We start from the raw sequence: 144,179 nt of genomic DNA, 5'->3' as shown, positions 1-144,179 counted from the left end.
CACGATTTCTAGCTATTTATTCAATTGATTATAGAATCCGGTAGTCTAGTTCTAAGCCCTACATCTTCTGAAAAGCAAAGTTCTTTCTTTTATCTTATTTCTATTTAGAAGAAGGATGGATGTGAAGGAGATTCACATGTCATTCCTTTCAGAAGTGGTAATAATCCTGAGCCAAAAAAATTACAAATTATCAATGTTTGTCTCAATGCACTTGATACAGTAAAAAGGTCAATTTTGGTGATCTGAGACACAGTTCTTACTTTGGGGCTTGTTATTTTCTTTGAGAGCAAAGACTTAATCCAAAGAAATGCAGTCTGAAGTCAGTAAACTTATTTTGGTTTGTGATTGGGTATATGGCTTGGGAGAAATTTTTCACCAACTAGCAATGTGATCAGCCACAGACACTACATCTCATTTCCCAATTTACAGAGTTACGATGTTCCTTCCTCCCCCATGATTCAAAGATAATCATGCATATCATGTATATTAAGCCATTCCAGGAAAAAGTACATTTGAAATACAATCCCTAATATTCTGATCTCTAAATGTGAAATTGAACCACTAAGTGATTTAGATACTTGTCCTAAGTATTACATGTGCTCAGTAGCACAAACTGAATTTATATATTGAATTCTTAGGTGAAAAATCCTTCATTCATTCTAGAAAACTATCCTTTCAAAACTCATGTTTTAATAACTAAATCTTAATACCCTAACTTTAAGTATCAATGAGTGGAAGTGTAGGTAACTTTCATATTTAAGAGCGAATGTGATAAACCATAAAGACTGGGACATTTGTTAGATAAATTTAATATAAATTTAGTCTGACTTGTCTGGTTTTCAAAAGATTCATCATCTCAAATCATTTAAGTATGTATAATATTGCCTGTGAAAAGTTCCTTCTTTAGTTTTATTTTATTTTTAATTAACAAAAATAGTTAAAGGGCTGGGGATGTGGCTCAAGCGGTAGTGCGCTCGCCTGGCGTGCGTGCGGCCCGGGTTCGATACTCAGCACCACATACCAACAGGGATGTTGTGTCCACCGAGAACTGGAAAATAGATAATAAAAATTCTCTCTCTCTGTCCCTCCTCTCTCTCACTCTCTCTTTAAAAAAAATAAAAATAAATAAATAAATAAATAAAAATAGTTAAAATATTTATGGGATATAGTGTAACATTTCAATACATGTGTATGTTGTGCAGTGATCAAATCAGAATAATTAGTATGTGCGAATTATTTTTATTATTAGATATACAAACTTCAGGTCACCATCTGAATACCTTTAAGTTAAAATATTACAGAAGAATAAAATCAAGAATTCTTAAGAGTTGCTTAAGTGTAATGATTGATCTTTTGTATCATCTTTTTATCAAATAATTGACTTGAAATTACACACATATATAGAAATTCAAGCCCCTCAGAGTATATGGTATATTTTGGTTCTTATATTATTATGTAGAGCATATTAATGGGCAGTTTTAATATACTCTGTGCCCTGATTTGGTTGCCACGCTTCTCCATAATGATATATTTGGCTGTACTCAGTGGATGTTTACATGAATGTTATTGATGATTTAAGTGACTTGGCTCATAGGCTCTTTTAATAACTCCTGCTGAAGAGGAGGTAATAATACTGGACAATACTGTCATCTGTCATACAATACTTCAAAATGTTCCCATTAAGAGAAAACCACTCAGCGGTTTTTCCAGGTGTTACCTATCAGCAACAAATATCTCCTTATTTTTAGTTTTACCCTGTGTCATCATAAATTAATAGTGGTTTCACAAGTTGATTTCTTTTTCTATCCAATGCTTTTTTTAAGAGCTTGTAATGAATTCATGCACAGGAGTGACACATCTCTCATCTCTATAATAGCACTTTTATTTAACTTATTTGTTTTTCAAGTTAGCAAGACATAAAATGATCTAACAGAAACTTAAGTAAAATAATATAGGATACCTGGCTGGATGCATCAATACCAGACAGACTATCAAGTTACAAGGATAGGTAAGTTGGATAGTAGTTAGAGTTGCTGAAGAAAGTCTTTTAGAGTATGAAGGTCCTGATAGAAATAAATTTCACCCACCCCTGCAAGCAGTAAGACATAGCAAGTAATGAAAACTCTCCAAGTTTTAGTATTCATTTTTAAACTCAGAATAAGAGAAGTAACTACTTTAGAGACTATTTTAGAGGTGATGTACCTACTGTGCTTATAAATATTAAGCATCTGATAAATTATCATTACTGTTGTTGTTAATATTATGAATCAGGATTAGAAATAAGAGAATACGAAGAACATTCTTATTTGTGGTTTTAAAACAAGTCAATTAATTCTTTGACACTTGCTTTATCAAACAATAGATTTTCATCCTTTCCCCATTAAATATAGGCTGCCTCAACAACTTGCTTCTAATAAGCAGATTGTAGTTTCAGTGGTGGTGTGTCTCTTGAGACTTTCATACATCATGCAAGAATTCTCTTCGAGTTCACTCTTTTGGAACACATGCACATGGAAGTCTGACAACCATGCAAGAAGTCCTTGGTGCTACCATGCTAGAGAAACCCCACAGAACTAAAGAGATGACCAAGAAGCTCCAGCTGTTTCATCCACCAGCTGTTTGATGTTTCCGGTCTACAGTCAGCATCTACACTCAGCATACATAGTTCCAGTCCCCGAATGGTCAGACTGTCACTGTATGATCCTGAGCACATTGCTACTCTTTCAGGCCACTATATAGGGTTAACTTTTGAGCAACAGAACACTATTACTATTTATCCCATTCTATCTTTTGCATTTACATTTCTTCCTCTGAACATGTCAGTGATCTACTCTTTTTTTCCTAAGGACAGAATAGAAATATTTCTTTTTAACATTTCAGTTACTGTATTCCTTGTAGACCTGTGTTTAAGAGGCTAAGGGGAGTGGAGAATAAAATGATGGTGGATTATTACCCAGGCCATTGTCGGGGATGATGTAATGCTGACTTTTACGCAGGAGAGCTTGGTTTGGTCTCTGTGGACACAGATGGAGGTAACAGACAGCTGCAGCGTGTTGTGTTCTTGGGCTGTATAGCTAGCAAAAGGATGTGGATTTAGGTACACTGGAAACACAGTTGCCAGCTGCACGACCATCACAGTCCAGTTATGAAACTATTCTCAAAGCACCACTCTCCTCAAAGTGCTCCATAAATGCACACGTGGGTAGCCCAGCTGCCACAGGGTTTCATGCGCAGTGGGAAGGCACCTTCAAATGATTATCTCCTCAGGAAAAGCATGCTAAATCATATAGATCACAGAACCTTAGGGTGATGAATCTGACATTGACATCCTAAGCTTCATCACAAAATTGTCCAAAATAAAAATGGGACAAAAATGGCCTGAAAAAATTCAACAACCTCCCCACCCCTGCCCCGAAAGCATTATCAACTTATTTCAATATTCATCAAAGTTGTTTGCTTAATTCATTAATTAAAAGTTGTAGCACATTGATGAGTTTGTAGTATTTGTTGTGTAAAACAATTATTAAATAGTGCACTGAGACTATATTAAAGGACGATGCTTATTCTGCAGTTTCACTTGGGGGAAATTTCAAATGAGAGTATTTTTCATAGCTTTTCTCACCTCATACTTTAAATTAAACACTTCCCTGTCACAAAATCAAGTTCAGTTATGGAGTCATTATGTGTTCACAAAATTGTTACTTTGTGGCAGAAATTTAAGCTTGCCATAACTATGTCCTTAAGCTCTTGTGCTATCCCCAACAGGGCTATGCAATTTTCTGCAAACAAAGAGGTGATACCAGCTCCGATACTGAAGGAAATTCGGTCCTCCATAGGAAACTGGGAGAGAATCTTCATTGAACAAATGCTAGTGTGTGAAAGTCAGTAGTACAGAGAAACATATATATTGAGCATTTGTTTGAGTCCTCGTATCACTGCACCTCCTATCAACTAGTCTTAGCTCAGGTATTTCAAGTGCTCCCCTCCCTCTTCCTCTTGTCAATCTGTTGCTCCAGTAGCTGCTAATGTAGGAGCTTTTCAAAGTCCAAGGATTTGGGGATGAGAAGGGAAGAAGCAGATTTTTGTCTGCTCCTAATGTTCTCCGAAATATGTGACAAGCCCTGCAGGAAATAACATTTTGGATGCCAAACTCTCATTACCACATTAATTGCCTCTGTCCTGACAGTTTGGGCGTCAGCAAATGGCTGGGAACCTGCTGTGCTCCTCAAGAGAGCAACACAGGCCAAGGGAAAGTGGGTCTGGAGTTCCCCAAGCCATGGGTTAAAAGGGGCAGCTACCAGAGCTGCTCTGGATTCCTTTTTACCTCCGGAATCATTGTTAAATTGATCTGGGAGTGGCTGTCAAAAAATCTTTGGGCCCCAAATCTCCTGGAAAATATTCATGTAAACAAAGTAAAACAGGGCTAAATTCTATTTTATCAGCAGGGCATTTTTACAATGAGTGATTGTCCAATTGACTGTATGTCAAAGCAACAAAGGGTGAAGGGAGAGAGTTGAGAGTCTCCAGATAAAAGCTCCAAATGGGCTTTCAGCATCTCTTCCTCTGAAGCTGAATGAGCACAGAGTAATCAGAGCAGCACAAGAGAGGGCAATTTGAACAGAGTGGAGAGTAAGTCACATTGGACGTCAAAGCAAAATTCAGAAGAAAATTCCTTTGATATACTCCTTCAATATAATTAATCTTAAAGTGTTCTTTTTAATTAATATAATTGGAGGTTTAATTATTGAAAGCCAGGTTAAAGATGAAAAGTACTACGTAATTAAGATGATTATTTTCTTTCTTCAAGCCCCAAAGGAAAAGCAAATACAGTTTTTCTTTCCCAATCCTTTCAAGTTCAGTTATATTTCCTATCTTAAAGTAATTATAAGATTTAAGGGAAATGCTAGCAAAGGAGTTGGGTGATAGACAGGATGTAAAAAGTTACTGAACAGAGAGAGTTGTTATCTTTCATCTCTCTTAAGTCATAGAGTCATCCTAAGGAATTAGGTTTCACTGATGTTACTATTAGCATACACAGAGAATGTCAACATAAATGAGTACAATCTTTTCATAGAGTGCTTTTAAAATAAAAGTTCTAAAAGTTTCAAAATATAGAAAATACAAAAAAAAAAAAAACTAGTAAAAAACCTTCATGTACATATACACACCACTACAGTGCTTGTGATAGGAACATTTTCCCTAAAATGCCATTATCAAAATGCATACTACTCATAATAAACAGGCCCCAGATAGAGCTTAGATTGGAAAGAAGTTTATTTATATCTTACATAGTGTCTTAATTACTCCAGGATAAGTGGATTATCCCAGAACTGCCAGCTCAGTTCCATAAGTTGCAGAGATCCAGGCTCTTCTCATTTTTTTTTTTTCCTCCACCATCTCCATGTGTAGTTTATTTCTCTAGAGGGTTAAACTTTAGTGAGTACCACTCTGGCATTCAGTCTGAGGAAAGGGCAAGAAAGAATATGGGCAGCACTAACTGCATTTTTTTTTTTTAAAGAACAACATTTAAAGGTGCACCCATCTTTGTAACATGCTGGCAAAACTTAGCAACACCTATCTGCAAAGGAGGCTGGAAAATATAATCTTTCAAGTGTATGGTCACGTGCTCATATGAAACTTGGTAATGCACGCCAATACTAAATGGAAGAACAGAGGAAAATACACTAATAGGAGTTGGTATCATCAAGTTTAATATTAGAGAGGGAAAGAGGTATGTCAGTTGGTTTAAAGCATCTATTTGATGAAACCAGGCAACATTCAGGAAATTGTTTTACCAAAAGATATAGCACAGAAAAACCTCGCATTCTTTAAACACACACACACCCACCACACACACACACACACACACACACACACCCCTATGTGAATACATGATATATATGTTAATTTGGCTAGATTAAATTAGTTAACTTGATTAGTTCATAGTTTCCAAATATTTTGGCAAATAAAAGTCTAAGATGTTTCTCTACATTTTTTAAAGGAGATTAAAGTTTAAGTCTTTAGGCTCAATAAAGCAGATTACCCTCCATAATATGGGTGGGCCTCATCCAATCTCTTGAAGGTCTTCAGAGAGAAGAGACTGTTGTCCCCCCAGACTGAGGGAACACTATGTTAGACTGAATTTGGACTTGACCTGTAGCAGCAGTTTCTTCTGACTTTACGGATCTGCCCACCCTTCATGATTTGGACTTGACGGGCCCCAGAGTTGTAAGAGTGTATTTCGTAAAATAAATTCTTTCTGTCTTTCTTCCTCTGTACATTATATTTGTCACTTTTTTCTAATATTTTTCTAATATTTACAAAGCTTTATTTACAGATCTAGAGATTATTACCCTTACATAATGACTTCATCAAACGCATTTACTTCTGCATTTATGCAGATGATGAAAAAGAATTAAATATTGCCTTTTTCTCATTTCTCCCTTCTTTCCTATGTTGACAGTTTACATCTATGGTATACTGTTTTTCTAAATTCAATTTTGTATAGTTAAATAGAATTATACTTCTACTAAATTTGTGTTAGTTTCATGCTGTGTTTCGCCCTTAGCTCTAATACTCAAGACAATCGGTAAATTCTCAGATTTTCCCCTCATCTCCTTTGTAATTTCTGTTACTGCATTAATTATGTTTATATAATATTCCTTAATTATATATATAACATATACATAATATAACATATATACATATATAAAATTTTGCTGCTCTGATCTACATTTTTCTTAACAGGTTAGTTATGTTTTATTTTTATTCATTTGTTTATTCTTTTGGTGCTGGCTACTGAAAGTGCCCCAGGTACTTTCCCACCAAGCATCCCCATCCCTTTTTATTTTGAGAAAGAGTCTCACTAAGTTGCTGAGGTTGGCCTCAAACCTGTGATCCTCTGGTCTCAGCCTCCACTGTGCCTGGCTGACAATTTAGTTTTGGGTTTTTTTGTTTTGGTTTTTTATTTGTTATTTTTAGATATACATGACAGTAGGGTACATTTTCACATATTATACATACATGGAGTGAAACTCATTCCGATTTTGATCCCATTCTTGTAGCTGGACATGGGGGGAGTTACACTGGTCATGTATTCATATATGAGCATAGGAAGTTATGTCTGATTCATTCTACTTTCTTTCTTATTCTCATCCTCCCTTCCTTACCTTCATTCCCCTTTCTCTAATACAACGTACTTCTATACTTCCCCTCCCTACCCTCCCTTGTTATGGGTTAGCACCAACATACCAGAGAAAACATTTGGCCTTTGGTTTTTTGGGACTGACTTAACATGATGTTCTCCAGTTCCATCCATTTACCATCAAATGCCATAATTTCATTCTTCTTTATAGCTGAGTAATATTCCATCGTGTATATATACCACATTTTCTTTATCCATTCATCTGTTAAAGGACACCTAGGTTAGTTCCATAGCTTGGCTATTGTGGATTGAGCTGCTATGAACATTGATGTGGCTGCACCACTATAGTATGCTGATTTAAGTCCTTTGGGTATATGCCAAGGAGTAGGATCACTGGGTCAAATGGTGGTTCCATTCCAAATTTCTATACTGTTTTCTGGAGTGGTTGCACCAATTTGCAGTCCTACCAGCAATGTATGAGTGAAACTTTTTCTATACATCCTCACCATACATGTATTGTTACTTGTATTCTTTTTAATTGTCATTCTTAATGGAGTGGAATGGAATATCCTATAGTTTTAATTTGCATTTCTCTAATTGCTAGAGATGTTGAACATTTTTCATATATTTTTGGACCATTTTTATTTCTTCATCTGTGGAGTGTCTGTTCAGTTCCTTTGTCTGTTTATTGATTGGGTTATTTGTTTTTTGGTGTTAAGATTTTTGTGTTCTTTGTAGATCCTGGAGATTAATGCTCTATCTAAAATACAGGTGGTAAAGATTTTCTCCCATTCTATAGGCTCTCTGTTCATGTTCTTGATTATTTCCTTTGTTGTGAAGAAGATTTGTAGTTTCAAGCCATCCCATTTATTGATTCTTGATTTTAGTTCTTGTGCTTTAGGAGTCTTTTTAAGGAAGTTCATTTCTGAGCCAATGGGATGGAGAGTAGGGCCTACTTTCTCTTCTAGTAGGTGCAGGGTTTCTAGTCTAATGGTTAGGTTCTTTATCTACTCTGAGTTGATTTTTGTGCAGGGTGAGATACAAGGGTTCAATTTCAATATACTATATATGAATTTTCAGTTTTCCCAGTACCACTGGTTGAAAAGTTCTCTTTTCTCCAATGTATGTTTATGGCACCTTTGTCTAGATTGAGCAAACTGTAATTGTGTGGGTATGTCTCTGGGTCTTCTATTCTATTCCAATGGTCTTAAATTCTATTTTTGTGCCAATACCACACCATAAATACTAATTTATAATAAAGAAGATCTTTTGGATTTAAGCTATGGTTTTACAAAGCTGCTGTGGCTTGAGTGGCATGGGCAGAGTTGGGGATTACTTATAAATAAATGCTTCCCTCATCCCTTTATAAACTAATATCTTTCCAAAATCTCACAGGTTTTTCATAAGCTGTCTTATGGTGATTCTTATTGGCTCATAGAAAATTCTGGAAATGGTTTGGCATGAGGCAAAATGATAGCATTTATTTTTTGAGAAAACATACAGGAGATAAGTCAGACCTAAATAGCAAATATTTATTGAATGCCACTATGTACCAGGAACTGTATTATGTGATGCTTCATGCCTAAATAATTGATTTGGACTTCACATTTTGGAGGGGACAGCTTATAGGATATCAAGAAGGTGTCCTAGCTATTACCTAACATGTCTACACACAAGAGGTGGAACAATGTCAAAAATATGTGACACTGCAAAATTTGTGTCTTTATTGATCCGACAGACTTAATGCTTTTCAACTGCATGCACTTTGGTTATTACCATATTGATACTTCCACATCAGCCCTCAGAATTATCTCCTTTTTTCCTTTTTCCTCCTACATTACTAAGAATATTAGCTATGTTCTTTTTTTTTTAATTTGTTCTATTTAGTTATAAGTGACAGTAGAATACATTTTGACATATCATACATAAATGGAGTATAACTTCTCATTCTTCTGGTTATACATAATGTAGAATTACACTTGTTGGGTAATCATATATGCATACAGGATAATAATGCCCAATTCATTGCACTGTCCTTCCCACTCCCACACACCCTCCCCTCCCTTCACTCCCCTCTATCTAATCCAGAGTAGCTCTGTAACAATTTAGTTTTATACCTCGATATATTTGATGATAGCTTTTGCAACTCTGACAAAATTTTCAAACACTAATTCTTGGCAGACTGTACTCATTCTCTATTAGATTCCTCAAGAGATTCTTAGGAAAAACTATTTGTCTGTAGCTTCATAGGTGAAAACTCTTGTTTCAATATAGATCTTCATCTCAACCTTTATCTTCTTAAGAATGTTGTAAGCTCAGTGTCTTCTGAAGTTGTATAATAGGGTAAAGTAAACTAAAGAAATGCTCATTTAAGGTTTTTTTTTCTGTCCTTACAGGTGACTTGATCTTTGCCTTGTAGTCAAAATATTCATTTCTTTCTTTTAAAATCTCAATATTTCCTTATTTTAAAATTTTAATAACTTTAGTAGATAGAGTATATCTTTAATGCTGATCATTGTATTTCATTTTTTTTCCTGGTATACAATGCAACTTCCAGGTATCCTTCTATATTTTGAATCATATATTCTATTCTGTTAATATAGAACTTTGTCTTTTGACTATTTTCTAAATCATTTTCTTTTTTACATTTTCTTTTTTCCTTAAATCCTTGACTCTGTGTGTGTGTGTGTTCACTTCTATCTTCTATCTTCCTTACTATAATTTCACATGTTCTCTTCTTTCAGCCTTCACTGAAATTCATTTTAAATTCTGTGATAATTTTACTTTCCTGATTTTGCTAGTTTACATTTTTACCAGTTGATAATACTCTTCTTATTCTCAGGTCATATCTTTACATATTTTTATTCTTTATTCTTCTTTCACATACAAAATTCATGATGGAATGCATCACTAAAATTTTGTCTTAATTTATAACAATCTATTTACTGATAACTATTTTTATTGTCTTTTTTAAGTTTTATGGCTCTTTTCTACAATTTTTAATACTATTTGTGTTTGATAGACCCATTTGAATTGTTAACCATTGAAAAGTTGGGACTTTCTGAGCCTACTGTGCTGTTTGGTGTATTTTTGTTTGGGGATGATAGAAGATGGCATATTAGATTGCCCTTCTGGTTTCTTAACTCCAAGACTGTATCTTATATTACCTGCACATTAAGTGATAACTAATTGATTAGTAAATATTTTATCCAAATATTCCTTTATAGGTTTTCACTTGGTCTCTGTCAAGATAACCAGGTTCAGAATGGCCCCTGTTCCTAACCCCCTTGTGCTCCGTTGGCTACTAGCCCTATCTACTACCATAACTAGTAACCAACATTTTGAGGGCTCCAAAGTAAAGAATATATACTTAGGACATTAAATCTGCTAAAACTTTTGAAATTTGGTACCCAGGACCCCATACACCTACCTTCACTGGAACCCAACTAGGAACATAATTCAAATTCTCTCATGCTCTGTTTTTCCTGGATGATGGTACTATCTGGTATATTCTGTTCATCTCAGTCCTTCAACCTTTGCAATTCTGGATTGATCAGTGATATTTGAGAACAAATTTTGATAGATATTTTCTAAGATCTTGAATTCACTGGCCCCTCAGCATATCACTGTAAAACTCCCTGCCGTTTCTCTAACACCACAACTTTCTGCATTTTTTTTTAAGAAAGAGAGGGTGGAGGTCTGCATGATTTTGATCACGTTCTTTGTGTTCTGTTGATATTTCTGCATTCCCTATGTCTTATTACTTCTCTAAAAGAGAGTCTGGCCTCTTTTTTTTCTTTATGCAGAAAGTTTTCCAGGTGCTAATTGAGAATGATTGCCACAATTATAGCTGATTCATTTCAATTTCAATAAGGACACCAAATTTACCATGAATAAATTACATGCTGGTGTTCCCATGGAGAGGTTCTGGAACTGGTTCATATGTCCAGTCTAATCCTCCTCTGCCTCATATCTTTCCTTCATTTTCTTAGGTATACCACACCCAACTAGAAAGTTTTTTGATTTTTATACTCATTCAAATGTTAACCAGAGTATTAATGATATTGCTGATATATTAATCCCTCATGATAATTATTGTTTAAAAATTTCTGAATAATTTTTTTCTGGTTGTGTCTTTAGCTGGTGCTCAGAGTTTGTACACACAAAGGAAGTTGTTCTTCTTATTCTTTATTAGATAACCATTATGACTTTTCTGCTATTGAATTATTAAATATTTGAATATTATCTCTAGTTTTGTCTATACTAAAGGACAGTTGATATAATTGGACTCAAGTAAAGGTTAACAATACAAATGCTTGTATTAAGTCTGGAATATATGTGCATGTACATATTTGCCTATATATATAATTACTGTGTATGTATGTATGTGCAATTTTACTTAATATAATTTTAATTTTTTTCAACTGAGAGAGAGGAAAGTGATTGGCAAGATGGAAACACTGAGATCACCAGCAGGTTGGAGGGAACTTTGAATGACATGAATTCTTTTTAATTTTCCATCTATAAACAAATCCAGAATTATGAGAAATAAGGAAAAAATATCAAAGCCTACAGGCAAATTGCCTACAAGATCATATTATCTGGTACTAAAAGGAGCTTTTAGAGGTAAGGAAAATACTTCAAAACATTTTATAATTAGCTTTCTAAACATAAATTTGTCCTAATGTTGCAGGAAACATTGCATAGCCATTTTTAATTTCAGAGGTCACAGCATCATCTCTGGAGGATTCTGCAATTTCAATAAATACTCATAGAAATTTTTTCCAAGGTTCTGAGATCATAAAGTGAAAAAGATTCAAAAGATCATGAGCATATGGTTGAATCCACTAACTTCTGCTTTATCTGCAATAGTTTCAGCCCACTAGAGTTTTTCATTGTTTAAACCAGTTCAGTCAGAGACTGTGATTCTCATTCACCAACCAATATCTTTCAGCAAGTAGCAATCTACGTGCTCAGCTTTAAAAAATCCGGTGTTCTAATGAATGTGTGGCAGAAGGCGCATGACAAGATTACTGAGTAGTTTACCCCTTGGTCTCTTTTTCTCTTGGGTTTTTCTTTCCCAATAATAAGGTCTGAGCAAGTTATGTGCCACCTGAGATGAGCAATTTGTCTTTGGGCCATGTTTTGCACACTTCTTTAATTGGATAGTACACGGTTTCTAAATCAGCAAAAAGAATATAGAAAACATTCAAAGGGAACCGAATTCAAAGCATCCATTAGCCTGTTCCTATAGTCATCCTTTGTTCTGTACATAGATTTGAGAAGGAAGAACTTAACACTAAAAGGAATTAAAATCATCACACTATAGTAATGCAGCCACATCAATGTTTATAGCAGCTGAAGTCACAATAGCTAAACTATGGAACCTACCTAGATGCCCGTCAATAGATGAATGGATAAAGAAATGGTGGTATATATACACAATGGAATATTACTCAGCATTAGAAGAAAATAAAATCATGGCATTTTCAGGTAAATGGTTGGAGTTGGAGAATATCATGTAAGCCAATCCCCCAAAACCAAAGGCCAAATGTCCTCTCTGATAAGTGGATGCTGATCCATGATGGGAGGGGGGGGCATGGAAAAATGGAGAAACTTTGATTGGGCAAAGGGGAGGGAAGAGTATGGACGGAACATGGGGGAAGGAAAGATCAGGGAATGATCATTTCCCTAGGTACATGTATGACTGCACATATGTTGTGATGCTACATCCTGTACAACCAGAGAAATGAAAAGTTGTGCTGCAATTGTGTACAATAAATCAAAAGGCATTCTGCTGTCATACATAACTAATTAAAATAGATAAATAAATAAATTACCAAAAAAAGGAATCTTTTCCCACAATAAGCCATCCCTTTTGGTAATATTAATAGAACATGATATTTTGAACGAAAACATTTGTTCCTGCCAAGCAGATGCTTGAAGGAACCAGGCCTGTTCTGTCCTCTGGGAGCTGTAGAAGTGGTCATCACCCAGTCAAGGCCAGAGTCAAACCACCATTTCTGGGAGCTGAAGAATGCACCCTGCTTTGTTTCCTCTAGCAGTTTGCTGAGTTGCTGCATCTCTAGCCTTAGATATAAATAAACTGCTTCTTTTTATGGCAAAGAATTGGAGAATAAAACTTATCTGAGGGAAGAAGCAAGAGCCAGACCCGCCTTCCCAATACAGAGCCATGAGGTTATTTTTTTTTTACTGTGATATTTTTTCCTCTCTGGAAAAGTTCACCTTCCAGTTAGCCTGTCATTCATTAGTAACAACAGCAATGCCTTTTGGTCTAGAACACACAAGATGTGTGAGTAAGAAATAAATAATTCCCTTTTTCTCTTTGGCAGTGCTAATTGGCAAACGTTTAGCGATTGAAGAATAGCTAAACACCTCAGGAAGGTGCAGATGCTCTCCTTCCTTGCTAGGCATAGTTAACATGTTGGAAGTATTATGTGTTCTAATTTTACAAATCCCAGAGGCAGCTGATTTATTATTATAGAAAGTATAAAGAAGCTATCCTTTTTTCACATAAGTACTCAGAGATAACCCCTGAGACCGACTATTTCCCACAATAAGGACTTGGTAAATTCATACTTGATTAATCTTAATGAGGCCCATGCAAAGACAACAATCTATGTCTTCAACCTGTTTCATCTAGAGATTTTCAGTTTTTCTAAATAAAATAGGGCGTGGTAATGACCTCAGAAAACTTGAAGAGAATTCTGACTCTACTGATTACTAACCTCTGATCTTAATTATGTTATGAAACTTATAATTTTATTTATGAAACTTACAATTCAAAGTCAGGAGAATAATAAGGACCCTATAATTGCCTTGTAGAATTTTGATAGACCAAAAGATTACGTGTAAAAACACTTCTTAAATTATAAACTTTAATAGAAATATTTCTTATTGCTATATTGGTAGTGGTTGCACCGATCCTTCTTGATGACTTTTGAAAGGTAGAAGGAAAAAAAATGTCAGGTTCTTCTGTTACTGGTTACTTTATTTATTTTTCCACTAGTGGAAAAAATACCACAGAGTATGGGTTATGATGCTCTTCAGGCAGTTCTAAAAGGTAGACAATGAATTAAATCATACAAGCCTTTCCTTTAGCTTAAATGTAAAGATGTCCAGAATCTGATTCTCCAAAATATTTTTTTTTATAAAATACAAGTATAGATTCTCTTTTCTCTTCCACCTAATTTCACATAGGTTAATGTGTGTCATTACCTTTAGTGAGCATAGTCTCCATATTTTCATCAGTTGTGGACAAGATACCTGAAACACTCAGTGGTCTGTTAGAAATGCCAGACATGAACTTGACTCATTTATAATGATCCTTAATTCTATGTGCACACTTATTATCGTACCATTCAGCATGTATCACATTGATATTTTGAATTTGAATATGTTTTCCTTCTGGGAACGGTGCTGGAAATTATATCTCAAATTTTCAATTCTAAATAGATCTACTTAAAATATAAGTAAATTTCCCTTGAATCCAAAATTGTTCTCATAACACTGGTCAGGGAACATGTTCTTGCTAGAAGGGGAAAAAGGGTTTTACCATACTATATAATGACAGCAAGGTGGATCTAGCTCAGAATTCTAAATTACCTCTGCTCTTTCAGGAATTCCTACTCAAGAGACAACAGAATGTTATAAAGGAGGGGGATGTAGGCCTTCTCCCCAAATTGGCTCTCCATATTCTCTTTAAAACTCTCCTGTCAAGTATCAGTATGCCTTAAATGATAAGAAGATGATTTTCAATTTTATTTAAACAGATTTATGATAAAGGAAAAATGCTAATAAAAAAGTAATAGCTACAAACAATCATTGCCTTTATAATTGTAAAAAACCACACCAGTCCAAACAAATGCAAAAACTGTATTTACTCTTCACATATTTATCCAATTAGTAGTGATTCTCCAAAATATTTTATTTATAAAATACAAGTATAGATTCTCATAGTTGTGTTTTATAAATAAATATAGGAGGGGTACAAAAAAATGTCTGCTGCTTTTTCAATGGTGAATGGTTTTTTCCAAACAAACAAACAAACAAACAAAATCTCAAGATGTAAGTGCTTGAGATACAACAGGTATCATCGTCATAGATCCAGTTGTCAATTTTTGGAGTAATAAATTTTGAGGAGGTGTAAGAAAAGAATGCATCTTATAAAACGATGAAACCTACTGTTGACCTTTGATTGTTAGAGATTTGAAGTGTGCTAAAAATCTGTAAGGGACAGTTGAGAAATTAACCAGACAATTGTGAGCTCACTAAACAGATTTCAGTGTAGATTTTGTCTTCATCAAATGAACTGAAAGGAATACATCACAGTTAAAGTTTGAATAGAAGAACCTGCCATTGTTGTTCCACATCTGGTTGTTGGTATTTACATTCCTTTGTCGAGCCTACATCTTCATAAGCTTTTAGCAGGTAAATATTGAACACTTCTGCTTCATGATAAAGACAGAATCGGAGAACATTAGTATAGGCATTAGACTGTCTGATTTCTTCTGTCTTTTTCCATGACTGTATTTACTGCCTTGTCTTGATTTATCAGCAAAACCTGGAAAACTTACAAAATAAATGTTTTGTGGTTTATTTAGAAGTAATGCAGAAAAGATTGCTGTTTTTTTAGTGAAGAAAGCAAATTTTATATAGTTTATTACAATCCAAATAAAATGTAAATTTTGCTTAAAAAGATGTAAGATGCAGTAGCATGTATAATTCAATGCACTACTACACAAAAATAATGAAGATTTGTAGGGTTTAAAAGAGATTAAAATTTGAATCAAAGATCATGACAGCAGCAGACTATTGTCTAATGTTTAACTTAAGGCAAATCTCTAAAATCTAAATTATTTAAAAAAACTATTAAGCAGGCATGTGCCATTAGAGAAGAAAAAAGATACTCTTCAAAATGACTGAATTTCTGAAATGGAATTGATTTTCATTGTGTCTGTCAAAAATGAAAAGAGGATCAAAGAGTCCACAAAATAAAATGGCATTTGATATAAATGGTGCTATGATTACATAAAAATTGAATATTGAAACTCCATACAATCTACTTGCAAACTAGATATGCAGACACAGAAAATGAAATCTATAATAGAGATATATAGTGAAGTAGTATAGGAAAGGGAATTTTAGCATTAAAAATGTGGGCATCTCAGTGGAATATGAGAGTAAATTATATGAAATGACTTTTTCTCAAAGAAAGAAAGTTAGAGTAAAAATGGGAATTTTCAACTTAGAAGAAACTTGGACATATTATAAGTTTTTTTTAAAAAATATCTTTTTCTCAAATAATCACAGTTTGTAAGTCACTATTCTTTTATTATGTTATTATGCCCTAATTTCAAGCCTACACACACACAAAAAAAAACATAATTTATGCTCTTTAGTTTGATTTTCTTACAACTATTGAAGTTCAGCAAGCTTTTGCATTTCAAGTATACAGTTTAAATGATATTGTATGAATAAATACAATTGAATCCCTGGAATTTTGTACGTACTCAAAATTCAGAGCCAATGTATGCAAAGAAGCTCTTCATTTGGCTACTTTTAAATGCATTTTCTCATCTGTACTCAAAGTGTGGAAAGCATCTAGAATAAAAAGACATGCGCAGATCACTGCAAAAGAAAAGAAAACATGGAGACAACCTGAATATCCTTGTTGATATGTTTAAATGTATTATTATCTTTCTCTGTGACACAGCCTATGCAATGAAAAGAAAATGTAATAGCTGTGATTCATGCAGAGAAAAGTGCCTGTGTCACCAAAGTGTAGGCTGGACTAAATGGTGGAGCCTAACATCATTTGTTAGTCCAATAACACTTTGACTAGATTCACAGAAAAGTCAGTGAGAAAAGCAGAATAACTTGTATTTGTCTAGATGCAGAAAAAAAAATGAAGAGGTCAAATGAAAAACTTCCAATGTTAATTTAAATAAAATAGGAGAAATATGAAATAATTAGATAATAAATGTGAGAATACATTTCTTAAAAAATGTTTAATACAATAATATTACATAGAGAATAGCACCATTGCCTTGCACATGAATCTTTGGTTACATTTGAAAGAATCACACCAAAAACTATAGCTAAAAAGAGATCATGTTTCTTTCCCTCCCTCTTTTCCAAATTTTTTTGTGTGTGTCTCATCTTTAAAATCACTATTATGATTCTGTTCTCAGAATTTAAACACAAAACAAACATTAATATTAAGTAGATTTACACAACGGAAAAGTTGTAGAACACATACCCTTAAGTTAGTAGTAGAAGACACTGATTTGGACAGAAGCTAAACATTTTTGGCAGAGTAAGGATTTGAAACAAAACAAAACAAAACAAAAACTCCATACAAGTATGGTTCTTTGTGGTATACCAGACTTCTCTAGGGAAGTTCCACCAGACAGCAAATCCTCAGGAACTAGAAACAACACAAACACCAAACAGCAAACATAATGAGGGCACTCTTCACTTCTGCATTTTTGCTTATGTCAATCCTTCTGGATGGTCTACATATCTTCATCTACCTGTGTAATTGAACCATTTTGTGTGTGTGTATGTGTGTGTGTGTGTGTGTGTGTGTGTGTGTGTGTGTGTGTGAGAGAGAGAGAGAGAGAGAGAGAGAGAGAGAGAGAGAGAGAGAGAGAGAGAGAGATACTGGTGCTTTACCACTGATCTACATCCCAAAGCTCTTTTATTTTACATTTTGAGACAGAGTTGTCTGAGATTGGGCTTGAATTTGTGATCCTCCAACCTTAACTTGCAGAGTAGCTGGGATTATAGGTGTGCACCATTATGCCTGGTTTTGAATCATTCTTAAGTGCCAGTATAAGTTCAGTTTCTTCTCACTAGTAAACATTTCTTTAATTGATTCCTGCTCCTATTGTATTTGGGTTTTTTTTTGTGTGTGTGCTTTTCTCTGCTGAAATCTATGTGCCTGATTTATACTTTTTTGTGTGTGCATGCTTCCTTCTTTTCCAGCAATATAATCTCTACAAGGCAGGGTCTCTGTCAACACTAATTCTATATCCCAGTACAATACCTTGAATTGTAGCTACTTGATAACAAATATACAAATACATAAAGACAGACAGACAGACATGATGAATAAAATAACAGGTACTTGGAATTGTGAGAGTACACCTTTAGACAAATGTTCCCAAAGTCTGATTTGAGAACAATCTTAATCCAAATTAGGAAAACAACAACAACAACAACAACAACAAAACTTGACCTCTTGAATGTAAATATTTGGGTATGGGATAGAGGAATTTGATTTTATATCAAGGTCATCAGAAATAATTGAGCTCATTAAGGTTTATGAAATACCATGGGTATGGAAGAAATGAGAAGAGATTTTCATAGACTGTGATCTTGTGTATTTGTTTCGTTAATCATTCACAATTATTTTACTCTTATTTTCTATATTCCCTATAAACAACTGGCTAATTTGCTAGTACAGGATGGTATTGCTTAAAGTTTCAGGGATGAGAAATTCTATGTTAGAAGAGATTCACATTCCTGTTCTATTGTTGCTGTTAAGTAATTACCACACATTTAGCGGTTTAAAATAGCATCTCTTTCTTATTTCATAGTTTTCTGTGGGTCAGAAGTCTGGGCACAGTGTGGCTCTTTTCAATCTCTAATAGTGTCTCTGAAAAATGAAGTCAAGGTGTCAGCCATTTACATTTTCCTGCGTAGGCTCAAAACCTGCTTCTAAGGTCATTTAGGTTACTGTTAGAACTCAGGTCTTTGCAGGTATAGGATTAAGATCCCTGTGTAGTTAGTGTCAGATAGGGGTGCCCTTCACTCACTAGAAGCCTACCTCTTCAGCATGTGTTTCCCCATGAATTTGATTATCTCAGAGCCTTCAATGACTTTTAGATCCTTCTCAGGCATGCAGTCTAATTTGCCAATCTACTTCTCTTTCCTCTCCCTTCTGAAGCATCTCTTTTTCAACTGAAGGAAGAAAAAGTTGTTTTAAAAGACTTGACATTATAAAATTGGACCCACCAAAATTACTCAGTTAAATATCCCTAAAATTTTAAAGTTACAGTTGCAAAATCTTTTTTGTCATGTAACAAAATATTCACAAATTTCAGTTAGTAGGGCCATTATTGAACCTGCTATAAGATACAAAATCAAAGTGTATAGTTCAAGCATCCTTCAGCTTCCTGAGGTCCCCTCTGAAGCATTTTTCTAAACCTCTTTCCACTCCATGTTATTCTTTAGTGAATACTCAGAACTCAGTATCAATCATGATCTTAGTTTAGCTCCTATTTTTCGATGAGTCTTGAAAACATATCTGCTATGCTACCTGTAAGGATAAAAGCATTTAAACATCTATGTCAAAAATGTAAATTCATATAGGGCTTTTTGATCTAAAGTTCCTCCATTCTCTTTGCATATGCAGCTGCTAAACTACCACTTCAATCCTGTTTATACAAATGCAGCTAATGGCAGTTGAAAATCTATTTTTCAAGTTAGATGTGATTCTATTTCCCTATCCTATCTAATTTGCCATACTATATATTTACTTTTTTTTTCCAATGTCATATCTTCTTGCTAAAATTTTAGGCCAGTTTCTAATCAGTACCAGCCAAATATCAGCAGATAATGATTTAACAGGCATTTTTAGCAAAATTAACTAATGCAGGTTACTATTTCATATGATAAATGGCTAAAGAGAGGAAGAAAATGAAGGAAAAAAATCTTTCCAACTTCAGGTATGAAAAATGGGAAAATAATCTGATACACATTAGCCAACTTGTTTCTTTGTTGATTATTTGATTTTCTTTTTCTTTTTCTTTTTTCTATGTCCAAAGAAGGAAGCAATTAGTAGCTACTCAATGATTTAGAGAAGTAAGTCTTTCTGGGCTGATTGAGCCTGGGAACTACTTTTTCATTAATAGCAGGATGTAGAAATGTAAAAATTTTGAACTGCAAAGAAGAGGTATTTTCATGAGTCCAAGAATTTTGATTCTCAAGAACCATCAATAATCAATTAGGTTTTCATAGGTTATTATTTCATAGGTTATTAACATAATAATTTAATTTATTTAATTTTTCAGTATTTCTTTAAACTTTTAGATAACCAAAAACATTGCAATGAGAATAGAAATTAAAGATTTTTTTTGAGATCAGAACCATGATTTGTACACAGTTTGTGGCATTTCAAAGCTCTCCATGAATTTTCTCTAAAACAGCATATTTCTATAGGAGAGCAAAAGATTTAAATAGTCTTTAAAGCTAAGAAGAAAGGTTTAATATTCACAGCCAAAAAGTAGACCCATTATACAAAAGTTATAATGAGTTTTCTATTATAAAATATTGGCTCAAAATTATTCTTTACTTATCATAGTTCTTGACTAAAAAAGTAACAAAGTGCATAGTAAAATGGTCAAACCAAAAAGAACAGAAAGCCCCACCCAAAAATAAATAAAGCAGAATCCTATATAAGGTCAGTACAATTCCTAGCACCACAAGTTCTTCATATTCCTTATCAGAGGCAGTCATTATCATTGATTTATTTTTACACATTTTCTCAGGAACATGAGACCCTCATTATATTTGTACATAGATATAGAAGCATAGCATGTACAGGAATATGCCCATTTATCCAGATGGCGAACCTGTTGTAAGACCTAAAAATATATCCTGAAGACTATATATATGTATGTGTGTGTGTGTGTGTGTGTTGTTGTTGTGTACTGCCTTATATATACAGTACACAACAATTTGTGTACTGCCAAATATTTTTATATAATATATATACTCTGTATATATTCATATACATTATACAACATAGAAATCTATTATCTATCTTTTAAATTACTGCATATTATTTTACGTACAACTCTAGGCATTAGACCAATTCTTTATTAATGAACATTAATTCTTTTCAGTTTTTATCACAGAAAAAGCAGTAATTTGTATGTTTATATATATTCTATTTACATATCTGTATACAACACTCTTAAAATATCTTTTCAAGACTAAAGTATGTGTGTGCTCACGTTTATATACCTCTGCATTGCTTTCCAACAGCCTTGACCAATTTTTAATTTCATAGGCAGTATATGAAATTGCTTATTTCCTCATACCCTCACCTACATGATATTATCTTGTATTTTTGATCTGTGCCAATGTGGAAAGTGAAAAATGACATCTCATTATTTGTTTAATTTGCATTTAATTATGCACAAGATTGAGTACATTTTCATATGTTTAAAAGCCATTTGTCTTTGTTTTTGTTTATTACAGTGAGCAGCCTCTTCATGCCCTGCCTGTTTTTCTCTTGCATTTTGGTCACTTTTGTCACTTTCTGACTGATTTATAAATACTCCTTTATAATAAGAAAATTGTTTTTTTTCCCATCATTTGTGCTGCAAATATTTTTTCACACTTATCTTTAGACATAGCTTATGAATTATTTGCCCTACAGAAAATTTTAAACTATAGAGTCAAATTTATCATCAATCTTTTCCTATATTGCTTCTGACTATTGTATTTTATTTAAAGAGTTTGATTCTACTCCAAGTTTATTTAAAATGTTATGTTGATTACTTTTGATGATGAAATAGATTCCTTTTTTTCTATTGACACAGAATTTATTTTTTTATAACTAGAAATCCAGTTACATTTTAATGATGGGCTAAAATTTATAGATAGATGCACAAATGCATAATATATTGTTTCCATTTTATACCATTAGAATCTTTTTCTCTAAGGCCTGGGAGACTAACATCATTATTCCTCAACAAAAGAGTATGGATTCTTTCCTAATGTTCTTAACTAATATAGCAAGTTAAAATTTTAGATGGAATTTAGATAAAACTGGCTCATATATGTGAAAAAGAAAGCTGCCAATAATTTGAAGATCATATTAAATTGGAAAATATTTAAAAATATTAAACTATTGAAATATTCTGTAAAGAATAGAATCTGTCATCATGCATTCAAGACTTTTATATGTTTTTCTTCCATAGTTCTCAGAAGAGTTTCACATTTTTAAAAATAGATTCTAAATATGGCTTATTAATTTTGTTTTAAAACATTTTTGTAGTTCAAGTTTTTGTTTTAGTCTTTTCAGGATGCTATAATAACTTACCACATACTCAATGATTTAATCAAGTAATTATATCTTAAGTTCCAAAGGCTTAAAAATCTATCAAGCTGCAGATAGATTCACTGACAGCAGGGCCTACTTCATGTTCTAATGATCATTATTATGGTGGTAATCCCATCATGAGGGCCTCGCCTTCTAAAGTCGATCAGAAAGGCTCCACTTCCAAATTCTATCACAATGGGGATTATAATTTCAACATACAAATTTTCAGGAGATGCTTAGATGTATTCCATAATACTTTCTTTATTTTATAATGAAAAAAATTGCAAGGTGACTTTGAGGATTAATCTATACCCATGTAAAAACTTTACAATAATGACTAGCACATAGTATATACTTATTACACATTAGATGTTATTATTTATTGACTAATTTATAGTGATTTTATAGTCATCTTTATTATTGAATTTAAAATTTATATTCAGTTTCAACATCCTTAAATTATAAATATCTTTATAATATTTGGTTTTTATGGGTTTTCTCTGTATAGACACAGAAAACCAAAACATTATTTTACAGATTTCAAAAATTTTACTTCATTTGATATTTGAACAATTTTTATTGACTTATACTTACAAACTTCAAGCAATAATAGTAATAATGCACACCCTTTCTATTCCTAACTTAATAGAAATAGCCAATTTTCAACCAATTACGCATTGTTGTTGTTTGACATAGCTCTAAGCCATGGACAACATATATAATTTTCTCCTTTGAATTATTTAAATAAACTCATTGACACTATATTATCTTGCAATTCCTGGGACAAATCATCTCCATTTTGAGTTATTTTAGTTTACTTCTGGATTCTATTTATTAATATGACTTTTGAGATTTTTTCAAAAGTGTTTATCAATTAAATTATTTTATGGGTTTCCTTATTGTATGTTTCAGCATATATTTGACACATTTTATGGTGTGTACATAGTGTTATACCTGCTTTATGTAAAAGGTTTAAAGGTGATTCTTACTTTATGTGCTCTGGAACTTTAAGTAAAATTAGATTTGTCCATTCCTTGAATGTTTGCTTTAAGTCTATTAGAATATATATATTTTTCCTCTTGTGAGATTGAGGTATATAAGTAGTATTGATTGGAAAAGAGAAAGGAGAAGAATCTTATCAAAATTTTATCCTTCACTAATAGGATTAATAAATGTTAAAAAAAGTCCTATGTCTCTCAAGTTCAGATATATAAATCATTTTGTATATAATTGAAGAAAGTATTATCTTACAAATCATTACATTTTCTACCACTTTCCCTCAAAGGGGCTCCTATTATCTCATCCACTTGGTACTGGTCATTTTATAATCTTCAACATAAAGGAGTCAAGATACCTGGGGTGGTAATCTTTCAGGATGGAGTGCCACATGAAAATTTACTGTGCTTTCATGTTGATCCAAAATTGATACCTGTTTAGGCAATAAGGGCAATATACCTTAAATGATTTATAGAGGACAGAAAAGAAAAACTATGATAGTTTCCATCTTTCATCTTACTTAATATAGGTTTTTACCAGAGAAACCATACATTTTGTCCATTTAAGGTCCTTGTATTTCCTCAGGAAGCTTCATTTTATACATTAATTCCTCAGCTCTCTCTGAACATCTGCACCATCTCCATAGTTGAGTGGTTTGAGTTAACCAGCACATTGAACAATAGGTAGCATTGCATTAGGAAAAATATTAAGATACATTTATTTATGAACAATTATTGTGATAAAGATAATTTTTTAAAAATAATTAGACTATGAAATGAGCAGAATTAAGTACCTAAACTTAAACTATAATATTGAAAAAATGTTTTTCCATAATTGAGGGAACTGAATTATTTAATCCCCCAGAAATGAATTATATTTTCATTTCTATTGTTGTAGATTCAACATATCCAATGAAATAATATATAATCCACCAACAGCATGGAAAATAATATGGAAAAGTATAATATGGAAAATACTATATTAAAATACTATATTTTTCACTTTAGATTCTGGTGAGTGGAAGTTCCTTTCTGAAACTTGTCTTTCATGTGAATCTGCTATGTTCTACTGAAATAACAAACCAATTCTTCTCCAGCTTGATAATTATTTCTTAAAAATTGGATACGGTCTTCAAAAAATCATTCTAGACCTATGTAATAATGAGAAATATTTGCTTTGATATTTACAAACATAAAGGCTAACAGCACATCATATCTTTGGCATATTATGCATTGTAAATTACCAAATGCTCTTCCCCACCCCTCCTCTCTTTAGATACCCAATTAGCAAACAAAATTTTAAAAATCTAAATTTGTAGAGTTTTCTGTTTATACTTGATGATTAACTCAAGTAGCATAACATTTGAATTGAATAATATTAGAATTTCTTTAGTTCATTGTTCATGCCTAAAATAAAATGACATTTAAAGAGTCAGTTCTCACTTTTTGTAACTTTACACATCACCACTCTTTCCATTTTATTCTATCTAACAGGCACTTACATTTCATTTTTTTACCATATTTTCTACTCATTCAATGATTTACATCAATGATACTAAACATCATTTCGAATGTGTGAACCAGCAGGGTATGTCTGTTTTGTCTCAAGATGGTCTGTCTTCCAGTGCAGTTTCTTTTTTCCAATGTTTGTACAAATGGAAATAGCTACATGGAATAATCTATCTTCTGTTAAAATTCACCAATAAATAAAAATAATACAACAAAAATACATAACACATTAATAACACTCCATGATGACTAGAATCCCTTTAAAAATATATATTAATATATTTTCCATGATTGAAATAATTACTATAATGACACACCATTATTACATTCCTCTTACCTTGATATAATTTCTCATCTTCGGTTCTTCACTATTATGACTAGTTTCATTATCAAAAGGAATCTTGGCAAGATTGCAGAATTATACTTTAGAGTTTTAAATGAAAAACATAGATAGGAAAATATACATATGTAATTGGAAGGGATATTAGATTATTTATGCATTACTAAGATTGTTAATAATAATTAACTTGAATTAATACCTGTCTTTAGAAAAGTGAAGACCACAATGACAAAATGGCTATCTCTACTACCACTATTACTAACATCAACAATAGAAAGAAAAATAAACATTGCATGATAACAATTGGTCCTCCACAGTAACTTACATGTGAACTGGTCTTTAAATGTCTTTATATGATCTATGAGAAGATATCACTGTCTACATTTTATGGTTAAGCAAATTCCATCAACAGTGTTGAGAAACTTGTCTAAGATCATGCAGCTAACATACAGCAAATCTGTAGTTTGAATGCAGATCTGTTGACTTTAAAAAATATACCTCCATAAGTACTTCCATAAGTAAGCCTCCTCCGATTCTAATCTTTTCTTCCAGTATTGCACATATCACTTATCTTACTTCCATTATATTTGATAAGCATATCACTATCAAACCACTTTTTCTATCTCTTACTGTACAGGAAAATAAGTTGTAATGATAATGGTTTCTCCTTCTTTTTACATTCCAGAAACAAAAACTGAAAATTTTGACATTTAAAGATTTCTTTGTTGAGTAAAAAAGATTTAGAATATTTTGTTTTATCTTTTCTACTATTTGACAGTAGATATTATAGACCAAGGCTCACTTTTCTCAAATTTGGTGTCTTCTACCACCACAATTAAAAAGGCAGTAGATTTGTTGGGAATGTCTGTTTTTGTAACATTTGATCATGAACAACTGTTTCCAGTCCTTACACCTCATTGAATGAAGTAATGTAGACAGCTCTCAAAACCTCATAGTGGAAATGAGACAATAGTCTCCTCAGTATTATAATTCCTGTATCATTTCTCATATCTGTAAGTAAATTACCTGCACTTATAGTCTAACCAATATTGTCATGTAGATTGGCAACAATTCATTTTATTTTTTTTCAGCAACTTGAAATGTATGTATAAACATAAATTGAACTTTTCCTACATGTCTTAAAAGAGGTTGATTTATGTTGCAGTATTGTAACAGAATGAACACCCTCTATATGATTATTTGATGTTTCAATAACACTAATCAGGCATCCATCTCCAGGTTAGCCACTATGTTGCTTCAACTGACAAACTACAGCATCATTGAGAGTAGATTAATTAGCATAAGGTGTGTTAGAAATAATTCTCACTAAAAATGAACAACATTCAAATTCATAAATTGGCCACACATAATGTACATAGTTGGATTATTGATATATAAGATTCTGATGAACACAATCAACAAACACTTTTTGGACTAATATCCCACTCTAAGGATTCCATTTAGTTCTATATTCTGCCAAATTATATTAGTTCTATCTCCTGATTGTCTCTATATAGTTGGTTGATTTTATAGCCAAAATATCATTATATCTGCTTTCAACTAACCTTTGTGAAGCTACATATCAGCATCTCTAATAAAAGGGTTTTGGGATTTCATTGAAATTACAGGAAAGGGTTATAGCAGCTATGGAAAATAATATGGAGGCTCCTTAAAAAAACTAAAACTCCCATAGGCTCCAACAATTTCTGGGTACCTGTCCAAGAAATTCAAAATCAGAATCTCAAAGAAATATCTGAACTCTTATGTTCATTGAAGTTTTATTCAGAATAATCAAACTATGTTAACAACTCTAGAGTCCACTGATGGATAACTGGATAAAGAAAAGATGAAATGTTCACACCATGGAATATTATTCAGACTTTAAAAAGAAAGAAGGCCTGGGGTTGAGGCTCAACAGTAGAGCACTTGCCTCTCACGTGTGAGACCCTGGGTTCAATCCTCAGCACCATATTAAAAAAAAAGTAAACAAAATATATTGTGCCCACGTATAACTAAAAAAAAAAATTTAAAAAGAAAGAAATTCTGCTGTTTGTAAAAATGTGGATGGACCTGGAGAATATTAAAGTTTAATAAGCCAGTCATAGAGAGGAAAATACAGCTTGATTCTATTTTTATGGGGTATTTAAATCATCGAAGTAATAGAAATAGAAAATGTAATAAAAGTTGCCAGAGGTTGAGGGCTGGGCTATGGGGTGTTGTAGTTCAATGGATATAAAGAATCATTTATGTTAGATGAATAAATTCTAGAGATCTGATATATAAAACAATGTCCATAGTTTAAAAAACAATATTGTATTGTGTACTTCAAAATTTGTCACAAAAATAGATCTGATGTTAAATGTTCTTACCATTATACATTGAAAAAATCCTATGGAAACTTTTGGGAATGTGGGACATGTAGTGATAACATCATGAAAGCTGGCATTTTTCTGAACTCATAATGTTATAAACATTCTATATGTTCTGTTCTTTGTATACCAGTTATAATTTCAACAAAGCTGTTAACACATTTTGTTAAAAGAAGAAACAAAGGGTTGTATGCGTGTTTCATTCCATTGGACCTGGGTGTTTTGTTCAGGAGACATTCATGTACAAGTAAGGTCATCATTCTTATATCTTTCACTTACTTTTAATCAGAAGAGCTAACTGAAAGTAACCAAAATAGCTATAAAATAAAATAAATAATTACTAATAGTAGTATATAAGATATTATTTTTTTATTACATAAAATAACCATCAAAAAGAACCAAAGTCTGCTGGTCTCTGTTATACTTGCTTGTAATCTCAGTGGGAGGCCAAGGCAGGAGGATAGAAAGTCTGAGGTCAGTCTCAGCAATTTAGCAAAAGCCTGTCTCAAAAATTAAAAAAAACTAAATTCAAATTGTAAAAGTTCAGTCCAAAATCTCTATCATCCTAATGATGTGCTTTTAAGTTCTTCCAAAGTCAAAGTCATGTTAATTATTAGGATTTACAGAATAACAGTTTTATTATAAGATTTTCATGCCAGGTGTATGGCACATGAGTGTAATCCCAGTAACTCAGGAGTCTAAGGCAAAAGGATTGCAAGTTCAAAGTCAGCTTCAGAAATTTAACAAGATCCTAAGCAACCTATAAAGACCCAGTCCCAAAAAATTAAAAAAAAAAAAAAAAAGAACTAGAATGTAGCTCAGTAGTTAAGTCTTCCTGAGTTCAAGCTTGGTACAAAAACAAAAACAAACAAACAAAAAGAACTTCACAGAGAGGCATAATATAATGCCCTGTCATTTTTTTCCTTGAAATAAATATCCTTTTTATCACCATGCTCATTCTGTTGAACCTCCACAGCATGTTCTCAAATTCATAGCATATCATAATTGCCACAGAGAGATCTTAAATATCTAGCAATAATTTTCCTACGGTTTTCACTCTTGAGCAGGCAATTTCAAAGTTTAGTATCTGGTCAGTATTCCCTTAGAAGGCTAACACCCAGCTGTTATGCTCAAATTCAGGACCCCCAAAAGACCACCAGAGACCAAGATGGATGTAAACAGCAAAGAGGTGTTTATTGCCAGCTAGCTCAGTTCTCCATGCACACAGCAACTGGTGACACTGAGAGGCCCTGAGCCCAGGGTTTGTAGCAGTTTTATACATTCTTTGGAGAAGGCAGGGACCCCCACATACATCATAGCATCTCTTAGCAAATCATCACACACTGCGGGAAAATCAAATAACAACTCTAAAACATGATTAACACATTCACTGGCTGGAACAAGTTGGGTAGGAATGATTGGTTACTACAAAAGGGGGATTCATTTGAACTGATTGGTTTAAGCCAAGAGGGGTGTTTGTGCTGAACTACATGGTATCCCAACACCATAAACCACTGGGAGGGTCATCTGGCATCCCAGGTATTTCCCTGTCTCATGCTGATTGGTGACTGCTAGGGGATTGCTATGAGTCTCCACCTAGCCTGACTGAGTCAGGGACACCTGGTGCAGCAGATCTCTCCTATTAGGGTGGGAATGTGCCTAGGAGTGCTCTGTGGGTCTTTCCAAGGACACAGGTCATGTCCCTTCCTTGGACAGGCTTTGCTCTGAGGTAGAGGCTGGTTTTTCACAGCCTTTCGGGCTAACATATTGGAAATCCTTAAGGTTTCAATGAACACTTCAAAAGAGTAGTGGGGAATCTCAAAATGTGTGCTAGAATGTCTATATTTCTAAATAGAAAACTTCTGAAAAGTTGGATCCTTCAAGTAACACCATGCATAATGCTCACCAGTAGCATCTCATAGTAAGTTCTGCCTCATTTATGTCTTATTAAATAAGTTCTCAGTAATCTCTTCAGCTATGGTTCATCAAAGGAAATTTTTTGTTACTCCTCCCCTAGAATTCATGAACAGCCTCTAAATTCCACTAGTCTCTTGGATAAGATTTAGTCATAGCCATGGATGAAAGCATTATCTTGTTTTGCACAGAGAGGGAGAGGTAAGAATTGAAAAAGTTTTGCTTTTGTAGCTTGTACAAAATCTGTGGTCACTCGACAAATAGCCTTGCTACAAATTGTTATTCTAGAATCATTCACAAGAAAATATATTCATGTAATTTTCTTATGTTCAATACTTAATTAACATATCACAGCTGGTTATCATTTTTCTTACTTCATTATATAGACTTTAAGGGGATAATCAATGTATTTACTTACTAATCAATACACTTTAAGCATTAGTTAAAGTTTCTATTTTCTAACACTTTCAAGAAGTATAATTACATTTGTAAAACATTTTCTGCAGCCTGAGTCATATAATCATTTACAGTATTTGAGTAATATAGTGAACTATATTAAATTCAACGGGTGCTATTACCAAGAGCGTGACCAGCAAGCAGTGAGTCACAGCACAAAAGAACAATAGCTTTAGTGAAGGAGTTTCACTTGCAGCTCCTGCAATTACTTGTCAGTTGTCCTTGGATGTCTGAGTGTTGAGGCTTCTAGTTGAGAAACAGAAAAATAGGAAAGCAACTAACAATTTTTGTAGAGTGTAGTGTTTACATATACACCTTGTCCTCCTTTATTGTTCATTTTTATAAACATAAGCTTCACTGTCAGAGAATTTTCTAAAAATGAACACAAATTCTGAGAAAACATTCTAATTTGTTGATGGTTATAAATTCAAAAACTGACTAGGCAATGCATAGAAAAATAGGACTACCAAACAAATAGTAATGATAATATGAAAAACCTTGGTGTGAATGCAGTAGAAAGAAGAGTGTTTTTAAACATAGGGAAAAAAAAGTTTTCTAGAGGAAACAGTTACCTCAAAGTGAATCAAACCTGACAATGAGAGAATTAAGAACAATTCAAGAAATGAAAAATACAAAAAGGTAAAATATGAACCATGTCTGATGGGAATGATTAATTTTAGAGAAAATTCACCTCAGATTTGAGATAAAAAATTTACTACTTTTTTTTAAATTCTAATTTTATACACAACAAGAGAATGCAGTTAAGCTCATACAACACATTTTTTAATGTCTCTGGTTGTTCACAAAGTAGAGTCACAAGATTTGTGTCTTTATACATGTACTGAGGGTAATGATGTCCATCTCATTCCACCATATTTCCTACTCCCATTCCCCCTTGTTTTTTCTCTCTCTCATTTGCCCTACTTAGAGTTCCTCCATTCCTCCCATGCTCTCCATCAACCCTATTATGGATCAACATCCACACATCAGAGAAAACATTCATCATTTGCTTTTGGGAGAACTGGCTTATTTCACTTAGCATAATATTCTTCAACTCCATTATTTACCTGAAAATGCCAGTATTTTATTCTCTTTTAATGCTGAGTAATATCCCATTATGTACATATACCATCGTTTCTTTATTCATTCATCTAGTGAAGGGCATCTAGTTTGGTTCCACAATTTAGCTATTGTGAATTGTGCTGCTATAAACATTGACATGGCTGCCTCACAATAGTACGCTGTTTTTAAGTTCTTTGCGTGTACATGGGGGAGTAAGATATTTGGGTCAAGTGGTGGTTCCATTCCAAGTTTTCCAAGGAATCTCTATACTGCTTTCCATATTGGCTGCACCAACTTGCAGTCCCACCAGCAATGTATGAGTGTGCCTTTCTCCCCACATCCTCACCAACACTTATTGTTGTTTGTATTCTTAATAGCTGCCATAATGACTGGAGTGAGATGAAATCTTAGAGTTGTTTTGATTTGATTTCTCTAATTGCTAGAGATGTTAAACATTTCTTTCTATATTTGTTGATTGATTGTATATCATCTTCTGAGAAGTGTCTGTTCAGTTCCTTGGCCCATTTCCTGATTGGGTTGTTTGTTTTTTTGATGTTAAGTTTTTTGAGTTCTTTATAATCCTAGAGATTAGTGCTCTATCTGATGTGCATGTGGTAAAAATTTGCTCCCATTCTGTAGGTTCTTTATTCACCCCACTGATTGTTTCCTTTGCTGAGAAGAATCCATCTGATTTATTGATTCATCTCATTTATTGATTCTTGATTTTATTTCTTGTGCTATAGGACTCTTATTAAGGAAGTTGGGGCCTAATCTGACATGATGAAGATTCAGCCTACTTCTTTTTCTACTAGGCACAGTGTCTCTGATTTAATTCCTAGGTCCTTTGTCCACTTTGAGTTGAGTTTTGTGCATGGTGAGAGATAGGAGCTTAATATAACTTTGTTGCATTTGGATTTCCAGTTTTCCTAGCACCATTTGCTAAAGAGGCTATCTTTTCTCTAATATATATTTTTGGTGCTTTTGTATAGTATGAGATAACTGTATTTACGTGGGTTGTCTCGTGTCCTCTATTCTGTACCATTGGTATACAAGTCTATTTTGGTGCCAACACCATGCTGTTTTTGTTACTATTGTTCTGTAGTATATTTTAAGGACAAGGTATATTGATGTCAGCTACTTCACTCTTTTTTCTAAGGATTGTTTTGGCTATTTTGGATCTCTTATTTCTCCAGATGAATTTCATGATTGCTTTTTCTATTTCTATTAGGAATGTCTTTGAGATTTTGAATGGAATTGCATTAAATTCACTGATGTACAGAAATGTCTTTGATTTATGGATGTTGATTATCTATCCTGCTACATTGGAAATTTTTTGGATCCTCTAGGTATAGAATCATGTCTTTGGCAAACAGTGATAGTTTGAGTACATATTTTCCTATCCGTATCCCTTTAATTTCTTTCATCTAATTGCTCTGGCTAGAGATTCAAGAACTATGTTAAATAGAAGTGGTGAAAGAGGTCATCCCTGTCTTATTCCAGTTTTTAGAGGGAATGCTTCAATATTTATCCATTTAGAATAATGATATTCTTCAGCTTAACCTAAGTAGCTTTCACAATGTTGAGATATATTTCTGTTATCCCAAGTTTTTCTAGTGTTTTAATGCAAAGTGATGCTATATTTTCAAATGCTTTTTCTGCATCTACTGAGATGATCATTTTTCTTATTTTTAAGTCTGTTGATGTGATGAATTACATTTATTGATTTCCATATATTCAGCTAACCTTGCATTCCTGAGCAAGGTTAAAAAGGTGGACTACCTTTTTAACATGTTTTTGTATTCAATCTGCCAGAATTTTAAATAAGAATTTGTACATCTATGTTCATTAGAATATTGGTCAGGATTTTTTTTTGATGTGTCTTTATCTGGTTTAGAATCAGTGTGATATTGGCCTCATAGAATGAGTTTGGATGTGTTCCCATTTTTCTATTTCATGGAATACTTTGAGGAGTATTGGTTTTAGTTGGTCTTTGAAGGTCTTGTGTATCCATTTGGTCCTGGGCTTTTCTTTGTTGGTAGGCTTCTGGTGATATCTTCTATTTCATTGTTTGAAATTGATCAATTTAACTTCTATATATAATCCCAATTCAATTTGAGCAAATCATATGACTTTAGAAATTTGTCAATGTCTTTGATATTTTTCTATTTTATTGGAGTACATGTTTTCAAAATAATTTCTAAGTATGCTCTGTATTTTTGCCATGTGTGTCATGATATTTTCTTTTTTATCACAGAAGTTAGTAATTTGAATTTTCTTTCTTCTTCTGTTTGTTAGCATAGCTAAATGGTTTATCAATTTTATTTATTTTTTTCAAAGAACCAACTTTTTGCTTTGTCATTTCTTTCAATTGTTTCTTTTGTTTCAATTTCATTGATTTCAGCTCTGATTTTAATTATTTCCTGTCTTCTACTGCTTTTGGTTATGGTTTGTTCTTCTTTTTCTAGGGCTTTGAGATGTAATGTTATGTCATTTATTTGTTGACTTTTTCTTCTTTTAAGGAATGAAATCCATGCAATGAACTTTCTTCTTAGTACTGCCTTAATAGTATAACAGAGATTTTGATATATTGTATCAGTGTTCTCATTCACCTCTAAGAAAATTTTAATCTCATCTTTGATGTCTTCTGCAACCGATTGTTCATTCAGTAGCATATTATTTAGTCTCCAGGTGTTGGAGTTGCTTCTTTTTTTAATTTTAGCATTGATTTCTAATTTCATTCCATTATGATCTGATAGAATGTAGGGTAGTATCTCTACTATTTTGTATTTGCTAAGAGTTGCTTTGTAGCATAATATATGGTCTATTTTAGAGAAAGATCCACATGCTGCTGAGAAGTAAGTTTATTCTTTAGTTGATGGATGAAATATTCTATATATGTCTGTTAAGTCTAAGTTATTGATTATATTATTGAGTTCTATAGTTTCTTTGTTCAGTTTTTGTATGGAAGATTTATCCAGTGGTGAAAGATGTGTATTAAATTCACCCAGAATTATTATGTTATGGTCAGTGTGACTCTTGAACTTGATAAGACTTTGATGAATGTAGATGCTTCATTGTTTAGGGCATATATATTTATAAATGTTATGTCTTGTTGATGTATGGTTCCCTTAAGCAGTATGAAATACCCTTTTTTATCTGTTTTGATTAACTTTGGCTTGAAGTCTACTTTATTTGTTATGAGGATGGAAAACCCTGCCTGTTCCTGCAGTACATGTGAGAGGTATTTTTTTTCCCCAACCTTTCACCTTTAGTCTGTGAATGTCTTTTCCTTTGAGATGAGTCTCTTGGAGGCAGCATATTATTAGGTCATTTTTTAAAAATCCAATCTATCAGTCTACGTTCTTTGTGTGGTGAGTTTAGGTCATTAACTGTCAGGATTATTATTGAGACATAATTTGTATTCCCAGTAATATTTTTTGATTCTTTGTATTTACATTAACTTGGTTCCTCTTTTGATTGTTTTTTCCCTTTAGTCTGATACCTTGCTTTGTTGATTTTCCTTGTTGTTTTTCATTTCCTCCTCATGGAATGTTTTACCAAGTATTTTTTATAGCATAGGCTTTCTAATTATAAATTCATTTACCTTTTGTTTATTATGGAAAGTTTTATTTTATTATCAAATCTAAAGCTTAATTTTTTTGGATATAAGATTCTTGGTTAGCATCCATTTTCTTTCTGAGCTTGTTATATGTTGTTCCTGGATCTTCTAGCTCTCAGGGTCTGGGTTGAAATATCTACAGAGATCCTAATTGGTTTCCCCTATATGTAATTTGATTCCTTTCCCTTGTGGCTTTCAAAATTGTACCTTCTGTATGCTAAGCATTTTCATTATAATGTTTTTTGTTGTAGACCTTTTGTAATTTTGTACATTTGGTGTCCTGTAAAGTTCTTATATTTGATTTTCAATTTCATTCTTTAATTTTGGTAAATTTTCTGGTATTATTTCATTGAAAAGATTGTGTACTCCTTTGGTTTGAATCTCTGTGCCTTCCTCTATTCCAATAAATGTTAGATTTTATTTTTTGATGTTTTCCATAATTCTTGAATGTTCTGTTCATGGTTTTTACCATCTTCACTGTGTGGTCAACTTTATTTTTAAGATTGTATATTTTGTCTTTATTATTTTATATTCTGTCTTCTAAGTGATCTAGTCTCTTCATGATGCTTTCTATTGAGTTTTATATTTTTTCTTCACTTCAAGGATTTATTTTTTTCTTTTTCTTTTTTGTCTTCAGAATCTCTATCTCTTTCTTGAAGTAGTCTTTTGCTACCTATATTTACTCCCTTTTCTCTTTGTTGGTGTAATCAATAGTTGCCTATATTTTCTATCTTATCTCTTTGTTGGAGGGATCATTTTTTGCCTATATTTGCTTACTATGTCATTCATTAGTTCATAGATAATCTTAATTATCTACATTCTGAAATCATTCTCTGACATTTCATCAACTGTCCTATACAAGGATTCTGTTATTGTAGTTTCTTGTTTTGTTTGAGGCACTTGTTTTTTTTATGTTGTCTATGTGTCTTCTTTTCTTGTAGTGTAGATCTGAGGTATTACAGTTTTTTCCCTATAATCTTATAGCATCCCTGCAGATCACCTATACCTCACCTTGGTTTTGGGCTTCTAGACCCCAGGCAGTGTCCCAAGAGAAATGGTCCTTCAACTAAAGGTGTAGTGGCAATAGCGGAGATAACTTAAATTAGCAGTGGGGGTGTCCCAAGATGGATGCAACCACTTTCAGAGATGGGGCTGAAAAGGTGAGCTTTCTATTTGAAAATGCAGTGGCTTCCAGGCACTATCTGTTGTCCCAAGGTGGAGGTTAATGTGTGGGAAGGGATATGGCAATGGCTACAGTGTCCAAAGATGGTGGTGGGGTAGGCCTGGGTTCCATCTTGGCTCTGCTGGTAGAAGTCGTGATCCTGGGCTAGGTCCAGGGCCTTAGTTCCCCAAGTTATACTTCTTAATTAAAACTGAGAATGTTCATTTCCACTATAAATATAGGATTCTGTTTCAATCTCTCCATAATATAGAGATAACTGACTTTCAAAGTAAGACTTTGGGTCTTCTTAAGACTTTTATTAAGCTTCACTGTTGTAAGAGTTTAATGATAAGACTTTATTTTTTAAATTTTTTTAGTAGCAAGTATTAAACTCAAGGGTGCTTAACCACTGTGCCATATCCTCAGCCTTTTTTTTTTTTTTTTTTTTTTTTGAGACAGGGTCTCACTAAGTAGTTGAAGCTGGCCTGGAACTTGCAATCCTCCTGACTCAGCCTCCTGAAGTGCTGGAATTACAAATGTGTGTCCAAATTCTCGACTAGGCTTTTCAATAAATGTTAAAAGTCCATAAATACTTTTTTTTTTCTTGTCTTTGAGCATAAAAATTGACCAAGACAATCCCCCAAGTTGACTAAATTTATACAGGTTTCTTCAGGAACTAGACTCCAGAGCTTTTGTTTTTTTTTAAGCCATTTACTTTAGAAAATACATAACCGTAAATTATTTACCTGTCCTTTTGAGATTTAAATAATTTTCAAAGCCTCTTGCCAGCTTTATAATCCAGACTTTTCTTTCTCAAGAAATGAAGAACCATATCTACCAAATGTAAACCTCAAGGGAAACAGCACCCCTCTCTTTCAGTTTGTTGGAGGGGTAGGAGCCTAGCCTTTTCACATAGTATTCCTTGCTCAGAGTTGTAAAACCATCTCTTGTTACAAAAACACAAGAAATTTTACTTTAATATGAGTAAGGCAATTAGCAAACATATGAACCAGTGCTTACCCTTGCCCCAGCCCTTAGTTTCACTGGCTCCTTGCTTCAGCAGAGTTGAATCCATACTGATATCTCATTTCTCTCCTCTATTGAAATATTCTTGAATAAAGTCTTCTTGTGTGTATAACTTTGCTCAGTGCAGCTTTTACTTTGACAAATGTTACTGCTAAAGATAAAATAAGGGGGCAGAACTAAGATGCACTACTTTTATATAGACTGGTAAAGTATGTTCTCTCCAATGGAGGAGCATCTGAGCAGACTTGAAGGAAAGAAGTATGGATATATAGATATGTGGATTATGTAGAAACTAAACTTTCAGATAATAATAGTGGAGTGAAATCCTTGAAGTAATAGTGTATGTGGCAAGTCTGAAGAAGATCAAGGAGGTAATTTTTCCCTGAAATACAATTATGCATGAGGTCTTCTAAAACTCAATTTATTTCTTGCTCAAATGAGGAAACTGAGGCTCAGAATGGTTTGATGTCCCCTGTAGTTAAATATAAAGTAGAATTTTGTGTTATGAAAACAATTCAATGACATTTTGTTTGTTTGACTTTCTTTCTGCTAAGAAATGATCAACTGGGAAGAAATAATCCCATCATCTTACATCAGTGATTGAATATTGCAAAATAAATGACAACACTTAGAAAAATTCTTCAGAGCAAATTATAGTCAAAACACAAAAACCTTTAAAAATGAAAAACTAAGCAACTCATAGAGACCCTGTGTCTAAATAAAATACAAAAAAAAAGACCAGGGGGTGTTGTTCTGTACTTAAGTCACCTTGGGTTCAATCCCCAGAACCAAAACAACAACAACAACAACAAAAAAAAAAAAAAAAAAAAAACTAAAAATAAGCAACATGAAATGTGATTTCTATACATTATGAAAATGAAGTTTCAATTATTGACTAAGGTATTTTAGCAGGAAAAGTGTTCCTAAAGCATCTTCTTGAAAACCAAAAGCAAAACTGAGTTGGCAGTCCAAAGAGTAATTCAAAAGACCATCACTGAATGCAGCAATGGAAGAAGGTCATGTTGAAATCTGACTCTGCTGCTTGCAAAGTGACAATCTTTAGCCAAATTGTTTATTCTCACAGAGTTATAATTTCATCATTTGTATAATAAGGATATTGATCAATACCTCACAGGGCTGTTATAAGGATTAAAAAAAGATAATAATGCATGTAAACTACTTAATATACCATTTGCTTACTGTTAAACTGACAGCAATTTCGATCATTAGTATTTTTATATTTTCACTAAATTAACTGAAAAAATCATTAGATTTAATTGATTTCTTGGTAATTTTTTTTTACTATGGAGAGTTTAAATAACATTTAAAATACAGAAAATATTGTAATAATTGACTTCATGGTTTTTTATATTACCACCTAACTTTTCTCTTCAGCAATAAGTTATTATAAAATAAATTTCTATTAGTCTATCATTTAAGCCAGAAGTTTTTCAGGCTGGGGATATAGTATAGTGGTAGAGCACTTGTACGGCATGCTCAGAGCCTTGGCTTTGATCCTCAGTACCACAAACAAACAAACAAACAAACAAAAAATACCAGAAGTATGTCAAAATATATCTCTCAAAGATTAGGAATTTAAAAAGAAATAACATTCTCAATACCATTCTTCACACCTAAACCATAATAATCCTTAATGTTGTTAAATGCCCAATGTTTAAATTTCCTTGATTGTCTCCTTTATTTTTAAATTAATTTTAAAATCAAGACCTCAATAATATTCAGACTTTGAAATCAATGAATATATCTTTATGATTCATTTTAATCTAAAGTCTCTCTCCATTTCCTTCCCCTTTGTTTTATTTAATAATTTGAGATTTAATTTAATTTTAAATTTGAGACTAATAATAAAATTCTATACTATCTTACCCATTGTAACTAGAGTGAATGTTGTCTCAGTTATGGAGGTAAGTAATTAGTTCCGAGTTTTTCTTACTGAGATGAGAGAGGTAGCAAATGACTTCTAGTTCAATACATGGGAAGTGCTCAAGAGAGGGGGTGTGGTTCTGACAAGGCAGCTTGGAGCCAAGGTGAAGCAGTCAGTCAGCCTTAGCAGTAAAATCAATAAAGGCAAATTGTTTGCAGCTGCTCACAGAGTACTTCTTGATAAACAAGATTTTGCCATTAAAGATTACAGAATAAGAGGGTGCTACAAAATAGTCTATGGTTCTCACCAGATAATCCCAAATGAGGTAATCACTTCACTTGCACCCTCTGATCCTATCAAGTAAAACCTTTAAAAAGAATTTCACAGTATACAGCAATGATTGAAGTCACTTTCCAAAAACTTCTTATATACATTGTATCATGTGTCAGACTGTTTTTTTTTTTTGAGGTACTAACACATTAGAAATAAAATAAAGATGGGACAATAATGTTTGTGCACATATTAATTGAAAGAATTGTGAAAAGTAAATGTATCAATGTGGGAGCAAGTAATTGTAAAAACAGTTTTTTTCCAGAAAATCACATCAGATGGCCTGAATAACTTGCTTGACTAAGATGGACATGATTAAATTTAGCTAGAAGACTAGTAGTTCACAGAATAAGGCAGGACATGGCATTGTATAAATGAAGAATTTCTAGCATGTTAAGGTGAGTGGGTAAAACTTTAGTCCCCATGACAAGATGAGGTAATGATCCCACTGTGTGAAATTGTAAAGGAATTGAAAACATCTTGAAAATCTGGAAGTTCAATACAGAGAGTAAGAAGTCAGACACTCACCCATGCAGGGCATAACCCTGTGCTACAGGGTAAATATACTAGAAAAAGATCAGACAATGTCTGGTTTTGAAAATTACTATTGTGTGCACATGGGCAAGTAATTTCACTTCTCCTTTTTATGTGGTGAAATAGAGTTTAGAAAAAGAGGTGCCTTGTAAGTAGAAAATAATATAATGCATGCAAATTATCTGTTATAATGCTTGTCAATGGTGTTTATCAAACAATAACATGTCCCTCACCAAAAATGAAAACATCATTAATAGTAGACTCACACTTAACATTCAGCTACTATTATCATACTACTTGAAATTAGACAAAGGAAGCTGTTATTATAATAACTTATAGTATTATTGTTATTAATATTATCATCTTTGAATCTTTGTGACTTCTCTACCAAGGGTTCATTCATTTGGTAATTATACACTTTTCATGATGGAGAGTCCATTTCCTTTGGAAACACCAATGTGTTTTTAAGTGGACTTTATCATTTCTTGTGAAATCAGAGTTTGGCTTCAGATTCAATCTGAGTTAAGGACTGCTTGAGCTTTCCTGCCAAGCATATTAAATTCGAATGCAATTCATTATGGTTTGCACAGCTGAACCATATGTATTTGCTGAGGAAGGTAGAGACAAATGCATTTCATAACCACAACCATCACATTACTCACTATGTAATAGTTCTCCCTTAAATGTTTTTTATTGATGATAATGATGATAATGAATCTATTTCTGATCTTTGTGCCTAAAGCAATCATTGTGAAGCTGTTTCAAAGTTTCATGTAAAATTCTCCTCCCGTCATGTCTTCAAAATATACAGCTGGACTCCATTATCTCAGACATGCCTCTGTTGCAAGTGTGTTTTGTATTATCCCTCATTTGTTTTTCTCTGCCTACACATCCGTTTTCCTGGTTGTGACTTTTAGCCTCCTCATTTGTCTAAGTATGGCTGTTTCCCTTTGTCATTTCTATTGTTTCTTGCTTTCTGGTCACTTTGCTTGATGGCATCTGTGCAAGACTCAGTACTCATTAATATCCTCCAAGAGTTGCTTATAATAGAGAAACCCTGTTGTGTCCCTGCACAGTCGAGGAAAAGAAAAGAAAAAAGAAAAAAAAAACACTGCCCTGATTTTTTTGATAAAAGCCTATACCACAGATTACTCTTGACTTGGAAAATTGTCAGAAGTTAATGACAGGGAAATAAAAGCAGATGCAAGTGCTCCAGAATTTATTTGAAATGTGGTGTGTGTGTGCATGTGTAAGAGAGAAATGTACACTGCCAACATATAGTTATGGGAAATGAATCAACTAACAGTATATAATACTTAAAAGTATTTTATTTTTAAAAATGCCAAGATGATTCTAATTGTAGTGCACGTTTAAAAAATAAACCCTACTCTTTCCATGACATATTGTATGTGTACATAATATATTCAAATCATATCTCTCCTATTATTTTACCAGACATGTAAATACTCTAACCACTTCAATGCTAATAGTAATGTACTAAAGTGAATATTTGTAACTTTTCAAATGCTTAATTTTCAGAAGAGGATAAAATATTAATTATATGTGGCATTGTTTAAGGTGACTAACTTGTCTAGCCATTCTTTGACCTCAAACTCTACTATATCGTCTAACACAACCCAGGTATTCCCTTTTTGTCTTTGTGTGTACTGGCTTTTTTATTCTAGACCATTCTGAGGGAAAGGCCATTTAAAAGCAAGATCTCATATACTATGGAGTTTCTGTATTAGCTATAACTTGTGGAGTAAAAAGCTATAAAAGATCATTTACAGTTCAATCAAGGTTTCTGCTAATGCAGTGGCTGTTAGGTACATGAAGAACATGTCAGCTAATATTAAGAATGACATAAAGACTGTGTTCACCCAAAACTTGAAGTCAGAGTACAAAGGATAATATAAAATCCTTTCATATGGAAATTAAACTTCACATTGAGAATCCTGGTAGGAGGCCAGGGACTTTACTTCACCCACCACTTCACTTCTCTGGGGTTAACTAGAGTTTGAAAGCAACTCTAGCATCACCCTGGTTTTCCTTCTTCTAAAATGGTAGCTTTTCTCAGACTTGAAATCTCTTTCTTGTTCAGAAACTGCGTCTTAAATTTCCTATCTTGAAAATGTGGCTGGTTATTTTGAAACTTCTAATTAAGTTTATCCTATCTCTTTCTCCTTGTTTTGGTCCAATGTATGTTGCTATAATAGAATACCTGAGACTGAATGATTTACAAAGGGAGAAGTCCAAGATCAGTGGCTACATCTAGTGAGGGCTGCATCATGTTAGAAAGAGGAAAGGCAAGCTGATATCTGTAGAAAACTGAGAACAGAACAGGAGCTTGCTTTATAATAATTCACTTGTGCAGTAATTAATCCAGTCCCCACAGGAGCTAGAACTCACTGCCAGAGAGCAGTGTCCCTTCATGAGGATGAATTCCTTACTATCATAACAATTATTAAATGTTCCATCACCTCTCGATTCTGTTACATTGAGGACAAAGCTTTTACATGAGTTTTAGTGAGGATAAAGCACATTCAAACCATACTCCTTCCTCATTGTAAATTTTGTACTCCAATTACTTCAAGTAAGAATAAAACACAGACTGCTCAGGCATCACAAATGATAGAAATATTTACAACCAGTTTGTTATTGGGAAAGTGAAAATGGATCCAAAATATCTTGGTTATACTCAAACATATCCACACATATACCAGAGACTGCATGAGTACCAATATCTGGACAAGTGTACTGAGCCCCAAGGATAATGCTTATGTTCTGTTTGGGAGTGGTTACCAAGAAAACAACACTTTCTGCTAGACCCTAGGAGTGCTTGCACTACTAAGAATGATTGAGCTTAATTACCTCCATTAATTCTAATCTATAGAGTTTGCTCTCAAGAAAAGATGACAAAATTGTCTTTATAAATGACTGCCCACCATTTGGAAACATCATCTGCAATATCGTATGCTTATTCTCCAGAATCTGTTACAAAGCAACTAGTATGCTTGGTGTAGGGGTTATAAAGAGGCTTTTGATCTTCATTTGTCATAGCTATTTTTTATTACAATTATCATGTCAATTGAGTTCAGAGAAAAATAGATAACATTAAAAATAAATGTTATTTATACATCTCTCAAGATCAAGCAAATTATGTAGACAAATTATCATACATCAGATAGAAAAGAAATAATGGACGATGAAGAATGCCTGATCTGTTCATAATTTTCTGCAAATATATGCACTCCTCTTGCCACTTTATTATATCATTTAAACTAAAGTAAGCCAGTGGTGGGCTGACTGAGTTTGGGTGAAGGGGTGGTCCTGTTCCAAGTTTATTTTACTCTGGAGTCTGCATATATGGAGTATCTTTTGTTGAGCAATTGATGGAATCTCAATTTCAGACAAAATGTATCAACATAAAACCTTATGAAAGAATTCTAGTGGTGCAGCAACTGTGAGGCCTACAAAGCAGAGTTTGCTCCCAAGTTGTCAAAAGGCTCAGGGATCCAGTAAAGCCATAGTTTCACTCTTCTGTGTATCTTATTTAGTCTATGTATTTAGATGCTCCAATGTTAACTGCATACATATTTACAAATGTTATTATCTGCTAGATGAATTGATTCCTTTATCTTTGTATAATGATCTCCTTTACTGTATTTTATACTTGTTGACTTAAGTTTGTTTTATCTGATACAACTGTAGCTATTTATGCTCTGCTCTGGTTTCTATTTGCAAAAAATAACTCAATCATTTCACTTTCAGTCTGGATGAGTTCTTACAGATGAAGTTATTTTTTTGTGGGCAGTTTATCATGATAATATGTGTGTATGATTGTGTGATTATGTGTATGTACATGGTGTTTTTATCAATTTACCTGATCCATAATCTCTGATTGGAGAATTTAACCTATTTATTTTCAAGGTAATTATTGATAGGTATGGAATTACTGTGACCATTTTTAAAAAGTTATTTTCTAGTTGTTTTATAGGTATTTCATTTCTTTATTCTTTCACTTGCCATCACCATTTGTGATAATGGAATCTTTTGATCCCTTACTTTTTACATTTTATACTTTTCTGCAGGTTTTGGATTTGTGGTTTCCATAAAGCTTACATAACATAGCTTAGAGTTATAAAATTCTTTTTAAAATTGATAACAAAAACAGTTTTATTCCCCCCACATTTTAATTTTTGACATCAAAACTTGCATTTTTATTTTGTGCATCTGTTAAATTTTGGTAGCAATTATTTTTAATAGTTTTGACTTTTAACTTTCCGTCTACAGATAATTAATGACTTATACATCACCTTGGCAATAGTGGAGTATTACAAATTTGTGACTTTGTTTTTCCTTTGACTTTTACACTTTCATATTTTTTGCAATACTGGGTTATGTAATTTCTTTTTAAATTTATTAATTAATTAATTAATTTATTTATTAGCTTGAAGAACTCCCTGTAGTATCTCCTTCATTTTTGAAGGGCAGCATTGCCAGGCAGAGTATTCTTGATTGGCAGATTTGTTTTATGCTCCAACACTTTAGTATATCATCTTATCTCCCCTGGCCTGCAAGGTGTCTGTTGAGAAATCTACTACTTACTTTATTGAAATTCTTTTATCTGTGATGTTTTGTTTAAGCTATTTTCAGGATCCTGTTTGTCTTTGCTTTTTGACAGTTTTGTTTTGTGTACACTTTGTTCTCTGGTTTGTATTGGTCTGATTGGAGACCTTTAACTTTATTATACTTGGACAATTATATCTTTCTCCAGATTTGGAAAGTGTTCTGCTGTTATTTGTTTACGACTTTTCTCCCTCTTTATTGATTTCTTCTTGTATTTCTATTACTCAAACATTTGGTTGTTTAATGCTATCTAATAAATCCTGTGAATTTTCTACATTTCATTTTTATTTCTCTGACTGTATATATTCAAATAACTTGGCTTTCAATTCACAGACTCTTTCTTCTCTGTGATCAAATCTGCTACTGATGACCTCTGTTGAATTTCTCATTTCAGTCACTGTATTTTTTAGCTCCATAATTTTTATTTAATATTTTTTAAATAATTTTAATCTCTGCTAAATTTCACTTTTGGTCATTGATTATTTTACTGATATACAACATTGAGCCCAGTGTTGGAGTTCAAGGCTAAGTCAACTGATCATTTCCCTCTCCTTCTCCCAAGTATAAAGATTCTCTGTCCAAAATGTCCTACCTAAACTTTAGGGAGGAGTTATACAAGTAATTCAAACTGTCTTACCTGCTCTTTCTAGTGCATATTTTCTTTTTCTTTTCTTTTTCTTTTTTTTTTTTTTTTTTTTTTGCTACAACTGAATACTATGATCTCTCACAAGGTATCCTTAGTTCTTGGAAAGTATTTCCATGTGTGGATAGTTGTTTAAATTGAGGTTTGACAATAATCACCAAGTGTTCCATTGTCAATTTTCTGACATTTGTTTCTTTTGTGCATTATGGATAGATCTCATAGTTTCATAAATTCAGATATGTTTGGGGACATTGATTATTAGAAAAAAGTTTGCATTGATATAACTTATGAGGATCTCAGAATAAAATGAACTGTCCATGGTTAAATGGGTTTCAGGAGGTCTTTCAATCATAGCCAATGAATTATATTGTAAAAACTATATGTAACTTTACATACAAAACTAGTCCCAGATATACATAGCAGTGTTTATTTTCTTTCCAAAATATGCTTCACCCAAGTATATTTTATCATTCTCTAAAAATAAATATAAAATGCCACAAACCAACATTTTAACTGACATATATGGAAATAAATGTTAGTTATTGAAAGCTATATGTGCACTTTGGGACATGGAAACACAGTAGAAATTTAGTTTTATATTATATATTATGTGTAATATTTGTGTGTTTGCATTTTGATCAACACTATGAGTTTATCAGTTTTAAAATGACTTTTAAACTGATAAACTATTTGAAAGTCACATATAATTAACCATAATAGCTTCATCTTGATCATTTCTAAAATAAAATAAACAAAAGACTTTTGTGGATGTAAGGAAATACTTATATCTTTGAGGCAAACACAAGGTATATTTACTCAGAGGATTATTGATATTGACAGAAAAGAGTCTTGATATTTCATGAAATGTGAATTTAATAATGTAGTATAGTTACTCTGCTTTCTTAATCAGAAAACATTAAACTTTATGTGGACATTAATTTCTAGAGTGTGAGATTTTTACTGAACTCTCCTCTAGTTAATGTGTATGAATCATATGTATGCATTGTTTTTGACTTTCTGTTTCAAAGTAAAGCAAGAGAAATAGCCTGAGACATAATGAGTATTGGCAGCCAATCATAAGACAGGACTTTCATCTCTGCCACCAAATATGAAGGCCACAGAACATGCATTAATCATAATGTGATTTCATTTGCCTTTATTGTGTATTTGTACTAAAAGGTTATGAAAACAAAATATTAGAGCAAATAATATTTTTCCAATAAGCCACCAGAGAGAACTATAATTAGAAAGCAAAATGATTGAAGAATATTAAATTTTAAAAGAAACATAACTATGGAACTCAAAGTAATGCTATTATGCCATTTCCCAAGGACAAAGATATATATAAAGAGGTGAATATATTCAAATGAGTCTCAAAATGTAGATGTGGTATACTTTTGAAAAATAGCCAAATAGTTACAAAACTTGTAAGTCAATCCCAGATAAACATAAGGTGATAGGTATCGGTTTCAATATGGAGAGAAAAGAAATTCTTTTTTATTTTAGTGGATTTTAGAAAAATTTAATTATTAATATATGTTGATCAAAGGAACCAGGACTCTATGGAGAAACCACTGATTCTAGGATGGGAACAGGAGATTCCAAGATAAGTCTGAAGCAACTCGAAACACTATAATATAAATACATGTTCAAAAACAAAAGAATCAAGGCATATCAAAGGGAGGTAAGAATCACAATGAACTTTGAATGTATAAAACTAAAAGGTTATGAAAACAAAAATATTAAACAAATTTGATTTTAAAAATCAGTTGTATTGATTTTGGTTTGTAAATCGAAGTATAAAATAAATACAAGTTCATATTAATATCAATCAATCAATCACAACAGAAAAGCTTTTCCTTCAGAAAGTTTCCAAATGTATTACAGATATTTTCCACTCCAGGCAATGGAATGTTGACACTCTCTATTCCCCTTCCTGAGTGTTGACTGGACTTTGTCACTAGCTTTAGAAAAGCAGAATAGAAAAGGGGAAAAAAATAGCACCTCTGCAGTAGAGAAATCTGCCAAACAAGACTCGATCAAGTGGTCAAGAATATACCATCAGTGATGGCATATGAATGCCATGATCTAATGTGATGAGCAGGGCTCTTCATGTCTGTTGTATTCTTTCTAAAAACATTAAACTCATTTGAATCAGAAAACAAATGCCACAGACATAGGGGAACATTCTATGTAATACTCCATGGGTAACTCCTAAAAGCTATAAAAGCCAAAAATATCAAATAAAGACTGAGGAGCTCACAGATTGAAGATTAAAGAAAGATGGTGACTGAATACAATATGCTGCCCTGAACTGGATCCTGGAAGAGAAGGTGACATTAATGTAAATATTAGTGAAATCCAAATTAGTTCTGGAGGGAAGTTTAAAGTAATCCACCAATGTTTCATTTTTAATTTTGATAAGTGAACCTCAGTAATGAAAGATGGTACCATCAAAGAAAACTGGAGCTGGGGTAGGAAGGGATAGAAAATATCTGTACATGTTGTACAATATTTCTATACTTGAAATAGTTTTCAAAAGTGAAACAAAATGTATTTTTAAAATATCTGTTGACTAAGCTATTAAAATTAACCTGAATGACAAATAATAGAGCATTTCTTTTTAATTATTACTTAATCAAATGAGAAATAAGGCACACTCTTCTATTTTCCTCCATGGTTTCTCCATACTGCAATCTTAACTTTCCTAAAGTTACATACTATTCTCAATATTATGGTCAATATATTATTATTATTTACCTAATGTTATAGTTAGTTCTTTATCACAGTGACCAAAAGATCTGACAAGAACAATGTAGAGAAGAAAAGGATTATTTTGGTTCATGGTTTCAGAGTTTATTCCATGAACATTCAATTCCATTGCCCTAGACTTGAAGTGAGGCAGAAAATCATGGCAGAAAGGCATGGTGGAGTAACTTATCTCAGCACATGGCAGCCAGGAAAAGAGAGATAGAGAAAGAAAGAAAGAGAGAGAGGGAGGGAGAGATGGGGAGAAAAGAAAGGAAAGGAAAGAAAAGGAAAGGAAAGAAGGGAGGGAGAGAGGGAGGGAGGGAGGAAAAAAGAAAAAGAATGAAATCCTTGTTCACCAATGATGGAATATAAACCTCAAAGGCATGCCTATCTGCCTATAGTTACCACCTAGGTAACCCATGTTATGTATTTAACCCACTAATTAGATTAAAGTTCTCATAATCTAATCTTTTCACCTCTGAGTCTTCTTGATTTGTGATTTGGGGAACAACTGATATCTAAACCATAACACCTACTTGATCAGTGCTTAAGAAAAATTATAATGCATATGTTTTTATGAAAAATGATAAATATAATAAAGTGGGTCAAAGCTTTATTTCACTTTGATTTAGTTATAAGGCTCCATGAAATCAGGGATTTTTTAGGATAGAATTTGTATATATAATACTAAAATTGAAAATATTGATAAAATCAATATATGATCAGAGAAGTTTTTCTCTGTACTACACCTTGAGTTAACATGCAAATTGGGAAGGGAAATCTGGAAGTTAAAAAGCAAACAAATAAAAAATAATCTATTTGCAAATCTGTTAAACATGCATACAATGCAATAAGGGAATATTTTTTCCCTTAAGTATCAAAGAAGTTATGCTATGCATTTGGATCAGAAACACAATATATGTAGTATAGCAAATGAACTCTTTTCTCCAGTTGCTGTATGTGTGAAAATTATTCAGAAGAAATGCTTGAAATGATGAGATTCTAAGATAGCTTGTTTTCAGCCAAACTCTTTTGGTCTAGTTCCATTATATTTCAGGATTCATGGTGTTGTTATGAACACACAATTACAATTCCATATAAATAGATCTTGTAGATGAATAAGAGCTGTAGAATTGAATTCAATACCCAATTGCCAGATTCTATCTGAAATAAAAAGAGAGAGAGAGACATGCATGAGAATGGGCACCAAGTGTCCACGTAAGAGAAAATATTTCCTATTTTCTTTTCCCAAATCATAGTAAAAATTTTGTTCCTAAGCTCTTTCTGATTACTTTTAGAGGGAAGAAATCTCTTCAGCAAGAATTGCATATTTCTTCTCCTTGTCATCAAGTATACTAATTTGTTGAATGGGTTTTGATTAAAGGAGAGAACACCAAGAAAGAGCACAATACAGCCCACTTTTCTTTTTTGAACTCATAGTCATGGCACAGAATTTCCCTCTCATACAATTTTCTTTAAAGTTCTATGGTCCAAAGGAGAACATATTTGAAAGAAAATTTACAGTGTTAGGCTTATTGTCTACCCAAAATATTGTCTAACAGAGGTCTTTACAGTGTTCTGTGGTAAATAGCCAGCCCTGCTACCTACAGAAAAACGTGGGTGGGGTGCAGAAAGAAAAGATAATGAAAACCTGTTAACATGCTTATTGTCATGACATTATTTTCCCTCCCCCAATTTTTTTTTCTGTTCTGATAATTTCCTCTATCTCCTAGCCTTAGAGCTTATAGGATGCAAAGAATACCAATGGTATTTGAGAGTACTGAAGTAGTGCTCCTTTGCAAGTAACATTACTCCAATACCACCTCCTCTCTGCCAGAAAGGTCCTCATCTCACCACCTTTCAAGCACAATATTATCCTGCTATTTGGCAGAATTCTCATCTTGCTGTGAAGTACATACTTTGTCAAAAACAATCACATACTTGTCTCTGCTTTCACTGTGCATATATAAAAACTCTATTTAATATATATTTTATAGTTATAAGTGCATGCTTATATTTTTTTTTTCCATCATAAAGTGGGATGATTGACTTCATGACTCTGTATTATTAATCTTACTTTTCCACTGGAGCTTAAAAAATACTGTGGACATGGTCAGTGATCATTAATGGTTTTTGAATAAATGAAAACTGTAATGGTAAATGTATACATTCTCTTAGGGCATAGAAAAACTAGTCACTCTGGCAATTATATATGTCAATTACTGTGGTTACTTTCTATCTAATGTATTGAAAGGGGTATTTTGCTTTCTAGAAGTTTTAGTTACAAAAGTGTCACAGTTAAAATTCCAGGGTCAAGTAGCAATACCATTTGGTTGACTATGGAATCTGTAAAAAGAAAATGTTTTCGGGTTATGGGGTGAAAATGTGAAATGATGAATGTGTTTTTACTTGTACTATTTTTTCTCCAATTATGACATAAAAATACACTTTTGTCATTTCCAAATTTAGACAGTAAATAAATACTTTCATGTCAGAATAACCCCTTCTCTCCACTCCACAACATTTAAAATGTAAATGAGTACTTGGAATTGAAACCTGTAGCTACTTAAGACAGATAAATCAAGAATAGTCATATTCATGCCTCTGAGTGCACCAGAAGGTGCAAAGTTTATTGTTCCACCACATACTGCAGACTTTATTATTTCCACAGTGAAATCTACAAACATAATGAAATTGAATTGAATATCTAAAGGTAGATATGTACCTTGAGGGCACTTCACAAATTCTTACACTGAGAGAACAAAGAGACAGCATATAAGGAAAAGACAGAAAAATATATATAACCTAAATTGGAAACTACTGAGAAGAAAAAGAAATAATAAGATTGGAGAATTGACAGAATAATGAACTGGGAATTCTTCTCCTACTCTGTACCCTGAGCAAAAGATTTGATATGCATATTTCTTGGTTGAACAAAGTAGCTTGAGTTTTATTATAACAGCAAAAGTGTTATACAGATATCAATTTTATAACTAACGCACATGCAGAAAATATATCTGGATCAATGTTGAATTCATTAGTATCAATCCTAAAACTGCAATTTAATATCAAGCTTCATTCTCTTAACTATTTTTTACTTTTGCTTGAATGATAAAGACACTTTTGGAATCTTCTATCTTTTTCTGTAAAAAGACATTACTTAAGCTCACATAGAATTCTTCTTTTTTTTTTTTTTTTTAAAAAATAAAAATGATGTTTATTTAGTTTTTCAGAAATTAAATAACAAAATTGGCAAAAATCAAAACAAACCAAAACAAAAGTTGACATGTTATATGACAGATCATCTCAACAGCATTTATTAGTGAATATAAAAAATAAATTTTGTCATTCTTATTTCCTTTTCTCCCAACTATGACTACATGGATGTTTTGGGAAGCTTGAGTTCCTAAGAAAATTCCACAGCTAAACCAGCCTCCTACAATGTGACTGAGTGAGATTAAGGTCCCACTCCCACAGAGAAATTTCTATTCTGAGAGATTCTGAAAAAACTAGACTCCTAGGAACTTCAAAAACCAGGTGGTTTCACTAGAACGGAGAACATGAGGAAAATACAGTCATTGTCCACTAAAACATGATCCAATTTGATTATGGGTACTCTTCAGATTTTCTAAGTTCTCTGCATGACTACTGAAACTAGGCCTTCTTGAATATACATGAAAGTTTTGAAGAAGTAGAAAAGAATAATGTAGTTGAAACCTACTTTCATGCAGGGAGTGTAAACTAGCCATTTTTAATTGAGCACAAGAGTAACTAGGAAAAGATATTTACTGGTGGCTAACAAACAGTCATTTATCCTAATTTTGGACTTAAATTTGTTATTACTTGAAGAAGAGTTTATCTACTAACTCAGCTTATAAATAATTTTCATTCTAGGTGTTTTCTGGGTATTCCTGTATTATTTTTAGTCTTTATGCTCATCTATCACCTATACATTCCTGTAAAAATTTTGAATCTCCTATGGTTCCCATTGATTTTATCTTAAGATCCAACAGATGGAAGCTCAGCAGAAGCATGTGTAATCAGACAGTAGGACAACATCTTGGTACAGTTCTTTATTTCAGAGGAGAAAATGGTCTATTGATTTTGATGTTCTCAAAAGCTTGAAGAAAACGTGATAATTGTTCCACTGTCATTTGAAATGTTGACATTATATTACGTGGGATAAAGTTTCTGAGGTTTACCATTACTTTTTCTATTATTGTTCATATAATATATAAAACCAATATTCTTCCAAGATCAATGAGTTCATAGCCATTATCCCATATTTTCTATGCATCTGTAAGTAGCCTGAAAATAAATAGATAAAGGCAGAGATGATAACTATCCAGGAATAAATACATGTTAATTTCATATGAGAATTATTTTCAAAGGTGGGTTATGTGCCAAAGACAAGGAATTAGTAATTAGCAATATAATTTGGAAAAAATGGAGTACTATGAACTCCTCATAGTAGGAAATTAAATGAGAGCAGTGCAATAGAATTGTAGTGGCAAATAGTCAGTGCATTCTATCTTCTTTCTAGGAAAGTCAAAAGTCAACAGTGACAGATTTAATACATAGCATCAGAAAGCAGATTATATAAAATGTATTTTTAATTCCACTCAGATGAGACCCTATATAAATTTGTAAATTATAATCCTTTCCTCAATTTTCTGTAACTCTGCAGTAGTTCTAATATTTTCATTCTCTCACACTACCTATCAGAGATACAAAAATGTCTGAAAAGTCAGTTGCCATTAGATGATTAGTCCTGTAGTAAGTTACTTCATTGCTTAAGTAATAAGTCATCAAAATAATCCATCCAAATAGGGCAATACCACTCCCAAAGTAATGATTCTCTAATGATGCACTAGCAAGTGTTATAGAAACTAAATAAGAAAGCCATTTCAGGAAATTGCCTCTTGATAAAATTCAAACTCTAAAATTTTATTTTAGCTAGACATTCTTTTAATTCTCTTATACTCTGTTAGGGAGCATGCATGGAGATGCAGATAGAAGAATTACTGTTTGAGCAAGGATCTTTCTGCTGAACTAAAAAAACACCCCCTACACCCCTTTGCAAATCACAACAGATGATTCTTATGTCAAGATCTGTGGTATAACCATGAACCACTCTGCTAGTTACTTTGAATGCATAACTTTAGTAAAATGCAAAATATAATACAACATTTTTACTAATAGTTTAACTTTCTATGTAATTTTTAGTTCTTTTAGCTTCTTTCCTGTATTTTGAGATTATTTTGATTAATACATTCCAATTCCATTCCAAGATTCTAGTTCATAAGACAAACGAATTAGAAAATTGAACTTTATTTTCTTTTATACTGCTAGAACAGAAGAATTTGGTCATACAGTAATATACAGAGTACAAGACATAAAACATCAGCATTGATTTTAATTCTAGACTCTTACAAAGTCTAAACTGTCCCACTGAGTTTTATTGAGCCTTCTAGAGTAGCTTATCAGTATTCAAGAAAAATTACTTTTTTAAATCATTGTTCTATTTAGAGATAAAGCCATAGGCTAGGGATAGTTTTATGCATTTTAACATTAATCTATAAAAACATTTAATTTGAGGAAATAAATATTATTATACACATATCTCATTCTTTTGTTAAAATGTGTGCATATTTATACATAGCAGAAATTATATGTACATTTTGATATATTGGAGAACTAAAGATGAGTGTGTATATGTATGTGTACACATATATTATGTTATATATAATTTACATATGTATAATTATATATAATCTTCGAAATCACAGATAAAATCTAATAATATATTGATGAATTAGGTACACACAGACACATACACATACATATTCATTCACCAAAACACATTATGATCGCTATACAAAAAGGAAAATACATTTGTTATTAAAAAAAGTTCCTCTTTTGCTTCTGGATGATGCTTAGCTACATGTTTCATTGACTCCAATTACGATTTTGATAAGCCAGTCACCTGGGCAGGACAGAGTCCCTAACTCCTAAAGGAAAATATTTGTCATTATTGAATGTTTTGTACTGAGGTATCTCTCAAGAGTTCCTATGTTAATGCAGGCATATTCAGAAATGAAATGATTGTATTATGAGAGCTATGACTTAATTAGTCCATCCATTCAATGGACCAACTGGGTGGTAAGCCATTTATAACTGAAGGCAGATGAGGCATGACTGATGGAGATGGATCATTGGGGTATGCCCTGGAAGAGTTCACCTTCTCTGTGGCTCCAACCCACTGTCTCTCTATGCTTCCCAACCACCATGAGGTGAGCAGTGCTCCTCCACTGCACACCTTAGGGTCAGAGTGATGCACTTGGCTGACTATAAACTATACCTCTGGAAATGTGAATCAAAATAAACTTTTCCTCCTCTAAGTTATTCTTGTCAATCTTTTGGTCACAATAAAAAAGAGCTAAATAACACAATTATTGACCTGTTCAAGGAGAAAAAACACCCAGAGAAAAAGAAACATAAGGCATTTCATGGCATGTTTTGCTTTGACTTCAAGTGCTTTTCTTTTCTTTTCCCATTGATCAATGTTTATACCTTGTAGAATTATGACTTACATGTTGCCTTTTCAATATGGGTCAGACAATCAATGTGGCACTGCTATTTCTTCCACCACCAAGTTGTCTAGCATTGCCATGACCATGCACTCTTTAATTTTCAAATTGGATTTGGATTTGTTCCAGGAAACCCTTAAAGAAATTGATTTGGGGCTATAAATGGCTTATACTGTGCATGATGCTTGAAACTGATGCTGTGGCAACCTCAGATGTTTGAAGAATAAAGCTCACGTTGTCTTTGTCAGATGCTAAGTTTAAAGATAGAGACATGTTCATTTACCTTTAAACAAGTTTCATAATTTCTCTGTTAGATATCTTAATTCTCATTTCACTAATTTTAATCAATTAAGAGATATTCATTTTCTACTGGTTACAACAGGTAATCTTCAACTTTCTCCCAATTTCATATATTTTATATAAGATTCTCCTTTTTATATGATTTAATTTTGGTGATATATTTCCTAGCAATACACATTCAGAGGCAAAAGATCCCTTGAAATTATAATCAATTACTGTTGCAAAGATAAATCATCCGTCCAGAATGATAGATTTTTTTCTGTTTAGATAGCTGTTTTACTTATTATACATTTATTCCTTTGAGAATTTCTAATAATGAAGTAAAAGTAAATTTAGTTTTTAGTTCTTAACTGAAAACATAAACAATACTTTGGGATTTTACAAAATCTCAGGTCACTGGAGAGTCATTAATCATACTTAAGCAATTTCTAAATAGGTTGAAAACAGTGCATGTTGTTTTGAACTTAACTATGATATTCTAGCAATATGTTTATTTCATTTTTCAAAGTGTACTTTTTCTGCTACTTAGTAAACTGAAATTTAAAATTTCCTAATTAATAATAAACAGAATACATGTTTAAATCAAGTGAAGTTGAAGCTTGCTCATACATTTCTTTTAAGAAAGTAAATTCACACATAAACTTTTTGGAATGTATATTAACAATGTGAAAGAAAAATAATAAAAGTATTCAGAGTCTTTAATTTTTTTTGAAGCTGTAAATTACCCACATAAAATACTCCAGTAATTAGTAAAATGTTAAATGATACAAGTATTTATAAAAATGAGATCCATGAAGAGTGTAAAAAAAAAAAAGCAATCTGAATACCAAAACAGAGAGACTAAATTGAGAAAACTTTGAAACAAACTTAGAACATGAGAAAAGCCACTAGAATGATGAATCAAAAGACATATAAATGTATATGAATACATTAAGTTAAAAATCAAGGTATATGTGTTGCTGTGTGTGCATGTGTGTGTATTCCAGTATTTATGTAAGTGTATTCAACATATCTATTCTCTCTATATATATGTATGTATAGATGATAGGTATATATATACACTTATAAATATGTCTATTATGCTCATAACCATGTAATATACAGGAAAATCTTTAAAAATTTGTTATAGAAAATTATCTGTGTGATAATAATTATTGGTTTGGTTTGAGTTTCTTGCTAGGTTAGTTATTGAGTTGGGGCCTAATTCTTAATACAGTTTACATTTTCCAATGGGACAAATTTGCTACAATAGAAATACTTTGTTATTTTATATATGAAGGATATACATAATAACACCAACCTAGTTTTAAAGTAAAATAAAATATGCAAAATATCAAGGCCTCAATGTGTTTATCTTTTAATTTTATATTATTTCCTATGTCTTTCTATTTCTTCCTTAGAATTAACAATTGCTAATAAGAAAAGCCATTTACTGATAATTCATTCTGCATGAATGTGTGTTTTATAAACGAGGAAAAATGTGTGAAAAAAATTTAAAAATGAAAAATCTCTCAGAACACTTACCCTTGTGGGTTATAGAAACCAATGTATTATAATTCTATTCCTTTCACTGCATTGTTTTACTTTAATTTTAGATTTTACAAAGTATATTTTAAACCCATGATGCTGAAAGTTTTATCTTTTGATCTTTCCTTTTTCCTAATTGACAAGGAATAAATTTTCCTTGAACTTTGTTTATAAACTCTTTTATGTTTAATTAGCTGCTTACACTTTCATTAAAAGCAGGGAGTCAATCAACTAATATTTTTTTTCCTAGCTACAATAGGAAAAGTTAAATTGGAAAAATAGTAAAAATTTAGTATTTTTGTCATAGTTTAATTAAGCCATTGTAATAATTATATCCTGAAATAGTATTATACTGTAAGTTCAAATATAATAAACAACAAGGTTAATGCTAAACAATGATTATCTACTCATTTTTAAAAATGTATGGGCTGGGATTATGGCTCAGCAGTAGAGCGCTCACCTAGCATGGGCAGGACCCAGGTTCCATCCTCAGGACCACATAAAAATAAAGGCATTGTGTTGTGTCCATCTACACCTAAAAAATAAATATTAAAAAAAATTATTTATTTTTTTTAATTTGTTATATATAACAGCTGAATGCATTTCAATTCATGGTATAAATATAGAACCCAAGTTTTCACATCTCTGTTTATACACAACAGAGTCACACCATTCATGTTTTCATACATGTACTTGGGAAATGATGTCCATCTCATTCCACCATATTTCCTACACCTCTGCCCCCTTTCTTCCTCTCTTTCCCCTTTTCCCTATCTAAAGTTCTTCCATTTCTCCCATACTGCCTCCTACATTCCCATTAGGGATCAGCAACCTCATATCAGAGAAAACATTTGGTATTTTGGAGGGGAATTGGCTTACTTCACTTAGCATGATATTCTCCAAAGCCATCCATTTACCTGAAAATGCCATAATTTTATTCTCTTTTATTGCTGAGTAATATTCCATTGTGTATATATCCCACTTTTTTTATCCATTCATCCACTGAAGGGCATCTAGGTTGGCTCCACAGTTTAGCTATTGTGAATTGTGCTGCTATAAACATTGAAGTGGCTGTGTCTCTGTAGTATGCTATTTTTAAGTCCTTTGGGTATAGACCCAGGAGAGGGATAGCTGAGTCATATGGTGGTTCCATTCCCACCCTTCTAAGGAATCTCCATACTGCTTTCCATATTGGCTTCACCAATTTGCAGTCCCACCAGCAATGTATGAGTGTACCTTTTCCCCCACATCCTCGCCAACACTTATTGTTGTTTGTCTTCATAATAGTGGCCACTCTGACTGGAGTGAGATGATGTCTTAGAGTAGTTTCCATTTGCATTTCCATTCTGACTGGAGTGAGATGAAATCTTAGAGCAGTTTTGATTTGCATTTCTCTAATTGCTAAAGGTACTGAACATTTTTTCCTATATTTGTTGATTGATTGTATATAATTTTCTGAGACATGTCTGTTCAGTTCCTTGGCCAATTTATTGATTGGGTTATTTATTTTTTTGTTGTCAATAGTATTGTGTTCTTTATATATCCTAGAGATTAGTGATCTATATGATGTGTGGGTGGTAAAAATTTGATCCCATTCTGTAGGCTCTTTCTTCACCCCACTGATTATTTCCTTTGCTGTAAAGAAGCTTTTCTGTTTGATTCCATCTCATTTATTGATTGTTAATTTTATTTCTTGCACTATAGGAGTCTTATTAAGGAAGTTGGGCCTAATCTGACATGATCAAGATTTGGCCCTATTGTTTCTTCTATTAGGTGCAAGGTCTCTGGCTTAATTCCTAGATTCTTGATCCACTTTGAGTTGAGTTTTGTACATGATTAGAGACAGCAGCTTAATTTCATTTTGTTGCATATGGACTTACAGTTTTCTCAGCACCATTGGTTGAAGAGACTATCCTTTTTCCAACATGTTTTTGGCACCTTTGTCTAAAATGAGATAACTATTTATGGGGTTTTTTCTGTCAAACCCACAGTCCTCTACTCTGTACCATTGCTCTATAAGTCTATTTTGGTACCGATTTGTTTTTACAATTGCTCTTTAGTATAGATTAAGGACTGGTGTAGTGATAACAGCTACTTTACTCTTCTTGCTAAGGATTGATTTGGCTATTCTGGATCTCTTATTTTTCCAGATGAATTTTATGATTGTTTTTTCTATTTCTATTAGGAATGTCTTTGGGATTTTGATTGGAATTGCATTAAATCTAAATAGTGCTTCTGATAGTACAGTCATTTTGACAAAATTAATTCTGACTATCCAAGAACAAGGGAAATCTTTCCACCTTCTAAGGTCTTCTTTAATTTCTTTCCTTAGCATTGTATTATGTTCACTGTAGAGGTCTTTAGCCTCTTTCTTTAGGTTGATTCTCTAGTATTTTATTTTATTTTTTAGTCTATGGTTAATAGGGTAGTTTTCCTAGTTTCTCTTTCAGAGTTTTTGTCACCAATGTACAGAAATGTCTTTGATTTATGGATATTGATTTTATATCTTACTACACTGCCAAATTTATTTATTAGTTATAGAAGTCTTCTGGTGGATTTTTTTTTATATTCTAAGTATAGAATCATATCACTGGAAAATACTAATTTCATTCTTCTTTTCCTGTCTGTATCCCTTTAATTTCTTTCATCTGTTCAGTTGCTCTGGCAAGAGTTTCAAGAACTATGTTAAATAGTTAGTGGTGAAAGAGGGCATCTCTGTCTTGTTCCAGTTTTTAGAGGGAATACTTTCAATTTTTCTCCATTTAGAATGATGTTGGCCTTGGCCTTAGCAGAGATAGCTTTTACAATGTTGATCAGATATGTTTCTGATATTCTTAGTTTTTCTAGTGGTTTAACATAAATTGGTGCTATATTTTGTCAAATGCTTTTTCTGAATCTATTGAGATGATCATTATTCTTATTATTAAATCTATTGATGTGATAAATTACATTTATTGATTTCTAAATATTGAACCAAACTTGCAGTCCTGCAATGGACCCCACTTGACTGTGGTGCACTATCTTTTTACAAGTTTTTTTTTTTTAATTCAATCCGTCAGAATTTTATTGAGAATTTTTACATCTATGTTCATTAGAGATATTGGTCTGAATCTTTCTTTCTTTGATGTGTCTTTGTCTGGTTTTGGAATCGGTGTGATATTGGCCTCATAGAATGAGGTTGGAAGTGCTCACACTTTTTGTATTTCATGAAATAACTTGATGAGTATTGGTATTAGTTGGTCTTTGAAGGCTTTATAGAACTCAGCTGTGTATCCATTTGGTCCTGGGCTTTTCTTGGTTGGTACGCTTTTGATAGCATCTTCTATTTCATTGCTTGAAATTGGTCTGTTTAACTTGTGTATATCATCTTGATTCAGTTTGGGAAAATCATATGACTTCAGAAATTTGTCAGTTCCTTTGGTATTTTCTATTTTATTGGAGTACAAATTTTCAAATTTTTTTTATTATCTTCTATATTTCTATAGTGTCCTCCATGATATTTCCTTTTTAATCACAGATATAATTTTGAGTTTTCTTTCTCTTTCTCATTGTTAGCATGGCTAAAGATTTATAAATTTTATTTATTTTTTCAAAGAACCAACTTTTTGCTTTGTCATTTTTTTTCAATTGTTTCTTTTGTTTCAATTTTATTGATTTCAGCTCTGATTTTAATTATTTCCTCTCTTCTACTGCTTTTGGTTTATTTTGTTCTTCTTTTTCTAGGGCTTTGAGATGTAACATTAGGTCACTTATTTGTTGACTTTTTCTTATTTTAAAGAATGAACCTCATGCAATGAGCTTTCCTCTTAGTACTGCCTTTATAGTATCCCAGAGATTTTGGTATGTTGTATCATTGTTCTCAGTACTTCTAAGAATTTTCTTAATCTCTTCTTTGATTAACATAAATGCTTCATTGTTTGGTGCATATATTCATAATTTTTATGTCTATTAATTTATTATTTCCTTAAGCAGTATGAAATGCCCTTGATTATCTTTTTTGATTAACTTTGTCTTGAAGTCTATTTTACCTGATATGAAGATTAAAATCCCTGCTTGTTTCTGCAGTCCATGTGAGTGGTATGTCTTTTACCAGCCTTTCACCTTCAGTCTGTGGATGTCTTTTCCTACAAGATGAGTCTCTAAAAGGCAGAATATTGTTGAGTCTTTTTTTTTTTAATCTAGTCTGCCATCTATGAGAGCAAAACATTCAAGAATTATGAGATAACATAAAAAGATCAATTTTAAGTATTGTTGGGATAGAGGAAAGCATAGAGTTCCAAATCAAAGGAATGAACAATGTATTCAATTAAATAATTTCATAAAATTTTTCAAACATGAAGCTTGAATTCAAAAATCAAATACAATAGACTTACAGGACAACAAATGTACAAAATCCACAACAGATCCACACAGAGGCACATTATAATAAAAATGCTTGCATACAGAATAAAGAGAGCATTTTAAAAGCCACAAGAGAAAGAAAACTGGTTAAATGTAGAAGGAAACCAGTGAGGATATATGCAGAGTTTTCAACCCAGACCCTGAAAGCTAGAAGATCCTGGAATCACATATATTAAGCTCTGAAAAAAAAAAATGGATTCTGACCAAGAATATTATATACAGAAAAATTAAGCTTTAGGTTTGATGATTAAATAAAAACCTTTCATGATAAACAAAAGTTAAAAGAATTCATACCTAAAAAGCTGGCACTATAGAACATCCTCAGCAAAATATTCCATGAGGAGGAAATGAAAAACATCAATGAAAATCAGCAGAGGGAGATATTACACTAAAGGAAATATGAATCAAAGGAGAAATTAAGTCAAGTTGAATATAAAAAATAAACAAATATAACCTGGAACACAAATCATTTCTAATAATAACCCTAAATATTAATCGTCTAAACTAGCCATTCAAAAGATTATTTACTCTTTTAAAAATAATTTTATAATTATTTCCAACCAATTATTCTAGGTTAAGTTCTTTAGGCTACTAAGCACTCTTCTCAGTCATCTTTCTTCCCATAACTGTCTATGTCTGCTAACAAAATTAGGATGTTTATATCTTATCAAAGAGAGAAATTAGAAGTTAAGAATCTTGCTTCAATAAGGCTTCTGAAAATTGGATGAATCACAAGTAAACAATCCACAGTTGACTTTCTAAAAATGTTCAAAGGTTATTTGTCTCTGCTACCAATAGTCCCTTTTATGAGCTTCTAATGACTCTTTTTTTTTTTTAAATAATATAGCAAAGGATTACTGAGGACTCATTAACTGCCAGAAGGCACTGGGCTCTTGCTCCGGATGCTAACTCTTAAGATATTGGTATGCATTGTCTTCTTTCTTTTTTCTCTGCCTCTGAAAACTTTTCAAGGTAGGCCATACAATGATCATCTGTATTATGTAAATAATGCTTTTACTCATATACCAACTGACTAGTCACCCCCATATGTAAGGTTCAGGAGAGAGTTTGTATGCATACTTTGGATCCTTCATTGTGTTCTATTAGTATTCCTCTTCAAAACCATTTAGAACATGCTTAAATGGATTTGGCATTAGAGAAGTAACAACTCTGAACTTTTAATTTCATATATCCAAAGAAAAGGAAATCAGTATGTCACAGGGACATCTGCATCCCTGTGTTTATTGCAGCACTATTCACAATAGTCAAAAAATTGAAACAACAACAAAAAAACTTATTGTCTATTGATTAATAAATGGATAAAAAAAATGTGGTCCATAAATACAAGGAAATACTATTCAGCCTTTAACATCATGAAATTCCATCACTTTCAACCACATGGATGAAACTGGAGATCATTATGTTAAATGAAATAAGCCAGGCACACAAAAAAACAAGTACCACATGATTCTACTCATATGTGTAATTTTAAAAGTTGGTGGGTGGATAGGTATTAGGGAATATAGTACTGACATATTTAGAACATTAAGATTGCCTCATTATAGATGAAAGAGAGGGAGATACCAGAGATGATTTACACATTTCTGGTAGAAGATGGAGATTGTAAGGGTGACAGGATAATTCACTATGAGAGGGATTTTAGGATTAAGTATAAGAAATTATAAATCTAGTTTACCTATTGCTGTATAATAGGAAAGAGAAATTCAGAAGCTGTTGGACACCAGTATCTATTTCAAACAGGACCCAAGTAAATCACTGGATATGTTCTAAGCCATAATATATGTTTTGCTCAGTGTAGTCCTTATCTTTGAATTAGAAATTTTAAAACAAATAGTTTCATTCTTCTAGATTTTTTTTTTACTTAGTTTATTCTTACATGGTTTTTCAGTTGGGCATTTCACTATACAAATCTATTTTTGAGTATTCAGAATTTGTACTTTCTTAATATTCTGAATTTTAATCTGTACTTGCTACACCTTCTGATTGCATGTTGCTAAAAACCACTTAGGTATGACTACAGAGAATAAAGAAAATATTTTGCAATGGAACATGTGGAAGTTTTGCAAAGTAGAATCAGAATTAAATATGGCCTGCACACCTTGCAGGCTTATTTTAAGTCTGAACACAGATAACATAAGGGGAAAACATTTGACAAATGTAAAATGCAATGGAAAGACAATATTTAGTATTCTCTTCCTCTAGATATTTGGAGGTCAGAAATCTCTCCTTCTTTTTGACTGTGTAATTACATCAAACTAATGTAATACTTTAAACGTGGAAGGAGAAATTGAGATTGTAATCCCAAGGTCATATTCCTTTTTTTTTTTTCAATTTTAGACTGCTTAGTTGATCTCCTTAGCTCTTTTCTAAATGTTTCCCAAGAAATAGAAGCTAAGCAAATCTAAATAACTAAGGAAATATAGTGCAAAACAAAACACCAAAATAACAACAACAAAAAATCTTGTATAACATTCTAAGTGTTGAGAAAGATGGTTTCGTGAGCACAGCTATCTTTTAATCCCACTTAACCACCTAAGAACACGTCTTGGGGATGTAGTATTTGGTCACTCAAGAACCCACACACCCTGTACAGGATTCTCTCCTTGTGTCGGACTACCTGTTCCTATTTTAGACTCACCTGGTACTTTTTTTTTTCTGTCTGTGGTGCTTAGGCCCCCAGATTTCAATATTTCAGACTCTTCAATGGGAGGGGAAGAGAATTTCTACTGCAATGTTAGAAAGATGAAATTGCTCTCTATTGGCAGCCCTGAGTGGGAGTGTAGAGATCCACTTACTATAGAAACTCATGTGTACAATTGGATCTAATATTGTTTAGTCTTTATGTGAATAAAATAAATTCTCCATCCAATGCTTGACCGTGTTGTATCACAGATACCAAAACGTGGATAACCTTGGTGACACAGATGCCAAGATGTAGTAGGCAAGACTGTCTGCACATCTATTCTTGGTGGTTGGCATGGGGTGGTTTCTACTGTCCTACATGAAATTGGAGACCTCCCTATCTTTGGGAAACCATCCTGCTCCACATTAGCTTCTGTTTTGCATTACTTTTCTTCCCTGTGCCTGTATCCAAACAAGATTTAGGGACATTCTGTGTTCTGTGTTGTCATCACCCTAAGTCTTTTTCATGCTTTCAACTATTCATGCACTTATCATATATAAAAATGAGACTAGGTTAATAATATGATCACAATTTGACAAGCTTTCTAATCTATGATCAAATGTCTAGTATGTATATTCCTAAATATATAGATAGAATTTATTTGTTTCCATTTGGTGAGTCAAAATTATTCAATAAACATTGACTGATCATATCCTTTATGCTGTGAATATTGATAGATTTTATGCTACACTTATTCAGAGAAATATATAATACAACATAACAGCATATTTTTATATAATATAGAAGTATATTTTAATTACATCATCCCTCATTGTTTAAATACATTGTTTTTTCCCTTATTTATACACATAGTATTATTTCCATTTTTAACAAAATTATATGTTCAAATTTTATTGACCTCTTTTTAAATTTTATTTCTCCCATTATGTGGGAAATATGTTTCATCAAAGGTATGCGTGTAACTATAAGCATCAAGTGTCCCTTATGTGCCAAATAAGATACTAATATTCATATAGTACTAAGAAAGAAATAAATGCTCAATAAATTGCTGTTGAGAGCAAATAACAATACAATTGGGTGGGTTAAGAGACAAGAGAGTCCTTACTCCTTATTTTTGAAGAAGATAGCAGAATTTTTGAGAATGTCTAGTTTAATTTAATAAACACACTTAATTCTATTTTCTCCCTTCTATTATATTTTCCTTTTTGTCATTTTGAATACTTCTTATAGCAAAGAAATCAAACTGCTATATCACAAAACAAAATGGAAGTTAGTTTCTTGCAGAATATAAAGATAAATTATGATAAATTATGTTTGCAAGTCTAATTCTGAAAAGAATTTGAAAAAATTACAAAATGGGCTGCGCAAGATAAGTTTTTCATTATATTTTGTATCTCCAAGATAAACAGAGATTTTAATTTTTCTTTATAAAATCAAACAAGGTGCCAAGTATTTTTTAATCTTTGGTTATAAAAATGACTATAATAATAAATACGAATAAGGTAATAAAGAATTAGGTAATAAAAATAAACCAGTGTAATACCTTATGTGTTGCTACTGAAGACTACATAAAATATTTTAAATCTTAGTTCAATTAGCATCTCTGATCAAGAGTTTCTTGGTGGCCATAGAGTAGCACTGAAAGAGACTGTGGAACTTATAGTCAAGTCCTCAAACATAAATCAGGGAACAAATGCCATTCCAAGCTCAGATTTCTGTGGCATTTAGCCGAAATTCCTGCCTAAAATTTTTCTTGCCTTTTCCTTACCTAACAATTTTTAATCCCTTCATCTTCTATAGTATCACCACAATACAGTTTGAAATTCTGTCAACAATATTGTCTGATTAAGACTTCTGAAGAAGGCACAAGTATACTTCTAGTATTATTTTAGCTAGTTTTGTCTTTTTCAGAATTTGGTGGTGCACAAGAAAGGCCAGTCATTTCTCTCATCTGTTCCAAAAGATTGGAAGAATCAAATTTTAAGAATGGAAAGTGTTGCAAAAAGTACAATTTGGGTTATCACCAAAAATGTAATGAATCACTTCTTAATTTCAATAAATCACTTGTTTAGAGTATTTTCACAAACATGTCAGGTTAATTATTCAATTTTCACTCAAGCTAACAAAGGAATATGCTGCTTGATTTTAAAACATAGCTGAAAAGAATCCAACCTGATTCAATTGGACATTTTTTTTCCCATTGCCTCTAACTCATGATGAAACCTTGGCAGGTACTTAGTCTATAACTGAGAGTTGGCCTGGTTCATCACCTATCTCTTCCTTTGAGCTAGTATATCTGTGATTTTAGTATTTTTTTTCCTCAAATTTCTTAGATTATATTTTCAGAGAAAGAGGCGTTCCCCCCCTTCCAATCTTGTGGGTGTGTGTTTGGGGGTGCGTGGGGAGGAAGCAACTCATTAAGGATGCCCATTTCTCAGAGTAGAGTGCTCATGAGTTCCCTTGTTGACAGAATTGGCCTACAACAGTCTCTTCTTATCCTGTGCTCCCACTTTCATTTCCTGTTATTCCTCCTGGTTCTTTCTTTCCCATCCCAGCACCTCCAGGGAAGCCTTTGGGTTTACAGAAATCCCTTCAGCACCTTATCATGACTTTCCCAGACTGTAATCTTGACCCCTCTGGCTACTCCACATAGTATTTCTTCTCTATGACACCTCAAATCACTCATCACTGCTGCATCTTATTTAATAGATCTTATCACTTTTAGCATACTACAAATTTTATGCTCATTACCTCCCTGAAATGAAAAACCAGGTTCCTTATTATTGTCATATTATTTTATTTCTTCCTTCTTGCTGTGTTCTCACCATGAGGAACCCTGTAGGAACACAGCAAGACTCTCTCTCTCTCTCTCTCTCTCTCTCTCTCTCTCTCTCTTTATATATACATAAACAATATATATTTGTACTATATATTATATTTTTATTTTTATATATTTATATATATTATATTATATAGACTATATATCTATACTATAATTATTATATAAATTATATAAATTTATATAAATTATATAAAATTATATAAATTTCTTATAGTTGGAGATGCTGAGAGTTTTTCTGCTCCTGTTAAGGAAAATCCTACCAAAACAAAATACATTTCTGTTTCTGTCTGTCCTTCTAAAAAGTGGATTAAAGCAATTTCCACTTGCTCTATGCACTTGCCCACTGGGGAGTCCCTACTCAATGTTGCACCAATAACTTTCTCTATTACATCACCCTCTCCCACTTGCAGTAATTCTTTGTTGGTTAATTCTGTGATCATTGTAGTTTACTGATTCAAAATGGAGTTTCTGGAAGACAACTAAACTGCTCAGACAAGTTAGGAGGAGAAAAATACCTATATTAGCTCATTCAGAAAATAAAATGCTTCTCTTTTTGGACTATTTTATGCATTCTGAGTGATCTGCTTTCTCCTGTAATTTCAGGTTTCCTACCAGGAAAACACGAGGCCCCATCCGGAAATCTTTTACATCTCTGGAGGTCTCTGACAACTTTGGCTTCTCTTGGTGTAGAAATATTTCTACTGTTTGCAAACATGGTCTCCAGTGGTACAGACTTTGTTAAGTCCAGAACACTTCCAGATTTATCCTGTATTTTTTTTAATTGTAAACAAATGTAAGTGCTCCTTTCTGGGGAGTAGAGTAGAGCACCCCACAGTTTTTAAAGTTATGTTCTGATATTGGCATTTAGTAGTAGTACTGACAGCTTGATACTTTAGAAAAAAAAAAATCTGCATCCTTGGTGGGGAATATTTGTAGCTTGCTGGAGTGAGGGAAGCTACAGCATCTTCTGATCTCATCATTAGCAATGAAGCAGATAACCCATTTCAGTAAATTGGCAGATTGTGTCAGGAGTCTGAGTAGCAAGGTGGCAGCCTTGCCTTTATCTGTTTCAAGAATTAAGAGCATTTCAGCTCCCCCCCACCTACCCCCCCGCACTGTGGCAGTGCAGCAGTGAGAAATCATAATAGAAAAAAAGACAGAAGGTTAATGATGAAAAGTCTCTCTCAAGTTACACAGAGGTAAGTTTATAGCAGCAGACTTTCCTGGGGATTGTTGAAGTGGCTACACCCGCCAGCAGACATGTATGCATACGCGCACCACGTACATATGTATCTATTCTTTTTGGTCATCATTTACTTTGAACTTCCAAGTACAAGTCTTCATAAAATATCAATCAATTTATTATATATGTTTTTGATATTTGAAATATCCCAAGATTCTATCAACAAAGTCTCCTTTAAAAAAAAAATCCTCTCCTCTCAGCACTTGGATCAACTGTCAGAATTTTATGGGAAAAATTTATATAATATGTATGTATATATGTGTTCATATATAAATGTATATGTGAACATAAGAAAGACAGGGGTTTTAGAAGCACTTAAATAAAATCCAGTTGGCTATTTATTTATATATTTTGTAACAATGTCCAAAGGAGTGAATTTTTGCTGTAATGTTTATTCACACTTTGTGCATACCAAAATAAATAAATAAAACACATTTGTGTCCTCCTAAAAAAATCGAAGACTCATATTAGAGGACTTGCCAGCCAATAAAACACATAATGATCAACACATAAATGAAGTAGAGTTCCCAATACTTCGTATCATTTTGGGAGAAGACTTAGCCCATCCAAGCAGGCATCCTTCTGAGAGCTTTTAAATCACCCTTCACTTGCCTCTGTAGTCATCAATCTCCAGTGCTCAAAATGTCCTTTTTATGAGTGTGCCATATTCCCCACATCCTTGCCAACACTTATTGTCTTTTGTATTCTTAATAGCTGCCATTCTGACTGGTGTGAGATGAAATCTGAGAGTAGTTTTGATTTGCATTTCTCTAATTGCTAGAGATGTTGAACATTTTTTCATATATTTGTTGATTGATTGTATATCCTCTTCTGAGAAGTGTTCAGTTACTTGGCCCATTTGTCGATTGGGTTATTTGTTATTAGGGTGTTAAGATTTTTGAGTGTCTGTCTGATGTGCTTCTAGTAAAGATTTGCTGCTTGTCTGTAGGCTCTCTGATTGTTTTGGTGGGACTGAAAATTGGTAGAGCCTATATGGAAAGCAGTATGGAGATTTCTTGGAAAACTTAGAATGGAACCACCATTTGACCCAGCTATCCCACTCCTTGGTTTATACCCAAAGGACTTAAAAACCGCATATTACAGAGATACAGCCGTATCAGTGTGTATAGCAGCACAATTCACAATAGCTAAATTGTGGAACCATCCCAGATGCCCTTCAGTAGATGAATGGATTGAGAAACTTTGGTACATATACACAATGGAACATTACTCAGCATTAAAAGAGAATAAAATTATGGCATTTACAGGTAAATGGATGGAGTTGGAAAACATAATGCTAAGTGAAGTAAGCCAATCCCAAAAAACCAAAAGCTGAATGTTTTCTTTGATATGAGATACTGACTCCTAATGGTGATGGGGGCGGGGGGCATGGGAGGAATGGAGGATCTTTAGATAGGGCAAAGGAGAAGGAGGGGAAGGGACGGCACAAGTGAGTAGCAATGATGGTGGCATGAGATAGACATTATTACCCTGGGTAAATGTATGAAGACATGAATGGTGTGAAAGTACATTGTGTACAATCAGTGACTTGAAAAATTATGTTGTATATGTGTAATATGAAATGAACTGCATTCTGCCATCATATATAACAAATTAGAATAAATAAATAATTTAATTTAAAAACTGTCCCTTTTTAGATTAATTTTCCTTCCTAGTAATAAAGGTTAAGGATGTCTTTCATATATAAGTAAAGGATAAAACTTAAATTTCATCTCTGATTAGATTACAGGCCTCAAGAAAAGCATTTAACTAAACCAGGTATAGTTGTTCCTGTAAACCTAGCAATAGAGTCTGAAATGACATCTTTTCAGGAATCCTATTTGCTTTGCTCATACTTATGGCATAGATCATGGTCTGCTTTTCCTTTCCCCTCTCCCTTCTCCCCATGAAGTTCCTGATTCTAGACCAGCTGCACTTACATTGATTTCTATCCGTTCCTTAGATGTGCCAAGTTCATTGTTATCTCAGGATCATACCTTTGCTTTTTCCTCACTTTTAATATTTCTCATAGATCTTTGCCTGGCTACCCCTACCTTTTCGGTAAGAGCTCAGAGATCATATTTCCTGAGCACACAGGCTAAACATTATTCTGTTGTATTTCCTGAGGGGGTTCTTCTCGCTGTCCTAAAATACGGACTATTTGTACTCTTGATTTTTTTTCGTCACTTCGAGTTAGAAATCTGTTCTAACTCTAAATCAGGATATTTTCAGGGGCTAGAATAGTGTAGGTATATTAATACATAATGGAGAATTTATTCACTAATTTAAATATAGTAGAGCTCAATAAAAAAACAAAATAGAAGTAGACATTTTAAAGTATCCCTTTAAAACATGGTGAATAGTATACTATCGCAATTAAACCCTCCTTAAAAAGTAAAAGACATAATTCCAGGGACAAAAATTATGCCTTTGTAAATTCATAAAATGAGTCAGTTTCAGCTGAAGGGTACATACCATCCAAGGATCCCTTTGCCAAGTCCAGTGCTCATCCCCGCAGACCATACTGCTGTGTAATAATGATATTGGAAAAAGGACAAGTGAGGGCAAAAGTGATGGTGGCTTCTAATTCAGCCTTGGCTGATGAGCTAAATGAACTGGCAGTACTTACAGGAGAGGGACCAAGAAGAGTAGTAAGAGCCAATTTTCTGTGCAGACTAATACAACAATTTCTTTAACAGAGGAAATTGGTTGAAAGTTCTTCTCTCCATTTTCAAACGCCCTCTTTTCAGTGCTTTCCAAGAGCAGTTTGCCTTTGTGCATTGTATTTGCTGAAAAGTTTAATAATAGGAGGAACCCCAGCAAAGTTCCAATAGTGTCCTCAGCACTAAAGTCTGGTTTGATGAACACTGGCATGTTTTTGATCCCCTGCATTAATGGTGTGACAATAACCAAGGGTTTCTGGGCACTGTCCTGGCAGGGCAGGCTGTGTAGCTAGGCCCATGAACTCTATCTGATTCTGATTCACACCTGCAGCACCAAGACAGAGAGCTGGAAATAAGAGGTGAGGTGGGAGCTGGAAATGAGTGGTAAGGTGGTGAGGACTGGGAATTTGGTCCCACTTAATTTTCTGGTTAATCTATCATAAATTAATGTTAGACAAAGGCTTAGGCACTGTTCTTTTGCATCTCCTCTCCCTTGGTTAGAACCAGAGACGCATTTGGGCAAGTATGTTTAATGGCTTGTATTTATTCTAGTTTCTTTTCATGGAAAACACCATCACCATGTTATTTTTTTATTATTATTCTTTAGAAAAGACTTACTACTTTGACAAATTTCTAACTAATGATATAATTACTTCATTAGGTAGCATAATTAGAAATTACTTGAAGTATAAAGAGTGCCTGGTAAAGAAATGCTTAATTTACTAAATAATTTCGACTCAAATGATTATTAAGTTAAAATCAGAAGTTGCTGAAAACCTCAAGTAATGGTTTTTACCAGTGCTACATGATAGAGTAATTGCTCAATTAGCAATTAGTTACAAACAGCAGTGCCCTTTATTTTTACTTAAAATAAGTAAGTCAATTTCCACACTTCAAAATCGAATATTAATTAGATAGGAAGGTAAGAAAAAAACACTATACCTCGTTAGAAGAAACTATAGTCATACAGAAGCCCTGTAAGTTCTTATGAATTGGGTACAGAAATAGAGACTTTTCCTATTAAGCCTTTACAGGTATGGGTGGAACAGAGAGAAATTCTGATATAAGCTCAATATTTATGACCACTTTTTTTCTCATACAAGAGATTGAGCCCAGGGGCACTTAACCACTGAGCCACACTCCCAACCCTTTTTAAAAATTTTTTATTTTGAGACAGGGCTTCACTAAGTTGCTGAGGCTAGCCTTGAACTTGTGATTCAGCCTCCAGAGCCACTGAGATTACAGGTGCACACCACTGCGCCTGGCTTTAAAATTGTCTCTGATTATTTTTGTGGTGTCAGGGATTGAATGCAGGGCCTGTTGTCTGCTAAGCAAGTGCTCTGCTACTGAGCCATATCCCCAGCCCTCAGATAACTCTTAATAAAGTTTACTAAATAAATTTCATTTTGTGGGAGTTACAAGGGTACTATCCATGTCTTTCAATTTTTTAAATTATTAATCTTTTTAAATAATGATGACTATATTTCTTGAGACTACACTTTCATTTTTATATGATGATGCTTATCATTTTACACTGAAGCATTAATAATAACTCTTTTCCCCCGCTCTTTTGACATTAGTTTATATAGTGAGTGAGAAACTTAGGGCACAGTCCATACTGTGGCCTTAAAATATTATTTTCCTTCTTGCAACTCACCTACCATGTGCTTTAATTAAGCGATTTTTTAATTTCTTCATTTCTTTTTTGTCTGCATTGTTTGAAAGGTAGTGAATATTGTGAAGGCAATGAAGATTTGCAGATGGGTAGATAAATGCTTCATTGGTTCAAATCATGACTCTACTCTGTCCCTCTAGCTGTGAGACAACAGTTTACTTTCACTACCTCAGACCCTTCCTGCATCATAGAAATGGGGTTCAGTGGGCTCTCTCCTGAGAAAATGTTGGGATTAAGTGAAATAATGAATGATCTGCTGCCACACGTAGAACATTCAAGACATGGCTCTCCCACTTTCTGCTCAACATAGATGTAGCTTCCGAACTAAAGCAAGGGTTGAAGTAGATGTGGAATAATCATACAACTGAAATGTGTAGAAGATTTTTTTGTATAGTATATATTTTTTTTAATATTTAGCATTTCTCTTCTATGTTCACATTTTTTGCTTTGATAACAAATTAATTTTATGAATGATATTTGCAGGATAAGACTGAGGCAAATAGATACATTTTCCTAATATTAGAAATAGTAAGAGAATAACAGATCTATACACTACTAAATACATTTTTTTCCTGTCTTAGATCACTTAAGTTATATCATAATAAAATACCTTAGACTGGTAATGTGTAAACCATAGGAATTTACTGATACGTTTCTAGATGTTGGGAGCTCTCACATCAGAGTGCCAGCAGATTCAGCATCTGATGAAGGCCTATTCCTTATAGATTTTGCTTTCTATTATATTCACAGGGTGGAAGGACAAAAGGGGACCAACACACTCACGCAGGCATCTTTTATAAAGGTAGTAATATCAACCCCTGCCAAGGTCCTTCTCTTTACATCACCACCCTGGGAGTTATATTTCAGCATGTGAATTGAAGAAGGGCACATATAATCAGAGGATATCACATCTATTTATAAAAATAATAATCTTTATAGAATAGGAGCAAGATAAGTCCAGAGATAACTGCATGGTGCTTCCAAGTCCCTGCTGTGAAGCCAAACATGTGACTCCTCAGATGGTCATGCAGAGCCATGGAGACTCCTTATGAGCATATATATTTAATAAGATTGTTTACTGTGTCTCTTAATCCATATCTGTTACAGGTTATGTTCCCCTAAAATAAATGTTGAAGTTCTAACCATAGAACTTCACAGTGTTTCCTTCTTTGGAAATGGACTGAGTGCAGAGATAGTTAGATGAGGTCACACTGACGTAAGGCAGGCTCCAAATCCATTATGACAAGTGTCTTCATAGCAGGACACAGAGAAAGACACAAAGACATCATTTGACAGTAAAAGCAGAAATTGGCGTGACACACAAGGAATGGCAAGGATTATTTGCTACCACTGGAAGTTAGGCAGAAGCAAGCAAGAATTCGCTCAGTCTCAGAGAGAGTATAGCCCTGCTGACACCTCAATTCCTGGCTTCCAACTTCTAGAAATGTGAGAGAATAAATTTCTGTTATTTTAAGTGACTCCCCTTGTAGTAATTTGTTAGAGAATCCCTAAGAAATTAATGCAACATTATATCAGAAAAAAAAAGGAAACCAGTAAAGTAATTTATTAAAATTGGATAGGGGTTGGAGTTGTAGCTCAGTTTGCCTAGCACATGTGAGGCATAAAATAAATAAATAAAATAAAGGTACTGTGTTCATCCACAACTAAAAAAACATTTAAAAATTTGGCAGAATGACTTCTTCTACAAGGAAGAGTAACTGTTATTACTTTATAATCAGAGTACATTGGAAATGAAACCCGAAGTTATCATTGCTCTCTATATTGTAGGTGTTTACTGAAGAAACAGAGGAAGAACTGAAGATGGAAAGAAGGAAGAAAGAAAAACTAGGAAAAGGAAAAGTAGAAAGAGAAATAAACTGTTTTAAGTCTCCTATGAAAATAAAGATAGAACTCATCAAAACTGGAGAGTAAATTTTAGTTGTTGGAAAGTATTGACATACCATCCCCCAAAAAGACCAACTCGATAAAATATTACTATCTCCAAACCTATCCAAAGGTTATAATTATTATTAGAAAAGAAATATGGTGTTGGCATTTATATTTAATTTCTAAAAATTTTTGCTAAAATTAAATGCATTCTTTGGGAGAATTAACTTCAAAATAAAAATAAATATTATTATGAATTATGTGTATGTCAAAATATTTATACATTGGATTGTGATAGGGATACTTAGTTTGTGTTACCTTCTGTCACTACCAACTGGTTTGATGATTGTTCACAACCTTGAAAATCAAGTTTATTGATATTTATTATTTAATATGTGTATAAATTTCTTCAGCCTTGAAACTGTTGGTTTTTAAAATGAAACAGTATATCAATTTCTGCCTTTGTTTGAAGTTAAAATACATTTACCTGATTTTCTAAACTGCTATGAATGGAAAGTAACACACATACACACACACACACACACACACACACACACAGAGAGATATATTTCACTGTTTCTAATGTCTTCCATATGTTTAATTACCTATTCTAATAAATTAAGAATATTGAATATTCTTTAAATATTGAACTTGATTTCCATTACCAAATATACTCACTTTTTAATTTATTCTGACTTATCTTTAATTACTTTTGACTTCCTGAGTTAACTTAATTTGCTCATTTGTATGAGAGGCTGGTGGGTCCAAAAGGTAGAGTCAAGGCACCAGTTAGATGCTCAGTATGGAGGAGCCCCATACATTTCTCACTGAGTTCCTTTCACCAAATGAAGTGTGCAGGTAAGTTACATTTGTTTTTTCAACATAAACATAGGCAGCAACAGAGGTTGAGACTCTCAATGAAGAGATGCCAGTTCAGAAAAAAAAAAATTTATTAACTCAGAACATGAACAGTCTCAGTCTCAAGATTAGCTCCCAAATTCTCAAGTATATACATACTGACCACAAATCAATGTTCTCATTTGGATAACGCTGAGTTTCTCTCATTCACGTAATCCATCTTTCTCTGTTCATACTCCATTCCATAGGATTTCTAGTATTTCAGAATAACAACAGTAATAACCAAAGATATTATCTGGTATTTTACAGACATTATAAAAATCTTCATGGAAACCGTCTAAAGAAGTCAAATTAAATTTTGTTGATAAATGAAGAATTTGGTGTTCTGTAGGTACTTGAAGTTGGTAAAAAAAAAAAAAGAATTAGTTGGCTACTTTGCAATTAATTGATGATCCAGACAATCTAAATCCAGTTCAAGAGAGTTCAAAGTGAACACTGAGTACTGTGTAAAGATGGGCCAGGCATGGGGGAAAGATAAATGAAGCCACCAGCACATCTTTTCCATGTGCAGATTATAGTAGAATCATTAGTTGCCTAAAGAGATCTAATAATGCTACACCATTTCAGTAGGATGCAATTTAATAATGATTATAACCCTAAATATTAGCATGTTAAAAAATGTTACTCTTTTAAGCAACTAATTATGAAATACTTACTGTATGCCTTATTTATACTGTTCTCAGTGACTAGAATATTCACTCTTTTAATCCTCATAAACTGACAAATAAATAACTATGATCCTTCTTATGTTGGAGAGAAAACATAGTCACCAAGAGGGTATAAGATGCCTCAAAATCACACCTCTGGAATATAACATCAGAGGTCTGCTGCCAGGCAGCCTGACTCCAGAGACTAACCTAACACACTGCATTGTCCTTTATGGGCTGAGACCCCACCTATGTAAACTCTTATCCTTTTGAGGTAATATACACAATTATCCAGCTTTAACCATACAAGAGGAGTATCAAAAATCACTGCCACTCTCATCCACTTTTCACCATCCCAGGCCTTCTTCATCCTTGTTTAATGAGCATTTACCTAGGGGTACGGTCATGGACACATTGCTTTCCACATGTGTGTGCAAATTAAGTTTCCTTAACGGCATAAAAGAGCAATGGGGTATGTAGAGAGGACAGGGTTAAATAGGCTGTTAACCAACCTGGCTATTTTAAAAAGCAGACAGCCCCTCCAGATAAACATGTATACTCCCTGAGTAATAGAACTTATTAGTGAATTTATGATTGATTATAAATATATTTTTTAAAAAGTGAAAAAAATGTGTATTAGATATAGAGAAGTTTAAGAATAGATTTGTCTTTCAAGGAAATTCTTCATTCCTTTATATTCAGCATAAATGCTTTTCTATTACATACACATTTCTACTTTCTTTAGTTACACTATTTCCCTCCAGAAATGGAACTAATATCTACTAAATGCCCACGATGTAGAAGTTATTTCACATATGGCTTCTAACAATGCCTCATAAATATTATCCTCATTTTATATATTAAAAAATTGAGACATTGGAATGTTAAGTTTCTTTCCCGAAGTCACAGAGATGTTTGTTTAACAGGGGAAAGGGGAATCTAACCCAGGTGTCTCTCCCCAGTGTATTTGGCTGACTTTAAAAAGAGAACAACACAAAAAAGTACGGTAATTGAAATAGTCTTCTAGAAGTATACATTCAGTGATGAAATTATGAAGCCTATATTGCTTTTTAAGACAACTTTCCTATTAGTCATGTGTACAATACATTACTCTACTATATTTATTAATAGTTTTTAATTCCCTAAGCAGTGTTTAGTACTTAACATTCAGTACTTTTTCGTTTTTCTACCAGGTCACAATTGGCATTTTCCTTTTGTAAGTGAGTTAAATCTGAGATTTTCTCCTTTTATCTCTGCAATCTGTGCTCAGGAAGAAAACAAATAAATCTAGCAATATTCATAGTACAGTGTGAGAAGCTCTGTGAGTAGTCATTTCTCTGTGCCATTGCTAGGCACCCCTGGACTCCTCTGAGAATGTTCTGAAACACACAGGGATGATCCTCCCCCAACTCTATTATTACTATATCACCTTTTTTCATTAGCAATGGTCTTAGAGATTCAGAGTGGGGTCCTCTGGCCCCCTGGGTCAATCATGTGTTTTGAAATTTTAACATGAGAAACATAAGAGACTAAGAATTGTTAGATTCCAGATCATGTTTGATTGACTTTTTTGGCTGTTTAACTCATGCACCCCTGCTGCAGGGTTCCCCAGAGCAGTGCTGGCACCTGTTTTCCCAGTTGTTTGGTTTTAAAGGTCATTCTTGGCTTCCATGAGATTTGTACATTTTTTCCCTAATTCCTTTCATTTTGGCTCTTTTGAACTAGAGTTTTCTTTTACTTCTCATTAAAAACATATTTACTCATATGTAATCACAATTTTACAAAATGAGAGAGAAATTTCCTCAAATTAGAAGCATCCATAATGGAAAGAAAGCTCCCACTAGTAAATTTCGTTTTCACTTTTCAACATTGCTTGGTATTTCTTGATAATGCCTTCATTGCTTGCTACATTTAGGTTTTCTATTGCTACTATAACAAATCACCAGAAACTTGGAGGCTTATAACAGTATAATTTTAATTTTTTATGTTTTGGAGTATATAGATTCCTAAGGCTTCAGGGGAGAAATTAATTTTCTTCTGCCTGTTTTCCTTAGAGAATGGGCACTATCTCCATCAACCATTGGTTTCTTCTTTGTATTTATTTATTTTCTAATTTTGATTCTCATGCCTACCTTCTATAAAGAGTTTTGCAATTACATTGTGTTCAACAGCTCCTTTAGGATCATCTCCTCATCTGACCATTATTAACTACTGAAGATTATTAACTTTACATATGCAGTGTCCCCTTGACTAGAAAAGAGAACATGTACACTGGTTCTGGAACACAGGGTGTGGATATCATTTGGGGTCATATTGATTATTTGAGGGTTATTATTCAATTTACCATACTCTAAATGAGATATTATTGCACTAATGCCCCTTGGGCAGTAATATTTTGCACTGTTTACTCATCAATCCTTATTAAATAAGTAAATCTTCCTGAGATTCCATCAAAAAAAGGATTGTGCCTTCTGTGTTCACCATGAGTTCTAAGAGGAAAGGATCCTACAATAACATAAGCTTCATAATTTGACTGTCACTCCATAGTTAACAAGATACCATCTCTTTCTGCCTATTTTATAGACAAGTATGGAAAATCAAGTAGGGTGAGAAACCCTGGCAATTTGAATACTTGACTTACTCAGCCAAGATGATTTAAAAGTTGATCTTTACTTTGTATCACTTTTCATAATATAAAAATAACAACTAATATTGTGGGGGAAAATGTTGGATTTGGAGAAACTGAAATAAATGAAGTGATATCCTCGAGTTATAAGTTTGTTTAGGAGTTTTCACAAGTTGTTAATTGGGTAAATTCTTGTGAATACAATTCTTATCTCATTTCAATAATGTTTTTTTTGTCCCCCAAAAAGCAGATCCATCCAAGACAAATCCAACATCACTCATATATAACACTTGTATAATGATGAAGCAGCAACATTAACCCTGTGAGGTGATGCCATGGAGGAAATAGTATGTAGTCAGATCTTCATAAACACAGCTTGTAGTTAATTTTTTTTATAATAGAAAATGTATTTTGTATCTTTGTTCCAATAGAAATGAGTATCAATGTCATTTGAAGTTTGGTGAACCCAAGTAATTAAGGCCCATATGCTCCAATTGACCCCTCCATCTGCACACTGTCAAACACCCCAGATTGTCAACATTTGTTTACAGAAACCCTGATCAGAGAGGTGCATAACCCCTGGGTTTTAATACCTACAATTGTCAATCATTACAAACAGAGATGCAACACCAGTGACCCTTGTGAAGCAGAATTAGCTCTGACAGATTTGATAATGGTGAAATATCCCAGGGTCTGTGGTTATCACCACCTTGAACATTTACTTTTTTAACTACCACCCCACAAATGCTGTTAAACGCCGATGTAGCAGCAGCACCTCTCTCTGGTTTATTTTCTTCACTAGAATGAAAAGGGACTTTGAGGCCACGCTCTGATTCAGAAGCAATACTCACTTTCAACCATTTAAATACTACCTGCACTGATCAAATAATATAGCTCCTTCAAAGGGCACATCAGAATGAGATGGTAGAAAAGAATCTAAGATTTCTAATAAGATAAAAATGACTCAAATCCTTTTTTCCATCCTTTTTTTTTTTTTTTTTTGGCCTTGTGTTCTGTACAGGTCACTTAAATTGCTGAGTTTCAGGTGCCGTATAAAATCTTTAAGAATAATGCTTATGCATTTTCAATTCATTTGGACCGACACAAGGAATGCATTGCTGCATCAGATGGTAAAACTAGTTTATTTTGTAAGAAACTGCCAAACTGTCTTCCAAAGTGGCTATATCATTTTGCTTTTCTGCTAGCAATAAACAAGATTTCCTATTCCTGTACATTATCATCAGCACTTGGTCATTGTCAGTGGTCTGTATTTTGTCACTAAAATAGGTATGTTGTGACATTGTATTGTTTTAAATTGCAATCCCCCAATAAAATATGATGTTGAAGTTTAAAAAAAATGTTGAGTTGCTAATATTTGTTGAACACTTTCTCCAAACATATATGGTTTCATCAGCATTAATTAATCTTAAAATTATTTTGAGGTAGATACTAGTGTTATCAACATTTATCAGTGAGGAAACTGAGGCTTAAACAAGTTAACTACATTACTTACAGTCTTGTAATAGATAAAGACACTTCAATGAATATAGATTCAACTGAGTTTCAACATAGTAACTTTAAAATGAATTTCAAAATAAAAAATGGATCTAAAGATGTGAAGTATTTCTTTCACAAGCAATACATTAAAACAAATAAAGATTTGAAGTGGTGCACATTGCAGAGAACATGGCATAGATATGGATATTAGGTGATCTGTGTTTCAAACCTTGTGATGAGGACTATACATATACATAATGGTATGTACATATATTACACAGATTAAATTATGTGTGTGTGTGTGTGTGTGTGTGTGTGTATGTACTATTGTGGGATTTTCCATGTGAATTAATAAGTCAATGAATGTGAACACTAAGGTGCAGGTTGTATGGTACATTATAAATGTCAGATATTAGAAAACCAAGTAGACATTATTCCAAATTTTGCCTTTTTTTTAAATTACATAATTAATTCTGTTTTGTCATCCCTATATGAGGATCTTAATAAGGTTTGCTGATATATCCAATTAGGCAACATTACAAGGTATTAGTAGCCCAGTGCTTGGGATAGATTCTGAGTTTTTAAACTTCTGTTCCTTCCTTTTCAAAACAGCATTCATGTATTACAATGCAATGAACCTTTTGTCTTAGTGGGTGATGAGGAGTCTCTAGATGTAAACAGGGATGAGAACATATGTTTCCTCCTGAATGTGACAAATATGTGTTGAGCACTTGCCTTGTGCACTTTTGGTACTCTGAAATGACATTTAATGATAAGCAAGATAGACAAGGTTCATGGAATTTACATCCATGATGAAGATAAAGAGGGATGGAAATATAAATGTGTGTGGAGTGCTAAAAATTCAAAGAGAGAGTAGGATGCAGTAGCACTTTAAGAAAGGGTTTTTGGAGGGAGGGTAGCTGTTTATAACCTCTCTTGATAAACTGTTTTTTTTTTCCTATCCCTTCCATCTTAAATAAATATACATTCACTTGAAAGGTTTTTGTCAGAGTAATAAATTATGAAATCACATAATTTATGAAATCACATATGAAATCACATAATCACACAGAAGCATGCTTGTGTGCACACACACTCCAGCTTGTTTAAAGTTCCTGCATGAGTGTCCCTCTTATTTGACTGCATAGTTGGAAGTGTTTTATTATTTAGTTAATAGTTATTACTAAACTATTTTATAGAGCTCTCACAGCTCACACATACAGCAGTAAAGAGTGAGTGACTGTCTCAACTGGTACACTAGCAGTGAAAGGAACAGGTGTATTAGACTTTTAAATGTTTGCCTACGTGATAGGTAAATGTGGTATCTTTGAGTTATTTTGATTTTACTTCTTTGACTATCACTATATTTGAGCTTCTCTTCATGTTAGCTAACAACCTGGATTACTCTTCTATGAAATGCCTTTAAGTTAATAACTTTGTCTCCACTTTTTAAGTTGTTTGTCTCTTTTTTATTAATCTTTAAATGCTTCTTATATTTTTTAGTTCTGTATTTTCCCTAATATTATTATTTCATGGAGTTGATGGAAACTTTTTCAAATTTATTTCTTAAGTTAAAAATATTGGTTTGGGGATGAACCCAAACTAATTTCACATTTAAACAACTAGATTTTTCTATAATATTATAATTATTATTTTTAAACTCACAGTATTATGCTTTATACCTTTGTAGTATTAGAGTTATTATTTTTTGCATTTAAGCATGTAATTCATCTGGAATTTAGATTGTGTGTAACACATGACAGGGCCTTAATCTTGCCTTCCTCCAGATGGTCATCCATTTGGGTCAGCATCTTTTATTGAATAATGAACTCTATTGCTACTGACTGGAAACATCATTATGCATTAACTCTTCATGTATGCATGGATCCATTTCTAGATTATGTCTAATGTATCATGTGAGGAGGCTGAATGATCCTGTTTGTCAGTACCACAGTAAGAAGCAAGACAGTGGAATTAAATGAACTTGGAGCACAGCATCTTGTAACAGAAATTAGAAAGAAGAAACATAATTCAGTTTTTTTTTTTAAAAAAATCATGTTCTCTGTGTTACAGGGTATAGTAGGGGCAGGGGATAGTACATAAAAGGAGACCCATTTAAAATGGCCCATTCAGGTGTCTAAGCTAAGATAATCACAATGACAAAGGAGACTCTATAGGAATAATTCAAAATATCTGGAGTCTTTCCCTAGCCATTTTTAAAATCTAGGTTACTGTAGAAAACCCAAATGTTGGTGCTGTCCCTCAGTAAGCTGAACAACAAAGAAGAGCATATAATAAATTTTAGTTTTCTAAGATGCTTAGAGAATAGTTTTCAATAAATCAGAAATGCTAGTTTACCTGATAGTTAATCAAAAAACTTCTGTGTTTGAGCATTGCTTGTTGATGACATTTCTAATTTGTATTCATCACCTTTCCTGAGATAGTTAAGTTCAGTTTATTGAAGGTAATTGAATCTTTCATGATTCAGAATCCGGCAATGCCTCGGGGACATCATTCTAAACATCAATCCTCATTTTATGGGCATAGATCAGACTGAAACTCTAGTGAATATAAGTAAAACTCTGGAAATTGCATTTTACCAAAGCCCTGATATCAACCTAGTTTATTATTTCTTTTTTAGGTCATTTGAATTTTTTTCCCTAAAAAAGCTGAAGGTGTAACAATTTTGTTAACTAAAAGTTCAGGTTATTGGATGCTTATTTTTTTAAAAAAACAACTACAATATTTACAGTGCGTTCATGGATATAATATTTTCCTTCAAATAAATTTCTCTTGATATTTTTTTTTAAATTGACTCCAATATAACAGAAGTTATAGTGTGAATACTTTACCGAGGGCAAAGGAGAGGAAAAGAAGGGAACAGAGTTTGTTTTTAGGTATTAAATAAGTGACATCGGGATAGATTTTAACCAGAATAACAAGAAAAACCTGAGACCTATCTTGTACCAGTAAGCCGCTTCTACCTTGCAGTTCACAAAGGAGCTAGATATATGACTGTTAGGCTGAAGATTCCAACCCAAGTGTAGATACTTAATGAGCTATGGGAGAAGAGATGGAATTTTTGTTTGTTTTTGGCAGGGTGGGGGGCAGGGAGCTTAAAACAAAAAGTGGCCTTGACAGCAATTCTGGAGAATGAAGCAAGAGGATCACGAGTTCAAGATCAGCCTCAGAAACTCAGCCTGATCCTGTCTGAAAATAAAATATAAAAGGTCCAGGAGTGTAGATCAGTGGTGAAGCATCTCTGGGTTCAATCCCTAGTACTAAAAACTAGTTGCCTTAGTTGTAGTGCAGCCTGTATTTCCTACCTCTTCTGCCAGTGGCTCAGTACTCCCAGTGCTTGTCTAACCCTCAAACTTAAAAATTGCGGGGGGGATGGGGGGGGCAACGTGCCTGACAGAGTCTTTCACGGTAATTTATGTGATCACTACATAAACAACTGCACCAGCTATGCCATATTTATCTAGAGACGCCTCAGAGAAAAAGGGAGGGATAGACAAAAAGACATTCATTCATAGAGAAACACACCCAGAGCGAGATGAAAGGGAGAGTTTCTCAGAAATGAAAGGAAAAAAATATAAGCCTCTTCATCACTCTGCATTTATTAAAAAGATCCTGATACAAAAAGCCACCTATTTCCCACTACAGAATACCCATCCACCTGGATTCCCCACAACAAAAGGTAGTCTAATTAGTGTCCTTTGTTTGATCCAATTAGCACTTTTCTTTTAGTGGTGGTGGAGTGTGGTGGTGATGGACATTGTGATAATTGGGGCAGAGAAAGAACTAGAAACTTTAAACTCTTTTACCTTTAAAACCAGCAGTATACATCTTACTAAAGCATAATCCTTCTCTATCTCAGAAAGCAATAAATGCACAGCTGAATGGACATTCAGGGAGCCTTGGGTGTCAATGAGACAATACTTCATTAATGTGGTGAACCACAGCAGTACTGGATATCAGTGGAGGTCCATATCCCACAGAAAGACTAACCATAGGTCTTATATATCTATCATGTACAACATGTTCTTTTGAAATATGTATACAGTTGTAGAATTAACTAAATCGAGCTAGTTAACATATGTATTACCTCAAATACTTATCTGTATATAGATATGTGTGCACAGGATGAGAACACTAAAAATATGGGTGGGGGGAACAGAATAAAGGGCATAAAGGATTTTATTCTACATTATTTTTTTTAACTTTAAGTCTACAATTATCTCAACATTCAGACAGGATTTTTGAGCATTAATTACATTCAAACAGTAGATGGTCTCACTACCATTTTACAATGAGCACTGAATTAGAATCTATTATTTGAAAAATTCTCCCTATGAATGCAATAAAAAGAGAAGAGATAGCTACCATTCATTTATTTAGGTCATATTTTCAGAGATCTGCCTGGGTCCTTGGGAAGCTCATTCTGTAAAGGATGCAGAAGAATTAAGTATACCATTTTACACCTGTATATTGAACTTTGTATCTTTCAAAGATATAGATGTAATTTTTGTTTGTCAATTAAAAAGTAAAGTAAAATACAGTCCTGAAAACATCAAAAAGGAAGAATGGGGAAATATGGTTATAAAGAAGTAGAAAAAAGTAACATTCGGAAAAGAGCACAATGTGACAAGAAAGGACAATAAAAGAAGAGAATTGAAACAAAAGAGATGACAAAAAGTGGCAAAAATGAACAAAGAAAAAACCAAAAGGGGGCAAAAATGAACAAAGAAATGAAAATGGCATGAATATTACTTTTCCCTGGCAAAGCAGGGAGAGAGTGGTGGAGACTGAGCATATTCAATGTTGCTTTTCCATCCAGCAGGTAGGAGACTGCAGTTGGCCACTATCTGGACAGCTTCCTCTTCCCTGGAGAGTGGCTGCTACCTCGGAGGCCACCAGCAGGGGCTGGCATGCTTTCACTGATGTCAATAGGCTAACCACTACCTCCACATTTTCTTCAAGTCCAGGATATGTCACCTGTTGTAAGTTGCACATTAAGGAGTTAATTTTCAGAGGAGTTAATCATGGAGTAGCCTGCTTCATGATCTACTTGGACAAGACCTGGAGACAATGAAATACTATGTAATAGATTCAGCCTCCTCAATCTTCTATTTTTACAAAGTATACTTTCATTTTATTTTCTTAAAATCAGCATTTTATTTAGAATAAAAAAAATCATGTCCAAAATATACCTAGAAAATATTTTTAAAATATAAAGAAAAAATTGAAAAACACTTGAATCCCCTTCTATTTTCAAGATAATGTTTTCATTTTAAAGCTTGTGTTAATATTGAATTTCCCCTAAGAAATTGAAGCAAATGTTTACTCCAACTTTATATCTAAACAGAATTTGTAAAATTGAATGTAATTGATCTCTTTTAATGCTTATCCCTCCCCCCATTATTCATTGCTTTATATAATCACTTTTCCTTAGTTAATGAAGCAGCTGCTTCTATATCTTTAAAGGAAGTGTCTAGAGTCTCTTTAGCATATTCTCACAACTTGGCTCTTGGAATATTCCACCAAAAGTGTGTAACTGTCCCCTAAAGAGAGCTCTCTGCTCTGCTCATCTTAGCTGGGGACTTAGTTTTCCCTTGTACAAATTATACACATTTATGCAAGTGTTTTATGTGTATTTTGTGACGTGTCCAAGAAAAGTATTTGAAGGGAAACAGAAGTATTTTGTTGTTGTTGTTGTTGTTGTTGTTTTTCTTTATAGCATCTTTTAATGAAAGAAAGCTATATGCCCCAAATATGGGAAGCATCTTGAGAATTTCTGCTTTGATAGTCCCCCAAATATGAGCATATCATTTTGACAAAATAGTTATTCCTCTTGAAACTTTGGGTTGAGGATCTTTTGGATTTTTATCATTTTAAAAATCTTTTCTACTTTTACTCAAGCAATATTTCATATTGGGATTAATTATGTCATATAGAGAGCAATTTTATTCTCTCTTCCACTAAAGACAACATCATAATTCTGTTTAGGAATTTCCATAGCCTCTCTTAAAACTTATCTTCAAATCCAAATTAACAAATCCTACTTTTTCTCATGAGACACTCATCATTGTATGTAACATCCAGACCAACATTGTTTAAATTCATTCTAATTTTTATATCTTTCTTAAAATATAACACTCTCACTGAGCAAGGGTATTCTGATGTATTCTGATTATCATCCACATCTTAAAAGTTGATAAATTTCAATTTGTCTCAAATTGTTATTAGGATGGTCATGGTATTTCTTAGTGCCCATGGATGTGTTTTTTAAGAAGTCATAAAACTGGTTCTTAAAAGTCCACCTATGTTCTTCCCATGGATATGTTTAATATTTGCATTTATAAATGATTTGGATTGTTCAATCTTATCTAAGAAAGGCTACAATTATTTCTCACTGCATTACCCAGTGTATGATAGAACTAAAAAATAAACACCTATATTTGATTATAATTGATTATCAAGGAGAGGATCATGCAGTAGCTAAAAATACATCATACAATAAAACAGACTAAAATAATGACCTCTTTTTCCCTTATTTTATAAGAAACTTTTACTCTGATATTAGATGCTGTGTTTAACCTATGAGACTAAATGTTTTAATCTGAAACAGTAACAAACCCTGTGGTTTCAGTGGTCTTCACACAACATCAGATGTGTAAAGAGCTTTGAAAGATACAAAGTATCTTTATATAATATACAGGTGTAAAATTGTATACTTAATATTTTTGCATCCTTTACAGAATGAGCTTCCTACTGACCCAGGCAGATCCCTGAAAATATGACCTAAATAAATGAATGATAGTTATCTCTTCTCTTTTTATTACATTCATAGGGAGAATTTTTCAAATAATAGATTCTAATTTAGTGCCCATTGTATAATGGTAGTGGGACAAACACTGTTTGAATGTAATTTATGCTCAAAAAGCCTGTCTGAATGTTGAGATAATTATAGGCTTAAAGTTAAAAAAATAATGTGGAGTAAAATCCTATATGCCCTTCATTTGGTTCCCCCACCCATGACAACTTGCAAAACTACAGTACAATATCAAAACAGGTAAATGAATACCAATATAATCCACAGTTTATTCAGATTTCACCAGTGCCACGTTATTTTCTGTGTGTGTTTGTCTTTGTTTATAGTACTTCCATTATGTATGCAGTTGATATAATCTCTATTGCAATAAAGATGCAGGAGTATTACAAGGTACTCTTGTCCTATGATTCAGAAGTCACACCTACCTTCTCTCCATTCCTGAGAATTGTATACTACTATTTTTTTTTCATCTCTATAATTCTATTTCAAGAATGCTATATGAAAGCAATCATTTAGTAACTACTATGGGAGTCTGGTTTTTTTCAGTCAGTGTAAGGCCTTTGAGGTACATTCAAGTTGTGGCTTATATCAACAATCTGTCCCTTTTTATTATTGCATAATATTTGATGGTATGATTATGCCACTGTTTATTTAGACACTCACCCATGAAGGACATTTTCATTAATTTAGAATTTGGAAGAATTTATTAACAAAGCTGTTACGAACCTTTGCATACAGGTTTTGGGTAAACATAATATTTTATGTGTCTAGGATAAACACTCAATGGTGAATTGCTTTATCATATGGTAGTAAGCATGTTTTATTTTTTCCAGAGTGGCTGTACCATTTTACATTTCCAAAAGCATTATCACCAGATTTGGTGTTATTACTAACTTTTTTTGTCTTTCTTATAAGTCAATAGTAATTTTTCCTTACAGATTTAATTTATGTTTCCCTAAATGGCTATACGTATTGAACATCTTTTCATGTGTTTCTTTTTGATCCCATAAGTTTTCTTTGTTGAAAAATCTTTCCAAGTTTTTTGCTCATTTTCTAATTGTTTGTTTGCTATTAACTATTAAAATTCTATATATGTTTCAAATGCAATTCCCTTTATGAATATTACAGTTGAATTATTCTCCTAGACTGCAGTGTGTCTTTCCATCCATTTTAGTGTAGTAATTTATGAAGTCTACTTTGTACTTTTTTTTCCCTTAAGAAACCACATTTGTGGCCTCAAGTCAATGAATGTTTTGCTCACACATAGGTCTCAAAGAGACCTGTAGTGAGAAGTGACTTCAGAGCTCTCCTCTACCTTGTGAGGCCACAGGAAAAAAGTGATAATCTTCTAGCCAGGGAGGGATCCCTTACCAGATACTGAGCTTACTGACCACTTGATATTGGACATCTTTTCCTGAAACTATGAGAAATAAATCCTATTGCATAATACATTATGTTTTCTAGAGCTTAGAAATTTAAATTGACCAAAGACTGCAGTTTTGGTGATTATAAATCTCCTGAGTCTTTGTTTATCAGAGGATGTACTTCTCTGTTACTTCTTGAAATATAATTTCAATGGATATAGAAGTTCAGGTAGGTGGAGAGCTTTCATTTGTTTTTTTCCCCTTGAACTTTTAATATTTCACTATACTGTTCTCTAACCTGCACAACTTTTGATGAAAAGTCTACTATAATTTTTAGTCCTGATTCTCTATACTAAATATGTCTCTCACCTTCCTTCCTATCTTCTTTTAAGATTTTCTCTTTGTTTTTGATTATCTGTAGTTTGAATATGTTGAGGTGTTGCTGTCAATTTTTTTTTTCTTTTTTGGAAATTACTCTAATTTGTGTTTCCTGAGATTCCCGGATCTATACTTTGATGGTTGTAATTAATCAAGGAAAGTTTTCAGACCTTATTACTTCAATTATTTTTGTTGTTCTGTTCTGTCTTTCTTTTCTTTGTGTTATTTCAAATAAAAATAGGTTATACTGATAATGGAGAAATGATGATACCTGAGATGAGATCTCACTGGAGAATACATTATGATTTGGGCTGTTATGTCTTCATATGAGAGGAGTTCAAGCATGACACCAGACTTAGTAAAAATATAGCAAAGGTTATTAGATGAGAAAGAAAAAAGTGGGGGGAACACCTTCAAGGGAGAAGCTGTATTCTCTCAGAGCAGAGAGCAACAACTCACTTCTCTGTGTCCCAGATTTTACTGGGGTAGGAGGGAGATTATGAGAAGGTCCTAACCTAGTATCTCCTCTCTGCTCTGGTTTGACAGGTGACATTAACTAACAACCTAAGGGCAACTCTTGTGGGTCTTGGCCTAGCTCACAGGTTCTAACTGGGACTGGTTTTACAAATCTGTGATCAATTGGCTCTGGTCTTATTCATCCTACTTTCCTAGATTTTGTTGATCATGTAGGGTCTTACTTAAGATATCTTAGCAATTAGGCCCTTCTGAGCAGACTATGTTTTTTTTTTTTTTCTCCCCTGAATTATCTATCTCCCTCCTGTTAACAGTTTATAGTTGCTAAGACATCTTGTTAGAACTTACAGAACCACTAAGGCATGGCTGTTAATGAACTGATTTGCTCTGTACTAGGTATTTTCTTAAGCCCCTGACACACAGAGCATATCTAATTACTACCTAACAGTACTTCTGATATCATGTTACTATTCTTGGATATTTCTTCTTGTGTGTTTGTTTTAACTTTTTTTTTCCTTTACATTTTACTTTGGAAATTTTCTATTGGTCTGATTTCCAGCTCACTGATTCTTTCCTTGGCTAGGTCAAATCTACTAATCCTATTAGAAGCATTCTACATTTCTGTTGTACTGTTTTTAATTTATTACATATTCTCTTGATTCTTTTGTAAAATTTCTATCACTCTGGCTACAATACTCATTTATTTGGACATGCTTATATTTTCAATTCCTTTATATATTATTCATATATGAAGATTTTTTAAAACCCTGTCAGAAAATTCCAAAAGTTTATTTCTTTGGCTCATCTTGCCTCCTCAAACTAAGTTTCTTCTGACCTTTTCCATGTTTTGTAATTCTTTGTTGAAAGTTGGTCATAGCATATAAGATACTAAGAACTGAATAAATCAGCCTTTAGTGTGAGCATCTGTGATATTCTAGCTCAGAATTTGACAGTGATCAATATTGGCTTTAGCTGTATAGTCCAGAATCTTGAAATTTATCCATTGTGTTTTCATTTGTCTCCTTTGAGTTTATCTAGGTTCTCCCCCTTAGACAGCATTCTTGAAGTTTTGTTAACTATAATCTTCTGCAATTATACAGGAGTATAGCTGTGTCATGATAAGGTATGGAGGAGGGTGTTGTATAATCATATGATTATAATATTTTAATTAATTTCAGACTTTTGATGACCTCTGTTTCAGTTCTATGACCTTCACAAGCGTTCTGCCATTGGTGTAGCTTATTCTTCTCCCTCTCCTGAACTAAAGGACCAGAAGGCTAGAAGTGACCTGTTTGGGAGGATTAATCTTCCTTCAGGTGAGATCAGAATCCACTAAAATCTTTTCCTCTAGAAAACAGGTGTTCGATATAGAGAACACTGGGGCATATTTTATAATGTTTACTTTGTCCTTCACACTGCCAGTTTCAAGAGAAGATTTTCCTGGAGCTTCATTACAAAAACTTGGTAGAGTTCCTGGAGTGAGAACCTCCCAAAGTGAGATTCTCCTCTAAAACTTCAGCCCCTGGGGTTTGTTATTCTCATGCTAATTCAATTCAGATGCAGCAATTTGTCAAATCAGCAATTTGGTGTACCTATTCATTTATGACTCCAGCAGCTTTGCTCCTGCAAGGAACAAGCAGATCTGACCTGTTCACCATATTCACCATTTCTCCATATTTTCATAGGAAGATATGCCCTGCAACATCATTTCTCTGGTGGGTCCAGGAAAAGTTGCTGATTTTCACTTATGTTCAGTTTTACTTTTCCTGTGAGATGGTGACAATTTTTAATCTTCGTTCATGTTGGGCCTAAAACTGAAAATCTTATGCTGCCCAATTTTTCATAACATTTCTGTATCATTTTCATCCTTTGGTGAAGTTAGTTAAAAGGAATCACTGTTGTCCTCATTGTGAGTATAAGAAAGTAAATAGATGTACTTCTTTGCAAGCAGAAATAACCTCAGGTGTGTTCTACAAACAACCCTCCTAAAACTCACATGATTGTTGTTTGAAAAGGTGGGGGGGAAGTTTATTTAGTTAGAACTTTATTTCACTTAGATTTTTTTTTTAAAGTTTTATTTTTGACTTGTGATAAGTCTGCATAGTTTTATTTGAAATTGTTTATTATGTACCAATACCTTATTAGTTTCAGGCCTTAGGCTTCTTGGCTTGGTTGGTTGGGGCAAAATGTTAATGAAGCCAAGGTTACAGGTTTAATCCCCACATGAGTCAATTAGCTTTCCAAGTTCCACTGCCATGGATTGCCCTCCTTCAACAATCTCCAATCAGGAACTTTTAAGTTGGTATTATTGCTCATTCAGGAGATGGAATTAAAAAGCATGACTGAATTATTATAAAAGGAAAACTCAATGTGCACATGCATTAAACCTGCAGTTCCATGATTTTATAATAAGAAGATATTTGGTATTTTTTTCTTTTCAGACCTGACATTAGTTTCAGACTGTCTCTTCCAGCAAGACATGAAATACCATGAAATATCTATGAGATGTATATGTATATGTATAAAAACTTGGTAGATAAGTGCACACATTATTGAGAGATAAAGTGACATAATGCATGCAAATGAGTAATGGAAAGTTATGAAAAAAAGAAGTTCCATTCAGGACATTCACATTATCATTTATGCAAATACAGTACAGATATTTTATAGCAATCACTGTGTTTTCAACAGAATATTCTCTTTTCTATTTTTGTATTGATGAAAAAATATACAATCTCAAACTTATTTTCCATCTGGTGTTTTTCATAACAAATAGAATTATCCAAGACAAGCAAAGTATCAACATAATCTATTGCTTTATTATTAAGTACTCTATTTTTAATCTCTAATGATTAGTATTTGCTTAACCTTTCCCTCTCAGCTCTTTCCTTGCTAATTCTGTAAACGTTTTAAGTTATTATTTTCTACCAACACCACAAACCTCCTATTTTTATGTCCTTCCAAATTCATTATTCAATTCCCACTCAAATATTCTACTCCATTACACTTTGGATATCATGTCCATTATGTCCACCCATGACAATATCATGACCAGTCAGTCCTTTGATACATTGATTTTTCTTTAATAAAGAGAGACAGCAATCTATAATTACCAAATCCAGAGAATTCTTTGTGTCCTTCTTTTACTTGTCCTTTGATATCATTGCTACTTCTTGAAACCTTTTCCCCTGATAACTTTAATGGAACCATTTTTTTTTTTTCAAAAACCTTTCTATTTTAGCAAAAAATTCTCTTGATCTTCTTTGCTGGGTCCAATTTCTCTACAGGTCCCATATATATGTCTCTTATTCTCCAGGATTTTTGTTTTTGAGCTTCTTCTTCCTCTAGTCAAAGACTCTGAGTAATCACAACTGATTTCATATCTCCAATTACTATCTTTATACTAGATGCTTGATTTCCAAATTTCCTTGCTACATCCAATCCTGTCTTCCAGACCACAAACTGGACAGCTAGACTGTGAATAACTCCTCATTGTGTCTAGCATTGCTGCCACCATAACATAAACAAATCAGCTTGTCAATGTCTCCTGACAGTACCTCCTTAACATTTCTTGTATCTGGTCTCTCCTTCTAGTTGTTACTCCTATTACCTCAGTGGAAACCTTAGCCACAGTCTGATTTATAATAATAAGCTCCTAAATAGTTTTTCCCTCCAGTCTTGTGCAATCCATCTGGCTTTTACTGCCAGATTGATTTTTCTAAAATGCAAATCTAATCACGTTTGCTCCTGATTAAAACCATTTAATGGTTCCCTGTTTACCATAGGATAAATAAAAACTCCTTAGTATGATGCATGAGGCTCTCCCTGATCTGGCCCCTTCCCTTTAACTCCACTTTCTTCTTTCTTCATCTTCCTTTATTTGCCCACAACCGGTCCCTTACAGTTCACTCATTGTGGCAAGACATTGAGGGCACTTGTGTCTGTCCTTGTGTTCTCACCTCAGTTATGTTACAACATCTCCAGCCCCAACATATTCCCCCTTAACATATCTCCAAATTGCCTAATGAACAGTTAGTCATTTAAAACTTAATTTTTTAAAATGTTTATTTTTTAGTTTTAGGTGGCCACAATATATTTTATTTCTATGTGGTGCTGAGGATCAAACCCAGTACCTCATGCATGCTAGGCAAGCACTCTACCACTGAGCCACAACCCCAGCCCATAAAACTTGAATTTCACCTTTAGTCTACAATATTTTCTGACATGCACTAGATTATAGAAATGTTTTTGTCCTTATTCTCCCAAACTGCTATATTTAATTCATATTTCTATGTCCAATTTTCTTACTGGTTTTGAGCCCCTTCCTATCCACCTGAATTCCCCCAGAGTAAATCATAACTCCTGGCCAATTGGTAGGTCTGTAAAATAGTTAAAGTAAAATGTTACTACTTGGCTAAATGAAGCACTAGAAAGCAAGTATTTCCTTATAATTGTGAATTAGAAGGATACCTCTATTCTAATAACTACATAAAAATTGAGGCATAACCAAAACTGTTACTGAGAAAGATTAGATAGCTTTGTTGGACTTTAGAAACAAAAATGAAGCTGTGTGGAAAGAGAAAGAAACTCTTAAAACAACTATAAAATATTTTACCTCTTGAAAATACTATAGCTGAATTCTCTTAAATGTAGATATTATATTCATAAATCAGAGTATGTTAAAATGTAAAGAAGAATTACATTTTAATTGCAATTTATAACTAAATACTTGCCTGTCATGTTTGTTTTTTTCTTTTTTTTTAAATTCAGTATCAGTCAAATACTTGTAATTCTGATGTTGAGGTAACATAAGAGGAAGAAGGAGTAAGTAAAAAATCTTAAACATTTTTCTTGAGATAAATGTAAGTTTAGAAGTCGTGCTTCAGAAATTAGGAAAAGTAAGAATAGTCCAAGAAAATTCTTCTGTCTGCTCAAACATCTGTGGCACTCCTAAATTCTTTTTCTTTCCGGCAGGTGAAAGTGTAGGAGTCAGACTTGGTTTTAATTATGAAGAACAAAATGAATGAAATAAAATGAATAACAGGAATAAACCAAAATTTTATATGTAGTACATCGGACACTATGTATTATATGTTATATTTAGCTGATATGAACTAGATAATCATCAACTGTTGACACTGATCTCCTTTTACCCAATCTTCAAACTTCAATCTGCATGCACATCTTAGAGCTAGACAAATAGACTGACCCTAGAATGGAAAATGAACTACCATTCCACTCTCATAAATTAAATACTTTGCCATGTATTTGTCAATAGGTTGGAAGGCCTTCACAAAGCAGTCTGCTTTGTCAGCAAGTAGTAGTTTATTGCCATTCCCTTCTAATTTCCCCGTGGGCAAGTGCAAACTTGAGATTACAACAAGACGAAACCAGCAGGTGTCAGATTGTCCATCTTCCTCTTCAGCTATCGCCTTTGTCCTCATTAACTTACTCACCTGTCTATGGGAGAAATGTTGTCTTGCCTCTCCAAGTACAGCCCATGAAGGATTTTTTAAAGAAATATTATAGGGAGATGCCTAGACAAAGTCTCTTTTATTGCATTATATTATAATTTTTTCAACATTACCCATTGGATGAAAATTGCAAAAAAAAAAAAGAAGTTGTTTGCCTTTTGGAAAGTACTGTAGCTGAAAAGGAGTATTCCAATTTAACTTGATATCTTTCACCTGAATGTGGATGAAAGTAAATGTACACAGAAAAAAAGCATGTTGACTAGTATGAAGTCAGAGACAAAAAGGGCTTTCACAGGGCACGCCTGTAGATGAGCAAGAAGCATTTGCAGAAGCATGAAAAAGTCCTAATTTGAGAATGCAATGCATAAGGAAGCACTTATCAATTCAAAGAATCAGCTCCCGTCTCCTTAATAACCACTCAAAGACCATGATGCAGGACTTCCTGTCTATTTTCTATATCTAGGAAACATAGGTGTTCCATCCTGAATTTCACTCAGTTTTCTGAATCAGATTGCTTTCTAATATTGTATTGGTCAGTCAATAAATTGGATGTATTAAAGATTAAATTGGATATGGGAGATAATAAAAAGAGCATGTATACCTTTTCTGATGAGAAGAATTCTCATAATAGGGGAAGGCAGAACCAGAAAAGATATTTAAGATGCAAAATGATCAATGGCAATGCATGAAGAATTATTGAAAATTCCATTTATGTTTGTATCTAAAACTATTTGTTCAAAATGAAACCTAATTAAACTTAAATTTTTTGAACAACTGTCCTAGAAATCTTTTGTAAGGAAGTGGCATTAAGATTTTTTAAATTTATATATGACAGCAGAATACATTACAATTCTTATTACACATATAGAGCACATTTTTTTATATCTCTGGTTGTATACAAAGTATATTCACACCAATTTGTGTCTTCATACACGTACTTTGGATAATAATGATCATCACATTTCACCATCATTTTTAACCTCATGCCCCCTCCCTTCCCCTCCAGCCCCTCAAATGGCATTAAGATGTTTTAAATAACAACTTACTTCAATATTTTATTTTACAAATAAAATTTAAATGGATGCATATAAGTTTGTATGAGTATATGTATAAATATAATGTTCTACAGAGTATTATAGCTGGCTAAAAAGAAAGTTGGAGTCAGGACACTCTGAACTTCAACCTGAGCTACGTCATGTTCAAACTGATTTGGGCAAGTAATTGGCATCTGCTTAAGTTTTATTCTTGCTTGTTTTCTTTTCATTGTAACGATAGTATCTTAATTCAGATAACATACATAGAGGCACTAGGCATAATACCTGGTACAGAGAAAAGAGTTAACTCACTAATCAGGAGATAATGTCTAGTCACCTTCATCTTAAAATATTGAAGGAGTTCCCTTCAAGTCAACGATTTACTAATGATTTACGTGTAACAAAAGTACAGATGCAGATTCATGGAATGACAGAAAAAAAAACTGCACAATTAAGACTTATGTTATTGATTTGCTAAGCCAACTTAGAGTGTGTGAAATCACAAAATTCTGTTGTTTCAATCTCGATAATCCAAAATTCAAAATCTTCTATCTTGTATATTGGCTGTTCTGACAGAAACTAATTTAATTGGATTGCTTTATCTGTTCATAAATATTCTGAAATTATACATATGCAAACACTGGGATTATTACCTACTATTAGCCTCAGATAGCATTAATACAAACACACATGCATATAGCACAGGGACACAGATGCACATGCCAAGTGGATCAAATAAATAAAATGTTTCTTTTGTCCCTGTCTCCTCCTAAGTCATTTAGATTCAACTAAAATTATATTTTGAAATAAATAAATAAAGTTAGGTATAAATTTTACTCCTGACCCTGGACTCAACATTAAGTTTCAAGAAGCTGGAGCAATGGTTGTGCCTATAATCCCAGTGGCTCAGGAGGCTAAAGCAGGAGGATCATAAATTCAAGGCCAGTCTCAGCAATTTAGAGAGGCCCTAAGAAACTTAGCAAGAACCTGTCTCTAAATAAAATACAACAACAACAACAACAACAAAAAATGGCAGGCAATGTGGGTCAGTGGTTAAGCACCTCTGAGTTCAATCCCCAGGACACACACAGACACACAGTTTCACAGTGATTATCATGAAAACAAAAATGCAACTCTAAATTCTGGAACTACGTAACTCACTGTGTATATAGTCATTCCCAGCTCTGATATACCTACATTAATATACACAAACAAAAATCATTATATGGTACCTGGCTTATCTTAAGTTCGTTTATTAGATCTACACTGGTTGAATTCCTGGCAACCCTTCTACTAACAATGTGTTACAATAAGATTTGCTCTAGAACCAGATGCATAATTTCACACTAACCCATTTCTTCATTCTTTTGTGTCACTCCTCTGATTTTAGATCAGCCTTATGTCAGAGACAAACTTTTCTTAGCCATCGTTCTTATCCTTTCAGATCAACATATGGGCTATGTCTACATGCTTTTGACTATCACCTAAACAGCTTCCTCTAGTGCTAAATGAAGAAACTCTGGATCCTACAGTGAAATCAATTCAGTTGCAAAATGGGGAAAGGAGGAATGTTTAATTACTTATCAGGGCTTATGCACAAGGCTACAATGGCTCAACTCCTTAAAACACAAACTCGCTCTCAAGTTATATTGGCATGGTCATCCACCCCAAAGAGTTGTCATATTGTTTTTTAATGGAGACTTCTGAATTGATAATTCAAAGGTAAGTAACCATAGCCTTATTTATTTGTTAAAATTCCAAACAATTGTTACTAACAATTGCTTCCTCAATGATGTGTAATTAATATCTAATGAGACACCACGTTTATGCATAATTTTTGTAAACAGATGTGGCATTGGTACGTTTGTGATACATTGGGACATTTCCTTTCTATGAATGAGAAACAACATCTGCACTAACTCATGCCATACCTGCAGTGTCGGTCATATTAAAATGAAATGAGTTTTTATCACTTCCCAACTGAACTTGTTACTCCATTAAGGTAGATCAAATTGCTTATCTTGACAGAGATTGATTACCAATTAACTGTAGAATAAGCCAACAAAAATGAAGGGTTGGGAAAATGCCGTGAAGTTTACTGAGACATCTTTGTTAAATACAGAGGTCTGTGGCATAACTAGTCCCAAGAAAATTGTTTTTCAAAAATGTTATAGATATCACATGAGGTGGTAATGATATTCTGACAAAACAGGAAATCATAGCAGCTCTGTAGTGAGACTAAAGGTGACCTTGTAGCCTATGTAAACCATTTGATAAAACTCAGGGTTTCTGATATTCTTAAGTCTTGCCACGATTTGACATTGAGATACAACCAGTCAAATGAAACTATATGAACAGCTATCCTTCAAACATTAAATTCCACCCTTTTTCCTGACTCCAGGGTGTGGAATAACTGCCTACCCACTGCTAAATGTTAGTTTCTTTGTCAGGTTGAAAGCCAGTTACCATCTGACTTTCATAGCTCTCCAAACTCATCTTGATAGTCCTCAGATACCAAATATTTCTTTATTCAGGTCTAATAAAGTTAGCAAAGAGCATTAGGATTAAATGTTTCTAAGACTTAATTTGTTTTAAGTTTTCCCACATGTGGCTTAGTAGACAGCTTCTGAAATGGCAGCTCCAGGGCTGATTCTCCAAATCCCAGGAGGAAGTTAGTGCAGCATCTGCGGTCTAAATTATGTTGGCTCCACCAGCTTCATGCCCTTTACAAAATGATTGTCTGATGTGTGGCTACTTGTTTTTGTCAAACAAGTACTTCTGCTTTCTGGAACCTTTCAAAATGGCAGTGGGTCTCCTGGACCAAAAACAACTTAATAAATTGAAATCCTACATTTGTTCCAGACTCTGCAAAAGCCCATGATTTTGTTTTGAAGCATTGAAATATGACAGCAAAAGCACAAAGTATCTATAGCCAAGACCATTCTGAAAAGCTGGATGTATATGTAAATGTTGGAAAATACTCACCTAAGAAGAGGTGGCGATAAGGCTTCAGAAGGGACTTTCCTCCTTCAGCTTGCCTGATGGATGCAAATCAAATTCCTTGACCTTAGAAGAGTGATCATAAAATGTAATCAAAGTTTCCAGATCGAAAGGTGCTCTAAATGGTTCAGTAGGCAGCTGCATCAATGCTATAAAGCATCATGACTGCTAACATAGGTCATGCTTCAGGAAAACAAGATGAAAACCTTTTGCTTTTAAAGAAATTTGGTTAAGTCCCAGGAAAAGAATGACAGCTATATTTATATGGCCTCCAACCCCAAGAAACTTGAAGCAATTTGCAGATTTTTAAATGTAATTAACCTCTAGAGTATTTCTGTACATATGTTTAAAAGAGGGTTGCAAGTACTATCATAGCACTTTTCAAAATGAGAAGTCTGAAGTGCAGGAATATCTAGTGACTCATCTCAAGGTTACAAATCAAATAGTGGGATAGCCTTTAACATATTGTCTGATTTCTCTCTTACAAGAAACTCAGAATATTTTAAGCACTAGGCAAAAAGGGCCCCTAAATTTACTCTTAAACAAAAAAGAATAATCCACAATGTGGAAGTCAATGAGTAGCATACTTGAAGAGTGCATAAACTCCAAATTACCAATGGGCTTAAAAGATTCAAAGAATGAAGTGTCTCCATACTCATTTGAATCTGATGCCTGTAATTTGAAGTTTGTGACTGACTAACTGAATCCAGGTTAATCTCTCTCTCTCTCTCTCTCTCTCTCTCTCTCTCTCTCTCTCTCTCTCTCTCTCTCTGTGTGTGTGTGTGTGTGTGAGAGAGAGAGAGAGAGAGAGAGAGAGAGAACACATAGAGGCAGAGACACAGAAAGTGTATATGTGTATGTGTACTTGATCTTTGAAAAGAGGTTTTAATAAATACAATTACTGGGAACAATTTGCAAAAAGTTTTATGCCACAAAGAAGCTAAATTGCAGGCTAGATTTTAAAATATTTTTTTCAGACCTTAATGAAAGACAGTGTGTAACTCCTAGGGGAGATGTTATAATTCTTCAAGTTTATTTAATGAGGTTCAGAAGGAATCCCATCACAGCGAAGAGTATTCAAATATAGCAGAGGTTCATATTGGTTCTTTCTCAAGAAGGCAAAAGCAAAAGAACTCCTCTAGTTCAGCTCTCAGTTAACAATGAATTCAAGCCAAACAACCAATAATTTTTTTTTATTAGCATCATATCAAGTCAGGATAGGTATGTTAACTTAAAGATATAAAGAAAATTAAATATGAAAAGTACCTTCAAAGACAAGAAGCAGAAAAACAAACTATTATAATATAATTTTATATAGTATAAAGAGAAAAGAAATAGATAATCGTACTATAGATTAATTGTGCTTCCTCCAAAAAATATTGTATGATGAGCCCCTTGTCCCCAGTGTAACTTCATTTAGAGACAGGACTTTAAGGAGGTAATTATGATTAAATAAAGTCACAAGGTTGAGTCCCAATGCAATAGGAATGTGTCCATATTGGAAGAGGAAAAGGCACCAGAGATGTGCATGCATTTTAGTCAGTTTTTTTCTTGGTGCTGGAACCAAAAGTCCTGGAAAGAACAATTTTAGAGGAAAAAGAGTTTCTTTGGCACTTACAGTTTCAGAGGTCTCATTTCACAGACAGTGGGTTCCATTCCTCAGGTCTTGAGGTGAGGCAGAACATTATGGTGGAAGTGTGTGGTAGAGGAAATCAGCAGAGAACATGACACCCAGGAAGTAGATAGATAAAGGGAGCTCTGCTCAACAAAGAAAAAATATACACCCCAAAGACATGTCCCCCAGTGACCCATCTCCCAGCCACACCCTACCTGCTTGAGTTTTCACTCAGTTAATTCCTATCGGGATGAATAGACTGATTGTGTTAAGGATCTCATAACCCAATCATCACATGTCTAAACCTAGCATTGCACACACAGAAGTTTTTTGGGGGACACTACATATCTACACCATAATGGCAAACATGGATAAAATGTCCATTAGAGGACACCAACTAGAATCAACTGGCCAGATGCAAGTCAACAAAAAAGACCACATTAGAAACCAACCCTAACAGCACCTTGATCTTGAACTTCCAACCTCCCAAACTGAGGAAAACATAACTTTATGATGTGAAAGCCTCCCAGTCTTTGGTATTCTAATATGGTAACCCAAGGAAACTAAGATAGTAGGTGGATGGATAGAGTGATAGATAGATAGGTAGATATACAGATAAACAGAAAGACAGATATGAAGACATAGAGTAAATAAAACCCTATCTACTGACATAGAGGAAAGCTCTACATAGAAGAAAATAATTGAATTATATCTTAAAATATAAATTATGAAGTTTTTCTAGCATAATCCTTTTCACCATTTTGCATTTAGGTTTCCTTGAGAATAAGTAATTACCACAATTTTTAACAAATGCCCTTGTCCTTTCTTGTTAATGTTACTCTTGATTTCACCTCTGATTTTTCTTCTAAAGCAGCTATCTGAGAGGAACTTAGAGTGAAAGCAGTATCCATCTGTGGATGTGCATGAGAGTTACAGCTTATTATAAAGATGATATGGCAATGCATCATGCTGATTATAGGTTTACATCACAAACCTGGGCCACACTAGAGTGCTAATGTTCTTCAATCGAAAACTGTTCATTTGGGTCCAAACTTTCCTATTCATTTAAGTATTGAGATTTTTTAAAATACTTCTGGTGAAGTGGCCCAGTTCTGAAAAATAGTTATTTCAGTCATTTTGTCACAAATTGTACTAATACTAGTAATAATAACAATATATTTATATGTTGCACTTCCAGGTATGTGACTGTGACTGTGTTCATTACCTAAACCAATGTAATAATGCAAATGTCTATAATTAGACTTCTCACTAAAAATATTTAAGGTTTGCAGATGTGATTTGTCAAAGTTACTCATTTATGATGTTTGGTAATCAGGACATAAAATAACAACTTCTGAATTTAAAACCAGTTTTCTTTTTACAAGTATTTACTATTTAGGGAGGAGCTAATGATCAACATCCATTCACACTATTTCTCTTAAAAGCCATCTGTCTCTGTTCACCAACACCGAGCTCTAGGTTTTTGTCTCTTTGGGTGGAAGCCAGCCGAGGCTTGGGTCATTCATTACATTCCTTTTCTCCGCTGAAGAGACTGTATTAAAAATGGCCACTTGACAGGTACAGTAGTGCATGCCTATAATCCAGAAGTTCAGGAGGCTGAGGCAGGACAATCACAAGTTCCAAGTCAGCAAGACCTTAAATAACTTAGTGAGGTCCTGTCTCAAAATGAAAAATCAAAAATGGTTGGGTACGTGGCTCTGTGGTACAGTGTCCCTGCATTCAAATCCCCAGTACAAAAAAAAAAAAAAAAAAAGCCACATGAATCAAAGATAGACAAGTAGAGTAGGGGAAAGGGACTAGAGGTTGACAGGAGGAAAGAGAAAGGGAAAGTACTTGGGACTAATACTGGCCAAATTACATTATTTTGTGTGCACATATGAATATGTAACAACAAATCCCACATTATGTACAACTGTAATGCACTAATAAAAAATATGGGAAAAATGACCACAGGAGGTCTATATTTGTTACTTCTACAGTTGTAATAGAATGTCTTGAAGAGGTATTTGTTCTTTTCACTGAAACTTGAACTGATAAAATTAAATGGAAATTGCAGTATCCATCTCATCACTATGCATAGCGTGAAAAAGAAATCAAAGAAGGAGGAAAGCCAAGTATAGCAAAGGGACAGAAAAATTGAGTCCTGAAGACATCACTCGACCAATTAACACATTGGTATCTGGTGTCACTGTGTCACCTGTGCTAGTTTTATTCATGTGGTTTGATCAATATCCCCTTTCTTGGTTAAAACAGTTTATGTGACTCACAACCTTAGATTCCTAATGAAACAAGTTTTCCTCTAAAGCAGCTATCTAGGAGGAACATCTAGAGTGAAGGCTGTATCAATCTGTGGATGTGCATAAGAGTTAAGGCTTATTAGGAAGATGATATGGCAAGGCATAACCTTGATTACAGGGTCATAAAAATTGCTCACTTCAGAAAGCAACGTTAAGTCAAATGTGGACATACAAAATAGAAATGAATGCAAGACAGAATAGTCTAGAGTGAAATAAAATGTCAGAACAAGAATATGTTTAATAACAAAGACAAAAAGGGAGGGATGGTTAAAAATCCAAGATGAGTCCTTTGAGAAGAAAGCTCAATAAAGGAGAAAACCAATGGTCACAGATTATAGTGTCAAAGTTCAAAAGAAATAGGCCTACTGGCTGTGATAAGTGGCTATCAGAGGAGTAGTTCCGACTTCACAAAAGCCTTGGGATACCTAGAGTCTAATTTTGGTGGGATTCAGGGAACAAATTAGGGACAATCATTGTAGGTGCTATGGAACAGTCTGCTTAGACCTATCACTGGAGCAGCTGGAGAGGAGTCTGTAAGCCTTACAATAATACATCCCAAGTCTTCAAAGGATATCCAATTGAGAATAAAACAAGATGTTCATCCTTGTGTTTTCAGGGTCTAGGATAATGCTAGGTACAACAATGGCTTACCAAAATTTTATAGGTTAAATAAAAGTGGAATGAATGGAGGGATCCATATATTTAAAGTTTTCAAGAAACTTAGACACAATCCAGTATCTAATCTGGACATGAGATGGGGAAATTTTAGATGGACCTATTACCCTAACATTGAATATCCACAGACAAGGATTTGAAATGGAAAGAGGAGTGGCAACAATGGCCACCTATAATGATTTTATATAATTTTTTTTAAAGAGAGAGGAGAGAGAGTGAGAGAGAGAGAGAGAATTTTAATATTTATTTTTTAGTTCTCGGGGGACACAACATCTTTGTTGGTATGTGGTGCTGAGGATCGAACCCGGACCGCACGCATGCCAGGCCAGCGTGCTACCGCTTGAGCCACATCCCCAGCCCCTCATATAATGTTTTAAATGTACACTCAGCTACATTCTTAGCCTAATACCCTACACACTTGTAAATTCTTTATAAACAGCCTCACCCTATCAAATGAATTAGTACTTCATTTTAAATGATTAACTTTATTGGCCTATTTTGAACTATGTGGGAGAATTCAGCATATAAATGAAGCAAGACAGGCCAGAAAAATACTAGTGCTCCAAGTACATTGTCATAGAAAGTTAAATGGAGAAAAGAATCCTAGTGAAGAAGTACAATGAAAACGGCCCTGTTTTGTTTGTTTGTTTGACATAACAAATTAAGAAGAACATCTACCCTACTAAAGAAAAGAAACTTTTAAAAATTTATTTTATTTTATTTTTTTAGTGTTGCTAGAACTTATTTATTTATTTATTTATATGTTGTGCTGAGAATCGAACCCAGTGCCTCACACATGCTAGGCAAATGAGCTACCGCTGAGCCACAGCCCCAGCCCTAGGAAAGAAAATATTTTTAAGAACTTTATTTGGGCCATTTTCATACACACATAATAATATGCTAATTTTAAATGAGTCTCAGCTTTTCACTTAAACATGCCAGCAGGAAGTCTACTTGGCAATACTTTCTTGGATGTTTTGCCAATTACTGTATGTACTTGAAAACAACAAAACTGCTTTCTATTAAAAGCATCATATAATTCAACTTTTCAATGATCCAGAAGGGCCTCCACCTCAATTACTCTGAATGTGTAAGATTTTACTATGTTCTCTCCACATCAGCTTTGAGCTCCCCCTGCCATCTCAGGAAAGAATTCTTAAAACCATTAACTAGGGCTGCCGAATTTTGTGAGGACCTTTTGCCTTGCTTCCCAGGATGATGCCTGACCAATCTCAACTATTCCTCTTATACGTGTTATTCTGACCTATTCCTCTTTAATCATGCTCCCTGAAATAGGTCAACACCGCTATCTTCTGGCATCAGCACTTCCTCTTATCAAACACTAACAATGTATTTCAAGATACTGTCTCATTTTAAAGTCTGTTCTCTGGGTGGTTCTCATTTCATATTATGGAGGAATAAGCTGAAACACAGAAAGATCAAGTCACATGCCCTTAGCCACCTAATTAATCAGTTAGGAGTTGGGATTCAAGCCCATGCCTATGAGACTGTGAACTTGTGATCTACAGCAGGAGAGAGTAAGTCCATTCCTCTACCTGTTTTATAAATAAAGTATTATTGGAACACAGCCATGCCAACTTGTCTGTGCATTGTTCACAGCTGCTTTTTCATTGCAATAGAAATCTAGTACTGCAACAGAGACCATATGATTCTCAAAGCAAAAAGTATTTACTCTATGGCTGGCTTGTTTTAGAAAATAGTTACCAACTCCCGTTCTAGATCCTATAGCATTAACTTATTGCTCTCTTATGCTCAATACTCTTACCAAAACAGTTTTCACCTTGTAGGCAAAGTCTCACTGGAATCCAGCATTGCCAAGCAACTAGTTATCAAGAGTCTGTCATTTTTGAAATACAGAAATTGAACTTTAAGAAAATCTCCATATGCTTCTATAAAGTTAGCAGAAGAAATGAATGCACCTTTTTTGAAGAAATGAATGCACCTTTAAGGAAACCAATATGAATTAACATTCATTTAGTGTTTTTTTAAAATTTGATTACTCTTGACATTAACATAAGTAATTTAACATTTGTTACATGCTAAATCATTAGTGCACAAGAAAAGCTCTGGGATATACATTGAATAATGAATGTAATGTAGATATACACATATATATAGATTATATGTATGAGTATTATATACTGAAATATTGTCAGATTCTTATAAAAATTCAAATACCAATTTCATAATAGAATTTCCAGTATTCCAAATGTTCATTTCCAAATGTTAGATGATAGCAGATTGATTTGAAGGAGGTGGCAGCTGGAGCAGAACTCAAGGTAACAGAGGAGGACTGAGCTGGTGATTTAGATGGCTGTTAAATGTATGCAGTATAAATGGAAGCTTTAGACCGTCAATGAAAAAAGTCATTTTGCAAAGTTTAAATAAGAACTTCTGTGAGATAGTTGTTCCTAGAACACACTTAGGGTGAAAAATGAAACTTCTCATATCCTGTAGAGTAAATGAATTTTATGTTTTATCAACAGTTATTTCATTTGATCTATTAGTGATAATCTTCCTTCCATTTCAATAAACACTTGTTCTTTAAGAATTTTTTTTTCTTTTTGAAATTTTACTTGCATTTTGGTTTGTTTAGTTTTTCTATGACTATATCTAAAATCTATTAGAGAATTATAAGCTTTACTATTGATCTGTTAAAGACACACACACACAAAAAAGCCGCTGATGCAATACAAGCAACTGTTTTCTCAAGCCAAAATTGATTGAGAGCGTCCCCTGTATAAAAATGAAATGCATTTCTGTGGATGCACTGACGCTTCACCATCTGTCCAACATCTTAGATTTACTCTCCCAGATAACTTCATATTTCACCCTGCAGTCCCTAAAGAAACATCACTTTAAACAGGGCCACATGGAAAAATGCACTTCAATAACATTTGAAGGTCTTGCATTTAGCTGCAAGGGCCTCTAACCTAAATGACTGATGTGCCTAGAGAGAAGCTCCATTTGAAGTTATGGAAATGGGGAGGAGCAAATGCAAGGGATGGAATGTATAAAAAACGAAATGATGGCAGTAAAAGACATAGGGATTTACAGATAAAGCCAAAAGATGCTGGCAGCCATCTATCAGTCCGCCTTGATGAAATAGGTATTGGAAATTAACTTGGGAACCCTATGAATTACATTCAATCCATGCTCTGGGCTAAGCACTTGTCAATTTCAGCTGCTATTGCAACCTATTACTTACAGACTACATGGCTGGCAAGCTAATAGCACTGGATAGTGTTAAAGAAAATAGGAGAATAAACTGAATGTAGCAAGGCTTGTCACTGACAGAGCCTGCCTTTCTGAAGTCCAGGGTAAACACTCAAAGCCCTGACCATTCACTGGCTTCCTAGGTGAGCACTTAACCTCACACATCATCATTCTGTCTATAAAGAAGAGTCTTCCTACAGGATTAGTCACCAATCAGCCAGATACCTTGGAGCTTTTACTTGTTTTTTCAAGTACTGCAAAAATTCTTAGATTTAAGTGTTTTTGAACTGTCAGCTCCTTCCATAGTTAATTCTGTCTGAAGTCAGAGAGATACCATCACTGGGCATTAAATTTTATTTTTAGGAATGACTTGTGCTATTGCTTTGTTATTTTCATTTTAACTGTAAGTTGACTCCCTGTGTTTCCCTAGGGAACAGGTAATCCTTACACTTCAGAGAAAATTAAGGGGGAAGTTTTAGTTTATTCTACAAACATCTATCTGTCTACTTCTCCTAGACTTATATTCATGTGTACCTTCAATCTAATCTCATAAAAACTAAGAAAGATGCATCCAAACAACAAAATAGTCCTTAAGATGAGCTCCACCAGCGCTCCAGAACTATATTGTATTTTTCAACTGATAAGCTTGTCTAACATTGAAATATTTTAATAAGCAAGAACATTCAGAGTAAATGTCAGCCAGAGCCATCTTCTGACTAACAGATGCTAGTGGGTATAGGGGGGAGGAGGGACATAAAAGCACTGAAAAATCAAGCAAGGCCAAATTAGAACAAATGTTTGTCAAGTAAAAAGGGCAGCTCTTCATCTGATGGAAGGGATTTAATTAGAAAAGTCACAGAGAGAAGCTGTCTCAAAAGTACCGATCCCATTCTCTTCAGATAAGCTAATGAACCTCATTGAACTTTGCAGAGAAATGCTGAACCAATAATACAAAGAAGAAAGAACTCACCAAGTGTGCTGCTGTGCCTCTTATATTTAAGAGGGTCAATTGCTTATGCCACTCCAGGTCATAATGGAGAAGTGCTGGAGCAATTTACCTTTCAATTCTCCTTCGGAGTGGCCAAGTAGGTAAACGAATCAGAAGGAAATAGAATCTACATGTTTCTCTCTTTTATAGCAATGAAAATATGTTTTAACTAACAAATTACAAAATATTAATTCCATGGTTTGAGCACCAAATCAGTGAAAAAACAATGAGTAATTACTTAGATTGTGGTCTGGTTTTTTGTCAAGGTTATTCTTTTCTCCTAATAGTAGCCATAGTAAAAATTTATTATTTTAATCTCTTTTTTTTGCATTAGTAACAGGCACCTGGGGTGTGTAAAAGAATAATAAAACAGAATTTTGTAGCAGTTATTATGTCAGGAATATAAAAAGTTCATGGGAAAGTAAACATGGAAAAGTTTGAAGTTGCTTACAAATTGCACTAAAAGAAAGACAATTCTGAACTCTTCTGATTGTTGAATGCCTCGGTGCCTTTGTTTGTCAGTTTTATTTTCCTTACTGGTTAGCCTTTTCAGAGGATTCATGTCTAGTACTGAACTCCTTGAGAGAGTAATAAAGCACATATGGAATAGAGGAGCATGTGGAATTAAATCGCAAAATGCTTATCACGGATTTTTTCGAAAAAGAATATTTACTAACTCCCCTTTAAGAAAGTTTCATTTGTTATCTGACATAAGCAAATACAGGTGCTATAAATTAAATATATTAATCAAAGCTTCCCCTAATCCACTTGACACCTCATGATATAAACCCAGAAGAAAACACCTCATTATTATAGGTCACAAATAAAAATATTTAAGTCAGCCGGCACCATAGTCATTTTCAAAAGCATTTAAAATTCACATGGACATAGACACAAGCATACACACTAAGAATCCTAGTCAGAAAGAAATTAGACTATTTACTTTCACATTTTCTATGGTTACAGAGAGTAAATATACCTTTCATTAAATTTAGCAGGTTTTCTGACTTAAAATCAAAATATATACAATATTTGAACATATGCTTGTTTTGCCCTTGGTGGGGAGTAGGGTGTCAAAAGAGATAATTATTATCAAATATCATAGTATTTACTTATAATTTACTCTTTGGATCTGTTTCTATATGTAATCACTGTTAACTGCTTGACTTCAGGGAGAGGACCTAGAATGAAGGCTTAAGGCACTTTTTAGACCTATCTCTGATACACTGCTTAAATCTTTAATGGCTAATGTTAGAAATGCATTTTAATGCTAGGGAATTTCTTCTATCACTAACTCAGTAGTTCTCAAATGGGAGTGAATATGGCCCTTCAGGAATCGGAGAAAGAACAGAGATATTTTTGAATGTCATAAAAGGAGGGAAAATAGTACTGAAATCTAGTGGATAGAGTCTAAGAATGTTGCTCAGTATCTATCAGTGCACAGGTTAGTACTCAACAGGATAAACTTCCCAACTCAAAATGTCAACAGTCCCAAGTTTGAGAAACCATGCACAATATAACTCATGAATGTAACATGCTTTTTTGACCTTGAATTTTCTAGGACATGTCTGTAATCATCCATGCAATTGTTTCTATGGCAGCTAAATAGTTTTCTTCCAACTCATTTGCATGTGTCATCTCTTTCTATCCTTACCAACAATACAGATTTGAGCTTAACACTACGCCACACCTAAGGAACTCATATGTAGGTTCCTTTATGATAGCATAAAGCTGTTTATTTAGAAATTCCTATGTCATGAGGCATGGGGCAGAGTACATTTAGGGAAATAGGGAACAAAAATTTTGTTAATTCTGTTCTTCTTACTGGATTGTTGTAGAATTGTACTGTCAAACAAGAAAGTTGAATCAACAGCTATAATGGGCCTGTCCTTCAATATTACACTCTTTCTTGGTAAAAGAAAATAAATGAAGTAACTGCAAGCAGGAAAGCAAGAAGATTTAGCTCTCTTCCACTTGTGACTTAATGCACAACTTTTAGACATTTATTATTTGTAAAATGATAACTCACTTATGTGATTAACTTACACCAAAGCTATACTATATACAGAGAAGACCAGTTTCAATCAGCAGTATATCTCCAAACTGAAAATAATCAGATCAACAGAAAAATAAACCTTGGTCCTATTTTAAACCCATGAAAAAAGTGTGTTCTTTGTTAGTAGCTATTCTTGAATTTTCAAACAGTGTATTTTCAATTCATGGCTAAATATAATCATGATGTAATTCACTGGATCTTGATGCTAGAAGATGACTTAAAGACCACCTAATCAAACCTTGTAAGCAGTGAATGACTTTTTCTTAAATGATTTCTGATGGATTTAGAACAAGCCTTATTGGAAATTTTCAATGGTAGGAGCTCACTCAAGATTAAATGAATCTTGGGATTAGAAAAAAAATGAGTAAGTAATGTGTCTAACCACTGTCAAATTTTTAAATCTTCTCTGAAATATATTTGACACTAACCTTCAGTCATTTTGTAAATCAAGAAATATTATTTGAATGTGCCTACTTTAATTTTTGTGCATCTTTTGATTGTTATTTTAAGAAAGATTATGTAAGAGTCATTTGGTTTCAAACAAATGTTAGATACTGTAAATACAATAATAAAAGTAAAGATAATCCTTTTTCTTATAGTATATACTTGAACAGCAGAGACATGCTTTATAAATATGAAATGACATATGAGTTAATGTGTTATGAGGAGAAGTACAAGTCACTGATATTTTAAGGATGACTTCATTGAGGAAGTTATTTTGATATCTAATAACAAGAAACCAAACCCTTCCCATGTACATTCACCTATAGCAATAGGAAAATTCTCCCTTTTGTTAGGCTGGTATATCTCTTTAAATTATTAGTTTAATGAGAAAAAAAGTGCAAAACTTCCTTTTAAGAAATAATTTGTACCCTTAATCTTTTACGTGTCAATCACCAAGATAGTAACCTATATACAATTATCTAATTCCCTCTTCCCAGCTACACTAGATATAGTTATTATTTTTCTCTTTTGCAAGTAAAAAATTCAAATTCAGATATTTAATACCTCTTCAAGTTCACCTTACCAGCAATTAAACCCCATCCTTTTAAGCCACACACACTGTGTTATGTTCTAAAGCACCTGTAGCATCCACTTGCAGTTTTTCTCTATCTAAACTAAAATCCCCAAGACCCCTTTTGGCTTTCTTCATGTCACTGATTTTTATAACTCCTACCAATGTAATGTTTCTTCTCTCCTCTCAGTTAAACAATATTTCAAGTTGATTGTAAACTCTAGGTATGGTGTGACAAATCCATGGAATAAACTGAACTATGGTTGCTCTTTTTCTAGATATTATATTCCCTATCAGTCATAATTCAGATTGCTTTCAGATTATTCACATTTGAAGCACATGAAACTCCCTTTTGATTGTGCTCTTTGTCTTATACTAAGCTGTGACTCTTTTTTTTAATACAGTTGTACTGCTTCAAAAGACAGCTATTTGACCATGGGGCATTTAAAATTTTTACGGTTTTTCCTTATATCAGGAAAAAACATATCTTCTGTACAAACATTAATGCTACTTTTCTTTGGAGTGGGATCCATTTGGCCACTTGACTGTGAAGATAATAGAACCTAGCATTTTTTTTTAAGCACTGTGGTAAGTACTTTCTCCGAATTACTTCATTTTATTTTCCATTATGTCTTAGGAACAATGAGTTATCTCTGGAAATGTATTGAACTTCTGGAGATTTTGTGACTATATATGGTTCTACAACAAGTAAAAGACCTAGAATTTAAAATGCCTCCTATAACTCCCTAAGAGTCTTGTACATATAGTTTCCATGTTATCCTTATTTCTTCATTCTTCTATTTCTTCATTAACTATTTACTGAATAAAGAAATGTCATAATTCATACCTACCATATCTTATATTCCAGTAAGCCAAGTGAATATGAGAAACATGATGTGAAATAATGCCACACTAAGCATTATAAAACAGAAGTACAGAGTGTGAGGATTCTATACTGGACTAAAATCAAGACTCCTTGCTTTTTTGGATGAGTGTGTTAGTTCAGCTTTTCATCTCTATTAGAAAATACTGTCATGTGTAATTAATAAAAAAGAAAGAAAGAAAGAAAAAAAAAAGAAAGAAAGAAAATACCTGACAAGAACAACTTAAAGGAGAAAACATATTTTGGCTTATAGTTTCAGAGGTTCTGTCTAATACTTTGGACTTAAGGTGAGGCAGACCATCTTGGCAGAAGAAATCTGCTCATCCTATGGCAGTCAGAAAAGAAGGGGGGGGGCAGGGGGAGGGGAAGAGTAGGGCACATGCAAGATAGTATGTACTAGGTGCCAGGGACAAACCCCAAACTTTCTCCAGCCATGCTGACCTGCCACCAGTTACCACTTAGTAGTCGATTCAGATTACCAATCAATCAAATGAGTTAATCCATTGATGACACCACAGCTCCCATAATCTAATCATTTTACATCTGAATATTGCTACATGGGATTTAAGGTTTCCAATACAAGAGCTGTTTGAGGGACAGTTCATATCCAAACTATAACAATGAGATAGCCCCTGAATTGGGTTTTAAAAGATAATTAAAATTTGCCTATAGGATTTTGGATACAAAGGGTTCTATCCATGCAAAGACTAGCGTGGACAGATCTTTTTGTGAATGGCCTTTTGTTCAATACTGAAAAGTCAGTGAATAAAAAGAAATGCACCTGGAGAAGTAAGCAGATGTCAGGCAATAAAACACTTTACATGCCATGCTCAGGAGTTTGGACTTTATCATCAAAGCTATGGGAGTCATTATAAGATTCTTAAGCAGGGAAAAGACATGATTAGATTTGCATTTTAGAAAGCGTACTCTGGCAGCAGTGTAAATAATGGATTAGAAGAAAGTAAAACTACAAGGAAGGAATCCAGCCAGGAGGCTGTTACAGGAATCCAAACAAGAGAGGGTAAGGGCCTAAATTAAGGTTGCAACTGTGAGGATATAAAAACCAGACAGATTCATCATTAAGGTGATCATCTGTAGAGAGAATCAACATGATTTGTTGGCTGGACAGAGGGAGCATGGAACTAGGAAGACTCAAAGATAGTGCATGGTTTCTAGATTGTGGACAATTTGTTGTCAATTGATAATAGCCAGAAGGAAAAGGGAAATAGATTTAGAGTGGAAAATGAGATTGCTTCTGATCATTTTGGGCTATGATGCCTATGGAACATCTGAGTGAATCTCTTGGGGACCAAAGAATGTTTGCTTGCTGGTCACATTAATCTTGGTTGTGATGAACTTACAAGAAATAGAAGAAGACATGACTATTGTTAAGAATGCTACCCTTGGCAGATTAAGTGATAAGAGAAGGAGGAAGGGAGACAATATATATGAAAGACCACATGGCACCACAGGAGGTGGAGAGAAAAATAATAATTTAGTAAACACAATCAGAGATGAAAAAATGTCTTAAGACAAAAGAGAACACAGAAAAAAGCAACTCTATTGAAGCCAAAATCAGAAGTGATGGTAATATGAAATCTGTAAGTGTCTCCTTGGCTGGGATTTTATTGGAGGATGAAGAGTACTTTCAAAAAGCCACAGAATAAAGGAAAAGCAAATGTAGAAAATAAGTTGGACAAGTTGTTTCAAAAAGTTTAATGTAAAAGCTGTTAGCTGAAAAGCGGGAAGTGGTATAGGGAAAGATTGTATGGTTGATGCTTCTTGCATTTTGCACGTTTGTTTTGCTTTGGAATCATAACACAAAAGAATGGACGTAGATGGGATAAAAGTACAAAATCATTTATGGTGACAATTGAAGTGTTGATGAGGTTGATATACTCATGTCTAATTTTTTCTATGAAGAAAGTGCAGTCATTTCTTCAGAGTAAGGAATGCTGTTATCTAACATAGGGATATATATTATGTAATGGGGAGAATGGTAAGTATTTGAAATAGGATCTGGAGGAACAAAGCTCACCACATTCATTGTATAGGCTTTCAGGCTGAGATCAGAGAACAAAGGTAAATACTGACCCAAATCCATGGTTTTCAAATGATTTCCAGAAATCCTCAGTAATACAATTGGAGAGATTGGGCTGATTCAAAACCAGTGTCTTGGCAGTGAGTTGGTATGTCTATATATTACAGGTGGGGAAAGAGAGGGGTAGCAGGTAAAGGATTTAGTTGCTCAATTAATTCAACAGATATTTATGAAGACCTAGATTATGCTAGGGGCAAGGATAGCCATGAAGGTTATAATTTTCAATAAAATAGGTGGTCTTTGTGCTGTTTAAATGTTAAGTGATTGGGGCTGAGAGTTTAGTATAGATAGCAAAGATCATAAACTTCTATTTCTTTTGGCAGAATTCATTATCTCGCCAGTATGATCAATATCAAATTTTCATATTTTAATGTACTTTATTCTTTGTCTTATCAGCTTTAAAAAATACCTTTTAAGTTTCTAACTATAAAAATCAAGTTATGAACCCATTCATGATACTTCTTATTTAAGCCCATTCTCTAATACCAATAAATTATATGTTTAATGTTTTCTGTGATTATTATGTTTATATTATCTTCAGAATATATCATTCCCACAGATCTGGGAGGTTTTCTCAGGATTCTAACATATTCAAAAGAAATTATTGTTGTTTATCCTTAGAGTAATATATCTCCTTTGAGGTCACTCTGTGACTTAAGGTCTCTTTATGAGATTTGCAGTATCAAGAGAAAGTGGAGGGCGTGTTTTACAATGTAGGAAGGTTTCTTGCATCATTCTTTTTTTTTTTTTAAAGAAATGTGAAGAAGGAATAAAAGGCAATTTTTAAAAATATCTATTTATTTATTTATTTAGTTAGTTAGTTTTCGGCGGACACAACATCTTTGTTTGTATGTGGTGCTGAGGATCGAACCCAGGCCGCACGCATGCCAGGCGAGCGTGCTACCGCTTGAGCCACATCCCCAGCCCCCAAAAGGCAAATTTTAATTTAAAAATTTAATTTAAAATTTTTACATTTTGTATCCCTGAGCCTTCATGTCATTTAAAAACCTTTGTGGAGTGAACTGAGATATAAGTTAGTAAAATAAATCATAATTAAAAGCTAAATGTTTAAGTATCATATCTGAGGAAAATGTTTGGTTGGATTATAACAGCCTTACTAAATTGTTACTTCTTTCTTGGATTTTTCCATTAGCAACTTAGAGAAAATTTTTCATTTTACAAATACTTGTAAAATCATAAGGCAAGTGAGAATTATAGTCTCCCTGACCAGGGTAGCAGTTTCTACCTGAAAATGCCACAGAAATAGAGGGACAGAGGAGAAGAAAGGTGGGGCGGGGGGGAAGAGGAGGAAGGGGAAGGGGAAAGGGGAAATTAAAAAAAGAGATGTAATTTTGTTCCAAGGGGAAAATGAACAATGTGGAAATTCCAGGTATTTTGATTATTTTATTAGCTTTAGGTGTTTATCTACACTTGGTTTAACTTAGTTATCTAAACTCAGAATTTGATTCAACTATAGAAGGAAAAAACAATCAGCAAGACTTGTAACAACTAGCTCTCTTATAATTCATTGATATATTTCTATTAGGAGCACACACGAGGATGGGTATGAATATATGCTTTGGCATTAGAAAAGGGAGTCAGAAATTCTGATAGATGAATATGAGCACCTTGGTGGAAAATTTCACCTCACAGCTCAGAAAGGAAGAATAATTGGCAACTCTGTAGCCCCTGGGAAGCTAGAATGGTTACGGAAAATATTTGGGTCTGCTGGTGAGATTTATTTTGGTTCAGAAAACATGAGTACACAGCATAGGATCAGAACTGATAAGATTTGTTGCGATTTCTACTTTTTTACATATAGTACCTAACTTCTTGTAATTTTTTCAATCTTTCTCCTTTCCAATCACTTAATGGCATAGCTCTGGCCAAAAAAGGGTTAGAAGCTTTATTTCTATTTTATTTCCACACCATTTTGAAGTAATCACATTTTCACCATTTTGTTGTTGTTGTTGTTGTTATATTGTTGCACATTTGCAAGAAAAATTTAGAGACAGGGAAGAGACTGCCATTGTGTACAGTTCTGTTACAATTGTCATCCCTCTATATATGCAAAAGGTGTTAACTAATTATTCTTGCAGCATGGAAGTGTGTTCTTTCTTTCTTCCCCTTTCCCCACACCCTGTTTTTATCTCTTTCCCCTTCCCTCTTTCCGCCAGATTTTACAGCACATACATCACAGAGTAAAACACACTAATTAACAGTAAATTGTTTACATAAATAACATTTGTTCTTGACATTACTGCTATTATCACAGATACTATTTATTCTTCATATTTATTGGTACACTTAGATAAATATTCTACATTTAAATCATTAATAACATGTTGAACATACTGAAGTTTTACTAGCAAAGATCTCCAGCCAAGTCAATCACAAATGCAATAAGAAAAATTGTAAATTCTATCTGTTGGATTGCAGTCACTTATCTTCTTGAAAATCACATCACTAATTGCACATTGGAAATCTTTTATTAAAGGAACTACAGAAAGACATCATTTATTACCTAGATTTAGATGGAGAATCAATTTGTAATTCAGCTGTTGATATGTGGCAAGTGTTTCAGGAAACTAAAATGGTAACCAGACAGAAATAGAGTGTCATTTTCTAAAAAGGACACTAAAAGAAACATCAGTGGAAGGACTATACATAAGAGGCACAAGAATTTCAAAATATGTACACAAAGAAATCATCAACAAGTGTATCAGGAACACCTAGATGCGTCATATTTTCAGGGACAAAGTCAAAATTACTAAAAACATATTTTAAACTTTTCAATACAACATAATTTAGCCTAGATATATTAGTATATAATCAGGGCTGATTTTTGAATATTTTGTGATTTGTTTGATAAATATAAAATAATATTTAAAATAAGTAAGTGAACTACTAATAGGATTAACATGTTTCTTGTTTTATAACAAAACTAGATAATTGGTATTTTAAAAGTTTGAAAGTCTCCTTCAAAATTCTCAAAAACTTAATACTCATCAAAAACAGCCTTATTAAAATCTTGAATCAGGAAACTGAAGACCTGTTTTTAAAATCTCATGTGTCAGTTAATGCTATTAGAGTTATTATTATTTTTTTAAGTGTTGGGGAAGAAAATTGTGGTCATTTGCTAGTTTTACCGGGCACAATGCTGTTTGAACTAGTCAGGGTGGCTAATTAAGTTATATTAAAAAATTTTACAATTATGCTAAAAATATTTCTTGCTTTTTAGTTTTATTAAATATCTGATATTCTGCTATTTGTTTTATACATTTTTATTTTATGTAATTTGTACAATAGTCTTACAAGATGGATACTATTAAAACATCAGGACCTTCAGAAGTTGAGGACTTCCTCACAATCACAAATCCAGGGCCAACTACAAACCCATTTCCTGTCTAAATCTCAGAAATATTTTCCCTAAATGATATTTCCAGGTTTTGCTGTTTTCTGCTTTCATGATGCTGCAGGTTAAACCCAAGGCCTCACAAATGGCAAGTAAGTGCTCTGCATCCCAACTGAGCTACATCTCAACCCTGCTATTTTAAACATTTGTATATTGGATTTTTTGATTTGATTAAAGTTAGAAATAAACAAGATATTTGGAGCCAAGTTGCAGTTTCAAATTTGAATCTGAAATGTAATCTTAGGTAACTAACTTAAACTTTCCAAATCTCAGTTTCTACATCTCAAAAATGAGCATAATTATAAAGTCAAAGAGTTTCTGTAATCATTAAATGAAATAATTTGTGTTTGCATAATCACCGGTAGATAGTAATATCCCAGGAATTGCTCATATTAACCATAAACTTTATCATTTCCCACCCAAGCTGTAGGTATTGGTTCTACATTATGTTGCTATTTGTTGTGATACTGTTACTTATATTTCATCAAACTTGAACAAGATCTTTCCTAACTTTATTTTTTTTATGTGTGTCATTGGCAAAAACACTACCAATAAACTACCTTTTTCTTATCCAGAAGTGGAGAGAGAGAGAGATAACATTTTCTCTGTTTCATCATTGATTGTTTGACAGAGGAAACTTTATATACATAAAAGTAAATTTTAAGTTGAATTATACAAACTTGGAAGTTTAGACCAGCTTTGAAATAACAAGCAAACAACCACTATCAGTACCTGAAATAGCTATTATTAATTAATCACCATACTATACATTGATGAGGTACAGTTGTTTCAGAATCCTTCTTTGTCACAGTATACCAGAAGCCATTAACAATTAATTCAAGTTTGCAAGTGGGATAAAACTTATTGATCACCCTCATAGTCTCTAGTTGTCATCCTTATCCTTAGGTAAATTCACATAACCTTCCCACCTGACCATAAATGTGGTCAATTGAATAAACAGATATTAAGTGATCCAGGGCTTCTGCATACTTACGGGTAAAATTAAAATAAAATAATGGCAGATAAAATGTTATATAGCCTTCTAAATTCACTCTAAATATTTTACATACTCAGATTTAATTCTAATTTTATTCTGTGTAAAGTCATCAATAAAGAAACCTAAATAAAATTCCATAGTTTCTCTGTTGATAACCTCATAATCAATATAAGAATATGTGACTGATGCTTATGATTAGCATATTAAATTCCTCAATACTATGATCAATATATCTTCCTGACGCTTATCATAGTATCCCTCCATTCTTCACCACCTCTCAGCTACTACCCCCAATTTAAAACAAATTATTGCTACTGGCCTTTCACATAACTACTTAAGAGTTCCTAATTTCTTTATCATTCATCTTTGGTTACTTAAGGAAATAAGGAGGCATCCGAATCAACAAGGAAATACTTTAAATATATTTTATGTCATTCAGCCTACCTCTTCAGATGAAAAAAATCAAACATTAAGCTTAGAATCCAAGAGTAAAACTAAACATTTTTTTCTGTACACCTAAGAAAGGCTACCTTAGTGGAAAATCAACAGTTTTGAAGTCACAGATCATAATTTCAGCCCCACACTTTTCAGACATGTGACTTCCCAAATCACTGATTGTGAAATGTGACCCTTAGACATAGAGATGATGGTTGTGACATCCTCTCACCTGGTAGGGATTTATCACCAATTGGCTCCTTCTTCTTTCCTAATCATCCATCTTCACAAATTTCAAGCTCACTGATTAGTGGTAGAAGAAATCTTCAGGGCAACCTCAAAACAGGAGCAGGGAGGTTTGAAGAAACTTGCATAGTTTCATAACTTCACTTCCTGTCTGTGTCACTCACTTTATACTCACAGTTTCTTCTATTGCTGCTGTAATGTACAATGCATCCAATGGGGGGAAAAGATAGTTTTTATTCTACTGTTTAGAGAAATAAAAAAAATAATAACTATTCAGAACCTAGTATGTATTTAGTGCATCATATATATCATGGCACGACATTCACATACTATTCCTACGAAGTTGGCTTTATTCTAAATTTGTAGGCAAAAATAATAAGGTCCAGTAATTTCTGCCATTTCTTTTGACTTGCATATCGTATAAAATAATTGATATTTCTGTGTATCATTACAAAATCTGTGAATTTTTCACTAACCTAAACAAACTGTGTTTTTTTTTTTTCTATAAGATTCATTGTAAAATATTAGACTCCCATGTTTCCAGGTGAAACCAACTAGAAAGATACAACTGTTAATGCAGGCTTAACTCATGAGGAATTAACCTTGCTCCTGTGAGAATTCTGGCCTAAAGCTATCTTTTTCTCTATTGCACTGTCTTTAATTCTGAACCAATTTCTAGCATCTGTTCACAATCAAGAACTTACCCAATTACAAAGCACTTTTTTAATGATAGCACCCATTGTCCACTGAGAAGTTCTCACTTCTCACTGAGAAGTCACATGTCTGGAAAGTGTGGGACTGAAATTATGATCTCTGACTTCAAAATTGCTGCTTTTCTACTAAGGTAGCCTTTCTTAGGTGCACAATTTGACTTTTCCTCTTTCATAAAGAACAATTGATGATAAGCAAAGAACATGATTATGTCTCTGAAAAAAAGCTGAACGAATGGATAATTCAGCGAATAATAGAAAGTAGAGGTGGAATTGCCAAACTAAGTGTTTTATTTGTAATGAATGATATTTTTTGACGGAGCTAGATAAATTTATATTTGATAGCTCAGATGCACTTTAACACTACCAGTTGCTGTTTTCACACACACATACACACACACACACCCAATAAATATAGCTACTTGTCATATTGTTTTGTGGATGTCAAATATTTGCTGTATAAAATTGCACCTTTTGTAAGTAAAAAAAAAAAGAGTTTGCCAAGAGTTTGTAGTTTGTTCTGCTGTTCTATATTTGAATCTCCTTTTTCTTAACACACAACAAAATGGAACTAATGAAATTTATGACTTACATTGAAGAAGTACACCTGGCATTCTAGCATACCTGTAATCTTAGTCACTCAGAAGACTGAACCAGAATGAGATTAGTCTAAACAACTAAATAAAGCTCTTCTAAAAATTAAAAATGGGGCTGGGGATGTAACTCAAAGGTGACATGCCCCTGGGATCAATCCCATGTGGAAAAAAAAATATACTAAAGATTAAAATAAATGTGTATGAGGTGGTCTGGACTCCCTGAAAAAAACAGCAATAATAAATAATATATACATAAAATGATAAATATTTTAATGAGAAAATTAAATAGTACATGTATAGAAAAGCAGTAATCATAAACAATATTTCAATGAGAAAAATTCAATCATATATAGTTTGCATATGTTAGATATATAAATTCAATTCCTACTTGCATATATACCTCTATATTTAAATATGCATTTAATTTTTAAAAATATAAATATATTTATGCTTCCCTTTTTGTTTGTTTGCTTGCTTATAAAAGTGAAAATACTTCAAGGAAATCCTTTGTGAATTTTATGGTTCTTCGAGGAAATATGCTTTTAAAATGTCTGGTATGCCTGTGTTTAAAAAATGACTTCACATTTTCTTGAGAAGAAAAAGCAATTTCACAGTACACAAAATGGCTTAGAGTAATATGGATGTTTTTTTCACTGTATTCTTAATTAAGAAAGATTGACACCTGTGAAGGTTCCAAGCCAAATAAAAATCCCAGATTTTAATTAGCTTCTCTAATGGTTATGTTTTCCTGCTAGAAGACTTTGCAAATCTACAAATTTCTCAGGGAGAGTAGCAAAAGATAAATAATATTAATAATTATATTTATCATACTTCCATAGAGTCATGGTAGATAGCTGTGCAGGCATAGCACTAGATTAAATAATTAAATATGCCACGGTAACTTTTGGCATCCTCTCCTCCACCTTTCTAACCTACCTTTCTAGCTGTCTGCTCTGGAAACCCATCTGCCACCACCATCCCTGACCTTTGTCCCTTTACTCTTGCCTCTGGGTCCTCTCAACCTCTTACTGCCATGCCTCATCCATGTCAATTTCCCACAGATAATGACCCAGTTCTGTGGGTGTCTAGCTCCACTATTCCAAAACACACACTCTGATTTCCATTATTATTCACTATAAGTTTAGAATATTGAAAAAAAATAATCTATGCTAAGTTGAGATATTATAAAATACACAATTTTTTTTTTTTTTTACTGAATATGTGAACAGCTATCTAATCTGTAACCTCTTGTCTTCCTTACAGAGTCTTCTCCTTTAACAGAGGAAAAGCATTAACTTGAATAATGAATCACTAATAATGGAAGTTTAAGTAGTGTTTTCAGTCAAGGACAGGTGAGAAGATATTTGAATCTCATCTGAGGGGTGACAATCTACTTTTCTAATAGTATACAACATTTCTGAAAAACAGCTAAGGGACTAAATAATAATCATTTATCATATCATGAATCACTGAGAGAGCATCTCTCTAACTGTAGGGTGAAATCTTGAGATAAAATAAGGATCTATCCTTTCATACATTTCTGTGTAATAGCAACTATACAGGCCACACACACACACACACACACACAGCCATATATTTATTTTGGCCCTAATCTATCTATTCATTATTTTCAACCATTTATATTCCACAGAAATGTAATCAGTTACATTGACTATAGAATGATTTTATTACATCCTAGTGTTCACTAAAAATATGTTTTAAAGTATTATGTTTATAGTATTATTAAATTTCTATGGATATGCAAAAGGGGCATCTGTATATAAAGTTTACAAATTGCTTGAGATCATTTAAAAAATACATCATTAGAAAGCTTACTTTAAAAAGAATTTCAGACATTTCTTTGAAAGACAAAGAGATTGCTAAAATCAAAGTTAATTAAAGAGATGATGATCAAATAAAATAAACGTTAAAAACTCTGAACAGTCGACTCTTCAATGAACAAGTTGTCATTTGAGACATTCCAATAAATAACGTGTACATGTTTGGGAAAAAAGCACAAGTAATTTTTTAAAAATTGAAAGTTGAAAATAATTTAAAATGAAACAATCTGTAAAACGAATTACATATCTGGAGAAGAGTAATTTTTATAAACCATTCTGCTCCTTTTTTTCAATAGACTTTCAGAGGCATATTCTGAACATCTTTGGGCATGAGTATATTCAAAATTATGCATAAAATCTCCTAAGTGAGTGAATAGATTTGATAGATAACTTACAATTAATTTACAAAGATTCAATCCTCCACCTTGAAGAGGAGGTTAATGTCAAAATTATAAAATATCATAATTATTTTTTTCCAAAGGACAGCTCTTGTCCTCCAGATAACAAAAGATAAAGATGCCTCATTTAACCTCTGTGCTTGGAACTGTAGGTAAAATTAAAAGCAGAGAGATCTTTGGTGTAAAACTAACCAGGTCCTACTTGCCTCAAATTTGTCTCTCCAGTGCCTACAACTCCACTATTAAGAGATTCACTTCTTTACATCCAGTAAGCAAGAAAAAGTAATATAGATGAAGTAACATTCATCTCAGCAAAGGACAAAGTTTTAAAACATTATCTGACTTCCATATGTCTGTCTTTGTAGTATAGGAGATCAAACTGGCACTTAAAGAAAAATGTTTTGGAGATAAAAACAACAACAAAGAATTTGAAGAAGAGCTATCAGTGGGCCAGGAGGCACCTGCCTGTTATCCAGCTGCTTAGGAGGCCGAGTCAGGAGGATGGCAAAGTCAAAGATAACCTCAGCAAATTAGAGAGGCCCTAAGCAACTTAGGGAGACCCTGTCTTAAAAAAAAAAAAATGGCCAGGATATGGTTCAGTGGTTAAATGCCTCTGGGTCCAATCCCCCATACAAAAAAAAAAAAAAAAAAAAATTCTCAGTTGAGGGGTGTGTTGAAATTTTATACAAGTTGTCAGGGAGAGTGATGTTTGAGCAGACTTGAAGGAAGGGATCAAAGGAGCCATGTGGATATACAGGAGAATAAATTTCCAGGTAGAAAAACAGCAAGAGAAAGTCCCTGAGACAAGCATAGGTCTAACATGAGCCATGAGAACCAGGAAGCAAGCAAGCAGCAGGTAGGGTAGTAGGAGGAAGGCTTAGAGCAGGAGGGCTCCTGGAAGCCAGGGTAAAAACTTGAGCTGAGAAGCAGGGAGCCATTGGAGGCTAAGATCTCACCTGTATTTTAAGAGAATCATTCCAATTATCATGTTTAAAATTGAATGTTAGGGAGACAAACAGGAAAGCACAGAGCTCAGGGAGGAATTTTGGCAACATTTTTGTGCTTTGACCTTCATATTTGCCAAAGGTCAAGAGTAGCCCCATGAGTTTGACAAGAGCAAATGGAAGATGGGATTGCCTTCAACTCAGACGGAGGATTCTAGTTTTATGGAGGAAGGAACATGAAGTCTTCAGATTTGTATGTGATCATTTTTTTTTATTAGCTACACATGACACTACAATGATCTTGGCAATTCATACATTTGAATCGATTGGGGTATAATTTCTCATTTTTCTGATTGTACAGATTGCAGAATCACACTGTATGTGATCATTTTTAGATACCTTATTGGCCATCCAAGTGGGAGATACCAATGGGCAAATCTATTTCAGATATACAAAATAAGGTGCAGGGTAGAAATGTTTGTGAGCAAGTTACATGTGAAAGGAAAATATCTTGAGAGAAATGTTGAAGTAGAATGCTTTTTCTTGTTTTATTAACCCTAAATTTTTATTATGAAATTCTACACATTAAAGCTAAAAGTTTATATCATTATTGGCTGGGGATATAATTCGGAAGTAGAAAAAACTTGCCTAACATGAATAAGGCCATGTGTTAGATCCCCAGCAGTACTTTTTCTTAAAAAAAGAAAAACATAGTCAGTATATTCAATGTGTTGAAAAGATCAATTATTTCTCTAAACCTAATTTCTTATGCTGTTTTTGTTTGTTTTGGGCCCCCATTATTTTTATTAACCATGTTGATCACATTTTAAGCCACTTCAGAAACAGCCAGTTTGTGTATGTGTGTGTGTGTGTGTGTGTGTGTGTGTGTGTGTGTGTGTGTGTGTGAATGCTCTCTATTTTGCTTTATTTCACTTTATAGTATGTATTAGACATCTTGCAATGCTTTTATTTACTAATTTCATTGTGTTATATTTTGCATTTATTTTACTTCTTCATCTTTGAACCACATGATTTTTTAAAAACTCATGGAAAAAAAAATTGGTCTAATTGTGTTTCTAAATGTGTAATCAGCTGCCTCTACATCATTTATTGAATTGCCACTATTGCAGTAAAGCCCAGTAAATTAAAATGCCACAATTGTCCTATATTAGTTTTAAAATTACATGTCAGAGTCTTAAGACCAAGATATTTCATTTTACTCTTACAATGCATTAAAACATATTTAGGCTATGGCATGGTGATTTATACCTATAATCCCAGTGGCTCTGGAGGCTGAGGCAGGAGGATCATAAGCCAGCCTCAGCAAAAGCAAAATGCTGGGCTGGGGTTGTGGTTCGGTGGTGAAGTGCTTATCTAGCATGCATGAGGCACTGAGTTATATTCTTAGCACAACATATAAATAAATAAAAGGTTCATCAACAACTAAAAAAAAAGTTTTAAAAAAGTGAGGTATTAAGCAACTCAATGAGTTCCTGTCTCTAAATAAAATACACAACAGGGCTCAGAATGTGGCTCAGGGATTGAGCACCTCTAGGTTCAATTCCTGGTACCCACCTCTGACAATTGCAAAAAAAAAAAAAAAAAAGAAAAAAAAATATATATATTTCCTCCTTCATTACTCATAGATGATTTTCCTGGTGATTCCTATAGGCATATTGTTATGCATGGTCATTTGTATCATTTCATTAAATAAAAGTGTATTTCAACAGAATTTTTATTTATTCTAGCTAATAATCTATTTAAGAAAATTTTTCAGAAACAAGATAATGATATTTGGAGAGTATGAGAAAATAAGATGTAGGTGATAGTGAGTTCTGGTCTTCTGAATAATGGAAGCATAACAAAGTAAATCAAGAAGAAACTAAAATAAAGGGACATTACAGGATGTTCTGATAAGTTTCAGAATCATTTCAATAGAATGAAATGATTCTGAAACTAGAATTCACTGAAGTTTTAGCTCAATGATTTAAAATGTAGAGAAGAATGATTTTGCTTGGTGTCATACCCCTATATAAAGGACCAGCAAAATTAGATAATGAAGAAATAATTAATAAGATAAAAAATTAATTAATTAGAAATTAAATGATAAAGGACTATAATAGTACAAAATGATGTTATGCCACTTTTGTATTTTTAATATAAAGCTATTTATTTAAACCTAGCTCCCCTTTTTCTCTTTCATTTTATATGAAGGACCAGTGCCTGAAATGAGTTTGTAATAGTTTCTCAAGTTGCCTTGAAAGATACCTACAATTTCTTTCTGTTTTTATAAAAAATGGAAGTCAAACTAGAAGAATATACAGTGTGTGATAAATTGATATATTTTTCATTACTTGAGAACGTGGACTATTTTCTCTCCTATATATTTAGCTGTTTTGGCTTTGAACCCTTGCACTTCAATCAAAGTGTAATTTTGAAGGAAGACTGTGTCTTAAGTTTTATTGAAGACTCAGCTGTGTTTTCTTTTTCACTGACTGCATCAGAACTAAATATGCTAGCAGAGAAAACTCGCTGTTGTGACCATTGGAAGTACCCATTGCCCATAGGCACAATTGCTCCTCAACCCTATAGAGAACTGTAAATTTATTTGGAAGGCCTGCAAATTAGATTGATCCAATAATAAATACCCCTAAGAAAGAAGCTGGGGAAAACACTGGAAACAAATATTCTTCTATTATCACCTCAGCATCCAGTGTAGTTAGTGCCATAATGAAAACAAAGAAAGAATATTTTATGACAAGTTGCAAAATTTTTGACAGAATGTTGGTAGACATTTTAGTTGTACCCTTGAGAGGGAATAGATGCATGGACATATGTCTAATTACTCAGTTATCTTGCGTGTGTGTGTGTGTGTGTGTGTTGGGGGGAGGAGCTTGAGAAGTTCATACCCTAATATATTATGCTTTAAAGTTTAAATGACCTCAGAAAGTCTATATTTGATGTGCACCTACAGAGCCAGAAAACTCATCATAAATATTCCCATAATCTTTAACAACCAGTTTCATGTTGGGTAAATGCATTTAGGTTTAGAAATATCAAATTATTAGGCTATTTGCTACATTTCTAATGTGAAAGACTTGGGGGGATCTATAAATACTCTAAGCTCATACTTGCCATGTAAAAATTTTACTCGTCACTGAATTATTACTTTGCCTCTGTGAATCATTATCATCATTTGGCTCCCTTGGAGAGATAATTTACCTCATATGGACAAGCACTTTCCTCCCAAGAGGGAGTGAGTTTTACTAGACTGTGCCTCATAGGATCAGAAATACTTTTAATTGTTTCTTTAGTGCTGATAGCTTCTTTCAACTGGTGAGAAGACTAATCATCTTATGCAAATATGGATCCAATGAACTAATATGATGTTTGTATTCAAAGCAATTTCACTTTAATTTCTGTTCTCTACTCATAAATTGTAGGAAGAAACCTGAGACATCACTTGTGATTTTTGATCTTTTTTATTTGATCTCTAATTATTAGAACACAGAGTATTTTTGAAGATTTTGAAGATTATAGTTGTTTGATATATATCACATATTATGTTAAAATCTATAGCATATGTTTCATAAAGCAGAGAAATCATATAGTTTAATATCTTAGTTATTAAGCTGTTATATAATATAAATACTAGTTTCTTGGTGTTTAAGTTGTGAAAATGGGTTCAAATATGTAAATTTTTTAAATATTATTAAAAAAAACTTTTCCTTATTTACTAAGAAAACAATTGTTAGAAAAAGTAAAATGATCAACCATATTCATCTCCTGGGCACCCTTTTTCCCCCTAGACCTTTAGTTAAATAGCCTCTAGATTACCAATTCATCACACACATTAATGACTCCCAAAGTACCTAGACACACAGGTACATAGATGTACTTGTGTACATTCACAGATTCTGAGGTATTTTGTTTTATTCTATTTTTGGTCTTCCCAGAAGTCTGGTTCTCATTTCTGTATGAAATGTACTCTCTAAATCACTCTGGACCTCTACCTTGGGCAGTTTTGTGCATCCTAAATGAAGACAGCAGGGCTGTGGCCATCCCTTAAGAACAATGTTCTTATTTCAGGATGCAGACGCCAAGCTACAGGAGTCGTGAAGCTGCATCTGACTCGAGCTTGTCAAGCTTTACAAGCTGTTGTTTTCTTTGCCTCCTCACTGTACCGGGGACTGCCTTATTGTCCTCTTGAAGCTTTCACCATTGATTCCCCCATTTCCTTACTGTGATGCTCTTCCTGGGAGATATGGGGCTTGTTCAGATTGTTCTAATGAGGGTAATGTGCAGAGCTCTTACAAAGATGCGCGTGGATCAGGAAGGAAGCATTAGGGCTGCCTGAATGACTTGTTTAATCTGCCTTTTCTATCAATCTACATACTGCATGCCCAGTCCCTTGGGAGGTTTGCAGTGATGTGTTGGTGTTTGGGACTGTCACATTTTGTATTTGTATAGCTCTGAATTGGGCAAGAGGAGCACTCTACCCTTTCATTATCTTTTCCCTGAGACACCAAGACAGAAAAAAGAAAAGGGTCTTTTGTGTGTATAATGCTTCTCAGCTAGAAAAGTGACACTAGTCCACAGGGGACCTGTTGACGATATCCCATTCTGGGTGGCCCAGTCTACATTACATAGATTCTGTATCAGTTAAAATTATTTTATTGTTTTTCCTCTGAGTTTTGTGGAAAGAATACTATATTAGAGAGAGAGAGAGAGAGAGAGAGAGAGAGAGAGAGAGAGAGAGAGAGAGAGAGAGAGAGAGAGAGAGGAGAGAGAGAGAAATTGAGAGGGAGAGACTAAGAAATGAGAGAGGGACAGTTTCTTCAACAGAAAAGCTTCCTTTAGCACAAGTTATAATGTGAGTGAAAATATACTGCAGCAATTGAGATGCAGATTCAAGTCCTGTTTTATTTATTTTAAAGCATTACAGATGCACTCAAAAGACAAGCCATCAGTCAGCAGTGACAGGGAACATGAAAATGTATAAGAATAAATTGAGCTTTAATTTTTCTTGACTAAGTATAGACATTTATCATAACTAACGCACTTATAATAGCATGGTACTCTTTTTCCTCCCCTTTCTATTTGGTAATCTCATCTGTTTTATAATGTGTCTTAAACCTAATTAGAAAGCAACAGTATGGTTGTTGAAAAATGGCAATATTTCTTTTGACCAATATTGGTGAAACCCACTGCAATTAAAGTTATGGTAAAAGTTTATGCAAAAACAGTGCAATGTTTTTGCTAAATACTGTGTGAAGTCCTCCTACTTGGGATACCTAATTACTGGTGTCATGCTTGCAAAAGCAACATCTGTGCACACATGACACTCTAACGGGCAGCTCCTACAGGACTAATGCATTTTAATTGATGGTGTTTAGCGTGGCTTTTGCTTTCTCTCTTATATGAGAAGCTATGCCCTTCTGCTCTCCTGTCCCCAAATGAGCTGGCTCTCTGCTGGGGTACTCACAGTACAGATGGTCAACAAAAGGTGAAGATTGCAAGGATTCCAGCTATCAGTCTCTTTTCAGTCATGATAAAATCTGAATTACTAATCAGCTTCCTTCTGCCTCTGCACTCAGCCACACTCTTAGTCCAAGTTGTTTACATTTGGATTTAATGCTAATCTCTCTTTGTCAAATGGCTTTATCAAGTCCCATTTGATTTGAAACACACCTTCTTAACTAGCACATCAGGACTGGACCATTCCAGTCCCTCATCTTGTCGTTCATTTCAAATACAAATTGCTCTTTTCTTGGGGAGAAAGCAAAAGCCTGGTTAAATTTCTTTTCTGGTATCATCTGAAATGGGAAGAAAAAGTACTCGAACACAATAGAGCTAAATGACAAATCACGTGTGTTTCACATGAATCCACATAGTGCATCCTCTATAGAATTGTTATCAATGTTATTATGTTTAGCTCTTCACAAATAGCACATTTGGACTTTAGAGTTTTCTGAGCAGTGTGGCTTTAGATCTTCTTGGAAAAGAAGTCAGGTATATAGGAAAGAATAAATGAAATGATATACACCTTTCATGGCATTGACCTCTACCACCCTTATGTCATTTTTCTTTGTTACTACAGAAACTATCTTAAAAATCATTTGCAACAGCTCAACACATAGGTTACTGTTGTAAAGATAGATTCTATAAAACGACAGTGCTCAAAACATCAGAAATGGGGGGCTTGAAGGATATGACAAGGTCAATCCCAAGTCTAGAGAGGAGCAGGAAATTGGGTACCCCCTGCTGGCCAATTAACAAGAGTCTCTGTCCTTAGTTTTAAAGACAGCAAGCAGCTAGCTTGCCAATGTGGACATACAAAGGGTAGTGTCCCAAAGTTTTAATGAGTTGCTGCTAATTTTGAGTGACATTCACTGTAGTCCTTTCATTGAATTTGAGAGAAAAAGAGACATAAAATTGCATTCCCTTAAATCATGATCCTAATACTGGTTTCTAGGCAACCATAACAACTGAATGAAAAGGAAAAAAGAGAGGGGGGAGCACACTGTGGACATTTTTTTTTTCTGAATAAAAATGTTTTTGGTTGTCAATCAGGCTTTTTTTGTATTGCACATTCTGTAAAAGGATATTTCTGTATATAAGCTTTAAATTAAAGAAAAAAATCACTGTAAATGTTATACACTTCTATTTGCTTTCTGCTCTAAGAAAAACACTCCCCTTAAAAGCAATTTAATGAGATTACTATGGTAAATTCTGTTTATATTAGGTAAATTCTGTTTTTATCAGGAAACAGATATTCTTACAGATATATGTAGACCCGTCCTTTCTTGATAGTAGAGATTAAAACTCAAAAGAACTAAAATAGTGTTGTAAGACTAAGTAAAGAAACAAAACTATTAAATAGATACTTCAACATAAACTATTTAGGAAATCCAGTCCAGATCACTCACACCAGGCCTCTTGGAACCCATGCTGTCAGTAGGCCCTGTTCATCCCTCCCTTGGCAGGGCAGACACACATGAGAGCCTAGCCTCTGCTCCAGGATTGCCCCTTTGGACCAGCAGACTACAACAGGAGGTCAAGTCTGGCCAGAGGTCAACCCCTGATGTCCAGATCCACCCACACCAACTTGTGGAGGTCCCAGGCACACAGTAGGCTCAGTCCACCTCTCCTCCAGAGGGGCAGAAACCCACCAGAGCCTATAGCCTATAGCCTATAACCTGCCTATAGGCAGGTCCGCCAATTCTAGTCAGCAGACTACCAAGGGGGATCAAGCCCAGGGCCCAGATGGACCCACACCAGCCTGGTGGGTCCTAGGAACACAGAGGGCTAGTCCACCCCTTCCCCAGAGGGGCAGACACCCACCAGAGACTAGCATCTGGCGCAGGACTGCTCATTCCAACCAGCAGACTACCACAGGAGATCAAGCCCTGGAGTCCAGATTCACCCACACCATTGTGCACAGGACCAAGATCTAGGATGCAGTAAACTTCATTGAAAAACATAAGCAGGGGGGCTGGGGATGTGGCTCAAGCAGTAGTGCGCTCACCTGGCATGCTTGCGGCCTGGGTTCAATCCTCAGCACCACATACAAGCAAAGATGTTGTACCCGCCGAAAACTAAAAAAAAAAAAAAAAAAAAAAAAATTAAAAAAATTCTCTCTTTCTCTCTCTGTTTAAAAAAAAAAAGAAAAAGAAAAAGAAAAACACCGGCAGGGTCTGGAAGACCAACATCAAGATGAGGTACAGACAATCTGCAATAGTACTACAAGAATATAGAGAAGAAACTGTAATATCTCAGATCCACACTGCAAGAAAGGAAGATATATAAGCAACAAGAAAAACTAAGGGAAGAAAGTGCCCCCAAACAAACCAAGACACTATAATAACAGAACCCATAGACATCAAGTTGAAGAAATGAGCAAATACAGGCAAAAATTGATCAGTCCAACAAAAAGATAAGAGAGCAAATACAGGTAGCAAGAGAATACTTCAAGAGAGAGATAAAGACTCTGAAAAAAAAGTCAGAAATTCTTGAAATGAAGAGTACAATAAACCAAATAAAAAACTCAATAGAAAGCATAACCAACAGACTAGATCACTTGGAAGAAAGGATGTAAGATAACGAAGACAAAGTATACAACCTGGAAAATAAAGTTGATCACACAGTGAAGATCGTAAGAAACCATGAACAGGACATCCAAGAATTATGGGACAGCATCAAAAGGCCAATGTTATTGGCCTAAACTCACCAATCAAAAGACATAGACTAGCAGATTGGATTAAAAAAGAACCAACAATATGCTGTCTCGAGGACACTCATAGAAATAAACAGATTGAAGGTCAAGGGTTGGGAAAAATCATACCACTCATATGGACTGCTGAAGCAAGCTGGGGTTTCCATCCTCATATCAAATAAAGCAGACTTCAAACTAAAGTCAATCAAAAAGGATAAAGAAGGACACTATATACTGCTTAGGGAATCAAACACCAGCAAGGCTTAACAATTATAAATATATATGCCCCAAACAATGAAGCAGCTATGTTCATCAAACAAACTCTTATTAAGTTCAAGAGTCAAATAGACCACAATAAAATAATTTTGGGTGACTTAAACACACCACTTTCAAACTAAAACTGAACAAAGAAATTATAGAAGTCAACAATAAATTCAATAACTTAGAATTAATTGATATACATAGAATAGTTCATCCTTCAATGAGAGAATACACTTTCTTCTCAGCAGCACATGGATTCTTCTCTAAAATAGACCACATACTATACCACAAAGCAATTCTTAGCAAATATAAAAAGGTAAAAATACTACTCTGCATTCTATCAGATCATAATAGAATGAAACTAGAAATCAATGATAAAAGAAGATTAAAAAATCCATTCCAACACCTGGAGACTAAAGAATATGCTACTGAATGAACAAGGGGTTACAAAGCATCAAGGAGAAAATTAAAAATTTTTTAGAGGTGAATGAGAACACAGATACAACATACCAAAATCTCTGAGACACTACAAAGCAGTTCTAAGAGAAAGTTCATCACATGGAGTTCATTCCTTAAAAGAAGAAAAAGCCAACAAATAAATGACTTAACATTACATCTCAAAGCCCTGGAAAAATATGAACAAATCAACACCAAAATCAGTACAAGACAGGAAATAATTAAAGTCAGAGCTAAAATCAATGAAACTGAAACAAAAAAAACAATTGAAAAAACTGATGAACAAAAAGTTGGTTCTGTGAAAAAATAAATAAAATTGACAGATCCTTAGCCATGCTAACAAAGAGAAGGAGAGAGAAAACTCAAATCACTAACACAAGTGATGAAAAAGGAAATATCACAACAAACATTGTGGAAATACAGAAGATAATTAGAAATTATTTTGAAAACTTGTACTCCAATAAAATAGAAAATATTGAAGGCATTGACAAATTTCTAGAGTCATGAAATTTGCCCAAATTGAATCAGGATGATATACATAATTTAAACAGATGAATTTCAAGTGATGAAATAGCACACATCATCAAAAGTCTACCAATCAAGAAAAGTCCAAGATCAAATACAGCCGAGTTCTACAAGAACTTTAAAGAAGAACTAATATGAATACTCTTCAATTTATTTCAGGAAATAGAAAAAGAGGCAGCACTTCCAAACCCATTCTATGAGGCCAATATCACTCTGATTCCAAAACCAGACAAAAACACATCAAAAAAGAAAACTTCAGACCAATATCTCCAATGAACATGGATGGAAAAATTCTCAATAAAATTCTGGCAAATCAAATACAAAAACATATCAAAAAGACCATGCACCACGATCAAGTGGGATTCATTCCAGGGATGCAAGATTGGTTCAACATATAAAAATTAATAAATGTAATTCATCACATCAGTAGACTTAAAGATAAGAATCATATGATCATCTCAATAGACACAGAAAAGCATTTGACAAAATACAGTACCATTTAATCTTCAAAACACTAGAAATATTAGCAATAAGAAAAATATATCTCAACATTATAAAAGCTATCTATGCTAAGCCCCATACTGACATCATTCTAAATGGAGAAAAAAATGAAGGATTTTCCTTTAAAAACTGAAACAGATAAGGATGCCCTCTTTCACCACTTCTATTTAACATAGTTCTTGAAACACTAGCCAGAGCAATTAAAAAAGAAATTAAAGGGATGAACATAGGAAGAGAAGAACTCTAATTGGCATTATTTGCTGATGATATGATTTTATTCCTAAAGGATCCTAAAAGTTCCACCAGAAAACTTCTAGAATGAGTAAATAAATTCAGCAAAGTAGCAGGATATAAAATCAACACCCATAAATCAAAGGCATTTTTTGTATATCTGTGACAAATACTCTGAAAAGGAAATGAGGAAACTATCCCATTCTCAATAGCCTCAAAAAATAAAATACTTGGGAGTCAACTTAACAAAAGAGGTGAAAGACCTATACAATGAAAAACTACAGAACCCTAAAGGAAGAAATCAGAGAATACCTTAAAAGATGGAAATATCTGTCTTGCTCTTGGATAGGCAGATTTAATATTATCAAAATGATCATACTTCTAAAAGCACTATACAGATTTAATAATTCTGATAAAAATTCCAATGACATTCCTTATAGAAATAGAAAAAGCAATCATGAATGCACAAAACTACAATTATATTAGACAAAGGTGCAAAGTATATGCATTGGAGAAAAGATAGCCCCTTCAATAAATGGTGCTTGGAAAACTGGAAATCCATACGCAACAAAATGAAATTAAATCCCTATCTCTCACCATGCACAAAACTCAACTCAAAAGGGATCAAGGACTTAGGAATAAAATCAGAGATGCTGCATCTAATAGGAGAAAAAGTAGGCCCTAATCTTCATCATGTGGGCTTAGGTCTCAACTTCCTTAATAAGACTCCTGTGGCGCAATAATTAAAATCAATAAATGGGATGGATTCAAACTAAAAAGTTTCTTCTCAGCAAAAGAAAGAGTCTGTGAGGTGAATAGAGAGTCTATATCTTGGGAGCAAATCTTTACCTCTCACACCTCAGATAGAGCACTAATCTCTAGGATATAGAAAGAACTCAAAAAGCGAAGCACTGAAAAAATAAATAACCTAATTAACAAATGGGCCAAGGACTTGAACAGACACTTCTCAGAAGATGATATACAATCAACCAACAAATATATTTAAAAAAATTTCATCATCACTAGCAATTAGAGAAATACAAATCAAAATCACTGTAAGATTTCATCTCACTCCAGTCAGAATGGCAGCTATTATGAAGACAAACAACAGTAAGTGTTGGCGAGCATGTGGGGAAAAATGTACACTGGCGGGATTGCATATTGGTGCAGCCAATATAGAAGGCAGTACAGAGATTTCTTGGAAAATTGAAAATGGAACCACCATTTGACCCAGATATCCCTCTCCTCAGTCTATTCCCAAAGGACTTAAAAACAGCATACTACAGGAATACAGCTACATCAATGTTTATAGCAGCACAATTCACAATAGCTAAACAGTAGAAACAATCTAGATGCCCTTCAATACATGAATGGACAAAAAAAAGTGGGATATATACACAATGGAATATTACTCAGCAATAAAAGAGAATAAAATCATGGCATTTTCAGGTAAATGGATGGAGTTACAGAAGATAATTGTAAGTGAAGTTAGCCAATCACATGAAACCAAATGCTGAATGTTTTCTCTGATATAAGAAGCTGATTCAAAATGGGATAGGGAGAGGGAGTATGAGAGGAATAGACAAACTCCAGATAGGTCAGAAGGCTTGGAGGGGAAGAGGGGGCTTGGGGTTATTAATAATGGTGGAATGTGAGAATCATTATTATCCAAAGTACAGGTATGAAGACACAAATTGGTGTGAATATCCTATGTATACAACCAGACATGAAAAATTGTGCTGTATGTGTGTGATAAGAATTGTAATGCATTCTGCTATTATAAATAAAGAAAGAATCAAAAAATAAAATAAAATAAAAATCCCAGATCTGGGTTGCATTTAATTGTGAAAAAAAAAAACAACAACATAAATTCTTTAATGTTGAAGTCTATCTTGGTGATGTACAAATGATGTGCAGACAACAGTGCCACACCAAAAAAAAAGGAAAAAAGCAAAAAGCAAAAAGCACCTTCTGCTTATCTTACTCTTACACCAAAAAATCAAGGTATTTGAAAGGATATTTTCAGTCCTAGCATGAAGGGCCCATTCAAACTGTCTAAGAGGACCTGAGAGGTCATTTTGGAGACTAAATAAAGTTTTAAATTCATTGTCTGGCATCCTAGAGCCTGTTGCAGCTAGAACTAAGGACTTCTGACTCCAAAGCTGGTCTTGAAAATCAGGAGATGTTCTCTTCTTAGGTCTGTATTCTGCAGTTAACAATTGTTTTACAGCCAATGCTAAACTGTTAATAAATTATATAATTTAATATTATCTTTAACACATGAAGAATCCTCAATATAAATTTTTATAACCCATCAACTTTCATGCTAACCTTGATTTTACCTTCTTAAACACACATCCAAAAGTATAACAGTACATGTAGCATAGGTGTAATTCCTTCTATTGGTCACATATACAAATCATATAGAAAAAGTAAAAGTAGAAGTAAGACTATACCATGTTTCCACTTAGTCTCACTCATTAGTAATTACTAAATACAGATTTTTTTAAAAATAAATGAATGAACAATCTACTACACAGTTTTATACTTCATGAGAAAGGGTAATTTCAGATGCAATTCAACAGTATAAGTCAATACCAGGATACACTCTTTGATAAAGTTCATTCAGGGGCAAAAGACACAGAGACAGCTTTTATGATTTTTTATTAAATATTCCAAAGTCTACAGAAGTGCATGATATGTGTGTATGTGTGTGTATGTGTGTGTGTGTGTACATATATTTACATTATAGAAAAATAGTGAAAACTTATGAATATTTCATAAACCTAATGACTTTCCCTCATGTCTCAAGCACATCCTTAATTTAAACACTCCAAATTAATGAAAGACTTTGCTATTATCTTCTTTATGTCAAATATACATTTTTGTAATCCTAGTTATTATATAACATTTTCCTGATGCTTCCAAAATAATTGTGATCTAACCATCAATTTTATAATATGTATGTGTATGTACAGATAATTTAGTGAATATCTGTTTTTATTATTACTGTTGAATTATCATTTGCCCAATTTTAATACACACAAGTCCTTTCACAAACAATTAACTTCTCAAATATGTTTGAATTTTAGGAATATACATATGAAATAAGTTTTGTTAATGTTTCCCATATTAGCACTTAAAAATACAGAAGAAATCTACCAAAAGAGAAACCAGTCAATTATATCAGCAGTGAAATAGTTGTTATTTAGAGACAATATCCTATTATAGAGACTCCTTTAGAAAGTCACTTTGGCTCAAAAGTTCTCATATCAAAATCTTGCCAGAACTATTCAGTAAAGCAGAAGACTCTCTGTTCAAAAAAAAAGCAACTATTTTTTTTTAATATTCTGACTGGATAAATAGAGCTGTAAATAAATAAATAATTGAAGAATTCTATTTGCCTATTAATCAAAGCCATTTTAAAAATTAATTGATAAAAGTTTGTAATATAGAAACTAATTAGTTGAAATGTTAACAAGTGTACATAAAAAAACGATCCACATATTAGCAATGAAAAGAGAAAAGGAGATTACTTATGTACATATTTCTGTCTTCTGAGGAGGGAGTGAAATTATTGTGTAGCAGCACTTGGAAGGTTATGTTGTTACTCCATATGTAATCTCCACTAGGGAATCCATTAGAAAATAGGGTTTGCTTTTCTCTTCCCATGTTAATTAATATACTGCACAATTTCTCAGCAATGGTTTAAATCATGATTGCTAGTTTGTAATTATAATAAAGTACCATTACCAAGGTTGCCTGTCAAAAATAGAAATTCATTATTATTAGTCACCCAATAATTAATTATTCTCTATTCTGTATACTTGTAAGATAAAGATTAAAATATAAGTAGTTGAAAGACTACTTTTTAAGTTTACATGGAAATTTTTTAACTTAGAGATAGGCATATATATATATATATATACACACACACACACACACACACACACAAACACACACATATATACATATATATGCACATGTGTACTATATGTGCATATATATTGTTGTAATTAGTTTTCTCACTACTGTGACCAAAGGAACTAACAGGAACAATTTTAAAGGAAGAAAAGTTCATTTAGTGCTCACATTTCAGAGGTCTCAGATCTTCGATGGTCAACTCCATTCTTTGGGGCTCAATATGAGGTAGAATACCATGGTAAAAGAGTGTGATGGAGGAGAGTGGCTTAAAACACGGCACCAGGAAGCAGAGAGAGCTCTGCTCAATGAGGACAAATTATATACCCCAAAGTCACAACACCAGTTACCCACATCTTCCAGCCATACACCACCTACCTACAGTTACCACCCAAGAGATGCTTCTAAAATCATTGTGATCTAACCATCAATTTTATAATATGTATGTGTATGTACAGACAATTTAGTGAAAATCTATTTTCTCCCTATCAGGAGATTAATTCACTGATTAGCTTAAAATTCTCATTACCCAGTCATTTCAACTCTAGACCCTCTTGAATTGCCTCATACATGAGTTTTGGGCAGACATTTAATATCTAAATCATAATATGTATGTGTGTGTGTGTGTGTGTGTGTGTGCGCGCGCGCACGCGTGTGTGTGTGTATATATATATATATATATATATATATATATATATATATATATGTATGTATATATACAGATACATATATTTTAAATTACCAGTATACCTCCTCCATCATCTATATTCACCAAGGAACAAAAAATCACCAACTACAACCACAAGGGAAAATATTAAAGAGACATTTGTTATATTATCTAAAATACTTTAGCAGAAAATAATTAGATGCAAAGAAACAGGAAATTATGTTCCACACTTTGGGAAACAAAAGGAGACAGAGACTTTCTCTGAGAGTACCAAAGCCTGAACTTTGCCCAGAATTACATCAATAAACTCATTAAAAATATGTTCAAAGAACCAGAGCAAAACATAACCTAAAATTAAAAGTAGGACTATGATGATACACAAAGCAGGAAATATCAATTGAGACAGATGTTATAAAAAGTAACAAAAGGATATCTTAGGGCAGAAAAATACAACTTATATAAAATCTTCTACAGAAAATGTGAGCTCACCTAAGAGTGATCAGTGACTTGATGATAAATCAATAGCTATCATACCATCTGATGAAAAGAATGAAAAAGGAATGAGGAAAAATGAAAAGAGCTGCAGAGACTAGTGGGACACTACATACACCCGTGAAGTGTCAAAAGAAATGTGAGAGCCTATTAAAGCCCACTGTGTTGTCTAATTCCCTAGATCTCTCTGTTCAATTTCTGGCTTGTCTGCCAGTTTTTTACTCATCCTAGAAGGAGACAGAGAAAAGTTTTTAAAAAATGTATTTCTAAAAACGACTAAAAATTTCTAAAATATGATGAAATAATATTAATTTATACTTACCAAATAATATCAATGCATTTAAGGTAAGATAAACTAAAAGATATTCATATCTTTAAACATCAGAATAAAATTATTAAATACAAAGAAGAAATCTTGAAGATGGGAAAGTAACTCATTATGTACAATAGAATACCACTAGGGTTAACAGCTAATTTTATGTGGAAATAATAAAGGTCAAAAGGTAATGGATGGTATGTTCAAACTTGTGGGAAAAATTAAAAATAATAAACAATATATCAATCAATAATTCTATATTCATCAACACCATTTTGAAAAATTAAGCAAACCAAAATAATTCCAACATTAAGAAAAATGGAAATAATGTGTTGATATCCAACTGACTTTAGAAGAAATACTAAAGTAATTTCTAACTTTTCATGCTCAGAGAAAATGATACCAAGAGTAAATTGAATCTACACAAAGACATAAGAGATACAGAGTGAGGAGAAGTAAACAACTTTTCAACAATAAGATTATTTATAAAAATGGAACATTTAGCCTGTGAATTTCAAGAAAAAATAAATATATATACATACATCCACATACATATACATATGTGTATGCATGTATATATTTAAACTTGAACTATCATATTTTCCTAAGTTCTTCTCCTGTCTTTTCAATAGTTTGAATTTTAGACAGAAACCCAGTAATATATAGTTTTTAATTTTCCCTTATTTTTCTCCAAATAATAGATGATCTTTTTTCCTTTTCACTAAATATTTTTCAAATTCATATAAATTTCTTTATTTCATCTAGTATCACCATAGCCTGAGTGTCACCATCATCTCAAAACTATAACAAACTTCTGACAGGTTTTGCTGCTAGGTATTGTTGTATTCTAATTAATCTTATGCCATGAAGTCAAAGGGATAATGCTTTTGTGATTATGGTAAAATAATAGATCTCTTCATTAGATTTCACTCTTTGGGAAAGATTTTAGGGTAGTCATGGCTGTAACTGCATAATAAGACTCAATCAGTAAACTCAGGAGAGATTGTTCCTGCTGGTTGAAGAAGTTCTCAAGTCTTAAAAAAAAAGCATCTCAGGGCTAAGTGCTGAGAATGGCCTGTAGAAGGTGAGAACAACCACTGGGTCATAATTAGCAAGAAAACTGAAAGCTTAGTATGGCAACCTCAAAGAACTGAATTCTGCCAGTAACCTGAAGGAGCATGGAGTAACCTCCACACTCCAGCCTGGCCCTAACCAATTCCTTGATCTCAGCCTGGAGAGTCCCAGCACCTGGAATCCAGTTGGGCTATTCCTAGTTTTACTGACCTACAGAAACTGTGAAATCATAGATGGGTCTTATTCCAAGCCACTAAGTATGGCACAGAGATAAGAAAATAATACATGCTGTAACTTCTGTTTTTTTTTTTCTTATCTTTTCTTTGTGCTATGTATTATTCACATTCTAAACTTTATTTTGGCTGAATTGTGCTTCTTTAATTCTCTTGTTTGCTACAGTCTTGCTCTGACTACCTCACAGGATATTTTACTCCATTTGATTAGAAACCTATCCCAGCTCCTTTTTATCTAGCTATAAATATTCATGCATACGTTCTTCACTTAAAGTTTCTTAAGATACTTGGAGTAATTCTTTACCATAGAATTATCTTGTATTAGGCAGATTGTGAATATTCATCAAATGATAGATAATACTGGTTAAGTGCTGACAGTTTATTTAGTCATGGAGATGATGACAATGAATAGAGTATTTTGATCATCTTTTGAGTGATCAGATTAAGTTGACTCTTCATTGACATAATCACTTGTTTGGTATTTCAATCCCTAAAAGTCCCCTATATAGAATTGATCTCTTCATTTCATACAAAATTATAGTAAATGATTATATAGCTATTGCTGTATGGAAACTGCTAAGAAATTTTATATTCTTATTGGGAAAAAAATTTCCCACATTTACTAGTTTCTGACAATATTTTTTTTTGTTTCTCTCTCAGAATGACATTCTGGCAGCTCCCTCATATTTTGAAGAGCAGAAAATAAATCAACCACTGACCTTTAGAATGCATTATTTATGAAAATATATGTGTACATTGTAGTATTTAAGCAATTTTCCTAAAGGATGCTTTTTGTATATATTAACTCAAGCTGAATATTTTAAAATACTTATAAAGTATTATTTAATCTTCAAATAGCCTGTATTTTTACATTGAAAATGAACATTCTTAACAAAGACACAGAGGCCTAATATATATATTGAAATATACATCCTAACTTGTTCATGATAGAATTAACATGGGAGGTTTTGTTCAATGGATACAAAGTCTGACTTTTGCTAAAAGATTCTTACACAGATCTTCTCTACAACATTGTGCCTACAATTATCTATGCAATATTGAGTATTTCAAAATTTGTTAAGAGGGTAGGTCTCATGCAATTTTATTGCCACAAAAGCAGAGATTCAGAGAAACTATGTCTTGTGCTGGGTATCTCATTTCCTTCATTGTGGTATTATGGTGTTTGTGTATGTTCAAACTCACCAAATTGTACACAGCACATAGGCATATACATGTGGTTCTTTGTGTATCAGTTATACCTCAATACATCTGTGTAAAAGTAAAAAAAAAAAAAAAAAGAATTAACACTATTAAGAAAATTCCTGGGCAGTTACTCAATTATTTCCATTTATGGAGTTTCCCTAAGCAACATAATAATAATAATAATAATAATTATAATAATAATTATATATATGTATATATATATATATCCAGATCAAAACTTAAATTCTTTAAAATCATAGATGTTTAATTCTAAAGAAATTAAACTAAGGAGCAAAAGAAATCCCTACTACTTTAAATTAAAAGAGAAAAGCATATTCTGATTTTGTTTGGGGCTTGACAATTAAATCCTGATGCCCATCAATCTAGTGATAAATTTTTTTTTTATGTTGCAACAGTTATCTACAAAATGTTATTTTTATCATACTAGTTTATATCATGCATGCTTTGTTTAAAATTTGACAATTACACATATGTCCTCTTTGTTTTCCTCCTTAAAATACCTTCCAACTAGTTTAAAATATTAGCTAGAGACTGTCTTCATTAACCCTGTACACTGTTGGCTTTCACATCTTTTAAATCCTGGCTTTTGTCTACTTTCCACTGCATGTTCTGTCTTCCCCCTCAGTTTCAATTTTTCAATTGCTTTATAATTCAAGCCACAAAGTAAGAAAATGCTCCTTCTGACCCAATCTCGAACCCATTCTGTTTTCATAAAATGAATTAATATTTTGCATTGATCTACACATGCTTTTATAGTTATATGCTTTTTATATTCCATAATCTTATTTTCTTTTTACATGTTTCACCCAAATTGTGATTACAAATTTTCCTTTCAAACATAAATTACACAAATTAAAAAAAATAGTTTGTTGATCTATTTTTTTCAGATTTTTAATTTCCATATAATGACCCAGGTGAATTGTATTCACTTTTGTTAATATTAAAATCCCACCATCTTCATCAAGCTTCTGCTATGTGGACAATGATAATTGTCTTTTAAATGCTCTTCTTAATTTATTTCTTGACTGACCCATTTCTGCCCTTGTAAAATATGGTCAGTTCACTATGATGGCAGAGTTTATTTGTGTGGTTGGTTTATTTTAGCTCAAACAGATTAGTGTAGTTTTTGTAGACACATTGTTTCAGAGACCATTTAACTTATTACAAAGTTTACATAGTTTTAATTGTTTAAATAACCAAAAGAAGCAACAAGAATTAAAAGGACATCTGAGTTTGAGTCTCAATGCTTTTTTTTTTTAATTTCCATATGCTCAGATAATTTCATCCAATTTTTAGAATTTCATTTATTTTTGTAATACAGGGCTAATTATAAGATAACAGTTACAGGAAATTAAAAAAATAATGTAATTATTCTAATATATAATTATTAGAATCATTGATAATTATATAATATGCAGTATCATTATATATAATAATATATTATCATTATATATAACAATATAGAATTATTTTATTTTATAATATTTAATTATCATAATTATATAAGTATTAAATAAGAATAATATGCCATAGTTTTTATTTTACAAAAAATGAAATGGCATTGGAATAATAATATCATTGAGAACTTGTCCCAGAAATTTACTCCACATCTCAGTACTTACTGTTGGATTGCAGAAATCCATAGAAATTATAAATGATTCTCTCATTTCTCTCTGTTTCTAACAAACTGGAAAAATCAAATTAGAATTCAGTCTTTTTCTCCCCATGACTTTTAGTATCAAGTTTCCATTTGAACAACCAATGCATTTGTCTAAACCACCAGGGTGCCTAAATCTAAGAGAAGGTAAAGGTGTGCACACAGTAACTTTTATGTCATCTTGTCATGCTATGGTATCTCAAGGTGTTTTGCAATGGTATTAAACTTAAAAAAAAACTTTCCTGCTGCGTTAATTAGTTAAAATCAGGTAAGTGGCAATGACAACAAACACATCTTAAGTTCAGGCTTAAACTTGGATTCAATATCAATAGACATGGAGAAGTTCCTTGAAGCAGGTGCATTGTAGCTCAAAGAGAGACCACCTGCAGAGTCATATTGCAGCAGGGGAGATGTAAGGAGGGATGCTTTAGTTGACTTCAGCTTAAAAGCAGTGAAAAAAGTCCTAGTCCAAGAAGGTAAGTCTTTATTTTTGACAAGCGTTGTGAATTAGAGTTAGCTTGGTGGTATAACATGACCTTTAACAAGTGCCACTGGAAAAAGCCTTACATTCAATGATGTAAGTTCTGAATAATTGGCAGCAACTATGTTTTGAATCAGACACAGTCCATTAAATAAATGAGTTAGGATGTCAGTGAAGGAAATGTCAGATGTTCTACACCTTGTAAAAAAATGACCAAGGCACCCACTGAAACCATCCAAAGAAGAGGAGATACACTGCAATTCTTTCTAGCTAAAGGCAGATATAATCAGAGATTGCAATCTATACGGCCCAATCTATATTGCTTAAGTACAGTAATATTACTGACATGGAGAATTCTAGAAAGCTATGGAACTACCCTCAATCAAATAAGAGAAATTCATAAGAATTAATCAACACTTGTAAAAATCCTACACATATTCTGCAAGGTTTTACTCTTTTCGGCTTGGGGCAATTATGTTTTTAATATTTTTTTCTGTCTTTTCTTTTAAATTTATTTTGTAGTACATTGTATTTACTGTTCAAATTCTTTCCTTCCCTTTGCTTTGGGAATATTGTATTACTCATTAAAAACAAAATTAAGTAATTGATTTCTTAGGTCAACAAATGTGAGCAGAAGTGATGAGAGCCAGTTTCATCCAAATATATAAGAACATCACATGGTTTCAAGGTGCCCTTCTTTTTCTTTTCCTTGAGGTTTACAATATTGCAGATGGAGGATACATCTGATAGTCTATGCTCCCCCCCCCAAAAAAAAAATGATGTTAATTGAACAGAAAGGCAACCATCCTATGAAAGCCTTGAAAACCAAAGTCAAATGTGTTCTCTGATATGTGGAAGCTAACCCACAAAAAGGGATGGGGGGAAGAATAGAAATTCAATGGATTAAACAAAGGAGTATGAAGGGAAGGGACAGGGGATAGGAAAAGGAAAGATGGTGAAATGAATCTGACATAATTTTTCTATGTACATATGTGAATACACCACAGTGAATATCACTATCAAGTACAATCACAAGAAATTAACTTAAAAATAAATAAATAAAAGGAACTATGGATCAATGGCAGAAAGATCAATAGAGGGAAGGGAGCAGGCATGGGGAAAAGGAAGAGGAAGGAGAATTACTGGAGTCCTATCTTGAATAAGCTATATTTCATGCTGATATAATTATATGAAAACAGATTTTATTGTTATATATAACTAAAAATAAACAATAAAATATTGTGATTTAAGATTTGCCTGTTTTTTTGTAGCCAAAGCTACCTAAAACTAATCAATATTTTTTCTTTCTTGATGAAACAAAGAAGCAAGCATAACAGCAAAAAGAAGTTGGTAAACATCTGAAAAATGATAATGACATTGCAATAATCTGGGAAATGCTACTTAAAACATTTTAAAGCATAGTGGACTCAAATTGTTCCATGAATTAATAGTATTCTTACATTATACATTTTACTCCAAATTCTAGAGTTTAATAATATTATAAATATATTTTCTTTGAGGGATGGTATACCTCTAAGGAAGAACACAGTGGAAGCGAACAGACTTCAAAGAAATTCAGAAGTGACTCTTCATCTCTAATGTAAAAATCATATTCAGAAAAATAAGAATTCCACATTTGCACTTTAGACCCATGATTGGTCTATAAGATTATTACATTGACAAAGGTAAATTTAATTTTCAAATTTCCATATTTCATACTTAGCTGATGCAGGAAGAAAGATAAACCAGCAAAGAGCAGTGCACCCATATTGCAATCATCTCTTTAGCAACCTGTTGCCTGTAGTTACAGTCTATGGAACACCATTCTGAAAGTCATTTGAATTCTAACTATGCCATCAACAGCAAGTTCTGACACTGGACATATAAAAGAAACAATAATTGTGTGCC

Source organism: Ictidomys tridecemlineatus, chromosome 6, assembly GCF_052094955.1.
Source record: "Ictidomys tridecemlineatus isolate mIctTri1 chromosome 6, mIctTri1.hap1, whole genome shotgun sequence".
NCBI lineage: Eukaryota > Metazoa > Chordata > Mammalia > Rodentia > Sciuridae > Ictidomys > Ictidomys tridecemlineatus.
Note: the sequence above shows the minus strand (reverse complement) of the source record.